This window comes from Chanos chanos, chromosome 6 (genome assembly GCF_902362185.1).
Source record: "Chanos chanos chromosome 6, fChaCha1.1, whole genome shotgun sequence".
Classification (NCBI taxonomy): domain Eukaryota; kingdom Metazoa; phylum Chordata; class Actinopteri; order Gonorynchiformes; family Chanidae; genus Chanos; species Chanos chanos.
In genome coordinates this window covers 38,501,354-38,622,551 of record NC_044500.1, presented here as the reverse complement: position 1 = coordinate 38,622,551, position 121,198 = coordinate 38,501,354, and the positions used below count along the sequence as shown (strand labels likewise).

The window sequence follows — 121,198 nt, the reverse complement described above, 5'->3', positions numbered from 1 at the left end:
GTGTGTGTGTGTGTATATACACATAGGCTAAAGGATAAAAATCCTGTGGAAGTGCTTGGGGAGTCATGTCTGAGCCAAGAAGTGGGGGAGCACTTTTCTCTTCTCCCACAAGAGCCATATGGTTTTTTTGTTTTTTGCTCTATTTGACTGACCACTAGAGACTGAATCACACTGAGTCAGTATGTAGAGAATGACAAATTGGCTGGAGAAAACAAGGAGGATTAGATCTTTCTTTGACCCTGGGGTAGATAGTTTGGGTCTGTAGGTGTATTGGTAGTATTTTGAAATAACAGTTAAATGTACACCATGTAATAGTATTGATACAGTCAACTAAACATACAATCTCTCCCTACCTGTCACCGCCCCCCCCGCCCAAGCCCAATGACTTTTGAGAAAGACTCCATCTGTCATTCCTCAGTTTACTGTGAATTTTATGTTCTCTACCTCAAGCCAAAATTGTTGTGTTGGTTTTGTGGAAACCCTGTTTTTTTTTTTTTTGGGGGTAGCACACAGTGCCGTCACTTGCCCGGGTTCTTTTTGGGCTGGGATATGTTTATTGTGCTTTCACTGTTTGCTAGTCTGTATCCTCATGCTGCTGAGCTGGCGGTTGGAAATCCCACGTCCAATAAGCCTACTCACACAGGGCCTGTAGTGTGCTGTAAAGCCAGCGGTTGTGCTTTAATGAAGGTGGAAGTGCTTAAGCTGGCAGAATGAGACGGCTTCACTGGGCTCCGGGGCAGAGCGACCAGTGAGGCCAAAGCTCCAGATCATTATCCACCACTCCTGCTGAGAACACAAGAGCCAGAGTTCAGAGAGATGCTTTTCACATTGTATCGTTAGTTGATCGGCCCTCGGAGCCGGGGGCCCCCGTTCGGACAGGTGTATCCGGTACGATGCCTTGCCTCGTCGGTGCGGAGGCCTGACGCTGTCAGTGCGACTCATTACGGATGAAAATCATGCGAGGTAAATAAGTTGGACTTCGGTGATTACATTATCATATTGTCGCGGATCCCGTCCCTTGACAAACCTTACTAGTTATAAATGTCAAAGATGTTCCAACAACATCTGATAGTATTCCTAAAGCAATTTAATTATGGCGTTACATGCCTGCTTTTCCAGTAGATTTTTTTTTTTCTGCTCTCACAACATCCTTTTTGTGATCAGATAGAAAAATAATTTCTTGATGTTTATGTACTTGTTAAAATAGCAGTTCAAGTCTTTCCAGCTTCACTGGAGTGTTTGAAAATACCGGATCTATACAATAGTCCTTTTACCAGAAATGTGACTGCACTTGATACATTAATGCTTAAATCTGGCCCAATTAAACGGTCGCGCTCTTCTGACATGCTCTTCTTTAGGAATCAGATTCGTTGAAGCAGAGTTGGGAAGTAGGTCAGGCTGAAACGTTTTTTTTGTTTGTTTGTTTGTTTGTTTGTTTTTGAGTTTCACTCCTAATTAAATGAAACAGGAAACGTCTTCCACTGTGTTGGAGGATGCAGTGTGCCTGATGGGGTAGCGTAGGCGAAGCAGGACTTGGCACAACTGTGGTTCGTGTATTTTTAGGTTATCAATCATCCCCTGCCAGGGCTTGGTCTCCTCTCAGCCTCCAGATTTACTGTCTGTTTTAATGAAACATATTTATCACCCTAATCTGAGGATCTTGCGTCTCAGCCCCGGTGGGGCTGTATCTTTGAGCTCCGGCGCTGGGTGCAAAGCCTGCAGTTAAGAGATGTCCTGATTTCTTGTCAATGTGGAATGGACTTTATCAGGTCTAAGCCTGAAAACAGAATAACTGCACATGGAAAGGTATTTTAAAGAGAGGGCATTGAAACACCAGTAATACTACACAGATGCACACACACACTCAAAGAACTCCATAATACAGGAGATGATTTAAAAAAAAAAAAAAATCTCTTTTTTTTTTCCTCCTCTTGTGTTTCTCTTCGACGGACTGTTTGAAATCTTGAAGCCGAAGTGCGTGACCATGGTTTTAAATGGTCAGAGATGTTGTTTGTTATGCTGCTATCAGTGTCCTCATACTAACTGGAGAAGGTTGTATGTGAGTTGTTTTTTTGTTTTTTTTTTACATAAGATGAGGAAAACTGAAACATGTCTGTGGTGCTAAGAGTGTACTTTTTTTTTTTTTTGTAAATTTAAAATTCTAGTTGCTCGCTGCAACCACCAAATCCGCTGACATTCATTAATGACAAGGTCCACTATTGTGACTTTCCTCAGACCTCCTCTGGCAGGAAGACAGTTATGGATTATACATTATGTTAGAGCTTGTTACAGGACCAACACAGAGTGCACTCCATAAACCTGTTATCCCATTTTCCTCCTCTTTTTTTAGTGCAATGAAGGGAGGGAGTTGTATGAAAAGAAGGGTCGTAATTGGTAATTGGAGCATATATTGTCCTCAATCATCTCAGAGTACTGCTCAAAGGATTTAAAAGGTTTTAAAAACCACACCGTTATTGGTACTATGTTGTTAATAGCTTTAAAAAAAAAAACCACAACAACTTGAAATCATCTTTATGGATTCACTGTAATGTTTTTCAGTATACTGATAACGCAGTATGTAGGAAAGCGTGCCACATCTCGCGTTACTCGTACTTAAACTTCCTCAGCTCCCCGGGTCTTCGACGCGAACGGTGAAGTACTGAGTGACAGACAAGTGTTGCTCATTTAGGGAAACAAATACAGGCTTGTTTACATGGTGAATCCCTTAAAAAAAAAAAAAAAGCCCCTCGTTAATGAGATCTGAAAACCAAGTGTCTTGTAATTTGTCTCATTTTAGAAATGAAACGTCCCAGCAATTTTTTATTTTTTTGTAGTCGCATTCTGTTTTAGTGGAAAAAAAAAAAAAAAAAAAAGATTGAGTTTGGAATGTAGAATTCGCTCTGCACGCAGAAGCTGTGAGACGGCTTTTCGTGGATCTTTTCGGGATATTAAAGCCTGTGAGCGTTCTTTGCCGATACCGCCAGACCGTGGACTCACCCCCAGACTGCGTTGTTCAAACACCTCATTTGTTGACGTATTGAAAGGCTGTCTGGAGGTTGATGGTCTATTACAATCGAAATACTTACTACTCTTTTAGCCGTGCCAATCATTCGTCTGTATCTTTGGTGCTCCACACAAACTAAGCCTTTATAGCAGTTTAGAATAGGACTGCTTTCTTGCGTTGTTTCTCAATTTCCTCTCAGCTTAGCAACAATAGTTTTTTAGTGCTTTTATTAAGAGCTTTAGTAGTTGATTCATGGTTGTTGTAAATATGCTTAAGGCCAGTCATTCATTGCTTTGTATATACAGTTCTTTCTCCATGGTCTGTGAATAATATTCTAAATGTTTTCTTTCAGCTGTTGTCGATGGCCTTCTCTAAGGGGGGAAGGATGTTATTAACTGCTAACTGCTCAATGGATGTTAACATCCTAAGTCAGATGGAGGCATTGCCATCTCTTCCTGTGAACTAAGCAGGGCTTTGCACTACTGCTGCTTTGTCCCCTAAAACACCAGAGGTGGACGATGAGTCATTCGGTTTCGTAGTATAAACCTCTTTGCCTTAGGCTCAGATGCTCTCAGCCTGCACTGCAAAGCTGTGATGCCTTACATGTACAACCCCCCCCCCCCCCCCCCACTCCGCTTTACAGTTTCAAATAGTCTTTTTTTCACACTCTGTGGAACTACACACTGTCGTGAGGTCAAAGAACAACTCTCACGCTGCTCCATGGCAACTTGTGGTTGTCTCGGCAGACCGCCAACATGTACTTTGGATACATGTTAAACACGCAGCGTAGTTTCCTCAAAGAGTGATCGCATAGCTGGTATGAGCTCTGTATCTTTTGCTGTAAGTCCAGAGCCCCTAGATGATGCTGATAACGGACACGTGTGATATCTTGCTTCGCCACACTTTGCGTGTATGGATTGTACTGTTTATGCTCTGCTCATGTGGGGGGGGAAAGAGCATTCAGGTTTTTAACAAAACCCCCTTTTACTGCACGGATCAGCGTTGTCAGCATTGCCTTAAAAATCATCCAGTTGACAAAGATGGATTACTTTTATCAAACTGTCACATCGTTATGGTATATTTAGCTTCTCTGTAGTGGAAATGCAGTGCTCTTACACGGCTGTCTGGCAATCCTGAGATCCAGTCATCAGATACGTGATAGAAGAAGGCCAAAACCACATGTATAGAAACTTAGACTAAATTCCTGCTTTAGAGAATAGTAGCAGCCCATATCTGTCCAGAGTCTTGAGTTTTTACCAGAGTTCACCTGAGTGAGTTTGTCCTTCTACAGTGGGGGGTAAGGCACATACTACAAAGTCATAAAATGCACTGGAGTTTAACAACAGGGTTAAAGGTGCCTTTTATTGCACAAACTCCTCCCAAGGAATGTAAATATTTGTACTTTTTCTTTTTTTCCTTTTGTTACACGTGCATGTGACCAAATGGAGTGTAAAATATTTACCTGTAAATAATGTAAAAAAAGTTTTATTTAATGAAGAAACAAGCAGTTCCTCTGTGAAATAAAAAGATATGAAGGAAAGACTAATATTGATATGTTTCTTTTCTCTTCTGGATTTATTCTTATTTTCATGTTGAGTTTTATCTGTAATGCCTTTATAAAAAGGTATGTTTGATGTGCTGTATTTTCTGTTTTGGTTCTCACAATATCTCCAGTTCCAGGTTATTTTATTTTTGTGAAAACCTTTGCATTTCTTGAGTCAATACCCTTTCATCACCCCCCTTGTCTATGATGGCTGTTTACTGAACCTTGAACATTTTTAAAAGAAAATTGATATGTGGACATTTCCTTTCACTGTTAAACAAATTTTCACAATGAAGCTTTCTGAATATTCAGTTTTCAGTGAAGAGGGAAAATTTGGAAGAAGAACCTTGATATTTGCGTTGCTGATTGTAGTGAACTACTCCATCTGGTGCTTTCTAATTGGGATTGATTGGGTACTTTCTTCTTCCGTTTAGCAGATGCCTTTGGAAATGCCAAGTCCCAACTTCTATTTGCAAAAGCGCGGGTAATGAGAGAAGAAGAAGAAGAAAAAAAAAGGCTGCATTTTTAAGTGCTCTTTATTGACTGTTCTTTGAGACAGACTAACTGTGGTGCCCCTGAATTGGTTTCACCACGCAGAGTGTCCTCTGTAGCCGGGGAAAAGGTAGCGCAGTTAAACCTCCAGTCATACGTCTTCATTCCCTGTGCAAATCATGATCATCAACCCTTGGGGTTGCTTGCCCCCTCCCCCTCAAAAGAATCAATCCTAGAGTTGCAAAATGAGCATTTCAGACATGATTGAAGCGGTATGACTGTGAAACACTCCCCAGTCTGTGATGAAAATACCTCCGACGACATCTGATGATGACAGTTTCACCGCTAATCTCCGGAGATGATTGTTAATCTGATTGAATGACATCATCAATCTGTGAAACCTGTTGCTTTGTGCCTTTGGTTGCGCCATTAGGTACACCCGTAGAAAATAAGTAGCAGCGCACCCTTTAATCTTAATCATTCACACGGGCACGTTTAGTTCCTCTATTCCACCACTTGATCTGCTCCCCGGAACTTCAAATAGCGCTGGTAGGACAGTGTGTGGCCTCCTGGTCATCAAGACCAGCACAGTTTGTCATGGAGCCTTGTGCAGGGTGATAATGAGCATTTGGTTGGAGTCTTTGCAGAAGATAGAGGATAGTGGAGCTGAGTGGTCATGGCTCATTGGACTCCCAGCAGGGAAGATCCTCTGACTGCTTCCTACTGGAACCGGTTGCTCTCTGAGTTGTCTCTGCATGAACACCAGCTGAGAGGAAGAAAAGAGGGGTAGAGAGGGGGAGGGGGTAGAACGGACAGCTAGAGAAATGAAAGATTAGGTATTTTGAGGCAGAGAATGGTACAGAAATGGAAAGAAAAAGGCTGCTGATGCCATGAGGGAAAGAGAGAGAGGGAGAGAGAGAGAGAGTCCGGATACCAAATGGACCTGCCAAGTATTGTCTTGTGTGCTGTCAGAAGTGCTGCACATGAATAGGACCATACTGTTAGGTTTGCTGGGTATTTGACTGACACAGTGAGGGTGCAATGCTGAGAGGAGACACATCAATCATGGAGGGAATTCACAGCGTCCTTTAATATTGATGATGTACAAACTTCATTAAAACTCTTAACATCTATCAACCAGTAACACTCCAATCATTCACAATAACATTAGCACGTCAGCCAAATAGCACAGAGTGCTATCCTTTTATCCATTTGTTTTATTCACTACCGATTTTCCTCCTCTGAACTCCCAGCAGTCAAAGCTAATATTATGTCATTCAAAAAGATTTACCAAATGTACATGTCAGAATAGAAATTACATGTTTGTAAGCATTTTTAACACGTTACTGGTCTTTATGGTCAACATTAAAAAGAAAAAAAAAGGAAAATAAGCTGATGTTTGGCTGCTGAATTAATTATATTCAGTCATCGATGGTCTCTGCTTCAATATCCTTTTAGCAATCTTTGTGGAGTCTCTACAGGCTTTGACATTCACTGATGTTGGAAAGAATGACATTTGACAGCCAGACCATTGATCAAATATCTGTTGCTTTGAACTGATTGGTACAGTTGTACTCAAACCGCAGATAACCACAGAGTTTCTTTACGGAGTGCTTTTTATTCACTGTGTTCTTACAGAGGGATTTAAGTTTTAAGCTGAATAGACAAAAAAAAAAAAATTGTAATTCACCGTGGAAAATCGTGGAACAGCCTTACGGAAATTCCTTTCAGGAACAAAAGCACTTTGTTGGCTCACAGCCAAGGAATGCAACACCTTGTCCCCTGAGACAATAAACTTGTCCTCTTCACACAGAAACCATAGCAGTTTTAGAACAGTTTCCAATGTTTAGATATGCTGGAGCTTGTCAAATAAATCTGTGCTGCTTTGAAAGCACAGATGAATAGTCATTTAATTGGTCTTCTTTGCCTTTTTCTTTTCCGTAGGCTCTGTGTTGCCCTGGTGGTTAACGGATGTGTCTTTCCAGGGCAGAGAATTGTAAGACACCAGGGCGGCGATCAAGTACATGACCATGCCGGTGTAGCCACCCAAGATCAGGCAGAGGGGCTGCACCAGCACAAACAGGCAGAAGACATTCACTGAGGCGCTGTCTGGCAGATCCACGCGGTTCTCCTGAGACGCACGCAGCACGCCAAAGAAGTAGATCAGCGCCACGGCTGGGTACAACGCCAACTCCAGCATGGGGCTTAACTTGCTTTGTCAACTCGAAGATATATATATATATATACACACACGCATACACACAAACAGAGTCCCCGACAAGACTGAGCACACAGATGCTTCCAATGTACAGGTTATGAAGACACAAATGAATCTGAAGGCTTTTCTCAGGGGAACAGGTTGATTACTCTAGTGACCTTTCATCCCATAGCGAGGTAAAACATTACCCTCCCGTTGGCTTTATTGCACATGTGACACGGTATCAAAGTGCAGGGGTGCAAGTTCTTTTCACCGTGTTAGCTGGCCCCCTGAGAATGACCTTTACTCTCTAATGGAGTTTAAGAGTGTCCCAGTAGTCACCTGCAGGGTTGTAGGTATTAGCATCTAGTAGATGAAAGGAGCCAGCACAGAGTCCCCTGTTCCCACTGCGAGCCAGGATTAGTCCGGCGTTCTACTGGGAGATTAGGCCCCAGGAATTTACTCCTTTGAAAAGTGTTCCACCACTTCCACTCTTGTTCCAGAGACTGAAACTGGTGAAAAGAAGAAAAATGCAAAAGCATGATTTATTTATTACGCCTCTAGAAACGAATGTTGGTTTTGACAACACTTAATGGCAGTTGGAACATCTGCACGCCGGAAAGCGCGTTATCACGATTTTGATTATTATCTCGGTTTTCAAAAGTAATGACGACAATCGGGTGACTGCGTTGTCAAGTGGACACACAAAAAGAAATACTTAACAGGATGTGACAATTTCGCCTCATGTTTCCTAGCCCTGCACACCTTTCCTCTCTTTAGTTAGATGAATACCCTGAGGGTCCTCATTTGGACATCACCCTTCCCCCTTCATTGGACTTAATTGTTACCAGAATGGGGATATTTTTAGTTTCCATGACGCAATGCAGCCAAAACACAGTAATTAAAGCTCCGAAATCACAGGGAATGGTGAAGCTTGGCTGACATTGTGGAAAACATCTCTTTTTTTCCCCCCCTCCATCTTTGTTCTTTTAGATCATGTACATCACATCTGGTCCAGGATGTTTGTCCTATAGCATATATGTCCTTTAACAGGTGGAAAATGAAATAGTTTGAAATAAAATATTTTTTTTCCTGTGGTCCAGCAGTTCTTTCCTCGTCACCTGCTACAGACTATAGATCTAGGTTCGCGCAAAGAGGTCATTGGTTGATTGTGGTTGTGGAGGGTGGGGCTTTCGTTGTGGAGTCCTTAGGACTGAACGACTCTGTATGAAGTTGGCAACACGTAAGGCTCAATTAGACCTCAAAGCCTTGCTTTTCCTCTTCGTCATCTTTCTCCTCCTCTTCCTCCTCCTGAGAAATACATCTGCACTTTCTTGTGACGTCCACCCACTCACTCATCTGGCTGCCCACTTGCTCTAATCTGTCCTTTAAAGCCATGACTCATTCTGGGGGGTGGTGGTGGGGGGGGGGGGGGGGGGGGGGGGTGCGGGTAGATAGGGATGGGCAGAATCCTTTCCTCCGCAGATGGCAATGGGAGGTTATGCCATGTCAGTGCCAATTGATCTTTAAAGTGCCTCTCTTTTCCCCAAGAAATTTAGATGCCATTCTAGTTTCACAGAAAAAAAAAGAGTTGAAAACAATTTCGTAGCTTTTAATAGCTCTGTGTCTCTTGGGTATGGACAAAGTGGCTGAAAGAAGCTGTGAAAATATTTCTCCCCTCACCCGTGCAGATTAACATCGCACGTGCACACACACACACACGCACACACACTGCAAATAATACTAAAATATCTATTACTGCTACACTTTTAGTGGTCTGTACCTCTTAGGGCTTGGACAAATCACAGGTATTTTCAAAGGATATTGAACGTAACCAAATGCATGACTCATCTCTTACGAACAATACATAAGACGATTAAATAAACTACTCGAAACAACCGCCGAAATTAAAACAGCATATCAGGAAGATCAGTACGGTACGCGGCAGTTAGCGGATAAAACATTTCGATTCCCTTTTCCGCAGTTTCTATTTAAATTCAGAAATATTTGGTAGTTATGACTATTTTGACTCCCTGGCTACCGTTCACAGCCGTCAGATCAAAACAGGTGACTCGCACGACAACGTTCATCCTACTTAGTGTTGCCGATGAGAAACAGGTCTGTGTTTCTGAACAATTCAGCGCTGAACTTGAATTGAAAGGTCAGTAAAGTGCTTTATGAAACACTTACCGTCATACACGATTACTACACAAATAAACTTCTAAAACCAGCTGAAATAATTAACGGAAAGGGCGGTTTGTGACTTCTGTTTGGTTCAGCAGGATTACGTTTTGTGTGAAATAATAAGCAAGTGTGTTCTTGCAACATTTGGAGGGAGCTGTCCAGTGTATGGGTGCTGAAGGCAAGAATTTACATTTAGTGAGCGGCCACATTTCTGGTCAAAACTATGCCGTGCATTTTAACGCGCCTTGGCTGAATGTATATGGTTAATATTAATCTGTAGGCTGTTGTATGCCTAACATGACATACTTTGAAGTTCGTTCGGAAGTATGCTCTCAGAAATGACATTATAAAGTCATACTGGCAGTTTCAAAGAATACGGCGAATATCTGTTTCACTGTTGATAAAAAAAAGACCACTCAGGTCTACGGTGATAGCTAATGCATAGCTTTAGCTCGTGGATGATGGATATGTAGGAACCTCCTTCATCACTTCACTGACAATGTGAATCTATCTCAAAGTGCGTACAGCTGGTTTTCTTTTTTCATTTTACAACCTCATGTGCGTTGCACGAAAACTTAGACGCCCATAGCTGTGTGTAAATACATTTGGCTTATTCGTTCGAAAGCTCAACGGATAGGCAAGATGCTCCTGCATGTAAGCTAATAGATAATGGGAAGGGGTGGAGTAGGCTACAGTCTTTTCTCAGTGGACGGCGCGCAGACAGCTCTCCTCACACAAGGCACAAGTACAACACTTGACGCGCAGAATAGGTCTCCGCTCTCCAGAAATGAACTACTGTGGTCCACAGTCGCAGTCACTGTAAGTCTTACACTACATTCATTAGCGTGGCTCCTACTCTGTACTTCAAGCAAGTTTGCTAACACCAGTAGTAGGAGTAATTTTTTGGCCCATTAACGTGGGTCCAAGCTGGGCTGAAGGAGCGTCAGATTTGTAATTTGTGTTCCCGAACGGGGCCAGGCTGTGCGAATCACGGAGCTGCTGTCCTGAGCCCCGGTCACTCATGGAGGGAGACGTTATGGACAAACTGGACGACATGGCTTCGGTCTATGAGTTCGACCCATTTACTGGCAACATCCCTGCCACGAAAGTGGAGATCACAGTTTCGTGCAGGTAAGATTCAATTCTTTTATGAGGATTCCTCCCACACGGAATAGATGATGTAGATCAGAACATTGCCACATAATATTAAGTTTTTATGTTATTATTAATCATTATTTAGCAGCAGAAACGTTTCTTTGCTATCGCCCCGGCAACCTCCTAACTTTGTGACTTATTTCTGGAACACTCAAATATTGGTATTATCTTGCCCGATTTAGCCGTCAGTCACTTTTTAATGACCACTAAAAAAAAAAAGAATAAAACAGACCACGTTCTCAAAATGTGGCTTTTGACTGGAAGTATATATCGACGAAGAAGTTTATTTAGTAGTGTATAGGTTATGGGTGGGGACGAATGCGCATATCTGCATTGGGCCAAGGCATGTATGAATTATTCATAGAGAACTAAACTTACTATACGGAGGAGCCACAATATTTCTGCAGCGAAAACTGTGTTATACCCTGTATCAGAGCAACGAAGAGAATGAATCTTGTCAGATGTTCATATACCTCACCGAATATTGGTTAGTGTAAGAAAAAAGTTACGTAAGCCCTCTGTTATGTTTGAGTATAAGTTGGACAGCTGCTAGAAGCAGTTTATCTATTCCAGATCACGTAGAAATACGTAGAATCTTTGATGTCAGTACTTCCCCTCGTTTTTAGTAAAAATCATTTAATCTCGACACACACTGTCCTGTCGTGCTACCCAGTGTTCCCAGTTTAACAGAATATGAGCGACAACGTAACATTGTAGTAGCAAATAATAATACTGTCATGACAAAACCTCTCACTAGTGCAGTCACTCATGCATTCTGAGGATCCATACAGTGAATATATTTCTATGTATTTTAGGCGCGCTCACAAATGTGTCCGTGTACGCGTCTGTGTAAGAGAAAGGGAAAAGTATGAGAGAATTGCATACAGCTCATGTAAAAAACAGTTAAACATTGTCAGTGTGTATGGATTTGCTCGATTAAGCTATACAGAACAAGCTTCTGTAAAGATTATTTTACCCCTCTCTCTGTGTATCAGGGAAAAGTTATTTGTCGTAAAATATTTGCACAAAACTGACTGTATCCCATTTATTTGATCAACATGTTTTGTGCGATTACTCTTGATTTATTAGCCTAGGTCTTTTCATAAAAATGTGTGTTTTATCAATTGCAAAGATTAATGTGTTTTAATCTCTATTGCTTTGTGTCAGAATTATGTAAGGGCTCCATTAATTTTGTTGAGTAGAAATGCAGCTGCCTGTCTCTCTCAGCACTGTTATTTTCCAACCAAACCAAGGACAGTGCAGTGTTGAAACAGTGACTCCCACCCACTGATCTAAAACAGTGGGCCAAGTCCCTCTCTCCTCTCTTTCTTTTTTTTTTAATCATAAATTTCCAACCAGTTAACAGCTGAACCTCAATGCCTCATGTACAAGGTTCATTGACTGAAATGCCCGATGCAATGCATAGCTTATAAGGATGTAAGAGAATACATTGGAAATGAAAATACAAATAAGTACACTGTGTTTTGATAGTACTTCCATATGCCTGCCTCGTATTCATCATACAAATCTCCCTTCCCCCATATAGTAGCAATTGTTTATTCTCCTTTAGGGTGTACCACTGGACTGCTATTGTAAAAGATATAAATAAATAAAACCAAGTCAGGTGGTCACCTATTAAAATAATGCTGAAAAACAATGTTGATGCTGAGTTGTTCAAAAACATCAAAAGAAACAACATTTGCTCACAAACATTACTTTTATCTTAGAAAGCCATTCACAGCAATTGTATTATACATGCAAATTTAAATGCAGAATATTTAATTTTATGTGTTCATTGCTAGACATGCTGTTTCAGCCAGTGTCTTCAGTTACAGTTTTGTACAAGAGTTAAATATACCACACAGCACTGAGGCTAATATATCCAGAGGCAACATATCCAGAACCGACACTCTTCACCACTCACTTGGTTTCATCCATTCTGGATGATGATAGTTAACTCTAGAGTGAATAAATACATCTTTTGAGATGTGACCTCCATCTGGAGGGCTCAGAGCATGAATGTACAAGAAATCAGATGGTCTCATTGATACACAGTAGGGATGAAGAGAAACAGAGCATTATGGGATTAATCCATGGAGCAACTGAAACATGGACTGGACTCCAAGATTCTAGCATCTCCATGATTGACAGAAGTTCACTAAGGCATAGGGGCTGATTGCTGAAGATCACTTTGCTGTTACCTGTTGGTTCTCAAAGTTTTTGTTATCACTGCCTCACAAATAGGGAGACAACTATGATTAACCCATTAACCAATGGAACCCTTAGTAATGAAAAGTTCGGTCAAACACAAAGATAAATTGGAATTTTTGAAAATGTATTATCATTGCACTGTAGTATCAAGTCCCTGGTGATTCTATTGTGTCAGTAATTTTTAAATTCACCCACAACTTATTGCTTATTGTACCCACTGAAGGGTTATAGTGCTGTATGTGTAACGTCTGACGCCCCATGACAAGGCTGCAAGGCCATAAAACATTCCCCCCCTTTGGGTCGTTTGATCTTTCCTCTCTGATTTTCACTAGTCCCCTAAACTCGCATTCATACAGTTGCTCTGGGTACAGTACTCTGTGATGTGATATCTATCTTTGAAGATTTTTTTTTCTAGAACTAGGTCATGACATGCCACAACATCAAACTGCATGAGACCATAAAGCTTCTGTAGCACCAGCAGTTCTGAGTCTCTGTGTTGCAATTAACAGTGGAAAGATGGACAGCAGTCCTTTTTCTGTCATTTTTAACCTGCTTGTTGTGATATTACTGCCTCGTTCTACTTATCCACACACCATGATTTTACCACTGTTGGTTGCTTATTTCCTGAATCATATTCGGTCAGTCTCTGCTTCCCCCACTCGGCATGGTCTCTTTTCCATACCACATGAGATGCCAGTTTTGCTGTATTTGGTGCACTTGGTTCGGTCTTAGTGCGGAGATCAGAGATCAACATGCTTCTGCTGGATGTTTTGATCACTGTTTTTCTACCTCCTGTAACCAGACATGAGCTGGTTGCTGATGCAGCCATTAAATAATGCAAAACTTTCACGAAAGGCAAAGGGATGTGGCACAGAGAAGCATCAGCCTCTCTGTCGTGTTGCCTTTAGCCCTGCAGTTGAGAAAAAAAAAAAAAAAACCTTTTAAAGTTATATTCTGAAAATCAGTGTGTCTACGGTGAGAACAAAAAGCCCTCATTCAGTGCCATTTGTGCCATGGAAAAAGGTTTAGTATGTTTTACGTTATCACGGTACGATTTTTTGTATGGGCCCAATCATGTACTTAGAGACGCTGTTCTGAGACCAGTATCTTCAGTACAGTTACAAGAACAGATGCAGTATAGTGTATGTCTAGACAAAAGACTCTGAGTTAATACAATGAATTACTTAGAGAAGAGTAATTTTCAAGTTCTCTCCCATTGAAGAATATAGAAGGATACGAGGGAAAGATGGTTAGATCGATGTCCTATGCTCCTTTTCAGAGGGCAGAGAAGCCCTGTGTGGAAATGTCAAAATGTACCTGGGGACAGAGATTTCTTATGTAGTCCATTTTCTGTTGTAGACTTTCCAAACAATTCAATACTGTGATTCCTCTCTGGTCTTTTTCGTGCTCGAAGGAGGGAAAAATTATCCCTTGTCATTTTATGTGATTACAGTAATTTTGGAGCAATTACCGCTCCTCTCATTAAAATCCCAGGCGCTATGACAAGGCGTCAAACCCTGTCAAGATACCTTGTCTTGCTTTAATGCATCATCCAACCCAGAGAGGTAGAGATAACAGAAGGATTACTCAGGATGGATAAAGAAATCCCTGGATTACACCATGCACAGTTTAAGGTGTCTCAAGTTCTGTCGACAGCAAGGATGTGAACTCCTGTTAGCTTTATCTTATATCTTGCCGTCTCACCTGTGGGAGATACTTTAAGAAACTCAGAAGGGCTTCTAAACCATGTGCTGTACTAAAGTGGTGATGTAAATCTGTTAGTGATTTCGCTATCATGAAAGATTATCACATCTATATCTTAATAGAGCTTTAAAATTCTTCATTATTATAAACTGTGAAATAAAGATATACATGTAGAATTCTGTACACTTTTTCTGTAAAGGAAAAGATAGCGTGTCCCTGCTTGATGCCATGACATGCTGAATGGACTGGTCAGGAGTAGGTCAGCAGTTGTTGCTAGTGCTTTGTGGTATATTTCTTTCCATTTGAAGAGACTTTGTGAACAATGTGTTCTCCTACTGTGTGCATTTCAGCTCTGCTCCTAACCCCTAATGTTCTCCCAGACCCATGCTGTCCTGTGCTAAGTACTGCAGGGTTGGTGGCCTTCATACAGCTGAGACAGTCAGCCAGTGAGTGAAAAAAGAACCATAAAGAGTGAATGAGGGAGAGAGAGCGAGAGAGAGAGAGAGAGAGCAGGGAAATAAAGGCATAACAATCGGACTCTCCTGGACAAAGCAATTCGGTAGGACATTTGAGGACAAGACAATGTTGAATGTGGAATGGAGAATGGCTTTTAAATGTGAATAGGGTGGACGGGCTGTCTACATTACGATTTCAAACCTTTGAACTAATAGATTCAATAGACACAATGTCAAGTTGATGCATTCGGGCATCCAAGTTAGAAATATACAGTGTAGAGTTTACAAAATCTCTGGACACACACACACACACACACACACACACACACACACACACACACACACACACACACACAAACACACACACACACACACACACAGAGTGTTAGGGGAATTCACATTATTTACTGACTTAATATTGACATGTAGGGATGGTGGGTGTGCTGTCATTGCTCGTTTAGATCCCATGGGATCAATGTTCATGGCTCATATGATGACAGCCCCTGGAACCTGTGGAGAAAGGCTCTGGATGTGTTCTGCCGACACTGTTGCCGGGGACACCAGGGTACATTGATTTTTTGAACTCTTCTGCTCTGACCCTTGCTCCTATCATTTTAACATTTGCAGAGGCATGCCAGTTGTCAATGTCCTCAGCCCAACACAAATGGGCGTTCGATCTGGCGGACCAGGCTTTTTTTATTGGCTGGTTGATGGCTGTGTCAAAAGGGCTGTAGATAATTCTGTCCAAATATTTTTCCCTCTCATTGTTGCCATGGTGGCAAAGCTCATTAACTTCACCAGGTTTGAATCAAAATACAAGAGCACTCAAATGAGCTTTTAATTATTGTTATACATTAGTACCTACTGGATGTTACTCTTCTGAATCAGCTAAGGTCAAAACGCCATTTGCTTTTTGTTTTGATTTAAAGCCATATTCAAACTCTATTCTACATGAACACTGCGGGTGTTTTGGATTAGATGTTTTATTATAACAACCTTCTTATGACCAACGTGAAATATAAAACTTTACCCACAATTGGCCAACAGAATTTGAATGACTTGAAAAATTCCATCCATGCGTTTGTTATTGGTGGGCTTTAACAGCAGGGGCTACTTTTGATATGTATCTCAAAACCTTTAGATAACTGGTAATATTGTTCAGTTTCGCCCTTCTTTTGGCATTACTTTTTAATTTACCTCTTTACATGCTGTCTGGATTCACAGCTGTAGGAAGAATCTCCTTCATTTCCTATCTGTAAAGAGAGGAGTTCTCACATGGTAAATTGAGCAGCTGTGTGTGGTCATGCAGGTAGGTTTGCACTGATAACCGCTGATTGGCGAGTTAGGAGCGTGAAAACCCAATGCCTCTGAGAGTGTAGTGCAGAATTGGATGTGTTGGGCCAGTGGGACGCATCCGAGTGCCACTCTCATCATAACCACAGGCTTTCTGCTAACCCAGCCTGTCTGAAACTGGGGCCTGAAATACAATAGAGCTATGAGCATGCTTAGAGATAAGCACATAGTTACAGCCAGTAAAATAAATAAATAAATAAATAAAAGTTTTCTTCAATGAGTGAACAAAAAAAAGAGAAATGCCAGATTATACTTTGCTAGAAATACTGCAATCACTTCTAGTCTATTTCAGTGGCCATTAAACAAAAACATAAAGGACACATTCACTGAAAAAAATCACTCTGAACATTTGAACGCTGACTTTGGTTTTGAATAATTTGTTGCCTGTCCTCAGAAAGGCGCGCATGAAAACTGAGACTATACAGTTTTGACCCACTATACATGCAATGTGATTAAAACTGGTGCTATATATAGATATTAGTATGATAATCAATATTAATACTACATCCAATTATGTCATGCTTAGAAATGATGAAAATATAAATCTCCCTGTCAGAAATCTTTCCATATTTAAGACAAGCTCATGATATTTTCTCTAAAGTTTATTCAGGAGCAGAGTATGAAGACTGTCACTTGAACATCTTTACAGAGTACATATCTGTGTAGCTCATTAATCAATGTCTCTCTGAAATCACAAAGATTCAGGCATTTGTCACATTTTATTTGAACCAGGGCTTTGGGCACATGTCCACTCAGGTGCCATTTGAACCTATGAGTCACTGATTTCAATGCTCTCATTACCTCTTGTCAGTCCTTCCTTGACTGATGGCACTTAATGATCCTACAGAGTGGCCCATCGATAGACTCTGCTCCGAATCACACCCTTCAACAGCAGTGTTAACTGCATGCAGCATATGTTCTCAGACACGGTATGTCATGCAAGCTGTCATGGCACTCCCCTAGCACAATGATAAATTAGTGTCATTAGGTTTTGCTGTATTAGAATAAATTTACCTGCCAACCAGCACAAGCTGACATTAGAGAGCCTAAGAGAACAATACTTTTTTTTCTTCTTCATCTTTTCTTTTCCATTTCTTCTCCTTGGTCAGATGAAGTTGTTCTCGAATTTGATTTGCTCTTGCAACACTTTCTCTGTCTTACTCAGGTGATTCATTCTCTCCTAAGTGACCTTTTCTTCAAAAGCTCAAGAGATTGAAACAGTATAACGTTAAAACTAATCAGCTGGAAAGTTGGTGCTCTAGTATAGTTTCTGCTAGAAAAATGACTCTTTTTGTCTGAATTGAGAAAATGAGGGTGACTATTGCCATATGCTGTCCAGTTCATGTCCAGTTACCATCCAGTCTCACACCAGGGAGCCTTCTAATGCCACTGTACTTTGAAGGAAGACATGGTGCAGGTGGCTTCAGGCCTCTGGTCTTCATTACCATGACTTGCTTTGAGATATTGACAGGTGGTTTCAGCGAGGTGCCAGCTGAAACAGGTTTGTATTTGATCATTCTGCTATTTCCCAAGCTTCCTACCTCAGGCCAACAGGAGATGTGGTTTGTGTGTGTGTGTGTGTGTGTGTGTGTATGTGTGTATGTATGTATGTATGTATGTGTGTATGTGTGTGTGTGTGTGTGTGTGAAAGAGAGAGAGAGAGAGAGAGAGAGAGAGGTTGTAGAAGAGAGATTAAAGTTGTATCTGGTAGCTGCAATGAGTTGGACTTAAAGTGGAAAGAGTGATTAAAACCCTATGGAGAGATGTGGAACTCTCTCAGGGGCAGTCTTTGAAGAACAGAAATGATGGCACTGGGGTTTGTGGGAGAACCTCATTTAACCTCATTTGAAAAACACATAAAAGGACAGTACGAAAGTCCAGTGGAGGCAAAGATGTAAGTTTCATTTCAAGACTTGTCAGGACATACCTGACAATTGTCCCGGAGATTACCCCTCACACAGATACAGACATGCAGAAATTCAGCAAAATAGCACAGTACATTATCAGGGGGTTCCATTATAGTTAAAACACCAGTTTGGGCATCTGTCTGCAAATTTGTTTGTCAGGGCAGGGATTTGCAAACAGAAAAGAAGTCAAACTTTTGTGGTGCAGATGAAAATTAACGAACAAATGACATTTCAGGTTTTGGAAATGTATTGGTAAGAACAATTTAATAGTATGAACACAATGGCAGGGACATCTCTCACTCTGTATCCATGCCTGAGAGTAGAGGACTACGCAGAGATAAATGTCTCGATGAGTCCCTGTTTTTTTGGCAATTTTCTGCTTCCGTTCCAGCCTCACTTCACGTCTGCCTGTGTACTGCAGTGGTTATGTTTTTCAGTTAGCTCACAGAACTGTGAACGAGGAGACTGACTCACCAGTCCGAATGGACAGGTGACAGGTGACAGGTGTAAACTCATAATGGAGTGTGTTGTCGACTTTATAACAATGCAGAAATATGGCATTTTTTCCCTTCCAAGAAGCCCTGACTGTTTTGGCTCCGTAGAGCTTTTCCTGAGCGCCCCCGACGTGGGGCTGCTTCCAACACTCATATCAGTAGCATCGTGGAAAGTGTGGAAACCCAAGAAGGTGGGTGGCCAAACTGAATAATTAAACAGATGGTGGGAAAAGCATCCTGCGCTGGCACCCGATCGATCCAGTGGGCCCGGGATCAGAGAGCTCAGTTTGGTTCGCCATGCCAGGTGTGGATTGAGTGTTTTATCAAGAAGAGAAAAGTCAATTAAGCATTATGACTGCCCACTTCCATCACGTGGATCCCACACTGATCTCTCTGATCTGGACTACACAGTCATTAGACTCTGCAGGGAAAACTCATGGTTAACCTACGGCGAGACAGCATACCGTGGACACCACTTCTCCTTCCCTCTCTTTCTTTACCCGCTTTAATCCTCAAGATGATTGGAGCGTTCAGCCTCAAATAAGAGGGATTCTCTCCCTGCATTTGAAATCCACTGCAATCTGCATGCAGAGCAAAGTGTGAGACCATGGAATAATTAATCAGTGACTCCCTCTGTACTCCGGAGAAGTGAACAGGCCTCATAATTCACACGCGGATTCTCTTTTGTAAATAGCTGTCAGTGCTACTGGAGCTGGACCCATCGATTCAGATATAATTGAAAATCAGGACTGTTTGCACTGACTTTGAGGTTCTGTAGGGTCTTTGAGACATGATTGAATTGAGAAATGGCTTTAAAATATTTACAAACAGATGGGAAGAATCCCTAAGTGGGTTCACACACAAGAGACTGACTGAAATAAGAGACGATATGGCCCGAATACTTCACACGATAACCCTGCTTCAGTGTATTTCCACTTCACAGTAAAGCAGACACAGGATCATAGTCAAGTACAAAACACAACATGGTATCATCAGAATCAATAAAGTAAATGTATAGAGAATGTTGACTCTAAATCCCTCACATGTCATGTGTTGTTTGAGTGTTTAGATAGCACGTTCACAAATAGCATTCTATGTGCTGTAGGTCTGTTGTTTACGTGATAGGAAGTCTAGAGCTGATTTCTCATTGAGTTGACATCTCGATGTCATTAATCGTAGCGGTGTGCTGAGGGTGCACTGTATAAGCTCTATCATACCGCAGGGCACATTTGTTTGTGAGCTGGATATGATCTTGAAAAGGTGTCTGGTGCAAGCAAAGTGCTTTGTTATGATCTCCAGCGTAGTGAATCACTGGTGTTATTCAGACACTGGCTCTGGTACCCACTGAACAAACATGATGGTGTCAGCACTAATTGTAATGATGCATGTTTCTCTCCGGACAGGCGTTTGGGGGATGCGTCTCAAAGGAGCAGGCACTCCTAATATTTTCACGGCTTTGATGTTTTATTACAACGCTGAATCAAAGCCCTGGGGAGTGACTGTTTTAGAAAGATGAGCAACTATCGCTGAGGTTCAACAGCATATTGGCTGGTTCTTCACTGAGTCTAATAACCTGAAGACCACCAGCCTCTAATTGATAAACATACAATCATCATATCATGGCCTTCTACAAAATGGAAATACAACTCCTCACAGATAGAGTAATATTGCTGTAACTACACATATTATACATTTATATAGATATAGTCAAACAAAGTAAGTGACACAAAATATAGTGCAGACAAAAAGATGCTGAAGCTTTTTGAGGGTGTTTAGAAGGGGCGGCTTTTCATTAGAGGAGGACCAGGTGCTGGAGAAAATGGTTGTTGTGATTGGGTTCAGTGGGATTCTGTGGTTGGATTAAAAGTGAGGAGGTTTTCACCTCAGCAGAGACTCTTTGGATCACCCCGTATAACTGTGTTCTTTCATTTTTCAGGCTGCTCATGAATAACACAATAGCTTTTGTTTGATGTTCCAGCTGTGGCAGCAGCCTTTTATAATGTGTGTTAGGACTTGTGTAGAGTTCTCTGTAGATGGTCTGCTTATCACTGTTACGACAGGTCCTTACTGCAAAAAAAAAAACGAAAAAACCCAGGCATGCTAATGAGAAACAATAAAAGTTTAACAATGATCTACTTTCCCACTCTCTTTGACATCTCACTAACAATCACATAACAATCTGATGGATGCCCTCTTTCAGAGTAAAAGCATTTGCATTTCTCTTTCATTAATTTAAGCTCAAACCTCACTCCTATATGTTCATGTATATTTGTGTTTCATTCTTTCGTTAATTTAAGCTCAAACCTCACTCCTATACACTCATGTATATTTGTGTTTAATTCTTTCAGTTTTCAGCATTGAAACTTGACACATTCAGTGATATGAACACCTTGGGGAAAACAGAAGTGAAAAAATAGGCAAGATTTGGAAAGAGACTGTGAGAAAGAGAGTGAGAGAGAGAGAAAGTGAGAGAGAGAGAGAGAGAAAAGAGAGAGAGAGAGAGAGAGAGAGAAAAGAGAGAGAGAGAGAGAAAAAAAGAGAGAGAGAGAAAGAGAGAAAGAAAGAGAGAGAGAGAAAAAGAGAGAGAGAGAGAGAGAGCGAAACAGAGAGAGAGAGAGAGAGAAAAAAAGAGAGAGAGAGAGAGAGAGAGAGAAAAAAAGAGAGAGAGAGAGAGAAAGAGAGAGAGAAAGAGAGAGAGAGAAAGAGAGAGAGAAAGAGAGAGAGAGTGTGAGTGACCCTTTAGTCACGGTGTGGAGAATGCCCCACGCCAGAGGTCACAGCGTGAGCATTGTGGAACTAAGCCAAATGGACTACACTCAGAGGTCCAATCACACCTGCACATAAATGGAATCCTACTCTGGGCTTCATCTCACAGTTATCACCAGTTTCCCCTCACCCACTCTATTCAGCCAGCTGCCCGAACCCTGACATTTATCTCTCAGACTCTGATTAAAATAGACCTCCCCTGATGGAGCCATTCAAGGTAGAGTTGCACAACCCCACCTATCTAGCTGCTCTGAACATGCTGGGTGGAAGGGCTGGTGAGGATGAAGTGATGAAATGGAGAAGAAAGACGGGTTCAGAGTATCTAACCAGGCTCAGAAGCAATAACACTTTGCTGGAAAGCTGATCACATGATCCTGCCGCATGTTCTGCTGGAGTCTCTGAAGATTTCCTGCAGGGGTTCTGACATCACTCACTGGGGGGCAACACTGGGGACGCAGTAGGAGAGCAGTTGGGACTGAACCCAGTCAAAGGGACATTTAACCTCTGACTACAGATTAGATGGGCCATTTAGCCAGAAGCAGCTGTTTACCAGGGTGGAAAGGTTAATCGTCGTGACATGCTGACACTAATGCAAGCTTGCTCTGTTGTAAATATTGGCCAGTACCATAATTAAATCATTTCTCTCTGAATGTTTTGCAGAAAATAAAATTGTAGCAATCTATCACACAGACAGATGGCTCCTCAGGTATCTCCTGTGAAGCTAAAGCAACTACCGCACATTAAAGAGTAAGGTTAATCTCACGATTGCATGTAATTACCAATGTCCTTCAACAAAGAACACATCCTAAATGTATCATAACCATTTTGAACGAGATGGATTTGTATATAAACACATTTGTATAATTAACATCTCCTTTAGGTGTACTCCTTAATTATCGGCTGCACATATTATAGTTAAGCTGACAAGTAAAGAATACGGTATGTTTATGAGACAACTGCTCTCATTTCATTGTGGTCTCTTTAAGTGCTTATATTTTGATAACGTCACTGCAGCAGTCAGCTCTACTGTACAGGAAAGCCCTCCTTGTATAGAAGACCACGTAGGTGTTCTGCTCTTATTTTTAATTAAAAGCCAATGGGTGGCATTTTCAGCAGCATGTGGGCCCGGCCCAGAACTGTCTCATTCTGACGATACTGTCACTTTTATGATGAGGTCAGAATAATGAGACAAAAGATGTGCTCTGAAAGCGCTTAGAAGGAGATTAAAATAATCACGGGAGAGCTGTTTTGTTTATCAGATTCTCAGTGATGGGACACTCCCTCAGGCGTTTTTTTTTTTTTGGGGTATGTAGTCCTCAGTCATGTGAATGAACAGACTGATGTACCCAGTCTGATGCACACTGATGCTACTCAGAAACGGAGAGATACTTACACCGTGCACACATGTTCTCGTAATGGATTTTCAAGGCCGAAATCTCAGTTCCAAGAAAAGAAATAGTTATTCAATGAAGCTTACTCTAAAAGTCATTTAAAACAGCAGAGTGTTTCAACAGAGAAGAAAATGTAATACGAGGAGAACAGTGAACTAAACTAAAGGACAGAAATTCTGCCCGTGTATAAAACATCAACTTTACCATGATAGGTGGCATTTTCACAGCACAGGCCTTGAATTCTAAAACCCAGAATTTTTCCAGCAGAGTGTGCGACCAGTGTTAATTAGTGTCTCCAGGCCTATTTCATGCCTAGCCGTCTGTACATAAGAACGCTTTGGTTCCACCGTACCATGTTCTCCCTGGAATGTTGCATCATTTCCTGTCCTCTTCCTTAAGTAAATAGAATGCCTGCAGTAAAGCTTGTACATGAATACACTGAAGCTCTATTCCCTGTTTCTGAGTCAAAGCAAAACAAAAAGTTTACTCTAGATATGTTTTGCTTTAGTTGTTAAAGAGGAATGGTGCTTAAAGTGGAATCCTTTGAACGTATTCCTTCAGAGAGCTTGTTCTTGCTGGTCTTCCACTGTGAATGCAACCATCTCAAAAACACAGACAGTATTGGAGTGCCATTGACATCAAGACGTGCATAATTTTGTTTCCTGAGGGAGAGGAAAGAGCAGTGATTCAAAGAAATGTTTTGTTTTGGGTTTTTTTTTGCAATATAACAACGTTTTGCCTCACTACTTTTTTTTTACTCTCCTCTGTGCAGTAGTAAGACAACCAAGCCTAGATTAAGATCAAATATTAGAAGGAGGCCAAGGCAAGGCTTGAAGCTCCACATCACAACCCTACTGCAAAGGAGTCTATAAAGGATGTTTTAGAGCCTGTGAATAGCTAGTCCTCCCTCATTCTCTATGTACAAGCATCAGTCAACAAACACACACACACACATAGAGGAGGAGAGAGAGAGAAAGAAAAGATAGAGAGAGGGAGGATAGATAGATAGATAGATAGATAGATAGATAGATAGATAGATAGAGAGAGAGAGAGAGAGAGAGAGAGAGAGAGAGAGAGAGAGACAGAGAGACAGAGAGACAGAGAAACAGAGACTGAGAGAGGGAGATGGAGAGAGAGAAAGAGACAGAGAGAGAGAGAGAGAGAGAGAGAGAGAGAGTCTCTGTCACACTGGGGCATTCGCTGTGGGCTGAGTGCTGTGTTTCAGAGATCAAAGCTGTAGCACAACAGAGCTGGGAGTTTGATTCCATCAAGTGAGGGAGGGTGGATTGATATGGTAAAATATCTGCTTGCAAGCAGGAGAATCCTGAAAATAGAATGTGCGTAGTCTATAGTTAATTTATGAGGGCAGTTCCTCGCTCTTGTAGCGGAGAGATTACCCCATTCTCCTGGTGTTTATGGCTTGGAACAGTCCACGTCTCTACAAATGGAACCAAAATCACATGTCAAAACTCAGGTCCATTCTGATCACATAAGTCACTTTCAATTTCAGTGAGTCATTCAAACTCCAAACTCCACTGCTACCATCTTGCATGTGCAGGATCTGTAGTTTAGGATCAGTAATGTATTATTTACCTGTTTATAATGGAAACTGATGGAACTATATAGGTGATATCAGTTTGACTGTGAATAATAGATATCATCAAGATACAATACAAGCAAGGGCAGTTTTTCCTGTGTTTAAGTCTCAGCCGGAAAAAAATCTCATAACAAAACAATGCATTTTTATCAAATATGCAGTGAGTAGGGGTGGCGAGCTCTATTCAAATGGTAATGCTACGTTTATTGCGCCATTTTTGAGTTATTGTTTTGTTGCATCCAGAAATTTACAGCACATAGTTTTGTGAACAGGCGTTCATGGTGCCATATTACGCTGTTTCTGTGGTGATGTATTGTATTTTGCAGGTGTTGTCTACCCATTTCACAGTTCTGGGGACAGTGGCCTTTGGGTTGCAAGTGTATCAATGCCTTTATAAGCCAAACCCCCCCCCCCCCCCCACCTGCTTACTTTAAAAAACCTCTTATCTTCACCGAATACAATTTCATACGGTATATTCATCAAGTTTGAAGTGACCTCGAGGGGACATGTTTCAAGTTTATAGATCCTCTATTTAGAGGCTTTGAGAATATGGCTTAGCTAATGAGTTAGACACTTTTGCACACTGCGCCACCCACCAGAGATAGTGGGCTTAATGTTATATTTATGCACAACTTCAGCATCATCGTGGCACTCTTGATGGCTGTAATTAAAACTCCTGCAGGATTCCTTCAGGCTGCTAAATGCTCTCATCTATGTCCTGAGGAGACACAGCTAAGCGCCAGTCCCAGAAAAAGATGCTCTGATTTTCAATAGACATAAAATAAGGAGGATATGCCTGCTTCTGAATGGCTCTTAATGGATGCGCTCACTCATACAATACCCGTAATTAAAGGGAGGTTTGCAGGTTGCCACATTGTACATGATGTTTTGAACCATGTACCTGTCAATGGATTGTAATACGAGTCTTAGTTTGGTTTTTGATATATTTGACAGTACATGGTGTATTACTGTATTTCGGATTGAAATGCTAATGTTGAACGTGTGATAATTCCCCCCCTCCCCTTTGTCATTATATTCACTTCAATATTAATCTTTGCGTAGCTTTTTGATAAACATCACTGATATCATCAAACTGCTCATTTGCTGTTTTGTATGTATAAGACAGTACCCAATATTAATTGAATTTTTCTGTGATTAAAGCATGCATGAATGACTAAAATTAAACTTGGCAAGTAAAGCATGTAATTTATGAATGTAATTATTGACACCTGCTTATATTTTTCCTAGCTCCCAGGTCTTTTTGTTGGTCCTTCTGGACAAAAACAGAGAGAAACAAATTATTATCTACATAATTATTGAAGCCATTTCAGAATTTTCTGTTTCTAGTCTAATTTTCTGTCTTTGTGAACCCCCCCCCCCCCCCCCCCCCCCCCAATAGCATTACAGATCGCAGAAAAAAGCAAAAAAAAAAAAAACCTTAAATCGCATACTGAATCCCACTGTTGTATGAAATTATTTCATAGAAGTGAATGTAACTGTGCGTGCTTGCTTGGTGTCAGGAAGAAAGGAACAAAGTTCTTACAAGAACCTGTGAATGTTTCCAAATATTTTCTGTGTCACTCTCATCACTCCGTGACCAGATAGTAAGAATGACCACATCAGTATTAAACCATCATTAATCCTTTGAGCATCCATTTCCCCAAACAGACACTTGGTGTTTAAATACTACACTACATATATCTTCCAGCATCTCAGCACTGACATCATGTCTGTAGCCCAGATTATCCACAGTATGTCCGAGAACTGAAGCAGGATGATGAAATGGAGAGAGAGAGGGGGAGAGAGGGAACTATGACAACATTTGTATCCGCATCTGTCATTACAGTAACCTGTAATCTTCTGTCTTGGGCCAGAAAGATGATTAGTATTTGCGTACAACCAAATAAGGTAAGATTAAAAAGAGATTCGCCTCTTTTGTTGCTGTCGGAGCATGAGCGTGACCTGTGCAGTGAGGTCTGCGGCGGTGGTGAAGACAGAGGTAATCTTTAGGAAGATACAGAAAGGCCACGCTAACAGGTAGACGAGAAGCTGTAATCAGCTCGGCTTTGTTACGAAAAGCAAACCCCACATTTTCCTCTGATGACTGCCGTTGTGCCCGTGTCCGTCTGATTCCGTGCCGACGGCTTTGTGTGTGGCCCTGATGGATGTGTCATCCCTCATTTAGAAACGCGGATGTGATGCCTGCACTGTGGCTCTGGGCAAGTCAAGCACTGTCTAAAAGCATTCCACCGCAGCTGAATATTCTCTGTTTGGAATCAATACTTCTGTTCCATATTTATTTCATCAGATTGTCAGTACATAACCTCTCCTAGTCAGAGTTCACGTGAAGCCTTGGCTCAGATTAATAGATAAATAGTTTTTCCATGGCTAGAGGAGCAGTTTTATTAGCGATTTTAAGAGAAACTCATAGACAAAATCTATCTATCTATCTATCTATCTATCTATCTATCTATCTATCTATCTATCTATCTATCTATCTATCTATCTATCTATCTATCTATCTATCTATCTATCTATCTATCTATCTATCTATCCATACACACATAGATATTTCAACCTCAAAAACAAGACAATGCTATGCTTTGTGAATTTAGAATAAACAACAAACAAATCAAGAGGCTTGATGCCATAGTAACAAATGAATATGTTGCCTGGAGAGCCTTATTTCCAAATACCATCATCACATTGTAAAATATATCTTGCACACTATGGGGGGTAATTCAATGGTGTCTGTGAAATGGGTTTTGTTAAGTAAACATCTGAATTGAGGTTTGCTCTGAATACAGTTTATATGTGTAGTCAACAGATGCACCAATATACAATTCAAATACCATTTTATTAGTGATGGCTCAAAGTTGTTGTTTTTTCTCCCTTTCCCCACAGGAATCTTCTAGATAAAGACACATTCTCCAAATCAGATCCAAGTGAGTTCACTTCTGTTTTTTTTAATCTTACCGTGGCTGGGGAGTTTCAGGAGATACAATTGATTCCCTTACCTTGGATGGGTTTGTCCATATGGATTTCTCCTCTTCCTGTCACTAGAAAGTAGTCATTGTCAATCAGCCGCCTACACTTGTAAAATGGATCAAGAAGGAAATACTTTCTTTTAAGATCAAAATTAATACTCCAGTGACGTTTCACGGTTCTGATCATGTGTGCGCTGAACCTTGAGGTGGCAGTTAGAGAGAAGTGGGAGGCCTGAGAAAGCATTGGTACACTGTCAGGAATAACACTGGAATCAGTCCAAAATGTCACTACAAGTGGTAACATGCAACTGGGTTTTTAATGATACTGATGCTTTCATTCGACTTAATCAAACCAAAAATGAAGATGAAATAGGATACTATTTTTCATTTATCCAAGTGACAAAAAAAAAACCTCGCAAACCAACAGTCCTATTCCATTTTCATCATGTAATTTATAATTCCAAATTGGGAGAAAGTGACAAAAACTCATATATAACCAACTAATGAGCAGACCTCCCTCTTTTCTAATTTTCAAATATCCATTTCCCCTTTTTCTCACAGTAAATGTGAATGTATGTTTTAGTTGCTGAACTACACAGTTTTTTTTTCAGTGAGAAAGCTGTGAGATAATTCTCCTTGTTGCTGCCTTGAACTGTGATATAAGGCCTCATCACATAAAAAAGGCCTATGTGTGAAAGTGAACCTTTGAACACAAATGAACTCATGGAAAAGCATACAAGGGATGAGAGTGTCTGTGCCTTTCACTATAGTTCCTGGGCCTTGAATTTGAAGAGAGAGAGAGAGAGAGAGAGAGGGAAAGAGAGAGAGAGAGAGAGAGAGAGGGAGAGAGAGGGAGAGAGAGAGAGAGAGAGAGAGAGGGAGAGGGAGAGCGTGATTGAATCAAAGAAGAACTTGAAATTTGAACTGCCTCTGACCTTCTGACCTTCTATCGTGGCATGAACAAATTCTGCTGTGGAAATATCTGGAGACCATTTTACTCTTACCGAGGTTTTGTTGGATTATAACAACTCTGAAAAATATTTCATTGCTAATAATTTGTTAACACTAATAACACACAACCTTTGAAAAAAAAATTATTCCGCTTATTTAGCAGAACGCAACCTCACAGCCGATGGTTTTAAACAAATGTATGTTTTATTGGTAAGTTTGTTTGTATTTATTTACTTTTTTTTTTTAAATATCTGACGTCATCCATGTCAACATCTCCCTGTTCACAGTGTGTGTCCTGTACACCCAAGGAGTGGAGACCAAACAGTGGCGAGAGGTGAGCTCACACAGTCCTCCAATACATCCAGTTCGACATCAAAAAACACTAACATTTACTTTTCAAACAGAGACACACACACGCAGACACACGCTCACACACACACAGACACACCCACACACACACACACACACACACATACACACACGCACGCACACACATAAATGCGCAGGCACTTTATTTTTCAATTTGATGGGAATCTTTTCCCCTGCGAGATGATCGTAGATTGAGCAAGAACAAAAAAATTGAATACGCGTGTGCGCACGCGCTCTCTCTCTCTCTCTCTCTCTCACACACACACACACACACAAAACCCAACCATTTTTTTTCTCTCTTTTTCAGTTAGATAGGAAACTTTCCTCCAGTGAAATGTTGTGTTCCTAGGGTTTCTACTGCTGGCTTTCACTGAACAAATCACCTGAGTCTCTTCTCACACAGCATGTGGTCAAGTTTGTACCCCTCCTCTTCCTCCTCCCTCCTCTCCTCTCCTCTCCTCCACCATCAAAACAGCTTCACCGCCTGACTCCTGCTAACAAGCAACCCACTTTCTCACTAACTGTGTGTTTTAGCTTCACTTTTCTTTTTTAAAACTGCCCGCTGTAAATCTGTTAATCTTCAGTCTGTACCGCTGTTGGGATAAACTACAGCGTTCCCTTTTCTCTATGAAAATTGAACTAATGAATCAGAGGAGGAGGAGAGCCCAAGTGTTTCGAGTGAAATTTATGGCTGTTTTACTCTCCCGGTACATTCTCTGAGTTTCCAGCCGCGGCGAATGATTCAGTTTTGTGTTGTTTGTGTGAATAACTTTCGACATGCGAGGCTGAAAGTTAGCGACAGATGAACGCACCTGCAGGACACTTGTAGATGACTGTGTGGGCAATGACAGCTGGCCATTACAGTAAATGTAGCTCTGCATCACTTCTTAGCTTAGTCTATTTTTATCATCAGACAGCAATGATTCAATGTGAATTAGAGGAGAAACGCGTCATTAAGGAAATCAAGCGTCAGTGTGGAAAATAATTTACTTAATGGGTTTGTCTTTTTTTTTTTTTTTTTTTATTCATTGTGTTTATTTTTTTTTTTCAATGATTAAGTAGGTAACTGAGAATCTTTGGGATGTTTTACCTGTGCATTTGTTTATCTATTTAACATTTCTGATGGAATCTTAAAGTTCTGAGATCTTAAAGTTCATTCTTCCACTCCAGTGCAAATCCAATTCACAACACTTGCCCTGTGACACTCGGTGGTGAACCCAGACTCAGAATAGCAGTCATTAGAGCCGCTTCCTTCCTCCGTCGACGGCGAGTGAGGATTCGTTTGGTCGGATAGTATGCAGATGCGATGTTGTTTTGTGGCAATCTGACAAGCTTGACCTTTTCTTCCATTTTCTGTGTATTGGATGATTCATTCTGTTTTGCTAGTGTGTCGCGGATCTCTGGGTGAGTCACTCCTCCATATCTAATGTCTCTGTAGTCTGTTAGGGTGAAGTAGGTTTCTGCTCATACAAGAGTTTCAAATCCAAATCTACTGGTCATCCGCTCGCGTCATGAGATTCATACCCATGGATGGACTATATGAGACATCTTTAGGAAGCGGTGCTCAAGAGAAGGACTCAAAAAAATAAAATAGTTGAAGTATGATTGTTTGAGGAATCAAGCCCAACTCTATCCATGTTGCTACCAGTGAACAGTGCCAAATTTCTAATCTGTGTGGAATATAGGAGATGACTGTTTGGAGAAGAGTTGACAAAGAACAAAAAGGAAGAACTGGTTCAGTTTCCAGAACATTCCAAATGATAACACAAGAATAGATTTCAAAAAGACAGTTATCACATGTGGATTGATTTCCCAGAATAAAGGCTCTTTCCCTGTGTGGCTGTGTGGGAGCTTGTGTTTAAAGGATGACCAGAGTATGTTGGCAGTTCTGTGTGTGTGTGCTTTCTGTGACCAGTCAAGGATAGAATTGTCTTGGCACTGGTTTGTTTGTGAGATAAGGCTTGAGACCAGAGATTTCATGTCTGATTCTCATCAGATCAGCAGCCTGTTGCCAGCAAATGAACATTTTAAAAATTGGTGGCTTCCTTTTTCTCTGGCTGAAACACAATATGATTTTTCAACATGACTTGCCATGTGTGCAAATTTCCAAATATAATCAAGTTGTTTTTTTACCTTGCAGTGCACTGGCTCAAATTTTATTTATTTATTTATTTATTTTTGGGCTGTGACCTTTGTTCTCATTAAGGTCTAGAGTAAGTTTTTCTTTCTTTCTTTATTCATTTATTTATGAGTTATCCCTCAGTTAGACCCCAGTGCTACACAGAAAAAAACCTGTTTGCTTTAAATAATAGAGAAAATGCAAATGCTGCTTTAAAACAGAGCTGTGCTATCACAACTTTGTTTGTGGAGAAAATCTTTCAATACGGCATCACATAATGAGCTATTTCAATATTTGAGAGATTCAGTAAAATCAGCCCGTATAGCTCATACAAACACATGTAATTGAACTAAATTAAGGCTCCATTAAGATGATGCTACCACTAATATATTCAGTTAACATGAAGGAAGTGTTCTGCATGGAGAGGTATTCATTACAGCAATACTGTCCACTTATTTTCAAACCAGTGTTTGCTTGCTACAGGGCTCACAGCCTGGATGCCCCAGTAAAGGTTACACTAATTCAGCTCTTTGCTGAAGTCACTCTTAGGTTATGTGGTTGATTATTCAGAAATAAAAACTGTATCCTGCGCTCATCCTGAGAGTTACCATGGGACTTGGATGGAAAAGTTTGCAAACGATCTGTTGAAGAACCTATTGATTTTAACCTGTGCAGGTTACTGAATGAGATCTTACATATTATTGCTATGACAAAAAAAAAATGATATGACTGTGCAATTGTATGAAGTATGGCTTCATATGTTGTTTTGAAGTGCACATTTTTTGTACTGTATGAATCTTCTCAGTGCATAATATCTCGCTCTTTACCTAATAACTGATATGCACTGAGACAAAAATATATACAAGAAAACTCACGACACCCGATTAGATAGGAAATGTATCCGAATCCAGTCTCATGTCTGGTATATGTGTGGACTTTGACAGCCCTTCTGATTTTCTTTATGTAACTACTTTGCCTAAAGCATGACCATAATATGTGCTACTGCACTGAATTACATATGGGTAGGGAGCATAGCATGCATTTGCTTCCGTGCTTAGATAAAGGCAAACACTGTTACCGTTTTTATTCAACATCTTTTAAGCATCAATTGATGATAAAAGGCTCTGCATATAAGGTTTTTATTTATTTATGCAATCTTAGATCTTTCTGACACTGAATTATTCATGATAAACACAAATTGCTGTGTGAACAAATAGCAGCTTGCACAGTATCAGGAACAGAACCAGGAAAGCAATGCACCACACAACTACACAGAAGGTGGCTTAGCATTGTCCATATCACATTTACTTAAAGAATGAAGGCAGGGTACAATTACCATTATTTTGTCCCCTTTGAGGAAAATAGGCTAAATAATTGAGTACTGTGCTCCTCGCTGGTTTTCCCCGGAACCGTACACTGTTCAGTGAAAAATCCTACTAATTAAACGGGCGTAATTGTCACCAATGTCTTGTGCTCTTGTGCTTGATGAGTGGGCACACAGTTGTAATTAGTACTGGCAGCTTGGATCTGCATCTTCACTGCGTCTTCTCTGCCCAGCGTGAGAGCTCTCACCTCAGCAAATCAATCCTTAAGCTTGAGATGTGTTTCTGGAGCCTGGGAGACGGAGTGGAGCGGAAGGCTGTGGGGGTTGGGAAGCACACTCGTTAGATGTTTTTTTAGTTGCAAAAGAAGCTGGGATTTCCAGCCTAACTCATAATTCTCTGTTCACCTGACTAACTGCTGTAATTTCTCTGTTTTTTTTCTTTTTCTTTTTCTCCACTGTTCATTATGTTCCTTCTCCTCTCATATTGTTCCCCCATCTTTCTCTCTTGTGACCTGCCTGTCACTCTAAACCCTAGTTTGGAAGAACAGAGGTGATTGACAACACGCTTAATCCAGACTTTGTCAGAAAGTTCATCTTAGACTACTTCTTCGAGGAGAAGCAGAACTTACGCTTTGACTTGTGAGTACTTCAAATTTCAAAAGATCTTTTTTTTTTTTTTTTTGCTGTGAGATGATTTTTTGTCAAAAGTTTGAAGGATGTTTTCTTTGTCAGTCAGGTTTGTGATTTTAATGAAATTTCTGTGCTTCACCTGTTGAACTGCAGTCTGTAAAAATGAGAGGTTTCAACTTTAAATGGTTACGTATAGTGTATAAAATCTATTTCTGCACAGGTATAACTCTTGGAGATGAGAGAGAATAGACTTTGATTCATTTGCTACTCCCACATTGTAGAATTCATTAGAGACATCATTGCATCACACACATCAGCATTGTAAATAGCTTAATGTATAATTAAACATTATGCTTCGGTTAATTTTTTAATGATTTCTTTCCCAGTGTTTATAACATAGTCCTATACTTAGACTGTCATTGGTGTATTACTCATTGTGTGGATTTCAGTTAATGGTTTTATGATTTTATGTATATACTAAACTTACAAAAACTCACTAAACTTGGCTGTTATTCAAGCAATCAAAGCCTGAGTCAGATTATAGTCTTTCACATAGCTGAATGTCCAGTTCTGTTCTCAAGAGGTGTTCGGCTAGGCAAGTTTAATATGATATTATTAAGAATATTCTGAATAATAAGAATGATATGAATAAGACATCTTCAGGCACAGAGATATGACTTTCACAGGGAAACACGAACAAAGCTTTGTTTTGCATAGAGAGAAGATCTGAAATGTGGTTTTGTCATTACTTAAAAAGCTCTTTTGCATGGAAATCAGGGAGACTGCACAAGACCTCTGCATTAACAAATATGAGTTCAGATTTACAATGATTTTCCATTGTTTCATTTAACTGGGCTATTTCATGGGCCAATTAAAAAAAAAAAATATTTTTTAAAATTGTGTTCAGATTTCCTTATCCTGAGCTTACATAGTTTTGTAGAGAATTTCATAGTATGTTAATCATATCATGATTTACACAGTAATACTTAGGGAGCATTGTGTCGTTTTAATCAAAATGGTTTTGGAATTGGATAGTTTTAAAAGTTAATTGTCTTACTTTCATATTATTGGATGAATGATTCTTCATTCAAACAATTGTTTGAATGTGAGGAAAACTGCTACGAAGTGTCATGGTGAGTTCCATTTCTGTCTGTTTGAAGACAGACAGCCTCTGCCCCCTTTAAGTCCTTTCAAAAGACTCAAAAGACCCTTTGAACTTCTTCAAATACCCACCCTGACAGCCTCGTTTAACATATAGATAATGATATATGACAGTTCTATAATGGGTTAGGACCCTGTGAGATTGAGGTAAGGGATGACTTGAAATGTAAATAAGACTTGAAATGTGACACAGACACAGACACACACACACACACACACACACACACACACATACATACACACAATCCTAATCTCAATTTTTAAGCCACTTCATAATGTCCTCATAATGATAGCACTGGCTTTTAAAGTTGATATGAATCAGTGAAAACATACTGTTTTCTTCAGTCCAATGTAAAAAAGCAGTGTGATTATGTGATATGTGATTGGTCTGTGATATTCATGCATATTCCTCAGTAAATTATTTAAATCTGTAAAATATCACTTCAGACATTTCATTTTCCAGTGTGTGTTCACTTGTGGAGACCAGGGCTTACTGGCTGTTTTTCTTTCTTCATTTACAGATATGATGTTGACTCTAAAAGTCCTGACCTGTCGAAACACGTGAGTGGAAAAGAACTTCACTGTTGGTGACATCACAAGATGTAGCAGATCATATAACCTGCATGCACCATAAATGGGACCCCTGGACATATGCAAATCAAATTACGTCACATTTCAGAGATCCAAATATATGACTGAATGTCATAAACTTCTCTGAATAATTAATATTGAGAAGAATAAAAGCTATTTCCCATACTGTTTGTATTCCATGTAATGCCCATTCAGTATAAGACAAAATTTATAATATTTGACTTGATTGATTTAAATTCATTTCAGTGAAGTGCATTTGACTATCCTCACGTAGAGTAGTTTTGATATTTTCTCCTTTGCTCTCAAAGCTTTTTGAATCCAAAAATACTGTTGGTCAGCGTTTGAGAATGAGTAATAACTGTGGTTATTTAACACGGCTAGGAAAATGGCTGTTTTGTCTTTGGTACTGCTCTGGCTATAACAGTTGGAGAGGAATTTAAATGGAGACAAAAAGCGTTGTGCAAGCCATTCATTCACAAATTAGTCAAAACTACTGTCTCAAATCATATGTGTTTACATTTGCATACAAAATATATTTGGATTCCAAATATGATTTGCATATTCCCTGCATATCCTTTCTTTTTTTTTTATTGCTTTAAGTTTTGCTCATGGTGGTTTGTCTGTATATTCTCACTGTTTTTGGAACGATTTTGGATTGTGGTGCTAGGGTCTGGGCCTTGGAGTGGCCAGTTTTGGGTACTGTTTTTGTGTTCTGTGGTTTCTGTTACATGCTGTACTCTGTTGTTAATCCGGCTGCCTGCTCTCCCTCCCGGAAGCCGTCCGAATCCAGCGTACGTCTATGCCTTTCCTTTTACTACTGTAGCTAGAGAACAGAAGAACCTCTGCTGTGAGATATGATTATCCCTTACCTTGTGTGTATAGGACCGCCATTCCTCCACCCGTTTTACCCTCTTGCTCCCTCTCCTTTCTGCTCCTCCAGGACTTTTTGGGTCAGATGTTCTGCACCCTTGGAGAAATTGTGGGCTCACCAGCCAGTCGTCTGGAGAAGCCTCTTGGGTGAGTGACTTGCATATGTTACCAAACCCACTTCACGGCTAAACATTAGAGTCACTAAGCTCATTTGGAGTCACATTAGTATTGTTATTGTTTATGTGGTAATTACAAGCACCAAGGTTATGAGAACCTATGCTTTGAGTTGTTGGTGGTTAAAAAACTGAAAAAGGCGTTGAACCACTTGACATTGCCGCTTGGTAATGATTATCATTAACTCACAGCAATGTTTAGAGAGATGGTCTAATTCATATGCATGTAAACTTTACCGAGAATCGTGGGAATAACGCAGAATATTATTTGGTGTTTCAGAAATATCCTCACAACATTAAGTTGTCTTTGGGAGAATGCAACCTTTAATGTATAGTTTTGAAATAGATTATGTAAGCCATGTCCCTTCATATACATGACAGGAGACAGGAATTTCAAAATCGAAGATTCTACATTCTCTCACTCTGATATAGTGTTTTGTGATGTGAGAAAGATGAGAGTTGTCCAGAAGACGAGAAAAATAATCTTGAATCTTGAAAACGGAGATGTTTTCAGAATGTGTTGTTGTTTAAAACTCGAGCCTACAGATACATACCTCGCCTCAGAGGCAGTGGAGTGTGAGGAAATGCATTGTATGTATGTGTGTGTGGGGGGGTGGGGGCTTGCCATTGATTAATGCACAAAGATAACTGTTTACCTGAGGGGCCACAACAACAGCCCCCCCAAGAACAGGCTAAATTGTTTCTTTTGACCCAGGGGGCCATCAGAGAAAGCTGTGGAGCTGAGTGTATCGCCAGAGTAGCTCGGACATCCATCTGCAAGCTGATGGGGTCTTGCTGTGCATATATTTCCATACATCAGAGGAGATATTGAATTTGCCCTTGTGTCAGTGCTGTGGGGTAGAAACCCCCATGAGACCCCTTCTTTCCACATTCTTTGTCTTAGGATTTTCATATGCGGCATGGATGGAAGAACCAAAAAATATTGAGGACCCAGCTAATCAGTGTTTTGGAACGAGGTGATGAGCCTCGTGCAGATTTAAGGATGATAATTTATGGCTGGTCTCTGTCTTTAGGTAATGCGTGTCGGTCCATTGAGGAGTTTGAATTCGAGGAGCTTGTTCAGAGTGTGACCTGTGTTGCATTAGATTCTTGCTTCCGTGATGAAGTCTATTACAAATTGCAGTAGATGTAAATGTCAAGAGCCGTAGTTAGATGAACAAGGGCAGCGGTGGCGAAGGCATAAGTGGCTTTTAGTGTTCAGTCGCCACCTTCCAGGACCCCACAATCACAGCACACTCTGCACATTTGTCTATGTCTCAGGAGGGAGGGTTAAGGAGGCTGGTGGCAATGTTGCAATCTGGTTTTTTAACAGTTTAATAAGCTTTTTAAAGCCGCAGTGCACTTACTTCAACCCCTCACGGAACATCTACCTTCGGTCCATCTCTCTCTCTCTCTCTCTCTCTCTCTCTCTCTCTCTCTCCTCTCTTTCTCTCTCTCCTCTCTTTCTCTATCTACCTCCCTCACTTTCTTATTCATTGCCCTTCTCCTATACATTCTACACTCCCATACATTCTGCACTCTTTCATACAGCAGTCCTCCACATGTCCAAACAAACATAGGACAATGAAATTATGAGTAAATATTGAGTAAAAAATAATTGGTGCGTACCCATTATCATCACCACGGCATTGTTTTGCACCTGTGTCGTACGTTAGACAGCTTTCTTTTGTCTCTTTAAATTACGCCTGGTATTTTTGTCAGCCATGGCTTTTTTTTTTTTTTTTTTTTACTATCATCAGCCACGTGGGAAAATAACGCTTACACTTCTGCACAAACAGAAACACAAAAGGTGTTTTGTCCTCCATTTCCCCTCCTCACTTCTTTTAATTCTATTGCCTTTAATCTTCAGGAAATTAGACTACATGTTAATTAATGTGGTTGGGGGGGGTGGGTTTTGATCATGAAAGAAAACCAGACAAGTGAAGAGTGGGAGCATGAAGAAAAGAGAACGGACACAGAGCGTGAAAACGGTGTAGGACAGAGGGATGTATAATCAGTAAGTCTCTGTAGTCCTGTGGCGGAGTAGAAATACGGAAGAGAAGAGGATCCTCTGGGGAATGAGGAGAGTAAGAATAGATTTAACCAGCATATAATGAGTCTACATCAGCAAGTACTTACACGTATGTTGTCACTATATACAAAATAGTCCAAGACATGTTCAGAAGACACTTCAATTCTGTACCGTCCTCAACAGTCTAATTAACCGTGCGTGCAGTGAGATGGGAATTTCTTCTCTGTCACTTACTTCTGTGTCGGTGACTGTTATGCTAGTCAAAAGCAACAATGAAATAATCTCGTCCGTCCCAAGGTTGGAAATAAATTATTCTTTCGCTCAGATAAATGCTGCATGCCCCGGCCTTTTCAGAAATTTGTTTCAGATATTTGTTTTTCAGAGTTCGTATGCATAGGCTGTCAAAAGATGTGCAGCACGGTAAAACAGTAAAACATGGTTAAACCTGTCAGGGAGGTAGTCGACCGATGGTGTTTCAGAGGACAGGAATGCTTAAATAATCTGAGACAATACATAAAACGTCCATATGGATTCCAAAGGAGTACATGTACTCAAAATAGATTCATTTATAACTGTCAAGACATATCAAAGAAATACAACAACTGCTGCAACTACTAGCATAGGGACACAACATGTCCACTGTGTGTCCCTCCCCAAAACTGTTACACATAAAGAATGTGTAGTTATGTATACACTATCAACCAGCTATGGGGAAACTGAGAGAGCAGAACAGCAAAATGAAAGGTCTTTTGTAGTTCTTTCACATCACAGCATAAAATATCTCTCTCTTTTTGTACTTCCCTCATAAAGATTTGAAATTTAAATATATTTTTCACTTTCATGGTTTTTTCTTTTTTTTTTTTTAGGTCTTGTTCAAAACAGTAAGAACAGGAAATACTGTCCAGATCTGAAGACTTGCTCATGTATTAATGAAAAACTTTACTCGTATTCCATTGCAACAGCCGTGACACTGATGACTGTGCTGTGAATACAGTTGAAGACTGTGGTTGCACTAATAATGAAAGAAAACTAATCCATGCAGTGTTCACTTACACAGCAAAAAAGGGGTGTTATATCCATCTCTTCACTTGAATATAATTTCCCTCAAGCAAAGGCCTTGATCATATGTTAACAGTGTTACAGTATCCTAGGTTACAGTAACCTAGGTGCAATATCTGACTACAGAGCCCCCATAGTTTTGGTTGTATTACATTATTATGAATGGCAGTTCATGGTAATCCCTGCAGGCCTTCATCATATGAGAGAAGATGCATGCCTAAATAGGATCAGATGCATTGAACTGAGACAGGCTGTTTATTGCCTTTGCAATTTCACTACTCTCTGTTACGGCGGTTGGGAGGGATTAGCAATGGCAGCAAGATTGGAAGGTGTGAAGAACATGCTTGTGTTACTGAAGGGACCTCTGTTGTTTTCATAATATGTAAAATGAAAGAATATGTTTGTATAGTTCACAATAATGACTATTATATTATGGAGATGTGTCTCTGTCTGCTATATACATTCTGTTATTTTCTTCAGCACTCTAATTGATTGTCCTCTGTCATCTGGTGCGTATTTCGTCTTCCTGTTTGCAGTTGTGCCATGTTAACATCTTTTGACGTAGCCACACAACAACCTAGAATTAGTACAAAGTATTATGTGTATGTCGTGTTCATTCCAATACAATGAAAATTCTAGGAGTAATGCTATGGAAAATGCACAAACGATTGGAAATAATTTTGTACCAGAGAACATTCAATGCCGTGGCAGTGAGGACTCATTGGATTTGTCAGTCTGGTGCAGAAGAGCTTTTACAATATTCATACAGGATTGGACGATATGATGAAAAAGTCCATTCTCTTTGTGCCCCTCATTCCTTGTCAGAAGAATAATAAGAATTTAAAAAAACAATTTAACTGTGACTTTGCATGAATTATTAAAATTCTCTGTGAAACGGTACTTTTCATATTCTGTTTGAGATCCTCCATAGCAGTCATAACCGTCTTGAATTTTCTTGAAGTTTTTGATGTTGAGGAGGAAGTGCCAGGGATTGGTTGACGTGGCACCTTCTCTTCTGTGACAGGAGAAAACGCTGTCTCTCCTGACTGCGCTACACAAACATTAATCATTACGGAGAGACAGAGAAAAAAAAAAAAACGTTTGAATTTTAATTTAGTTCCTATTCTAATATAAATATGTTTAATGAACCCAAACACAGAGAGACAGATTTGGCATATAGACTAAACAGTGTAAATGTAAGAAGGACACACAGTATCAGAAGGTGGAGAGACTGTGCATCCTTAGCAGTCCTGGTGCTCTGCTAGCGTTCATCTTGACAACCCTGCTCAAGGACAGAGATTTGAGTTGAATATTTCTGAAGGAGTTGATTTAAGCCTGTTCTTCTTCATAACATGTGGAAGTTGCTCTGGTTTTAACAACAGTGTTGTAAGTGGTTGCTGACTATTATGCCCATTTAATTACTTTCCACAGTCCTCAAAATAAAACCTTACATTTGACCTCCTCTTGTGACTGATAAACAAGAAAGTGAAGAGAAAGAGAGGTTGACAGCTGGTCAGTCAAGTCAAAGTCCAACTATTACAACCATACCAAGCTAAACTGCTTAGCTAATCGTTCATCTGAATCATGTTTTTAGGTAGCTAACAGCAAAACAGAAAAGGAAACTGAGATATCAACACTTTTTTTTTTCACCCTTTTGTAATTCAAAGTTGATTTGGATTTACCTGGCAGAACAGGGTTTTGACAGCAGTACAATTTCAAAGTAACATTTCGCATTGATCCCCTTTCCCTAGCCCTCTGCGGACATCTCCTGAGACATCAGCAAAAGTCAAAAGCTAACTTTTATCAAAAGATAGTTTTGTTTGTGCATGTCAGGGGTGATAACAGCATGTCTTTATCGCATCTGTCTTTGGTGCTACTTCACAAGCTAACGTAGCGTCAGCTCCTATCTCGAATGAAACCGGATGGGCAATGCAAAGTGATGGAACAGAAAGGAGAGTCAGTGAGAGAACAGGGGTGTGGGGACAGACAAAAGTGCAGCCTGTCTTACTAATAAGGATTATAATGTTAATAAATACGAAACAGATCTTTAAGGCGTGGTTCTGCACGTGAGTGCAGTTCATCAAACGCTTTGCATTTGAAAACCGAGTACAGAGAAGAAAGCTGTACATCTAATCTCAGTTTGAGACAACAGCTGAGAGAACAATCACGCATATTGAGGGCCGTGCCTCTTCCTTGTACAGCACTCACCATACCTCTGTCGCTCAAGAAGTATTTTGATGATTGAAAAAGCTTTTAAGAGTTGAACTGAAACAAAATTATTTGCCACATTGATTTTGGATTGTTTGTTGCTTCTTCCTCCTACGACTAAGTCGAATATCAGTCGATTACTGTGACTACTTTCCCCAGTGTCATAAATACAAACATATTTATTTGTTTGTCTTTCTTTTGCTTGTCCACACCTGCTGTTTCCTCAAGAATAAAGAGAGATGTTAGACGCAGCGTTGTGATAGGTACCACATTTATTTTTACCACTGAACCTGTGTTTTAAGCGGCCTTGGGATATAGTTTGGTATGTTACATAATTGACAGCTGAAATATGTTTTTTTCAGAAATGTGAGTTTGCTGGGCTAACAATACATCAACATTTTGAGGGGTTAAGAAGCATAGCATCCACATGGCATGAAAAAAAAAATCATTTCAAATGTGCCACAGGCAGCTCTGCAAAAATGGAAATAAAGAAATAGCTTTATCTGAAATTAGCAATCTGATTTGCGTTTCATGAGAGCAAGGTAATATCCGTACTAGCCTACTCTAGCTGTGGTATGCATTTCCCAACAGCTTAAATAGGGGGGGGAAGGAGCAGTGCATTTGATTGATCATTTTTTGAAGTGGCTGTTCTGCGTGGTGGCGACATTTTTCAGATATTGCTTTCTCTTTGGCTAATGTGAGAGATATAACTCCGTGGGAAGGAATATTTGATTTCTCTACAGTCAAAATGTCATTATCATAAAGAAGACATTTTTTTTGCCCCGCTTCTCTTTTGGCAACCTATGCAAAAAGACTTTCTGTAGGCTTTTAAAATGTAGAAGAGTTCAATCTTTTAAACTGAGGTTCTTCTACATTGTTCTGTACTTAATAAATCTGATTCCTTACCTCTACTTCCTTAAATCATACCAGCTTTTTAATCTGCCTTAAGACTCTGCTGTCTCATTACCAACAATTTACGTTTTTCACCAACCTTTGCGGCTCCTGTGGAAGGAGATAGTGACTTAAGTCCAGTCACAAGTAGGAGCCATGAATGGTAGAATCATAACCTCCTTTTTTCAAACCTTGCCCAAACAGGCGTGTGTCCTCTGAGATTTCTCATAATATATCCTGGATATGCAGATATGCACAAATGCACTTGCATAATAAGATTCCGTGGCAAGCTCTCCAAACAGCCCTTTTCAATCTGACATTTGGGCTTGATAAGGACCTTATTTTTAGCTCTTTGAAAGGGGTGACATTTTGTTCTCCATTCAGCTCACTCCTCTGAATCTCACCTTTTGGAAGTTCATAACGTACTTGGCGTGGAATGCACATAGAGATACTGAATGCACAAATTGTCAGGAAGCTGGTTGATATATGAAGCTGCCAGCCAAATGTAGTTATAACTAGGCATTTTACATTTTCAGAGTGTCTTTTTTTTCCTTACTTAGTTCCAATTAGCCAAGCTCATAAGTTTCCATCTCACCATCCAATGGCCACATCTTGCTGGTATGTACTCCCTCCAATATGTTTGGACTGAACCACACTGCCTCTTGTACCTCAAAAATAGCATAGTTTCCATAAGTTCAACCATATCTATATCACTGTTTGCCTCATAGATTTGAGAATAAGAACAACATTTTCTATCTACCCATTTATCCATTTTCTATCTACCTATCTACCCATTTAAGAGAATGCAGTCAGCAGTGTAGTTGTTTGTGGTTCTTTACCACAGACAGCAAAGGTGTCGTGACCAGGATTTGAGCCTAGAATGTTCATAGTTTTGCCTTGGGTTTGGTAGGTCCTTTATTCGGTTTTCCTGTCAGTGTCTGCACATTTTGGCGTGAATTGAAAAAATTATGGCTTTTTCTCTGTCAAAAGTATTTCATGGATCAATTGCTTTACATGTTCCCTTTAACTACAATGTGACAGTTGATTCACAAATCTGGTGACGGCAAGCCGTGTGGAGAGCTGGTAAAGACAGCAGGGGAGGCAGGCAAGCAAGCACACCTGGAGTGGGGAGGATGCTCCTCCTGCTTCCTAAGGCAATGAGCAAGGTTGGCATTTAAGCCCAGTGCTGGTATGGTCTGCTCAGCGTGGTTTAATAAACATCACATCAAGCCCATACTCTCTCTCTCTCTCTCTCTCTCTCTCTCTGTTTCTCTTAGGGTCTATCTGGCTATGTGCCATGGACCCTTCTCTTCTGAGCTAACACATCTCTCCATTCACTCGTCAACACCTGCAGAACCAGTTGGGGCCAACGAGTAGATATTCCCCACGACTAAACGAAAGATATGAATTCCATCACTCACCCTTCTGGAATGTTCTAGCAGCACTGTGGAGGACTGACAGGAAGATAGGGTAAAAGGGGTCTATATGGGAACAAGGGGAAGGAGAGAAAAAGAGTGAGGGAGAAAGAAAAGGGGGAGAGAGAGAGAGAGATACGGCAAAGTGGAGTCTCAATCCCCACGATCCATGCTCTGAAGGAGAGTAATGACTGTGTGTGTAATTACTGCTAGAGGGTCTCTTTTACCTCCCTCAGCTCAACCGTTCCTCTCTCTTTCCTCCTCCCTCTCCTACTAAGTACCTACAAGATAAATGGCAGGAGACTGAATGGTTGGTTGCTATTCTCGATTCTACACATGCTTGGTACTGTAAAGAAAGAAAAAAGAAAGAAAAAAAAGAACTAGAGGATTTGGAAATCGTCAGTTTATTTGCCCCTTTTTTGCTTTTTAAACGGGTAGAGCGTTATCTATGTCTTGGGAGAGGGGAGTGTTTTTGATTTATTTAGGTCTGTAGGATCACAGGATGTGGTTTATATTGCTGCCCTGATTCACACTGTAGCTCTCAGGGAATAAGGACACAACATTAATGCATTAATGCACTTGTGCTCTCCTCCTAGTGAGACACAGCAGGAGTTAAGAGTAATACTGGCTCTATTTTAACTAATTGAGGTGTAGACACACGTCTGTTTTTTGCTCCTAAGCTCATGAAATGTCAGTCTACAAAGAAGCGTTGTTTATCTAAATAAGAAGATGTGATGTTGTTCATGGACCTTAGCGTGGCTGACCAGAGTTTGAAGCGTTGTTATGAATAGGTATTGAATGGGAGTGGTAAGGGTTATGGTTGGAGCAGAGGTTGGTGTTAATAGTGAAGAGAAGTTGGCCATGGACCGGAATAATAAGTGAAAATGCTGTGCCCTGCAGGGAACCTTCCCAGTTTATTACCCAGCATTTGGTGCAGACAGATGGTTGGATGTTATATCCTTTGGCTAAAAGCTTTATACACGAGTAAGAAAAGCAAATTGGATGTAAACTACTTTTATATCTAAACGTTGTATGTACATGCCAACACATAGTTGATGAGCAAGATAAGATGATAATAAATGTAAGTTTACTCCAGGTTATAGCAAGATTGACAGTGATAGCGAATGCAGAACAACAAGCACATTTAAAGAAAACCAGAGGACTCAACCATCTCACTCAAATGAAAAAGGGCCAGGTTCAGTTCCCACCCTTTACACATTAGCTATCTCATCTAGAGGAGCAGACACCAGTCCAGAATAGGACTGGGGTTCCACTATGCTGCTTCATTTTTGGTTGATATTTTGAATGCGGTCCATTTCAATTCCCACAGTTTATTTATTTATTTATTTATTTTTTACTGCTTGAATTATAGCCAACTAAAAGCTTTGATCTCTTGCCCAAAGGATTTCTCCGCTGGAGGAGGTCAGAATTCAAGATTCCACCAGGAACATTTAATTGTTCTTCTGTTTGGCAGTTTTTGATTTAGCTGAAGTTGTCTGGCTAATTCAGAAAGGAATCCTTCTGTGGGATGTCCCTCTGGGTGATCTGCTTAGACTGTGCTTCTTTAGGCTGTGGTTGCAAAGCTAAAAAACAAAACTCACCACGATTGTTGTGAGTCCCCGTGGAAAGTCTAAGCTCATGAAACAAAGATGAATTCCTTAAAATCACTCATCTGTCCCCTTTTTCAGTCCAGCGTCAAAACTTAACAAAGTTCAAGCTAACAGAAATCATCTCAAAACAAAACTCATTGTACTTGTCATATTTAAAACAGTTTCCAGCTCCAAGCTGTTTTCCCTCGAGTTTTTATATTAGTCCTTAACTTCTGCTGATTGCCATCTGGTTAGCCTTGTTGCTGTAGGAAGTTCTTGTATGGACCAGGAAGTGTATGGAGACAGTATTCTCTGATGTATCTGCCCCCTTATTTGTCGCCTGGTTCCTGTTTTTTTGCCTTCGGGATGTTAAATTTGACAGTGGAAACATCTAGAAATAATAATGAGAAACCATTAAAACCAAACATTTCATGCTTAAAAATGTATATTTCCCCCAACTTCAGTAAAAAAGAATTCTCAAACTTACTATGAAAAAATAAATGTGTGACGATGAAAAAGAAGTGAGATGAAAAGGAAAAAAAGATGAAAGGGTTGTCTTCTAGCTACCTATGTTATCAACTGTGACAGCAGACTTTTACAGCAAGAATTCTTTAATCAAAATACTGTATTACTGTCTCTGTGTCTTTCCTATTTGTACAAGAGGAAAATAGATGTTACATACACAGTGTAAGGGAGTTGGTGAAGAAATAACTGCTCATTTCAGTAATATGCTGGATTTCCATAACCTCCCTGGGCCTAGTTTCCCAGTGTATCAGTAAATGCATTTCACAGTTGTACATTTTTCAGTGTATTCACCATAAACTTTCATTGTATTGTCCTTGTTGGATTATTCTTTTAATACTCATATTTTTAAGGTTCATTGGAGAATGACATAAGTCCCACTGTAACAGATAAATAGCACATGCTTTTCAAAGCAACCTTAGGCGTTATTACTGTGATTAGTCCATGGTGAATTTATCAGTGGGGTCCATGAGATGAAACTAAAATGTGAAGCACACAAAATATTCCACTTCAGATATGCCAGTAATTATACAGTGTGCTAAATGTGAAACCTGGAGGTTACATGGCTTTGAGCAGACAGGAACAGAGACGTCTGATATTCAAAAGCAAACAAAAAAAAATCCTCTCTTCTTTCTTTCCTTTCTTTTCACAAGACCGAAAGCGCAGAGAAACAAAACAAAAGGAGAGGTGTTGGGAAGCAAACAATCAACTGTGATAACACTATTTACTTTTCTATATCTTTTTTTTTTCTTATTTGTAGAAAAACAGATGTGTCCATGTAATCTTTTATTCATGTGTTTAAAAAAAAAAAAAAATCCCGGGGACAGGTTTTTTAACTGATCTGTGAAAATTTACATCCACAACATTCTCTTCAGGGAAATCTGTGATATATTATGTTGCAAATGTGCAGGTGTACCAGTAAAATATTACGGGGTAGAGGTGTGAATGAGAATATTTTGATATTTTGGAAATAGGTTGAGCTGAGCCACAACCCCCCCCCCTCCCCCCTCTGTGAAAATACTAGAGGGTGTTCCTTTTTTTATAACTCCTCAGCTGCATCCATCCTTGACTCCTACCTTCCCCTCTTTATTTGATTTGATCCCTGTTGTCATAAGCTTTGGAACATAAAAAGAAATGGTTTCAGCATGTGCTACTGATGTTGTAATCAGGTGGTATCGAGCGACCTGTCTCAGTGTAAATGTGTATGGTGTATTTTGTCAGTACGTATCTGTAGGATACATTTCTGATGGTAATAGTGTGATGTGGGTACTTTCAGAAAGGAAGTGAAACCGTCAGTCAATCAAAAATACAAAAAAAAGAACAAGTATTCTTCCTCGGAGGAACTTTGTTTTCTAACTTTCCAAAGTCTCATTCGGAGGCGAGGTAGGTGGGAAAAAAAAATTTGGTGCGAGTCAAAAATGTGCATCATTTCCCGTGTAGTTTTTATGACTTGAAAGTAAATTCCGGCACCAGAATAATTCCACATCAGCTCATTAATCCCTTGGTTTGTGCGACGGCAGAGCTGCTTTGAGACCTGTCTCCCTCATAAATGACTGTGCTGAGGATGCTCCTCAGACTCTGCTAATTGGTAGAATAAGTTTGTTTCTCCTTGTTCTTGTGAAGATAAGCTCTTCATGGTTTATATTAAAAAGTGCTGTATGGATTTATCTGTCATTCTAAAGCATGGGCCACAGACTCATTTCTCATTAACTAATTGCTTGCGCTGAGCCCCTTGTGCTGTTTGTGTTTTCATACTTGGAAAATGTAGTGTCCTGCACAGTAATAGTTATGCTATTAAGGCTACGGTTCACGCTAGATCACTGGGAAGTGAGTGGGATAACTGTTTTATTTGTTCACAAAAAAATTAAGAAAACAAATTTTTAGTGGAGATTTTAAGGTCAGTATGTTTCATTTTAGGCCAAGTGTGTATTCTGTCTGTCTGTTTGTTTGTCTGTCTCTCCCTCTCTCCCTTGCTAATGTGTTGTGAAAGTGAGACAGGTTTCTTACAGCTCAGTTGAAACTGAGAATAGCCACCAATGGAAAGGGCGAAAGCCATTTCATCGCTAATGCCAAGATGTGTCATTTCATGTTCTGAGTAATCCAATCATGTTAGCGTGAGTGTGCATCAATGGAAATCAGTGAGCAAAAACCTGTGAAATTAGGTGTTCACAAATAGGGTTACGCTTGGGTAACAGTAACAGCATGTGATAATAACTCCTTCTACCTGAAATTCTGATAGCTTCTCTGTTGCCTCTACATCAGAATATCCAGTGCACTAACAGACCATACCCTACAAATTGTTTTGAACCAAAGCTGGAATCATATATTGAGTCTCCCAAACCTGCTTCTGACACTGTCTGTTGTTCATAAAATCTACAGTTTCCTTTTGCTTAGACAATACCATCCTACCTTTGAAACTGACTGACTTGGCAGTGTTTGCTGCAAACGTCATACTGTATTAAATAAAATAAAGCTCATTCACTCCTTTTGCTTACGTTTGTAACTCATAAGTTGTTTATATTCCCATAAACTTATCTCAAAGCTCTTCTTTTAGTATGGCACTGCCTCAAATCTTTTAGACAGGCATTAGAACATGGCCCTCAGGGCTTTACTCACGCTGTTCACAGAATCATCCAATATAGAACCACAATGGCCATTTCTGGGCTTCTGCTGTTTCTTTGTTAGGATTTTCAGGTGGGTGCACTGTCCACTCCTGTGAGTTTGAAAAGGTTGTAATCATTTTGTGCCTGAGCCCTGCAGTAAGTTGCAAGCCTGTCGCGCATTTCAACCACCAGCAGGGTGAGTGTCTTATCAAAAAGACAGGACCTCATTTTCAACCCAAAGACCATGTGACACCCCAGAAGACTCAATTTCTCCTCAGGGTCCCCTGAGTCATATGCTCTCCATGAAGTGAAAAAGCCAGAAGAGAAATTAAATGAATACAATTAAATTAACCCTGTTAAGACTCGTTCATGTCTTCATTTATTATATTTTCAACTTTATCCATACACATGGCCAACAGTAAACTGAGCAGAAGGAGTTTCATTAAAACCTTAGATTTTTTTTAAGCTGCTTGGGTAACTTCTTTGCTCTACAACTCGATTATTAAATATCTTCGTTTAGACCCAGATGTCAGCTGGAAACTTTCAGATTTCAAACTTCTTTTGCACCCTGAGAGCGCTTTCTTCAGAGAAAGCACACAGAATAAAGTGTTACTGTGGCAACAAAGCCTGTCAGCATTCCTACCCTCCTTTTCTTGCATTTAATGTTCTTACTTAGGAGGAAACTTGTTGAAAGATGTGTCTATTGCTGTCCTACATTCTCTGCATAGGTGATATTCTTTCAATGTTTTAAATATCTATTCCTGATTCACATGTAAAAACTACAGCTGGAATGGTGGAAGGGACCTCGACCCCCCCCCCCCCAAACGTAAACACACACACACACACACACACACACACACACACACACACATAATGACGTGAAGGTATCAACCTTTCCCCACTTCATCAAATGTGTGTATTTGTGTGTCGTCTTCATTTCTCTGTAGAGGTTTGTGATGAAGGGCTCACTCTGCTGTGAGCACAGGAGATGCAGTAGATGTGAAGATGGTCCCAGGGAGCACATGCTCTTGAGCTTTGTTGGAGCATAATAATAATAACACACATTCATTTGTTTGGCAAGTGGGCCAGTGAGTCCTAGTGTTCCAAGTAGTATAACTTAATGAATATGGGAATTGTGCTTTGGTATGGATTACATAAACTACAGACATTGTGCAGCAAATATGCCCCCCCCACCCCCCTTTACACACACACACACACACACACACACACACACATGTCAATTATACTGGAGATTTATTTTGCTATGGTTTCAATCAGCTGATTTGGCACCAACTGATCTAAAATTATCATCCTTTCTTCTCACCTTTATCTCTACTTGGTGTAACCATGGAGACAAAATGCACATGGGATTTGATGCTAGTAGAAACAAGAACTGGAACTCTCTTCATCTTGTGTTATTATATTTTGTAAAATACCAGTAGATTCAGAAACCACTAGTTTGAATGTCTGTCTGGGCACAACTGTAATTGGACTCATCCTTTAGCTCCATGTGTAATGTCTAATTAGTGTCTACAATTAGTGTTTACTATATATTTACGAGGAAGTCACACTTTCGACACTTCTATCATGTTCCAGAATAATGTTGCTTCCTTTGACTTGCTCAGTCTGGAGTAGTTCAGTTTAACAAATTCTAAATATACGCATCAGAACGATTGTGTTTGACAACAACTAAAGCCTTAGTCAGTGGCATGGTGATGATACATTACTCTCCAATACTCCGGATGAAGAGAGCATAGCAGTGCAAATAAGACGTTATAAGACATAAGGACACAGCGAGTGTTCATTCTTGCCTCAGTTCATGTCTCAGTAAATGATTTTGCATTTTGAAGAGTGAGGATACACCTATTAAAGACTAATTAAACTTCAATCTGAACAGTCACACTACTGATCATGCTGTTATTTCAATTACAATCACTGACTGTTTACCTTGCTCGCACTGCAAAATACATTTTGTCAATGACACAGTAGCTCTTGCGACAGATGTGTGATTAATCCTCAGAATGCCTGGAGACAATGGTTTTTAATGAAAATATCAACTATGAGACAGTGTACATTAAACAATAGTTGGTTCCAACTACAGAGGGTAGAGTTATGCAAATTGTGATATATAATGATTTTATAAAGACCAATGGGTGGCAGCAACTGGCAACACTGCAAAGGCTGAGGGCACTGTAAACATTTTAGATGTGTATTTGTCTGTCTTGTGATGAATTCAGTGAAAGTTGTTTTTAGCCATGTTCCACAGTCACATTTCAGAATTAGTCAAGCAAATTGGTAACATCCATAAATCAATTCTATTTTCAAAAACAACATTGAAATAAACAGTTCACAGATGCACTGACGTTTTTTTCTGGAGGTAAACCAGGATTTGATATGATCTTTTTTTTTCAGAGATAAATTTATCAGTGTTCCAGACCTCTGTTCCAGACCTTTGTCAAATAAGCAGTGTCTTTTTCTAGTCATTTATTGAGTGGTCCAAACCTGTAACCAGAGGGAACTCCTTTAGGACATCTCTCCTTTCAGCTGGCTGCATGATTATCTACCAGTAGCATTTTCCGCCCCAATGGATTCCCTAGAATAACTTTATAGGCAGCTCATCCTGCTTGCAACACCATTCCGGGGGAGAGAGTTCTGGGCACTGCAAACATCCCTTTAGCTATCTACTGTGAGGCCCTAGTGTAATAATGTAGTAATAAAACTCAGATCTTTTGCTCAGATACCACAAGAGATGTAGTTTGATAAATGAACTCATTTGCAAACTTCAACTCAAGTGACCATAAGCACTTGTGAGACTTACCAAACTTTGTTTCTTGAAACTTATGTTTCAAAAGTATGTCACTAACAAAAATTAAATTGTCACATTGCACAAGCATGGACATTTAGGTACCAAAAATTGTAAAACAAATCGAAATAACAGCTTAATTGTTTGAATAAATGAAACTTAAATAAAGAGACAATAAGTGAAAACTCATGGCCTTGTCTGACACCTTTTTATTTGTAACTCTGCCGTCATGTCTGCTCTGTCTCCTATATTACACTGTAGAGTATTCTTAGAGCTGAATGGTCTCCAGGCTATTGATACAGGGATGATTCTCCAGGCAGAGTGGTTCTAGCTGAATTTTTAGCATGCCTACCGGAGCTATGACTCTATGACCCTTTCGGAATTATAGAAACTCCTTGAGACATTGGTTGAGAGAAGCAAATCTTAAGAGTTTTTTCAGAGTTTTTTTTGAGGAACAATCCAAATTCAGTTGTTGGACAGGCTGTTGAAATATCTCTAAAGACTACCGTTGTCTCTCAAAATTACTGCAGGGGTTCCTGGAGAGGAATTTAGTTGTATAAAAGCAAAGAAAAAAATCCATGGTTAATAAGGTGGTCATGTAGAGACACGCGGAATGCACTTGATTTGAATGTTCATTTTAGAGGGCAGGTTGCCGACGGGTTTTGTTGTAAATGAGCAGAGTGTCTGAAGTGGGTTTTTTTTTTTTTTCCTGCTTTCAGCTTCAGGTGTTTGACTACCTCCAATTCCAAGTGCCTCTTCTTATTTACATTCAGATCACTGAAGAAATTAGATTACAGAGCTGTAAAATGCCCCATCATGAAAGTCATAGCACGCTTTATAGTCAGTCTTTAAATGTCACGAGAGCAAAAGAGGGGCGGTGAAAAGACAGCTCCTCGTGAGGTGGGAAAACCATTATAAACCAGAATACGAAAAGACAGATGAGGCCGTTGATGTTTTAAACAAATTGTCCTGTCTCTGGGAAACTGACAGGTGCCAGTGACATGTTGAATATATTGTCATGCTGAACATATGGTGACTCCACATTCTTAAAATCTCAATCCACGATGAAAGAACATTTCTATCTCAAAAATCTCCTCCTTTAACACACTCTGTTATTTTTGGATCGTAGATTAATCGAAAGCATGAATCAATTTTTTTTTTGGATCTGCAATATGTGAGTTATCTTGTGACGGCCATTAAATGGTTGAACTTGACCCTCTTTAAATGTTTCAGGGGGATTCCAGGGAAGAAGTGTGGCATGATCATTTTGACTGCAGAAGAACTGGGAAACTGCAGGGTAAGTCCAAAGGATATTGTTTATTTTTCATATTCGTTTGAAGGGAAGCTGCTGTAACATCTAGTCTGAGGCATTACCGTTCTCTATCTTTATTCATTTCTAAGGCAATGCGTACCATACATGTGGAGTCTACCAGAATGTCCAGTTTGATTTACTCAGTGCGATCCTTTGAGTGCTGTCATGTCTCACATAATTATGAAATAATGTTTTGGAGACATCGCTGAGAAAATGCACTGATTGTTACTTTCTACAGTTTGACTGTGATTATTTATTGACCTTCACTTAATCTAACACGTTTTTATCTGTTATGTATTGTAGTCAAAACTAAAATGTACCATCCTGCATGCAGAAAACATTTCTGATGCAAAACAACAGTTAGAAAAACAAATATTTCTTGCCAGCAAATAATCTTTTTGAATGAACTATATCTGGCCGTATGGTTTGTCACATTAAAATGACGGGAGCATGTAGGGACACGAGACTGGTTCAGTGTAGTGCAAGTATGTCATGCTTCATTTGGTTCCTGGTTGGGGATTGGATAATACATTTGAGTACATTTTCACTGGAGTAATAGCCCTCTGTGTCTCCTTGATAATCCTGCTATCACAATTTCAGATAAGTTCAGAGGTTTTGTTTTACATAAAGTGTATGCAGAGTCAATATGCAATTAGTTTTAACGGTGAGCATAACCCAGCTGAATAGATGAACAGCTAATTGACAGTTACAGCTGAATTGTTACATATGAGTGAATGCATTCATTAAGAGCCAGACTCTGACCTTGACGTAAACCATGCCAGCTTTGAAACCTGAAACTGTTTATGGGCTCTTTCTTAATCTTGGCACGTAGACCCTTAATTGAACTGGTTGCCTTATTGAACCAACCTAACCATTCTTCACAGTTTTAATGCTTTAGTGATTCTCAGAGCAACCCTTTAGCCCCTGGCAGAAATAAGAGGTCTTCCACCCGTGGTCAGTAGAGGCTTGTTTGAACCTAAAGTGGGGCAGCTCCTATCTGATTTTTCATCATACACTTGCTATTTAAACGCAGCTGAGAGAGGCTGAAAAAAATGTCTTCCAGGGCAGTGTTCATTTTGGCAGCTATGTTAAATTTAGGCTTTTGAGTGAAATACATATCAGACTTTGTCACATTTTAGTAAATTCATTATTAGTGAGTTAGTGTGAATCTAATTTTAATCCTAAAACTATGAAAGTTTTAGACTAGTTTAGGTCCTATTTTATAAGAAATTACAGTGACATCTGCCGATCCTACAGATATAGTTAAGTCAGATTTTGATACATTTTAGTCACGTTATCATTGGTAAGTTTGTGTGAATTTAATTTTAGCCCTAAAGACTATGGCAGCTTTAGTCTAATTTAAATCAGTTTTTGGACTGGATTTGCCAATTCCAGAGATATGCTTATACTTAAAGATAAGCACATACAAGCCTACTGTAGTCTTAAATATCCCTTACCAAAGTCAGGGACTCTCAGCTTTAACTAATATTTGCTGTAACTAACTCACTTAAATCAAGAAATAAATAGATGATGACAGACTGTTTCACATTCACATTGCTGGCACCTGCACAGAACTTTTATGGTGTTGTTAAATGTAAATGCCCTTGTAGTTGCAGGTTAGAGCTTTAAAGTTGACTTGACTACCTTGCTCTATTGCTGTAGCGTCCTCTTAGAAGTGGTGTGACTTCAGATGCCTCTCCAGATTTGGTGTGTTTTTCTTTCCAAGTTTTTGGGTTGCATCTTTTCTTCTCAGTTTGAGCTATGAAATAAATGATGATGTCATATGCCAACGCAATGCTGACAAAATAACGTTAGGTAGTTTACATTAGGATAGTCAGCCGAAGTTTTGACCGCAGTACTATGCTAGCTATAAAAACAATGCCAAATAGCTTATGCTACACTATTTGACACTGACTGACCGAGTGACCACTAGCAGTAGATGACGGTCTCATTTTATGATAGAAGTACAATTATGTTATCTTATTATCATCGCCATTAATTGAATTAATCATCATCATCATCATCATCATCATCATCACGGCATGGCACACACACTACCTCCCTGCTCCCGCCCTGCGAGTCCCTGTTAATCATGAGGCGACTCCATGCTTACCGCTTCAACTACACTCTCCTCCTGCTCATGTTCACTCTGTCCCTCGGCCCTGTCTCAGTCACTCTGTCCCTCAGCCCTGTCACACTCACTCTGTCCCTCAGCCCTGTCACGCTCACCCTGTCCCTCAGCCCTGTCACGCTCACCCTGTCCCTCAGCCCTGTCACGCTCACTCTGTCCCTCAGCCCTGTCACGCTCACCCTGTCCCTCAGCCCTGTCATGCTCACCCTGTCCCTCAGCCCTGTCACGCTCACCCTGTCCCTCAGCCCTGTCACGCTCACTCTGTCCCTCAGCCCTGTCACGCTCACTCTGTCCCTCAGCCCTGTCACGCTCACTCTGTCCCTCAGCCCTGTCACGCTCACCCTGTCCCTCAGCCCTGTCACGCTCACTCTGTCCCTCAGCCCTGTCACGCTCACCCTGTCCCTCAGCCCTGTCAGGCTCACTCTGTCCCTCAGCCCTGTCACACTCACCCTGTCCCTCAGCCCTGTCACACTCACCCTGTCCCTCAGCCCTGTCACGCTCACCCTGTCCCTCAGCCCTGTCACACTCACTCTGTCCCTCAGCCCTGTCACACTCGCCCTGTCACACTCACCCTGTCCCTCAGCCCTGTCACGCTCACTCTGTCCCTCAGCCCTGTCACGCTCACTCTGTCCCTCAGCCCTGTCACACTCACCCTGTCCCTCAGCCCTATCACGCTCACTCTGTCCCTCAGCCCTGTCACGCTCACCCTGTCCCTCAGCCCTGTCACACTCACCCTGTCCCTCAGCCCTGTCACACTCACCCTGTCCCTCAGCCCTATCACGCTCACTCTGTCCCTCAGCCCTGTCACACTCGCCCTGTCACACTCACCCTGTCCCTCAGCCCTATCACGCTCACTCTGTCCCTCAGCCCTGTCACACTCGCCCTGTCACACTCACCCTGTCCCTCAGCCCTATCACGCTCACTCTGTCCCTCAGCCCTGTCACACTCACTCTGTCCCTCAGCCCCGTCACACTCACTCTGTCCCTCAGCCCTGTCACGCTCACTCTGTCCCTCAGCCCTGTCACACTCACCCTGTCCCTCAGCCCTGTCACACTCGCCCTGTCACACTCACCCTGTCCCTCAGCCCTATCACACTCACCCTGTCCCTCAGCCCTGTCACGCTCACTCTGTCCCTCAGCCCTGTCACACTCGCCCTGTCCCTCAGCCCTGTCACACTCACTCTGTCCCTCAGCCCTGTCACGCTCACTCTGTCCCTCAGCCCTGTCTCGCTCACCCTGTCCCTCAGCCCTGTCACACTCACTCTGTCCCTCAGCCCTGTCACACTCACTCTGTCCCTCAGCCCTGTCACGCTCACCCTGTCCCTCAGCCCTGTCACACTCGCCCTGTCACACTCACCCTGTCCCTCAGCCCTATCACACTCACCCTGTCCCTCAGCCCTGTCACGCTCACTCTGTCCCTCAGCCCTGTCACACTCGCCCTGTCACACTCACCCTGTCCCTCAGCCCTATCACACTCACCCTGTCCCTCAGCCCTGTCACACTCACTCTGTCCCTCAGCCCTGTCACACTCACCCTGTCCCTCAGCCCTATCACACTCGCCCTGTCACACTCACCCTGTCCCTCAGCCCTGTCACACTCACCCTGTCCCTCAGCCCTGTCACACTCGCCCTGTCTCACTCACCCTGTCCCTCAGCCCTATCACGCTCACTCTGTCCCTCAGCCCTGTCACGCTCACCCTGTCCCTCCTCGGCCTCCCTGTCATACGCCCGCTCCTCTGCCTGACAGTGGCCATGGCCAGCAACCCCTTCACGTTCCACCTGTTGCTCTACAATGTCAGGTAGTGTAGATGTTGAAGCTACTGCAGCCCCTGCAGAAAACATGACTGTTATCTTTGCACATTTTGCGGCATCCGCCTCTAGATTTTTAATTTTTTTTTTGGCCCACAACTTCTCCGCACCCCATTGCGCTTTTTTTCTTTTTATCCATTTGACGCCCTCACCCAATCACAGATTTTTGGCCCTGAGCCATGGCATCTGTACACAAGAAACAGATAAGACAGAAGGGGTGGGGTGGGGCCTAGTAAAAGATGTGATTGGACCAGCACAGTGTCAGTATTGAAAATGAACCGATGGGCTGCTGTCCCTGCTTTGTGGGTTGGTGGTTGGCCAAAAAAAAAAAAAATTTTTTTTGATTAAAAATTATAAAGTGAATTGTATCAGCCGCAAGGTGCGTCCAAGGTGCGTCGGCCCACCGGGAAAATGCCTGGTATGTCAGATTACCAGTCCACCTCTGCTATCACTGTGAGAGGTCAATTCAGGTACTGTCTAAAGCAAATCACAACCATTCTGATGGATGCTAAGAGTAAAGTGTTAATGAAGTGAATGAGGGAGTTGTTGTGAAGGGTTTGCTATGTGGCCACAGCAGCACACTGGGCTTAGTGTTCTGCTCACTGGCTCAAGCATTCAATGCAGACCATTTCATCAAGAACCCTCATTACAATTTCAAACAGATTTCTATTGCTTCCCCAGTCTCTGGATCAATGGCAGAACTCATTTAAGTCAGTACTTTGACTAACATTTTACACACTAAATTTTTCGTCTGAACTCAAATGGAGCGTGTGACTTGGTAGTAGTATATGATTTTTCTTGTTGTGTATCACACATCCTCTTTCAATCCTTCCTTCTTGCCCTAGAAGCAATATTGATCCACACCATGGCCATTATTCACTATGATAAATGTATCTTTTCCCCCCTCTTTCTGCATTATGGAGAACGGTGTGGATGGTTGTGTTGATGGAGGACACACTTTATCTCCAGTACCTATACTACATACATACATCGATTCAGGGGCATCTAACTGTACACAGGAAGTGCTTTTGGTTCAGTATGGTGATTGATCAAAGGCCCAAATAGCCCATAAAGAGGGCTCATGATAGACATTGTCAAATGATCTTTTGTATAATTATTAAAGATCTGAGGTACTTACAACCATATACAGGTAATTGTGTCTGTTTTATTTGTTATTTCTGCTGTGCGTCTCCTGTGAATGCAGTTTATGCATATGATTATATGAATGTTGCTTGTACCAGGATTATGTAGGGTGACTCAGAGCTCAGGGCCTTTGCTGGCAGGGTAGATCAAAGCTGCTACTTAGAAGAAATTCGGTCTTTGGCTTGTGTGAGACGATAACAGGGAGTACTTATGAAAATGCCTTCTGTTCTTGTCAGGAGCCATTAGGGCAGAGTGAATTGGCACCTCCCTTGTGTTCTGCCCTAATGAAGTTTACCTACAGGGGACAGGGATATGGAGAACTGAACTGTGAGAACCTGTATTCGTCTCAGCTGAGCAGCATAAAAGTTTTCAAGCTTAGTGTCATCTCTTATTGCCCATTCCATTGAGATGGCCCCGCACCCAGCTTGGATATTTCACTACATGTTTTATGAAGTTTTCGATATTGGTCACAGACTTTGTGTGGGTGGGACTATGTGACATGTCTATGATTAGGTTTGTTAGTTCACAGCTGCATTTTCAATGCACAGTTATATTTTGTAACCATAAACATTTTATTTTCTCTTTTTGCTACTGAGGGCTGGCTCCCTGGTGTCTCCTTGCAGAGATAATATGGTTGGGTAGAGTATGGTTGAGGGTCTGGTAGAGACGAATATACAGTTCACACAGAGGCCCTTGCCTCCCTCTGCAAGAGCATATTTTATGGAGTTATCTAGACATCTGCATGGCGGCAGTTGATGGAGGATGTGAAAAGGTCCACTGTTGTACTGATAGTATTGATTTTCTTATCTCTGCTGGAGGCATATCTGGATCCTTTTCAACTACTTAACACTCAGTTTGTCTCCACTGAGTATTCACTGAGTGTAAGGGCCTTAGGCTGTCTTATTGTAAAGGATGAATAGGGCATTTGATTTGCACTGTGTAATTGGAACCAGCATTCTGTGAGTTTGCTTAAGCTGGAACACTTCGTGTTTGATATAAATGATGCTGATTTTCTCATTAAAAAATCAGTGGAGTGGTGGCAAGTGTTGGTTACAAAACAAAAAAAATATATTTTGTTTAGCTGAGGCTGTTAATCTGAGCAATCTGCTCTCTGCCCCACACCAGCATAACCCACGATCCAGCAGATCACATTCAGAGCAGCTAATGTCTGACAGAATAAAATGACATTTACCATGATCTGGAAATGTTTCAGCAAAGCATATACGATGACATTTTTCTGCTTGAGGCAGAGCAAGAATGTCAGCCCACCACTGGCACTGCTGCTTTCACAAACAAAAAGAATTTATGGTGCTTAGGAGCACTTCAGGTTCCAAATGGTGTTATTTTGTGGTTGCCTTGGTCTGCAACCTTGTATTCCCAACAAGTTTAATGTGGCTTCAGCAGGGTGCATGTCGGCTGTGACGGCTAGCGGGTCACACTGAGCTAAAACCCTAAGGCAGCTCTTAAACTGTTATGGCCGTGCTTTGCTGGCAGATGCCTGAAGGTTGTTTTATGGAAAAGCATTAGGGAGCTGTTAGCTGTTGTTTTTTTTTTTTTTTTTTATAGGATGGTGATTCTGAGGGCTGGTTACCCCTTGTGTGCTCTGCCAAAGCCCACAGCAGCCTGTCAGTAACGGATGCTATCTTTATGACTGCTAAGAGGGGGGGTTTTAGGTGTCAGGACACAGAGAAGTAGCTATAGTAGGAAGTGCCTGTGCAGTGAAGGGGTTTTTTTTTTTTTTTGTACGGACACTGGGTTGGATGTCTGTCTCTTAGGTCAGGGTTGGCGCGTGTAATTACTCAAGGAGTACAGTCTGTTTATTTGTGATAATGAGACACAAACCACATACACTTAAGCATTAAAAGCCATTAGCATGTCATTAGACGTCTCAGGGCCTCTGGCCTAACACCAACACATTGTGTTTACTGCGTGGCAGCTCAGTGTGCTGGCACCAGAGTTGTTAAGATAGCAAAGCTATTTTGCTCATCCTTGTAGATTAGCCATGCCCATGCTTGCCAGTGCCAAATGCCAGTGTGCTGAAAGCTCACAATCTGAAATAGATGCTATCCACTTCAGGCTTAGTGTGTGATTTGCTTTATCCTTTATTGGAAAACTGTCATTTGACTTACATAAGAGGGATACTCATGCCTTTTGCACTTCCCATCTTCTGGCTAGTGCACAATGGAAATGTACAATGTAGAACGTTGGACCCTCAGTTAAAAAAACAAAAAACAAAACAAAAAAAAAACCCAAAAAAACAAGCAAACTAATAACCAAACAAACAAAAAAAAAAAAATAGAAGATATACTAATGTGCTATTGACAATGTCCATTACTCACATTTTGGTTACTTATAGTCTGCCTGTTACATCATGTGAGGGTTGCTAATTGAACCTCAATTCGATTAAATATATAAACAATATAAATATATTTAGGGCCCAAAAGGAAGGCTTAGGGACAATATTTTCCTCTTGAACGGAATCCAAAATAAGTGTGCTCCCTTGTCTAAGTAGTTAGTCATTTGGAACAACAGCAAATTGAACATTTAAAACTCACACAGATAAACTAAGGGAGAGTTAAACATTGATATTTTTCCCCAAAAGTAAAATTTATTTCATATATGATAGTAAGAAGAAGTGGACCTCCCTTTCAAATCTGATCAAACCTGATTTCTCCTTATGTATTCGTCAAATAGTACTTTTAAACCTCCAGGTATAGTTTACCACAATGTCAGTAGCAGTGATCAATACAGCCGTCTCTGTGATCTGATTCAAAGGATGGGCTTGCTGTATCGGATCATTTGGTGGAAACAAAACTGACTTTTTGATTTATAAAGCTGTCCTTCAGAAACTACTGATACATCCAATTGTCTCTTAACTTGAAGACAAATCAGTTACTTCTAGAATAGTCAGTTCTGAAAATTCTGTGCACTGACTCTGACCTCAGGAAAACTGTTCTCAGTATTTGAGCCCACACTTCATTTCCCCTTTCAGCCATTTTAAGGGATGTGGTTAATGACCTCTAGGCAGAAGAGTACACACTTTTCTTAAGCTAATGATCTGGATTTTTTTTTTCCCTGGTGTTTGTATCTCTCTGTCTTCCTCCGGGCCATTTGATTGTTCATCTTCTTCTCTAGTTTGTGTTTTCACATATTGTTTGTGTAAACAGAACTCCCCTGTAAAAACGGAGCTGTGTGCCTCAGTGGGATGGCCATGTACAAATAAAGCTAAATAAATATACTGCTGCTTGGACTCACTAATGAATATGTGCCACAACTACAGAGACTAAAACTTTCAAACCTCCTACGTCGTCGGCAGAAGAGATGTAATTGTGTAATTAGAAAATAAATTAGCAACCATAATTAGCGTATATTACTTAGGTATGCAAGGGACGCTCTCAAAATGTTCCAAAAGAAAAGAAGAAGGAAGAGAACAACTACTCACCAGCATAACCTGCCGTTACATACATGATATAGTCAGTGTTAAATCAATTGCGGCGCAAAGTGATACCATGCCAAAAAATAATTCTTGACGATAAAGTGTTTCGCCCAGCCTCTTTTCCGTGCAGAAAGTGCAAGATGCATTGTAGAGACAGCACATCTTTACCAGGGGATATGGAAATTGATTGCCAGGGAGCCAGTGGAGCAAAGCTCAAGAGGATGACAGAATACAGAATGAGACACATTTGAAATTGCATAATGTCAATCTCTTACACAGCACAGAGTTCAGAAGAGCTGTAATAATGAAAAAATGGCTGTCTGTCCCAGAAAGTAGGGATAAAACTGCAGAAAGGCAGGACAGTATGGTAGGAGTGTCTGAACGCCCATGTTTAATTAGAATAATTAATGGCCTCTGAGGAGATCTGAACTGTTAGTTAGTGAATATATAAATAACTAAAACTTTTGAACATGGGAACTGAGGAGAAGGCAGGCAGCAAAGTGTGGGAAAATGAGATCTATCTTTCTGCCAAAATCAATTTTACTAGCAATCAATTTGCTTTTTGACGCATTTCAACTGAAATTAGCTTGATGGCTATCGCCATGCTTGTTTCGCTTTTCTTCAATTTGTAATGGTGGTCACAACCTCTATCAAAGCCTGTGTCTACGGATAGCGTGGATGTCCTTGTGGAGTTTCTCTTACCAAAAGGTTATATTGCCATCTCTCTCTCTCTCACACACACACATTCCATGAGAAATATGCAGTGTTTTTTGGCATTGGCTGTGACTGCCAACACCTTCTCACACCCTGGGCTAGCACCTTTAACTGCCGTGGCTCACCTGTGTGCAGTGAAAGTGGCAGTGAACCAGCTAGGTGTGATGCCAGGGGACCACCTAAGGCAAAGATACTTATTTTCAGGGCAAACACAGCATTGTTCACCCAGCCAGAAAAATCCTGTAGAAAGGAATAAACCCAAGTTATCCACTGTGTTGATATACTGATATTAGTTCATGATTAACTTTTTTTCTTTTTTTTTTTCATGCGTCAGTTGATATTTACTTGTTTGTAGGATTTGTGCGTGCGCACACACATACAGGAAATTAGCGTTGCACCTTAAATTGAACATGTTAACCTGCGGTTTGCAGGTAAGCACCTGTAATGTTCTAGGGGTTGTATATGGTTATGTTCTTACAGTGACTACATGTTCTGAGTCTAGAGAGCTATTGTCCTCATCTACCTTAGCCCTCCCAGCACTTCTCCACATAGACTTTAAATCCAAAATTCTGTTTGTAGACTCGTGTACACCCTGTGTGTCTGTGTGTATGTATCTGGAAGATCAACGCATTCTGCTATAATGAGCAGACGGGCCTCCCTGTTGAATGAGATGAAAGAGCCCTATCTTTTCTTTTCTTTTTTTTTCTCTGTAGTGTTGTCATTAAAATTCAGAATACACATGGCTTTTATTTGGTAACTAAGAGAGATAAAACCAAACAAAAACTCTCAGTGCTGAGGATTCTGTTTGTTTTTGCAGGACAGTGCAACCATGCAGTTTTGTGCCAATAAACTGGACAAGAAGGACTTCTTTGGCAAATCAGACCCTTTCATGGTTTTTTACAGAAGCAACGAGGATGGAACGTAAGTCTGATATATTGTTCTGAGCAAGCATAACACCACCGTGCATTCCCATTGATTTTTAGCAGCATATAAATAAATGAAGTAGGTCTGAGATACAAAGCTCTATTTTTAAGCTGTTTTCTATCACAAGGGAACAGGAACTTCACTTTGAACACTGGGTTTTCAGGCAAAACAAAAACAGCGCTACCAAACACATTGTCATATGCTCAAACTATGAGAATGACAAAGCACATATGCTAGCAAAATGGGTCATTAATAGAACGAAAAAAGCTCTGTATGCACAAGTAAGAAAACAAAATTCTGTCAAAGCCTGTCGTTACACAGAGTGCACTCTACAGTACCATTAGAAAATGCAGTTGGCCTTCTTCACTTAGGTGACTGTGGTCTAGAGAGCTTTGGTGTGGTTTTAGTCTTTTAAAATCACTGGGCAGAGTGCTCTCCGGATCAGCTAAGAGTCTTTAAATAGGAACAGACTTAGTGGGCTGCTCCACTGAAGAATGGTTGTGGTATTTTAATGGTGTTCCCGGGGCACTGGTCCAAGAACCAATTAAGGAGCATAGAATTAAAATATTCTCTCTCTTTCTGAAATGGAACTTTGCTCTCTTTGTACTCCTGTGTGGCAAAAGAATTTTAACATGAAATGTCAAAACTAGATATTTGGGTACTTCTGTCATACAAATATCCAATAGAAATCCCATAAATAGTCTGAAAATGGAGGATTAATGCAGATAACTCTTTTTAAAGGACCCGCTGTCAGATATAGAAAGTATACATTCACTGTTTATTTCCTGGGGGAAATAAATAATTAATGAAATGTTATATCTGTAGTGATGTGCACAGAGCCCATGTGGCTTGTCAAACCACTTGGATGAACATGCAGATGGCTTTTGAGTGAAAGCCCATCAAGATGATGGTTTCTTATTCATGTCATATCTTTATACTGCTCATGTCTAGGTTCACCATCTGTCATAAGACAGAGGTGGTGAAGAACACGCTGAATCCAGTTTGGCAATCTTTCACGATTCCTGTGAGGGCACTCTGCAATGGGGACTATGACAGGTAGGACTTTCATTAAACCTTATGGATCTGTCATTGACTGTCATGTAAACCATAAAACCACTATAAACACTCTGCTATCTTTATAAATGCTCATGACTGTTACACTTGATGTGTAGTCCGATACGATGCCATTGTTACTCTCATGCTGTAGTGTTATTCATCTTTTAAGTGGGTACAGCTCATGGAATGACAACTGTCAGACGTAATGTTTTAATGCAGCGTTTTACTCTACCCTCAGCTTCTGGCTCTATAAAACAGAAATACGAGGGTATGAAATAAATATGAGAATGTGTGAGAGCTATGAGAGAGGCATGGCGAGGAGAAGGATTGTTTAGAGATCGGTTGAAAAAGATTGAGAAGAACAACGAACCACAGGTCAGTGGGAGGGCACAAATGGAAAGCTCCAGCAGGGTTCCTGTCTGAGGCCTCAGCTTAAAGAAATACACCAAGCTGCACAATGTGGCACCCCAGAGGCGACTGGAAGGGTGTGTACTTTGGCCACCTAATCACACTTCCGACGGAGAGAGGGTCAGCGCCTTGTCACAGCCAATCAGCTGAAGCAACGAGAGCCGCGTGTCAAAAAAAGGGGTCATGGAAGACTGCCTCGGATGCGCACCCCTGTGACTTTTCGGGGTTAATCTCTTCTGACAGGCGTAGAGTAGCAATACGGCGCTGAAAAGCTGAGAATGCCATGCGATAACAGACAGGATACCACGCGTCGCAGGTTATAGTGCACAGATGTGAGAGACGCTGGTCTCGAGCCTGCAATTTGCCCCTCTTTGTGTTCTAGCACGCTCGCCATTAAAGTCCTCCCTCCGCCGTAAATAATGAAAACATGCCTGTAGTGAACGTAGCCCCAGAGAATCAAGGATAGCTGGCCGGCTCATTTATTAGCACATTGACGCGTCCAGCCTCTCTCCACCTCGTGGCAGCGCTCCGGAAGCCTGTCGAAAATGAGTGTTCAGCTCTTTGACAGGACGAGACATCACAGCTATAGTAAGAGCAGGTCTTGTGAAGGCAGTTAATGTTCTGCTTTTCTGCTGGAGGCAGACCAGAGGTGAAATCACGCTTTGATACACAAAGCTGCTCCAGGCTTGCAGCCACTTTGACTTTGGGCTAAATGGCAGAGTGTGAATGAATCTGCCTTTGAGAGAGTGCCTGAGAGAATATTGTCAATCCACAGCCCACGCCATTTACTCACACGGTAAGCAATTACAGCCCCATTTCTCATCAGAATAGCTCAGAGAGTGTGTTACGGCTTTCTATTTCTGGCCTGAGCAAGGGCGATTAAAAACATCCGCCACAACCACCCTGCTTTTGTCCACACAGCGGAGATTAATCTACGTACAATCATTCTAAACATGAATGAAGTAAGTCTCAGACTATACAAGTTTACTTGTTATTCCAGACCAACGATTGTTTGAGAACTTCTACTATATTTTGAGAGTTACGACTGATGACTTGCGTGACTTGTTAAATTGATTTAGGAGGAAAAGGTACATCACAGCTTAGAAATACACATGTCTACAAGTTTTGGGTTTAGGCAGGCAGGAACTCTCCCAAGTACTTGAAGTAATTGCTATTTTAGGATTTCGTTCCGATCACGTACTCAATATCATGCACATATTCACATCTGCATGTTGCCTGCAGCAGTCAGAAATTCCTACCAACGTCAGGGTTCGGGGTCAGCACAAGGGAATTAAAACCTCTCTGAAATTTTTACTTCAGACTCTCTCAGCCCCCCTGTTCCTGCCTCTCTCTCTCTCTCTCTCTCTCTATGTGCTGTTTAGGTTTAGCTCTCAGTCTATTTTTGCTCCTCTGTTGTGAGTGTTGACTGGCAGCTGCTGCAGGGCATGTCTTGGCTGCAGCTCTCTCTTGCTGTCAGAGAACATGGCACTTGGGTGACTGAGACTTTTAAAGGTGCTGAGTCAAAACCTTGAAGATAACGAATGTCAAAGGACGCTGCTACCAACACACACAGGGTGGGAGCATATTTTCAATATCTTTCTTCCTCCACTACAGGAGATTTTTTTTTTCTTTCCTTATGTGCTTTAAGGTGTTGGTGGGGCGGGTAGAAACTTTGGCTGTTAGTAGTATATAAGTGTTGTGAAAAGTTTTGTCAGTTAGGCAGTCTACCACCCTTTGTGAGTCACTTGTTTGTTCATTCAGCACTATGTTTTGAAAGCTCTATGACTATGACATTTTGGGATTTTGTTTAGACAACTCTCACGTCACATCCTTTCGTTTGTAGACCTTTTGTTCTAAAAAAAAATGTTACCTCATTAACTGAGATTCCACGAGCTTACTGGGAATGTCCTTTTAAACACAAATGCTATTTGAACAGTGTGTCCATATTGTCTGAGTGCTTGTCTGATCTCTGTAGAAACACTCATGAAACATTTTGACCGAGCACACAGTCGTTTATACGAATGAGCTGTTGGCTTTTGCACAAATATTTCATGGTGATTTTGCCAATCAAAAATTAATTACTCCATGTATTCTTTAACTTTTTCATTTGTGAAGGGTTTTCTTTCATAAACAGCCCTAATGAACTGTGTTTGGCTGCGCTGATTGACTCTGAGCATAAATCCGAGAGGAAACAGAATGGAAATGGGCTTTTGTGCCATCCTGCTCTATTTTGCTTTAGTCTGTGAATTGCATGTGTAGAGTATTCCAGTAAGACTAATGAGCTTGCTGAAGACGAATATGTTTTTTTTCTTTTTCATTAATCCTGGCCCGAGCGTTATTTTTTTTCTGATCTTGTCGGCGTAAGCAGCGCTGCAAAACACCTGCCGCAGGACATGTTCTCCCAACCGCCCCATTGTTTGTGTGGTTGTGACTGATGACTCAATTCAGTCTTAAGCAGCGAGAAGCCAATTATTGTATGGAGCTAAAGAAATTTCCCTGTGCCTTCCTCTGAAGTCTACAAATGACTGTTAAAGTAAACCAGATAATAAAAACATGAAATACACAATAAATACCCATTTATACTGCCAGTTCATTTTTCATAGTTTGGTATGTGCCAGTGAGAAAGCAGTTTCATTTTTGCCTCCACGTTCTAATATATTCCGGACTTTGTGTCAGAATAATTGAGATCTGTTACGGCTTCGCAGCCCATCACAACGCTGCATTTAGTGGGACAACCGACTTTGACTATGACGGTGTGGTACCGCTTGTCATGTGCATTGGCATTTCCAGAGAGCTAAAATTTGCTCAAATTTGGTCTTTTTCAGGACAATTAAGGTGGAGGTCTATGACTGGGACCGTGATGGGAGGTGAGTCAGTGTCACATCATTACTTTCATCTCACACGCCGATGTAAAACATGTCCTTGTAAATTCGTTCAGCCAGATACATGGATGTTTCAGCAGGGACGTAGCCTACTTATGATGTTGTAGACGTTTACATTTAAACAACAGTAAGAGCAGCATAAAAGTCAGTCAAGCCTGAGCTGATGTTCTTCTGTTGCAGTCATGACTTCATCGGTGAATTCACCACCAGCTATCGAGAGTTGGCTAGAGGTCAGAGCCAGTTTAATGTTTATGAGGTGAGTATCTCTGAAAACTCTGCACATATCCCCATGATCCCAGCGCTAATATCAGTGTGTTACAGCACTGAGTGCTGCATTTATTTGGCAGGTAAACTCATTAAGACTCTGACAGGCCCCCTGATCTCCTAGTCCCTACGCCCCCAGGCTGATCAGTAAAGGCTTTAAAAGGAGACGAAAGCCCTGGGGGACATGTGAAATTATTCCATGCATTAATAATTCCTGTGTTTTTCTCGAAATGTTTTTTCTTTTCTATCCCTTTGTCGTTTCATTGCTTTTTGTTTCAAGTTGGGCTGGAAAATGGGTTTCTCTCTGAATGTCTATGACAATTGTAATCACCTGGTTAGGGATAGCAGGCAGCACCATTAGGAGGCGTGTGAAAAGGGATTAGTGGAAGAGCATTCTTGGAGTTGTGAGTTATAACAATGATTTCCCCTGGTCCCCCTGAGGTGGGTGTATGATATTACTATGTCTCCACTTCTTCATCCAAGATGGCTCACAGTTGCACATTAGAAGGCATCTCATATCATATTAGCCATTGATTTGGACACATTAGGACTGGTAGTTTGGCTCTACGCTATCAGTTTTGGAGAGACATTAATAGTATCTGCAGGTCTTGAAGGCTAAAGAAGACTGAGGTGCCCTATGACAATCACAACAGGAAATCTTTCAGGCAAAGCAAAGAAGTGCGATTATTTCCCTTCTTATTTCACACGTTTGTTCTTCTTTTTGAAGCACTCCCTCAAACTTTGTTTATCTTTCCAATGTTCAGCATCTTTGAGTCGGTAAAAAAGAATAAACTCTTTGAAATTTGACAGAGCTAGTCTCAGATAAAATACCAGTCATGAGGCAGGAGATCCTCTGCTCACACAGTGTGACCATGCCTTTAGACCTTTCCTCTGGTTCGCTGCCTATGTTGCTGCCACCAGCATGAAGTCTGTTCAATTCCTTGTTTTTTACTTTTTCCAGGGACAAAGAAAATGTTGCTCATATGTTTAGTAGATCTGGACGACTCCATTTGTAAGCGTAATGTGAATGCATTGTCGAGCATTTTTTTTTTCTAAGTGAACAAGTAGCAGTCTTTAATGGGTTTGTATTCACTAAGGAGTTAGGTACAAAAATGGCTACATTATCAGTATACAGATATGATGGTAGCCAAAGCCTGTTTCCTAGACTGTTTTTCCTCCATCTGTCACGTTCAATTTTGCCCATGTGGTTTGTCCTTTTTTTTTTTTTTTCGTCTGTTTGTTTTTTCTTTTTTTGTTGTTGCTCACATGCAGTACAATGGCGTGAAAAAGACGATGTCAATGATCTATACTTCTTCGGAGTGCCATATTGTGCTAGGATTTCAAAATTGGATTTAAACCTCAATTTTTTTTTACATAGTCACGCTAAAACAATGCCGTCAATGATGAAAGAAAGGTGGCTGGCAAGTCCACTGGGAGAACAGTTAAATTGGGAATCTGGAAAGATGAATTAAATGAGTGCCTCTCTTTTTGTCATCATCATATCATTATGTTCTGCTACATAAAAACTTCAAAAGTTCATTTACATATATTTAGTTTTAAGTACTCTATGTACACTTTGATTTTCACGGGAAATGCCCATCTTCATTCGTTATGCTATTGTGATAATTGCAGATAATCAAAAACAAACTTACTTTTCTCTTCAATTTCTCTGAGCTTGTGAGCCCTCCCAGTTTTGCCTGGACTTGTGTTATCATCAGCACTTTTCTTTGTGCGTATAATGACAGTACATTTTACCACATCCATCTTCCACACTGAGTTTTGTCTGTAATGTGGATAGCCCCTGAGATTTCTCCATCAGCTTTTCTTACAATCAGAATACGTTTGGAGTCAAATGCAGGCAGCTGGGAGCTTTGTGCCTTCTCTCTAAAATCGTTTCATTGAGTTTGCGTTCTTTAAGGGTGAAATTGATATAAAGAGTAGGGACAGAGGGAAAAGGGGCAAAAACAGGAATAGACAGAGAGAGAACTGGAGAATGGAATTGTGAGACTTACTCACTGTAATATCTTTACATTTTGCTGACGTGTAGACGGTTTGACTGTGATGAAACTTACCACAGCCCAGTTTAACCTTGTTTATCATTTCTGGCACAGCTCTTGGAGATGGATAAGAATTTTCAGTACATTTTTTTTTTTTTAAACATCATTATTTGAACAAAGAAATATTTGTTGTGTATTTACAGATCTTCAAATCTCACTTGCTCTCAATTTCATTGGCTTCTTTGATCTAGTTTTTGAATTCATTTGCTTTTATGTTTCCTAGGTGGTGAATCCCAAAAAGAAAATGAAGAAAAAGAAATATGTAAATTCTGGCACGGTAAGTCTGCAACCATGAAATCAGTTTTCCTTACCAGAACCCCCCCCCCCCCTTCTCACCATCTTTAATTACAATTGTCCTATCGGCTCATTTATGTGAGCAGTGATACAAAACAAGGACATGTGGCTTCCGCTGGTGTGAGCACAAGCTTTCCGCATTAATTGGTATCTCCTTTCACACCCCAGCTAATTAAAGTGGTATAAAAAGAAAGTGTGCTTTTTTTTTTCTGCAGCTGTATGCAGACAATGTGTCCTTATGATGCGTTCTTATAAAAATTGTTTTTAAAAGTCATTGTGCGTTGTTCAATGCCATCAACAGATGGTTGGAAGAGTTAAAGCGTAAAGATAACTGGGGAAGCGGAAAAAAAAAGAATGTTCATGTGTGAGGAAGGCTCAGGCACGTAGGTGTACAAATAAAAAAAAGAATGGAATATGCCCAGGTTTGAAGCTGTGTAGTGCTGCACAGTTAATGTAATATTGGCATGTTGCAATGACTGATGGGTTTGTCAAGGGAGCCTCTTTATCACAGGATTAATTACACAGGCAGAATATACACTTTCTCTTTGGTTTCCCAAATGTATTGAGGCTGCCATCAGTCTTGAGTCTAAACAACATTATGAGAAGAGTAATATTAAATTAATGATTTGATTGTAAAAATTAGATTACATAACGCTGTAATTTTCACACATTCTGTGGGACCTATTTACTTATCCACAGTGATGGCATTTGTTCCTCCTGTGAGCTGCTCACAAGTTTGAAAATAATGGGGTTTTTTTTATTAGAGATTATATCAGTGTTACAACTTACCCGTGTTCCTGTTTTCTCAACTCTCCCCTACTTTGGCTGTATTATTAAGCTACTGCAAGCTTATGTTCAAAAATAGCATTTCCTCTGTGTGAAAATGTTGTTGAAACCATATGTGGTAGACTATAGGAATAAATTACTTTTTAAGTATTCTCCATGTCACTGTCAGCAAAGTAAATTGTAACAAGTGACTTTACACATAGCCTGATCTGACATCTGTTGCTGTCTTGAAGCAATTGTAATATATTTGATTAATTTTTAAGATAATTTACCAAAGTTTGCATCGCTTATTCTGGAACCTTTTGTTCTATTTTTATTCAGGTGACGCTGCTGTCATTTTCAGTGGAATCTGAATCAACTTTTCTTGACTACATCAAAGGAGGGTAAGTAGAACAAGAGAGAAACAAAAAGAGAGAAAGAGGTTTGTAAATGTGGATAACAAAAAAACTATCCCTACTAGCTGTGTATCAAGTGCATTGCAGTAACACAGCGCAATGCAATGTAATACAGATTGTACACATTGCCTTGGTTACATTTAATTCTTGCCTTTTTTCCTGAGATGCCCTAACAGTGTCTTGGTAATGCCAGTATCACCTCCTCTCAGATAAAGGATAATGCCACAAATAACAAGGGCATGTTGTGATTGGCTAGTCTTTTAAATGGTCTGACATTCAACAGAAGGCACGGGGCGGAACCCAGTGCCATCAGTCCGCATTAGTCTTCTCTCTGCTGCCATAACCAAGGTTACGTGATTGAACGTCGGGAGTTTCATCCTTAAGTTAGATTTATTTTGACAAGAGTTTGGAGGGAAGAACTCACCCAGGACTTGTGTGTGACAGATATCATCAAAATCTCTACAACTACAAAACAAAGACCCACTGCACCTCTGTGTAGTTAAAGATCACTGTTCCTATGTACGTGATTTAGAGCAAGCTACTTTTTCAGTCTAGTCTGGCTCCTGCTTGAGCACGTATGACAGAAAGGTGTCTTTGAAAAACAAAGCATACTTCTCTGAATAGAAATGTAAATGTTTAGTTACAATGGAAATATATATCTATCAAGTCATCTGTGTCAGTAATAACACGTGCTCATTCATTTACGTTAAATGGAGCATCACATTCTAGAGAAAAGAAACAGAAAAGGCAAAAAGTAAATAGGATAAGCAACATTACTTTTCTTATTTCGCATAATGTTACGAGAAAATAAAGGTCTAGACACGATCCAGTGTTTCTGTACATAAGTTTTGCTGTGAATCCTTTCCAGAAAATGATGATCAGTGGTGAGGTGTGAGCCAAAGGCTCCAGGACAGACTCATTTGACTTTGTTGTAGCTCTCAGATCTGTCAAATGGTCCATGAAATCCTCTGTCTGCTATTTCTCCAGAGGACACAACCAAGGGCTGCTGACATCATTTAGGGACGTTTGCTGTATCTTTCACTTCGATCCCAAAAAGTTTTCTCAGATTAGAGTAGTACTCCTAGAAGGGGTCATCTCTTTGTTCCACCCCAAATAGTTGGGCACTTTGAATTTGATATGGTAATGATCCAAAACAATATTTGTTGCACAGTAATTCTTAAACTGCAGTACCTCTATGAGAATAATGACTTTTCGCTTGCACATTCAAGTTGTCGTGTAGTTTTCGAGAGAGAATATAAAGTTGAATTGGGAATCGTAGTGGCGAACCGTGGGGGTTGAGTGTGATGCGGAGTGACAGAGGGATGAACCGGTGTCAGTGAAGTACAGAGAGGGCACAGATGAGTGGGCAGGTGCTGGCACTGGTGGGCAGCTCACTGAGGTAGCATGTCTAGGGAGTTGCCGAAGGGCTGTGTGAACATAAGGAGGCCAGCCTCAGGGTCATGTTCAGATTTGCTCCAACCCCCATTCCTCCTGACCTCCACTCACGCTGCAGGGCTGTGTGTACAGCATTCTTGACACTGTGAGAAAACACAGTGTCTGTGTGTGTGTGTGTGTGTGTGTGTGTGTATGTGTGTATGTTGTATGTTTGTGTGTGTGTGTGTGTGTTTGTCACATAGATCAACATTGAGAGCATGTTTGTCTGAGTGTGTCTCCAGTTCTGTTTGCCAGACGGAGACCCTAAATAGATTAAGCACCAGCCTGGATGAAAAGAGGAAATTGCCACTTAAGCTTGAGCACCCTTTGCATTATTGACAAATATTACAACCCCGAATGTGTGTGCATACAGACGCACAAGCAACTATTGGCATGGGCGAGGAACGGCGCTTCTCAGCAGACAGAAGCAATACCATCCTCTCATTACGTCCGTGATGAAGCTGTGCGTGAGAAAAATAAGACGTCTTGAAATCTATGTAAGCTTTTCCACTATGCAGTAGCCGCTGATAGAAATCAATTATCATTCCGAGAAAAAAAAAAAAAAAACCCAACTTTTCTAGAGGTGGATCAGAAACGAGCGAAGAGGGGGAAAAAAAATCACCTCGTGCATTAGGAGATCTGTACACAGTGCAAGGCTCCATTAGCCTCCGTGTCAGCGCTGCCGCGTGGTCACGAAGGCGTCGGCGGTAGGCGGCATACTGAAATGAGGTCTCCTGCTGGTACCGGAGAGTGTGCACTGATTAAAAGCGCTGACCTTTCGGTGGTGGGGGCTCTAACGACCGAGCGGCAGATAACCCTCTGTAATCTGCAACCCTTCCTCTCCGCCGCGGCAACCCCAGGACCAAATTTGACATTTCTATTAGAGAGGATGAGTCTCCTCAAGCTGGGGGTCAAAGGCACTTCTCTAATCGGTCCGTGACATGAGGAGGAGAAGGAGCAATGGAGAGACACGGGGGACGAGAGCAAGTTGAGAGCTTTTCTTGTTCTCGTTCAAAGCTTCTCCAGCGTATGTCACCCTGTAAGAAATCACAGTGATCTTCACCCTTTGGTGTATTTATAGTTAGATCCTTTTAATGAGAGAATGGTCAGTCTGAGTTGGATGGTGTGAGACTACCTGAGACAAGCAAGCAGGTGCCACAATGTGAGTGTGATGGTTGTAACATATGAATGCTTCCAACATGGAGTATCGAATTAATGTGTACAAAGATACAAGACAGCGAAAGGTCTCTAAGCTATTTACTCTACAATTCAACTCGGACTCTCACTCCATCATGCGTACTGTGGTAATATAAATGAGAAGTGGATGTTTAATGACAAGAGCCTCCCCACCAAATTGATACATGTCCTTGTCTTACGTGTCCTCACATGACCTCCAATGCAGAAATGAGTGTGGTCTGGAATATGCTACACAATTTTGCTGTTTCGAGTAGGTCACTAAGCATGCTTGAATTTATTGTCATATCCTGCAACTAAACTGCACTGTATGAACCTCCTCAGCCACTCTGTTCATTATGCTCCATCAGGAAGTGAGGTGGTGCATTTGTGATTTTGAGACTGTTGCTGATTGCTAAACAGTATTTATTGGGGTTGGGGTAATGTGGTTTCAAACCAAAATAGTGTCGTTAAAATACATTGTATAATGACATTTTGACAGTTTTAGGAATATTTTATGGTTTTCTATATAATGTTGGTATGCTTCATTAGAGTAGCATCCGTAACGTTGTGAAGGTCAAATTTTGTATTCTCTGGCTCATCTTTACGACAAGCCTGGTATTTAAATGGTGAGAATTGTATTTAAAGCAGGGATGAATGCATAATAGCTGTACAACTGAATGGCTTTTCATGAATTAATAAAGGGAATAATTACTTTCCAGGATAGACAGGGGCAAGAGTCGTGTATTAGCTTGGGATTTGAAAGGTTAATGTGATTTTCTACCCTTTTCATTAAGGTTTAATTCATTATTTTTTCTTTATCAGTTGAATTCCCAATACTTCATTTACTTCACTTTTTCCAGTAGCTGTATTTGATAGATGAGAGAAGCACAATTTCATCAATTAGATTAAACTATTTAAGGTTATTGCGCTATCATTAAAATTGAAAATTAATTATGCCGTCATTTATTAATAACTGAACAGATTAATGAATTTATTGAATTCAGTTAAAAGCAGAATGCAAATGATGTTTGCATTCTTGAATATTGCTTTTTAGATTTTGCCTGTTGCCATGTTTGTCAGGGGAAACTCTCAAAAGAAAAACTTCACTTTTACGCTGCATCTTATTATATTCAAAAACTAATTGAACGCATATTTCCATGTATTGGAACCAAGACAACCAAGTGTTGTCTTTCTTTATGGGTGTGATATTTGTTCGTATAATGTAATGACCTGCATGGTTATTAGTATGGAGGTGAAAGTGTGATGAAGGCTTTGGCTCCTGGGTGGATGTCACAGTGGCAGTGGTGATGACAGTACTGTTTAGTGCACTGTGCGCTGCAACATTAGCACAATCAAACTGGTAATGTGAGCTCAGTCTAATCACCCAGCTTATTTAGAGGAACGAGGCAATGCAGCTGTGCGTGTGTGTGTGTGTGTGTGTGTGTGTGTGTGTGTGTGTGTGTGTGTGTATGTGTGTGTGTGTGTGTGTGTGATGTGTACCTCTGTGCTCTGGTGCTTTATGACTATGTCTTGTAGTCTTCTTATACGCTTTCTTTTTTTGTTTTTTTCTCCTTTCGATCATTTATCACAGGACCCAGATCAATTTCACTGTGGCCATTGATTTCACTGCCTCTAATGGTAAGTGATTTCTAGCAGCAAAGAGTAAGACATGAACAGATCTGTGTCAGTTTGATCTTGTGTCAGTTTGAACTATCTGTGTGGTCTGTCAATGAGTGTAAAGCTTCACTCAGAGCTTATGTATGTTTCAGTCAATATTCTTGCAAGTGTTGTCAATGAGACTTCCTCCATGTGGTGGGTATACGCAAGAGTCCAGTCGCATGCCCTGGCCATGCCGAGTGGAGAACATGTGTAATAGTACCTAGTATGGGTTTGTCTACGCCCACTACAAGAATGGAAACCCCCCATTGTTAGCAAAGCTACAGTTTCTGCAATTACTAAAAATTACAGTTCAATTTTAGGTTAAATGCAGCTGGAAAGCTTTGTATGGTTCCAAAAACCTTTTGCCCATTAGCGCAGTCCAGCTAAAGCAATATTTTGTTAGGCTGAGAATAAGATGCTCAAAATGCTTGATTCTAAAGGATTTATTATGTAAATTGCTTTTCAAATTAATGACTTGACAGAGACTATTTCAAGATGTGCCATGAGGTGGATGTCTTTATGAATATGTATACACGGTACAGTGCTTTGCACTTAGCCCTTTTGTCATAGAAGCTTTTGCATCTTTGTTATGCCCATGAAGAGGGTCTTCCTGAGAAGTTTTTACTGTAACCTGTCTATAACTTCTGTTCGCCCAGGAAACCCATCACAGTCCACATCTCTTCACTACATGAACCCTTACCAAATGAATGCCTACGCCATGGCGCTCAAGGCTGTGGGAGAGATTATCCAGGATTATGACAGTGATAAAATGTTCCCAGCGCTGGGCTTTGGAGCCAAACTCCCTCCTGATGGTCGAGTTTCCCATGAGTTTCCTTTGGTGAGTTTGCCCAAATTTTTTATCTTAAGGGAAGTCACTCTTTTCGTACTCACTCTTTTTTTTTTCGCCCAGACTGGCTGTGAAGAAACACCACCGTAGTTATATTTTATAGGCTTATTCTGATTTGCGTAACATATCCCTTTGCGACAGAATATTTGGAGTGTGCTTGTATGTGTTTGTGTTTGTGTGCGTGCATGTGTGTGTGTGTGTGTGTGTGTGTGTTTACTTGTGTGCTGGAACTGGAGAAGTGCAGTCTCAGTGAGTAACACTGGCAGAAACTCTGGATTATAAATGTGAGTGATCTCTGTGGGTCTATGAAGCCTCAGAGGATTCTAATTTAATCACAGCTGCTGTCTCTGCCTCCTCTGCACTGCTTCTCAAACCCTGTGCCTGTCAGCTCCTGATAAACTCCTATGGAGGACCCCATCCCACATGAAAACCTGATTTTATGTGTGCGTGTTTACTCACTCAGTAAGATAGTTTTGGTTGGATTATGAGCTTCCCCATGCTTTAGACAATCTTAATTTGTTCAATCAAGCTGGTTTGGAAAAACATCAGTTCTTAGACAAACACAATTAGACCCAGCTTGACTTGTCTTTTACGGCATGGATGCTACCAGGTGCAAGCAATGAAGCAGTGCATGGGCAGAGCTGCAGTTGGCATGGCTACTGTTATTGATTGACATAATACACACGTGTCACTCTCACCACTGTGCTTTCAGTAGAAGTGATGTTGAATATAATGGAGACACAGGAGTAACTGCAGTGACTTTCATTTCAGAATGGCAATATTGAAAACCCTTACTGCAATGGTATTGAAGGCATCTTGGAGGCTTATCACCAGAGCTTAAAAACGGTTCAGCTCTACGGACCAACCAACTTTGCTCCAGTTGTCAACCACGTAGCTAGGTATGTGTTATACAACCTTAACCCATTGATTGATGGTGTGGTATTTCCTATAATGTTGACTTGGAAATCGACTCTTTTTCAGCCATCCTTTTGTATGTTTCACCATTTGCATGCTTTGGTGCTCAGAAATAAAAATTCAGCACTTAGCTGAGGAATAAAAACAACCAGTTCCAAGTCATAAACCATTTCATTGCTGTGAGAAATTTTTGAGATTCCAGAAAGATCCTACTTGAAAAGGTTTGCAAAGGCTGCCTTTTGGCATGTATTCTGCCTGTGTGCCCCATTTAATTGTAGTTGACACACTTTGGGGGCTTTTTGAAGAAGATACCTTATGCTGTTGCGGTTTCTTAAAGTGCCACGTTTGTTTAGCCTGTGTATGTCCTTCTAAATGTCAACTTACATGCTCCAGGCATACAGATCACCAATGATAGTTTTCATTAAAACTGATGTAGCTGGGAAATGTCATTTTCTGCATGGATAGTGATAAAAACCCAAATTGGTTAAATGGTTTTGAAAGCTCACGCAGCTACAAAAGAAGAATGTCTTACCACAGAGCGAGGCTGAAGTTCATATACCTATTGTGTTGGTAAATTCTTTATCTCCAAAGCAACCACAACACAAAGCTACACGAAGACGTTTGAAATGACTCAGGCTTTCCTCTTGTGGGTGACTTCTGTTCTGTAGCGTCCATTCACGGCACACTCACCTGTCTGTCACAGCAACAGCCTGATGCCTTTGAGTCATCGGCTGCCTCAGCCACCCACTTCTTGGACAGAAAGAGCAGTAGTGACACACACTGTTGATTTGGAGGAACCCAACGGCTCGACATTGCGGTATCCAGGACAAGCAGAGAATCGGTCCCGGCCAGCCCCGATTTAATTGTAAAGACCGATTTCAATAAAGAGGGGATGTGAAAAGAACTGTCTGTTGATCTCACGCCCTCCTTAAGGCAGTATCATGCAAGGCATCTCAAGTCATTTTCTATCTGATTATGTGTCTGTCTGCGGTAATTAAAAATGCCGTTCTCGATAGAGCAGAATTAGATTGAATTTGATTTGTAAAATAAGCATGATGAACCCTTCTGAGCCCTGGTATCCGTTGTTCCCGGGAGGTCTGCATGCATGCACGCTCCAGCCTTGGTGTTTCAAATGGCTTTTCAATCAATCACTTTTTTTTTTGTTTTGGATTTTGCATCAAAACTTTGATGCTATGTGATGACCTAAAATACCCTCAAACTCGACAGATTTACTGTGCTATTGAAGTTGTGGAAACTTTGATGAATGAATGAAATGAATTCCCAACCAATGCCTTTACTTCAACCCCACTCCCTCATCTTGCCTACACCCCCTCCACTGAAGAGGGGAACAAAAAAGAAAAAGGGAAGGAAAGCTATTCATCCCTTAATTAGTTGTATGTGCCATCATTGTGCTTCCATGTCTGGTCTACTTTTGCTCTAGATAATTCCACGGGACTCTTCCTTGCTTACATTTTCATTTTGCTCATCTTGGAGTACCTGGTTTGTTACTAAATTCAGCCAGCCATTTGCTACTAATGGCCTGTCCCTCTGTGCTCTAATCAGCTGCCTCCTGTGTTTTCACCCTCTTTGATTTCTTTGAATCCGGTGAGGTTTTGGATAATAAAAAAAACATAAGGAATTTTGTTCTTCGTATATAGCGGCACAATTATAGACAAATATTATTACTGGTGATGATGATACACACATTGTTGCATACACTCTTGCTCACGATAAAATTCTGAGATGTTATGCACTATAATTATATAATTATGGAGAACCTCTTTGTGGTACACCAGAGAACATTTGAGTTTGAAGAGTGTGTCCAATTATAGACTAATTAATTCTCAAAGCGCTGCCCTGATTGGCTCTCAGTTGAAGATGGAATGCAGACAGAAAAGATTATTGAGAGAATATTGGGCATAATTTGCAAAGTAAAATGAGGCAGCATCAGTATATGAGTGTTCATGCTGTTGAATTATCAGTTTTAACTTTAGAATAGGTGTACTCTCAAGATAACACGACCTGGCCTTATCATTAACCTTGACAGCTTGACTGAATTGCTTGGTGTAGAATATTTTTATTCTGACAGTCATTTCTGAGAGGTTATACACCTTTAGCTCAGCCGCACATTGGCAGAGAATCATCATCCTCATGGTTTAAACAGACAACCCTCTGATTTCTCAGCTACTGCCCTCATCACTTCTCCATTTCTGCCAGTATTTAAAGAGGATTTATCAAAATGAATAATGTCAATATATGATGAATAAATGGATGATGTAAACCTTACAATTTCATATTTTAACTCTCAATATCTACGTCAAGTAAGACCTGAAGGACATTCACAGATACTGTTTATTTAACTCAAGGGGAACACAGTACTGATCCCTGATGTGGTTTACATTTACTACCAGTCTTTGTTTTTACTCTAAGACTACAATATATTAACACAGAAAAGTGTTAAAGTGGACTCCCCTGGAGTGATTTTTACACTGGCAAATCGTCTCTGTGCTCAAGCGAATTTAACAGCCCTTACTGGTGCTCTTATTGGACAGAACCCATAGTATTTTTGTTCCCTGCTGTACTTAATGTGTGTACACTGTCTCTGTTTTTGCTCAAAGGTATGCGGCAGCTGTCCAGGATGGCTCACAGTACTTTGTCCTCCTCATCATCACGGATGGTGTCATATCTGATATGGCTCAGACCAAGGAGGCTATTGTGAATGTGAGTATGACTGGTACGGTGACAGGGGCAAATAGAGGTGAAATATAGCTGTCTCCCTATGGTTGCAGAATGACTATGGCAATGACAAAGCTCCTGCACTGTATAAAGTTACAACTTTGATCAAGACTGTTAGTGGAGTTCTCCAGCAGTGGTGGATAAAGCCATCTTCACCATGCCAAAGGCCTTGATCACCCAGCAGACTGGATTTAAAGGGAATTTGCGACTGTTAGTCAAACCATTAGAACAGCCACACCTTCCTTTTAAGATCTTGCCTGCTGCTCTGTCTTACTTGGCCTGGTTCCTCTTCAGACAACTCCACTGATATCTTCTTCAACCAACCTATTTGACCAACCTCTATGGTAAAAACTTTGAAGAAATCAAACGTGTTTGTTGACGTGGGTGAGTGTGTATGAACGCCATGGCTAAAGACAGGTCAAAGGAGAAGTGTGTTCGTTCCATTCACATTTTCTGTCATGGGGCCATTGTTTCTTTTTGACTGTTTCACTAGAATCCAAGAATCTGACACAGCCTGAAATCACATGTATGAACATATCTAGTACAGAAGTAAAGACTGGATCTTTGAGATGCTTTTCAAATCTACAGCCACAGATTGAATAACCTATAATCCTTTATTTACTCCTCATTATTTGATGTTTAGTTTGCATGAAGATACACTGATGGTGAATGGCATTTAAAATGTCTCCTTTCACCGGGTGTTTTTATAAATCAGCCACATACAGGACCTGGGGTCAACACAGTTTCAACATCACAACTATGTGCAGCCAATGTCAGTTGTGAAACATTGAATTTTGAGAGGAAAACCGTCAAAAAAAGGAGACGATGTATAATTAATTCTCAAAAATGTTGGAGGAGCCTGTAAAGTGTAATGTAATGACAATACTCTTCTCTGACTTTTGCTTGTAGTTGCAGTGATAGTTACACATGACATGATGGGAGGCAATAGGGCCAAGATTGGTTGTACACTGTGACAGTGTACCTGCCGATGACAAATAAGCTAAGTGAAAGGAATGAGAGTCATAAAATGTACCTTGCCAAATTCAGTTCCACGATGCGGGTATTCCACTACTCTAAGACGCCAGAACAGCTGAAAAAGTATAGAAAAAACAGACAAACAAGTGTATTTCACCCTACTTGCCACTTGCGTTAATTATTAATATGATGCTGATCATTAGAATATTTAGCTATAAATACGGCATATCTCAAAGTCATGTGACTCTTGTTTGTGCATCACATGTTGTTGCCTGACTTATTCAGGGCACTTTGGTTCAGGGTGTGTTTTCCATTTTACTTTAAATAATTGCACATATTGTATATATATTGTACTTTTAGTACTATTTCTTTGTGATTTTTAAGAGAAAAGTTTGACCTGAGCATGACACAGACTGTGACACCATCCAATTAAAACTCAGCTCTCAACCTTGCCCATGAAACAGAGCTTTTACTTACGGTATAACATATTGATTTTCATCACTTTAGAATACCAGAATCTGGCGCATTCAAGATATTTGAATCGAAAGGATGCATTAATGCAATACATCTCATTTCTGACCATATTATTTCAAATTACATTACAAAATGCTGGCCAAATTGCTGAATGTGTATTTTGGGTGGACTTTTAAATACCGGAGAGCCATGGAAAATCCCGAAAAAAAGGCCATCCATGGTTCGACAGCCATAAGCTCTGGCATCCTGCTCTATACTGAACCAAATTTATACGGCATGTCTTAAGTATGAACAGTGAACTATCAAAGTGTGTGCGGTGTCCACTGGGAATGTTTTCAGGAACACTGACCCACTTCTCCTAATCTGCTGCTTCTGCTGCTGCATGTATCATTCATAAGATGTGCAGTGAGAGTGAGCAGCTGTTCATCTCCACACACACCCCCCTCGTACCCTCCCTGTCATTTCTAAACAGGTCATGCTGGAGTGGGCTCTCACCCAGGGGGAGGCCATTTTGATCTTTAGTTGTTTCAACAACAACGCGTCTCTTTCTTACACAAGCTGACAGCATCTCAGCGTTCACCGCTTCATCACCGTTCAAAACCAATGGGAATTCCAAGACCAAGAACGCAATGCACGTACTATAGTCGCATTGCCGAGATGAACACTGCGAAAGCACGTGTGTGTTGTTTTCATTCATCTTTGTCAGAGTTTCACTGGCGGGTGTCTAAAGTATTAAACCTCCATGACGCCCGTATGACACCTCTCATTTGGCTCTGGTAGTGTTAGCTTCGGAGCAGGATAATTACAGGTTAATGGATAAACTTTGACTCCAGGCTTCAGTCTCGTCCTGTTAACAGCAGTCGTGGTTAGGGATGAACAATGCGTATTAATTTTCTGCCTTGGTTAATTAGCACTTAATATTTAGCATCCCTTATCTGTCATCAGGGGACATCCAAACTTTATTAATGGACCAGTCACTTATGAAGAATAACAGTCTTACGCAAGGACTAACTAGAGAATGATTATGCAGTGCATTAACATTAGGCAAGCACTAATTTTACTGTGGTAGTCAGGACACAGTTATGTATCCCATTAAAAGCTCATTCGTGTTCTATGTTTGTACACCCACATAGTCCCGCCCATCATGGTTCTTGAGTGGCTGTGACAGCAGTCATTAGGACTAATCAGTCAGACAGTTATTTGAGTCTCCCAGTCAGTCATTCTCTTTGGGCTCACTGTGCCTGATTACTAGGCTTAATGAAAGGGACTTTAGTTCCTGTCTGCTGTGTTGACAGATGCTGACATGTCTTTGCCTGTACTTCCAAAACTTCTCAGACCATTACTTTATTCCATGCTGCTTCTCTACCCTTCATTAAAAGTTGCGCATCATTAATCTAGCTCAGAAACCGACTGTGAGTGGTCTAAGTGACAGTGTATCCAGCGTTTTCCTCCTTCAATGATGTGCTACAGATTCTTAACTAGACACAAAGAATGAATCCTCTTGACACAGAGTAGGCGCTTCAGTGTTCAACAGCAGTTTTCCATTTCTCTAACAATGCCACTTTCACCAAAATGATCTCCTTTTTTTTTTAGGGAGGATTTATGGTCCTATAAAGACATCACATGAGCCATCTGCCCATGTTAAATAATAGAGTTGTTGGGATATGAATATGTAATGAGAGGGAAACCAGGTTGCTTCAGGTGATTTATGTTTTAGTCCCCTGTGAAAAATTCTTTAATCCCTAAACACTGTATTTTTTTTTTTTAATGAGTGTGTGTGTGTGTGTGTGTGTGTGTGTGTGTGTGTGTGTCTATGTGTGTGTCTATATGTGTGTTGAAGTGTTGTTCCCTGAGTGTTGCCTAGGTGACTACTGAGAACAGACAAGCTGTTTTGTTTTCTCTTTATGGTGGATCTGGCCTGTCAGTCACCCTGTGAGACAATGGCACAAATGTGGCAACAGAGCTCAATTATTCATGGTGCTGCATGTTACGCTTATGACACAGTAGGATGACAGGGACTGTCACAAACTCTGTTGTACACTGATCATTTCCGATTGTTCATGCTGGAAACAACTATCACCCCCCAACAGTTGCCTGTTGTCTTTCTGGATAGAAAATAAAGTTAGAAAAGCTATGATTCCTTTCCAAAAATGACATCAAAGTTAGTAAAGTTTGATAAAACTCCTTACCCAGTAAACAACTTTAGGTTTTGTGAAAACCCCCAGAACATTACAGAAATACAGAATACAGAAATATTACAGGTCAGTTTTCTAGTACATGGCGGGTAAATGTGTCAAGTGCGTGTTTGTGTGTGTGTGTGTATCTGTGTGTGTGTGTGTGTGTGTTTGTGTATGTGTCTGTTTGTCAGTCTGTATCAGCTTTGATAGACTGTGGCTTGTTGTCCATGGCAGTGTCCTGCAGTGTGTGCACTGGTTTGTGTTTGGAGCTTTACAGATATTTAAGGCAATGGCTGAAGTGTGGGAGTGGCTGGGAGGGTGCACGAGAGCTGGGTGCCGTGGTGTTTGGGCCGGCCCCCCTCTCTCTCTCTCCACTCACACTCTGGGACGCACCCTGACCTGCCTGCCTGTCCCATAATGACTGCATAGCTGTTCCATCTGTGCACAGCCATCCCCAGAGGACATGTACACACACACACATACACACACACCTCCACAGAGAGAAAATAGTTTTATATATCATCCTATGTGCACTGTATGATAGCTTTTGTATTCAGGGCACTTTAACTTCAGTCACAGTGTTCACATTTGACTAATGAATCTTCACTGACAAAGAGAGTTTATTTCTCCTTAGATAACAGGCAGAGTGCATTGCCTGAGACAGCAGAAAATTGCTATCTCTTTTCAGACCTTTCAAGAATCAGAATCAGTTTCATCAAAAATCTTTCAGCCATGACCTAAATAGTGACATCTCTTCTGGAAGTTTGATGAGGGGCATTTTTGTCATCCGATTTGCTCTCCTCCATGGATGATTCACGGCTGAAAGCCGTCTTAAAGCTGTTAGCGATGTCTGTCTTTTATGAATCATTCACAGACGGAATATGCAACATGAGAGCCTGGCGGGTATCCTCTGTCCTCACGCCTGCATTCTCCTCGACCTCTTCTCAGCAGAGTTATTCTGGCCCATGAATAGTTTATAGCAACTCAGCTGGCTAAATTGCAGCACTGAACACAAGTGGTGCCTTTCATCTGAGTATACCCGAATGCTCAGTAATGTGTAGGCTATAATTAGGGCAGTGGTGTTAGGGCAATGGACAGAGCATGATTGCACTTCTGTGACATGAATAACTCGTGTGGAGTTCATAATAGGGCTACTTGTGCTGTTGAGCCTGTTTTTGGCTTGAGGAGACTAAATATTCCTCTTCTCTACAGAGTGCAAAACTGCCAATGTCTATTATCATTGTTGGAGTGGGGCAGGCTGAGTTTGATGGTAAGTATTCCTCTATGTTATTTACTGTTGTCTTATTGTCAAGGAAAATCGTGACGATTTAAAACAATGAACTCGTTCTACACATTTTGCCTATGATTATACGGTATTAAAGCGGAGATGAAAAAAAGAAACAAAAAAAAAAACAACAAGCAAACAAACAAATGGAAGTCAAATCAATAATTCAATAATTCCTTTTACAGAGAGCAGGTAAGCACAAAGGCTCATTTCAAGTAATTAGTCAGACGAAGTCTCTAAGAGCAATTACCAGCTCATTTACCTCAACACAGGAGTGTAGTGTAGGAGTGCAGGCCATTCAAGCATAATTTAGCAAAAAGCTTCTGAGGAAAAATGACTTGAGTACGCAGTAATTATCGATCACATTTTATATGATTAATAAGCAGATGCCCATCATGTTGGGCAACATAGTGGTCATTCTTTCTGAGGAGCAACAGGGAGCGGAGGGCCAGGGGGTCTGATCAATGCTGAGACGCGACCTGTACAATGGCGCAGCATGATGAGTGACTGATGGGAGGCAGTGGTAGGAACAGCAGGGCAGTTCAGTCATATGGTGAAGGGACTAAGTGGGTACCACCATCACCTGCAGTCACGAGGAGGATACCTGTTGTTTTTCAAGCCAGTAATGGAGATCAGGTTGCGTTCTTAACGTGTGCGACGTGTACAACGAGGTGTGTAATGACCGCGGACTGAAACGGGTCTCGGCAATAGCACAGCACAGAAAAACATCAGCACTGACATCTCCACCATGAAACACACTTATTAGATGTTAGCCAAAACCGATTGTTCTGAAGGGTTCTTACAGTGACGAGCCTTACAGTTTATCAAGGGATTTGGGAGGCGGCCCATCAGTAGCTTTGTGCCACTCGAAATGACAGTTCCTGAAAAAACAGATGTGCTCACCGTAACATTGGAGATTCTCCTAATGTGTCCTCTCTTTTGTCCTTCCTTTTGTTTTGTTTTTTTGTTTTGGGTTTTTTTTGCCTCAGCTATGGTGGAGCTGGATGGAGATGATGTGAGGATTTCCTCCAGAGGGAAGCTGGCAGAAAGGGACATTGTCCAGGTGGCCTAGAAAAAAAACCCCCCAACTTTTAAAATAACAATGCATTACGAACGGCATGAAATTGCCTAATGCGATTTTAATTTAGACACGTCGACAACACTTTACATTAACCTTTAACTTCTTGGATTGCTGTGGCATGTCATCCTGTATTTCATTCTCATGCTTAGAAACCCAGTCAAGCATGAACTCATTAGTGCGGTTTTTATTACCTTTCTTCTTAATGTGCTTTTAAGTCCTTAGCCCTGAACTGTAAAATACATCATTATAAACCAATTAATTATGTTGATTCCCTGCAGAAAAATGCCTCTCTGTGAGACTGAAACTGCCGCTAAATTACACTGTGCTTTTCAGCACACATTCTTCCAACTCGCATGACATAGGCACGCTAAAATAGAAATCTGTTTTGATCTTTAAATGCGTATTGCTTACTAGTATAGAGTGATGTTCTTGGTGTTGTCATGGTAACAGTGCCTCCCTCTCTCTCTCTCTCTCTCTCTCTCTCTCTCTCTCTCTCTCTCTCTCTCTCTCTTTCTCTCTCTTTCTCTCTCTCTCTCTCTGCAGTTTGTGCCTTTCCGGGACTATATGGACAGAACGGGAAATCATGTGTTGAGCATGGCCAGGCTGGCAAAAGATGTACTGGCTGAGATCCCAGACCAGTTCATCTCTTACATGAAAAGCAGAGGAATCAAGCCCAACCCGTCACCGCCACCCTACACACCTCCAGGACACACCCAGCACACACAGATCTGAGCCTCCGCTCTGGTACCGAGAGCTGTTTTTTTGGGTTTTTTTTGTTTTTTTTTTTGATGACTGCAGCCTCCCAGAACTTTAGGGCAGCGCTGTTGATCTGGGATCCTTGGACTGGACCAAGTGTTAATGTATGTAAGAACACTCAGAGACACACTCAGAGAATCAGTGATGTTTCTATTTGTGTATTTTATGTTTTTCGAGCGCTTGGTTTGGGAGGATAGCGTGAAACACGAGGGACTGACGTGAAGACCGTTCTCTTTCCTATTTTCTCAAAACAATAAAGGCCTTTGACTGTTTCTTGTTTTGGGGTTCAACTGAGAAGGGAAAATGGTGTGGGCAAGAGGGAGAGAGATGATATCTGTGGTTTGAACTTGTACCTGTCTGTGGTTGTCTAAATGTGTCAGGACAAGTGTGCCCTTCTCTGAACTTCTGACTGTGCTCCACATTGGTGTATTAGAGTATGTTCATTCAGGTGACGTTTTTAGGTCATTTAATGCTGTTCATTTTTGGATGAAGACATATTCACAGTTACATCATTTGCTACTCTACTCCTTACTTGGAGAAAAAACTTTCAGCTCTTATTTTCCCCTCTAGGTATTGATTTATGTCTCCTTTTGTCCATATGGATAATAAGATGTATGAATTTACATCTCTTTCAGTATGGATTTGATAAAAAAAAATTAAGGAGGAATGTGACTTACAGTAGTGAAGATTTGCTTACGTACACATATTGCACTTACAAATATCAAATGAAAGCACAATTACAGAAAACTTGCAGAAAACAGCAAATGGATATTAACCTTTGAACAGCATTAGAGTCTACTTTTCCCTATTAGTTTTGTTACTACAGAGTCATATACGTGGTATTGCCCTGGTTGTAGGCTTGTATGAATCACTCTTTTGTCAGTCTTGGGCACTGATACATTATTCCATCTATGACAAGACAGACTGTCCCTTTCCTCACTCTTTACAAGCCACCAAGAATTGCATTGCAGAGTATGTGAGTCTTTTCTTTCTCCAAATGAGCATTCAGTGTGAAGTGACCCCCATGTATTCTGCAGTGCATCCACCAATTCAATTTTGTCAAGAGGCTTTTAATCAAATAAGCCGTTCTGCTCTGGTCCAACATTCTGCCAAAGCATGACGGTGTGGACAGGCTTGTGTAATGGAGAACATTATTGCCCTTTCTAATTAGAACTATGAGGGATGTCTGGCAATATCACTGCCTGTCTTCTTTTAATACTGATGGCTATAGTGCCAAGGGTTAAGTCATTAATACCCCACTGTCCCTAAAAGACAGAATATAAGAGCTCTTCATCATTATCATCTCCAGGTTCCCCACTATTTACCGTCATTCCATTAAAAAACAAAACCAGTACATCTATTCCTAAATTTGCCTTTGAAATTATTTCATAAATTGGTGAAATAATTTTAAGGCTTTAAGTAATATGCCCCGTCGCAAGAAAAAAAAAACTGCTTTTCTTCTCTCTAATTATTCCTGTCTATTTTAAGATCATTGTACAGTGCCAACAGATCTGGTATACATGTTCTAATATTTGTAGTGGGCAAATTGAGATTTTTATTAGTTTGCTTACTCATTTTATCACAAAGACACTCTTCCTTTCCTAATAATTCATTTGAAGAATTCCCAATAATCATTTCACTTCATGACCATTGAAGTATTTTAATTCACTGAGTCCTTTGGGCAGATGGGATGGAAATTGGTTTTTTGCAGGATGGAAAATACATTTAATGAGTTGTGAATTGTTGACTTTGATCTGTAAAGATTACAAACACCAACAGAACACAAGCATTTTGAACTTATGGCAAGCATAATCTGATCAGTATCCTCCCAGAAAAATGAAATATTCCTTTACAGCGTATTACAGTGCTATAAATATTATGTAATACTTAGGCAAGCCTTAGTAAGCAATCATAATCTAAATGAAGGCTAAAACAGGTGACTTTTGACAGTAAAATTGAGGGAAATCAGAATTCTCTAACTGTTACTGACATTGCGACTTTGCAAAGTGCCCCCCCCCACCCCCTCCAAATCACAGTACATCACTGTATCATTTATTTGAACAGGCTATCAAAAGAAAAAAAGTGAACCTGAATGCACTGTCTCACGAACTTTTTCCTAAGTATGGGTGGTGTTCTTTTTCCCTTAAATTTAAGAGTATTAGTGGTTTTAGAACTGAAGGATGGAGAAACATTGCCTATACCACACTTCCACACATAAACGGCATGCCCTTAAAATGTGTAACAAATTAAAGAGTGGTTTTGATAAATTGGTCAGTCGATATACACCATATAAATGATACATTTTTAGGTCAGTATTCAATAACCTAAATTGTACAGCTGTACCCAGTCTGGGTTAAAAAAAAAAAGGCAGACTTGGGGACATATCAGCCTAAGCGATCTAAAATGGACTTCATATTGATGAGTCCCATATCCAAGAGTAAATGGAAGTTTTTGTATGGCTAAGGAGAAATTTGTTAAATGTGAGACTTGCTGATTGTTCGGAAACATTTTCATAGTTGACAACGACGAAGCATGTATTTCTAGAATGTTGTGAAGCATGTGCTGTATGTGATTATTTAGCTATTGAAATAGATTAAAATAACTTAATTAATCATTGTATTTCAACATTCACAAAGAAAGAAAGAATGAAAATGATATAATATATATATATATATATATATATATATATATATATATATATATATATATATATATATATATATATATATATATATATGTTCAATGAATCTGACTAATTTCTTTCTGGTGAAAAGATATAAACACCTGGATTGTTGAGATTTAATGTATACCTCAGGCTTATTGTGATATGTCAGTTGACCTTATGGTCTCTGTCACGCTATATTGAGGATGAGAGTTTTAAGGGCAATGCCATGTAGGTTTTTAAAAGTATTCATCCTCTCCTATGCATCCAAATCAATCATGTGTAATTTAATTATTTAATCCCTTATCACGAGTGCATTAAAACCATTATCTATATATAAACCCCTTGTAATTTGCCCAGTCTGTGACATATACATACATATTTTTACTTTCCAAGCCATAACATCTAATGCATTGCTTGGCTGTACTGAATTAAAAGTGGAGAGAGAGATGCTGTGTTCTCTTCTCTAATGTTGCACACTAGGGAAGTTCAAACTCCACCTTTCTCCCCCAAACCTCTGTAAGGCCTTATAGTACTGCCATGATCACAATCATATCTTTCCCATGAAACATACAGACTCATTTTATCTCATGGTTTTTGTTATCAAACTTAGAGTTCAAAGGAAATATTTAATAACTTTATGGAATGCAAAGAAACTTTGCCCAGAGAATTCAATACATAGTTATTGTGGGTACACATACTATTCTATTACCTGATTTTTCTCGTTTACTGTGGCATGGACCTACAGTCTTTTTCAGGAGTGTATTTTTATGAGTCAATTAGCTTTTTTCTCAACAATATTAAGGAAGCACTTTACTACACAGAGGTCATTCCTTAAATGATGTACATCTGTACATGTTGCTTTTTTCTGGAGATGTGTAATATACAATGATATCTTTTTTTTCCTGGAATGTATGATAATTCATCATTTCTCACATTATTTCCTAAACAAACAGCAACTCCTATCCATCCCAAAGCTCATCTGAGTGAGTAGGCTCCATTTAGCCACCATTCCCATTGTTCAGTGCCAACATCTGTAACATAGAGACCCAGAGTGCATGTTTATGCCTAGTAAGGCCAACAGGTTGTGGGAACTGTTTTGTTCTTTTTAGTACTGTTCTTGTCTATTCTTTATCCTTATTCGCATATTTCCATTGCAATTTATTGACATGGGAAACAGCCAACGAGCTAGCATGTAGCATATATTGCTAGTTATTGCTCTTATCTACTTTTATTTTTTTAATTAATTTATTTCTTTTCTCCGCATTTTTTCTTGGGGCGTTTAAAAATTTGTTCTTCTGCGAGTTTTTAATTTGCATGATTGCCTTTTTTTTTGTTGTTGTTGTTGTTCAAACCAAATTTTATTGTACATTATTGTTGTCATACAGTGGGTTGTGAAATGCTTTGTATTGGATTGCCTTAAATGAAACTAAATAAAACAACTGACTTCTTATATGAAAGTTTTATGGGTTGATGATTAATTGTTGGTAGGCTTTCATAACTTTGCCATTAATTTACATGTAAGTCTTTTATGCTGTTTATTAACACTTCATGAAAATGACTGTGATTGTTTCCTATTATCAAGGAGGTGTGTGTGTGTGTGTGTGTGTGTGGGGGGGGGGGGGGGGGGGGGGGGGGGGGGGGGGGTCAGATTTAGAGAGCAGGGCACTGAATATATCTCTATGCCATCCATCTCTGGATGCATGATGACTATGAATTATTGATGGATGATTGGATTTGATAAGTTTTTTTTCTTGCCCTTCAGTGTGCACCCCTGCATGCTGCATGTAGTGGGATCATAGCTCTGTGCTCTCTAAATTTGCAAGAATATACACCTTCCAGGTGTCATTATAAAGGTAAGGAAACCAGCGGAGGAGGGAACACATCTTACACAATGTCTCTCCATCTGCTATTCAAGTGCGACACCTGGGCCATTAGGTGAAGCTGAGCAATTAAAACAAATGAACTATCCCTTCTCTCTCACTTTTAAATAGGAGGTCTTGCTATTGAGTGAAGAAGGTCACCTCGGGGAGCTGAGAAGGAGTTATAGCCATAAATCATGATCAAACCTGTGTTGAGTCACCTGACAGTATCTCCTGCATCAACACAATTAACTACACACACACACACACACACACACACACACACACACACACACATAATTAGAGAGAGTGGATTGTGACGAAAAGAGATACTGCTAGCTAGAGATGTCTGACTCACAAGTAATGGTGGACAGCAGGATAAAGAGCACCAGAACAACTGTCATCTCTAATTTCATTAGCCCAACATATTTGTTCATCTCCCTATCCAAAATATGGAAATACTGTATGAAGCTGTATGTACTGCAACAATCTGATGACACAAACATACTTAGGCTCTCAGGTAAATCTGGCTGGCAGTACATGTGTGATTGAGAGAGATCATGTTGTTCTTGATCCACGGCAGTAGTACTTTAGTGTTCCCAGGATGATCCTTCTGTCTGTCGAACCACAACACGGTACTTTTTCTGACTCTATTTGTTTTCTGCCAACTGGGCAAATGCATAGGGCAACAAATCACATGGTCAGCGGTCCTGTGGTTAAACCACAGCACCCCTCTCCACGCACTGGGAGCATCAGTAAAAGCTATCATCTGACAGGGGCACTATTTTTCCCCCCACAGTGTTGGACAATGGCATACAGTCCAAGAGAAAAGTAATCTTCCCATGTGATAGATAGATTCCATCGAGTTTCCAATGTGGACTGTACAACTCTATAATAGAGCTCTTACACTTAGCCAGCAGAGCAACCTTTGAATCAGCTACATCACTCTTGTTCTCATGCTGTTTGATCTTCTCAAACTCTTTGTGTGTGTGTGTGTGTGTGTGTGAGAGAGAGAGAGAGAGAGAGAGAGAGAGATGTCCTTTCTTTTTTGCTAACTTAGGAGGACATTTGACAGAGAGTATGCTATTCTGCTGTGGATGCCTTGGGAACTAGGGTCAAATTCATAGTCCTCACAAACAAACAGCATTGCATAGGGTTTTTTTTCAAATGAAAGATATTGTTGTTATAGTTATAACTAAAAGCATGAAAGTGTTTTTGTTTAGGATTAGGTTGTTATTCTTTACTTTTGTTATTATGGAAGTCAGTGGAGGATCCCTAGAATCTAGCTTACAAGGTGTTTGTGCATGCATGCATGTGTGTGTGTGTGTGTGTGTGTGTGTGTGTGCATGTGTGTGTTAGTGTGTGTGTCTCCCTGAAGACCATTACAATCATTGTTCTGTTGTGCTTAGAGATAGGATATGTGGACACACATTTAACCGTTACCTTGGAAGACGTCTGTCAACCCATAACCAACACAGCTGCGCATTCTTTTCAGTTATTGTATAAAAGTTGGTCATGAACACGATTTCACTTAATATTACAAACCATTCTAGCAACAGAATACTATTTTGCAAAACTGCCAACATACATGCTTCCTTCAGAAAACTATGAAAGACCGAAGCACTTTTCGGATTCTCCTTCTTTATCTAAAATAGGGGTGTGGTGTTCTCTGGAAGCGCAAGATAGTAGAGCCCATCACTGATGAAATAGCGCCCTTTCCTGGAAAAGCCAGAGAAAGACAGAATTCATGTATAAATGACCGGATGAATTTCCTGTAATTCTTGTAATCATATAGTTATTCTTATACTGTGCAGTGAAAGCAGAGCGGATCTCGGGGTATAATCGCAGATACATGCTTTATAAGATATACACCTGCTAAACAAACAGCCACATTTGAATGTATTTTTGTTGGGTTTCATGCTCCCTCTCAGAAGATGGCGCTACCAAATATGAGACACAGTGGGAGGCATGCAATGTGCAGTCGGACGTTACGTCTTCTGAATGCCTCCAGAAAATTTCTATTGATGCCACTCACGAACGGCGCCAATAAATAAGTGCAGGGGTTCTTGAAGCGAGTCTGAGTAGGCAGCGAGTATACTGAGTAAAAATGTCAATAATGTATAAGACAGTAAGGGATTAAAACAACCGATATTATATAAAAAATATTTTTCATGAATATCGTTATGAACTGATGTGATGCTTGAGGGGCGGAATCACTGATACGTAAGTGATTGAAACGGTCCTCGCATCCATCATATATTGCAAATTCTGTAATACAACATACATCGTAATCGTTGAGTTAATGAAAATTCCTGGGACCAGTATTTGGAAATCGAAGAAACCTTAGGTGTTGATCTGACATTACGAAGTTCCTAGTTCAAAGAAGACACAGTCTAAGGCGTGCCCTTTACGCTTCCTATACTCATTTCTGAGAATTGTGAACAAACAGCATTCTGAACAAACACCTGAGAAGAGTTAGTAGGCGAAATTATGGCTCCAGCAGAATTTCGTGATCAAACATCTAAGATTATAGAGTGCTTTTTTGAACTTGATGACGTTGAGACTGATGGTGCTGTAGATGGTAAGTCTCTTGATTAAAGGTAAATTAGAATATCACTTAATAGTAGTTTTAGTGTAGAGCGACTTTGAATGTAGTAAACAACAGTGTTAGTGTAGTTTATCTAAAATATTGTGCATGCTTAGTGAAATAGTTGTTTTGTTTAAGTGATTATTGATATCCGGTGCGTGTCTTGAATGAAAACAGCTGTTTTTATGAAGCCCATATATTACGTAAGCCAGCTCGAAAGTGTAGGAAATACACTATAATTCAAACTAATCTTTGTCTTCAAGATTTTTTGGTTTATTCTAGCTCTTACTGTTTGTGATCGAGTTTGTTTTATAAACTTTTCAGATTGTTCTACACATGATGATGAAATTACGAGAATAGCTGTTAAACTGAGGGACATTGGAGACGACTACGATGAAACTGTGATCCGGCCTCTTGTCAAAAATTTACAGAAAGCAGCAGCAGATCAGGTAAAGTAAATCTTAAACCTGGTTGAATTACTGTATGTGTAAACGGACTTCTTTCGTTCTTAGCTGTCTGCAATGTATGTTGACAGCAGCGCCTGAGGAGAAATACTTCTTCCTTTTTGAAATATGTAGAATGTATATTGCGGTTTAGAGCGGTAAAAAGCATTTCTGTCAGTTTCGTTTAGTTTACCGTCTCAGTTTTGAGACCAGGACTGAGTTCTGATTTGTACTTCTGATGTGTAAATAAGTAAAATTCTTTGTATTGGAACATTAGAGGCGAACTCCACGGAGTTGCTCTCTAATAAAGTCCTAAAGCGGCATAAACTAATTCGGATGAGAGAACATAACCATGTTAATGTGGGTATAAACAGATCCTCTCTTTGGCACCAGAGCTTTATATTTGTTACTGTTTGCCATGCCAGGTGATTGTGGAGTTCAGTAAAAGTGTGGACGCCTTGAGTAAGACATGGGTAATGGAACGCTCAGAAGTGGTTCCAGAAAAATATCTCCTCAAAGCGTCCGTTGCAATTGGTGTCTATGTGAAGAGGAACTGCCCTGACATGATCACACCAGTAAAGGATGCTATGCAGTCTTTCATAACCAACCAACTGGCTGGCTGGGTCTCACAGCAGGGTGGCTGGGTGAGTACAGCTTTGACAGTTATGATGTGCAATCTGTGGCATCTGGCCCCTTAAATCATTCTTTTTTTTTAATGATCTAATAGGTAGTGCTACAAGCACAGATTATTTTATCTCTTTAATGTTTAACTAATATGCTTTCTTGATAGACTTAAGCCAAGAATATGATACATTACCATTGAGATATATGGCTAAACTTCTGAACATAATTTGCAACAGGACTTTATTGTCCTGTTGGCCTCATGATTTTAATTGCCTCCAATCAGATCAGGAGTAATTCCCAGAAACTGCAGAGTTCCTGGTTTTGTCACTTTATTCATGAGTCATTTAATCACTCAAAATCTTTTGGTGAAATGAAAATGAAACTAAAATGCATCTATTGTACAGTGTGTCCCATCAAAAATATTCCATTTCACATTTTCCATGGTAAGATGTATTTGTATTGTTCCATTGGTGCTGTAATTCATTCTGAGGTGTAAACACACTTCAGAACTGCCCTTTTTGACCTGTAAGCCTTAGCAGGCATTATCAGACAGAATATTTTTTGCCTACTCATTCATTACATTGTAAATCACTTCTCATTTGCAAGGTGATCAAACCTGTGATTTTTGCAAATTAAAATTTGATTTGTTTATTTTACGAAAAAGAAATGCCTGTAGTTTGTTGAGTGAGGAAGTGCTAGCCTGAATTTTAAATCAGGCTAGGCCTTTATACTTCAAATGTCTGTGTTTTAAATCTATGGAAATGTCACTCAAGTACGAAAGCAAAATCGATGTGGACCATTTTTGCCCTTTACACGGGATGTAAATTCAGCAGAACAATCAAGAGAACTTTTTTTTTTCTTTTCAGGATAACGCTTCCTGCTCCTAGGAACAGTTTGAAAGAAGGAAGTTATTTGAAGGAATGAAGATTTGAAGACACCTCCCACTTTCACAAATCCTCTCAGGACTATTTGCTGAACACAGCCTTGTCATAATCTCTTGTCATAAGTCTTGTCTTTTCAAAGTCCATTTCATAAGATTGTGTCCAACACCGCATTAATTTCTAAGGGTCATTTCTGATACTTTCTCTCTACATAATCAGGTAAGTGACATAGGCAGGGTGTTCAGTTTTTCCTCCAAGTTGTTATGTGTAATTCAAACCCTTACGTCCAGAGGGCAGTGTAGTCTTTCTTGTGATAATGTTTTGAACAACAGTCCCACTGTAGGACCCCAGTCGTGGTCATTGACAATTTCGTCACTATTTTTATGCACAAAAAGTAGGCAGATAGATACAATCACAAGTTTACCTCACCTCACTGACTGTTTTAAACACACAGGACACACATGAAATGTTTTGTGGGGATGTCATGAGTTTTCTTTTTCTTCAGTGTGTCATGTGTTGTTGCTATTGTTTTGTTTTGTTTTAAACCTCACTTAGCCAGACATCACATGATTTATTGAAGTGGATGTGGTGCTTTTTAAAACCACTGATAATTGGGTGTACAGCCACGCAAGAAGAATGACAATGCAACTAAATATATTTTCACATGGTTTTGGGGTGGAACTGGACGCACTAGTCACAAGTTGTGACACACATGCCTTTGTTTGCTGTTGTACTCACAATTATTTGAATTATTTAAATTATTTTAAAAATATCAATGAAATTTTTATTTTTTTTTGTAGGGGTTGGGGGTAGGGTGGGCTGTTGAGTATTTCAAGGTCATATGTTTAATAATGTCGGTGAATCCTGTAAGGAATCATTGTGAAGGTGATCACATTTCTTGGTATAAGAAAGCTTATTTGGAAGACTAATTGTAAAACTGTTGTTGAGCTCTTACAAGGATGGTTCTTTAAACATTCTGCCTCTTAGAGATAAGTTGTCTTTGTCTTGTAGGAGTTTTTGAATGTTATCAATGCACTATAGTTCTATCACAGTCTAGATTGGATCAAGTTAATGTATAGTTGTGTTCTGAAGTGATTGCCGTGATGAAAAAATGCCTCTTTATCCATTGCCACATGTTAGCACGTGATGATTTAGCTGCATAGCTCTGAAGTAGCCCTCTAGATACATTATAGTTGACAACAGAAAAACAAAACAAAACAACAACAACAACAACAAAAAAACTGTATGTAGGCATTGAGATGTTCCATGTTTATTCACATAGTCAACATACTGGTGGTGTTTGCATCCTTAAATTTTCTCACTACCTCCAGCAGAGGGCAGAACCATCCTTCTTAAAGTATATTTGTGTGAATGAAACACAGACCAGAATTCCATTTTAAAAATCCTGAACAGTACCCTTGCTTGATCTTCTCTCCTGAATGAGCACTGATCTAAACAGGAGCTGGATGTACATCATTCCAATGCTGCAATATCTGATGTACGTCAGCTCAAAAGAGTTGTACAAGGGAGGTAATGAGTACAAGGAAAGTTAGTCCTTTCAAAATAATGGGACTGAGCACATATTCTTTCACTAACGTTGTTCAGTGAGACAATCGAACCAAGTGTCCTTGACATTGCCTCCAGTTTGTTTTTCTGTTCAAAATTAAAGTAATATTCAGCATCACTGTACTGACTGTTGTAATGTTGTAAATATTTGTAATTGTGTTTTGTTTATATTTTTAAACATACAAAAAAGTAGGGGTTTTTGTACATGCTTAGTAAATCTTGAAAACAAGGCTGAGGTAAGAAGATAACATTGACTAAACTGATAAGTGGACATATTGTCAGGGCACAAATCTGCACTTAATATGAATAGGTTTCACATGGTGTAAACGCTCTATCCTTGCATGTTATGCAGAAAGCCTTGTCATATGTTTAAGGCAGCTGGCTCAACCCTCAGGAACAGGTCAGCTGACCGATATAAATATACCGTTGAAGCTAAGCAGACATGAGAAGTCATGTAACTTTTGATCCCCACTATTTCATGCCAATTCACTGCTATTTTAAGAACACAAGAACTTCGCTGGAGGATCACCAACCGAGGGGTCACGTGAATGAGGGTCACCTATTCCTAGCTCAGCACATGGTGGAGGGACCGAATTTTAACTGTTCTCTTTCTAGCACTGGGCTCTCGTGGTTGTCTTATCACAAGCACTAATGAAACAAGTGCTGCCACTTATTGGACCATAATAACCTTAAGCAAATACTATGTATTACTTTTTGACATGCTCAGCATGTTTGCTGACTGGCTCAGGTTGGACTTTAAGATGCCTGAGAGAATTTCCAGATCCAAATAAAGAGTATTTGATATGCAATGCACTTAGCAATAAATATTAAGATGGAGAAAGTTATGATGAATGGGATATCAGGTTATAATTTGGTGATGATAAACTAATAGCACTTAGGGAAATGAATGATCACTACTGTCATGAAATATCATGACCGAACAAGCTACATGGCCTGATTTAGAATTATTTGAAAAAAGTGCCAAATTGACATTAAAATGATTTTTAATTTACTTCTAGTTCCTAGATATAAAACTGACAGTCAAGTAATGTCTCCATTTAGATGCTTTAAAAAAGACAGATTAACATATCGTTGGACAGAATAGTCTGCCTGTGCTCTGTTTCTGAGGGTTTAGCAGAGGCTCATGGATTTAAATGGTCTGGAATTCAAATAGTGTCTTTTGTAGCACTCATGGCGTATTCTATTGCCAGCACATTTCAACCTCAGTGTTTCACAGATTGGACCATGAATATAAATAAGTGTGTTTCCCTATCCTCCTCTCAAGCCCCAGCTATTTCAAGTATCTGCTCTTGCCCTAAACTACCACTTCCAAGTCGAACATTCAGGGGCACAATGATAATGTGGAAGTTTGATTCAGGTCTGCAAGAGCTTATTTGTAGCAAACGAGTGAAATGTTTCAGCCCCAAACTATCTCTGAGCATCTCAGATCCTTCATTTGATTTTTGCTACTTCAAGGCAGTTGATGAAGATCCACCTGACGTGAGCGTGTTTGCGGCATTAACTTATCTTAATATCATAATTTATCACTGTCTTTAGTGTCTCTCAAAGAGGATGTGTAACAAAAATCTAGAACAAAGTGTTAAAAATACTTAGGCACTGTGACATTATTGTAACATTCCAACTGATTGTATGAAACATCCAATCCATGGGCAGCTTTACTTAGTCCTCAATGGACCGTACACCTGGCCAAATTGCTGTTTTGAGGCTTAGAATGTTGCACTACAACCTTAGCCATAATTAGAGATGACCTAAGCTTAGAGAGGAGTGGCTTCAAAGGCCCCTGTATATTGGTTCACTCATCACTTGAGGTGAATGTGTATGTATGAAAATGCTTCCTCATCAGTTCAGGGCGCATTTCAATGTCCTTCTCCTTCACTCAGAGTCATCCTGACAAGAGTCATCCTGAATCTTAACAAGATCTGTCAAAGTTATAAGACCATACACATACTATTAATAAGCTAATGACTCAGCACCAGAGCACAGTGAAACTCTGACATCTTGTGTAGGTTACCATGTGACCACTGAAGCCAAAAAGCAAGTATTGGTTACACAATAAGGCTTGAGATTCTCATGTATGTGGTACATTGCAGAAGAGGGAATGTCTTGAAGAGGCAGGAATACGTGTCAGTTGCATTGTATTGTTCCACTTTGAAAGACAATTGCTTCCTTTTTCAATGGTTAGTTCCAGATGGTGGATTGTTTTGTATGCATCATTGACATTTACTGCATAAATGTTTGGTGTTTGGGTCGAAGAACCTCCATTATCTACTAAATGTCTCTCTTAATGGCACAGCTGTCCATAGGAACATGGAAAAGAGTGTAAGAGGTTTACTATCTCGTGCCCACTGCTGCCAGTTATAACCAACAGTATTCCTTTCAAACAATGAAACTTCTGCTCCCATCCATACAGGGGAACTACCCTGTCTCCAGCAAAGGGGTTAAAGGACATCAGTCTGTCTGAGCCTCTGTTCTTGGCTTTCCCTTCGCCGGCTGGGACGATCAGCCAACTGAGGCAGCTCTCTGCAGCACACATACTGTTCCCAAATCTTCACAAAAGCAGTTCGAAATTTCTTGATGCGGAAAGCGTATACTATGGGGTTGACAGCAGAGTTGCCATGTGTAAGCAGGATGGCTATATAGATGAGGTACATGGGCTTCTGACAATTAGGACAGAAGAGTGTAATGCAGTTCAGTATGTGCAGGGGTAGCCAGCTGATAGCAAAGAGAAAGAGGACTAGTGCAAGCGACTTGGCCAGTTTGAGCTCCTTGCCATAGTAGCGGCTGGGGTCTGTGTGACTGGCTGTAACTTTCTTGTTGAGCTGTTTGTGGATCATGTAGAAGATCTCAGCATAAATGACCAACATAAGGAGCAGTGGGGGCAGCACCCAACCGAAGAAGTTGAAGTACACCATGTACTCCATGCTAATGACATTTTCAAACTGGCAGGTGACCAGCAGATTGGCATCCAGTGAGCCGTTCCTTTCCTGCAGTCTCTCTAGGTTGTTCCAACCTAGCATGGGTATCAGGCCCACCATGATGGCCACCATCCAGCATATTAGCACTGATGTCCCTGCACGTCGAGGTGTCACCACCCTCTTATAGCTGCAAAAGAAGACGGATCAGGTATAAGGAAACAGAGTGACAAGGGCATTTTTTAAAGTCTGATGAACAGCAATGTTATGGTTGGCGACAAATGAGCGATTAAGATCTCCTGAAACCCAAACCATGCGATGAGTAATCGGGTCTTTTGTTTTACTGTTTGCATTGTGACATGAATGAAATTCTGCTTGTGTTCATTCACAGCAAAGAATAAAAACTGTCTAGACACTCAAAGGTTCAAATCTATACTGTATACACTTTACTGAATAAAATAAACAGATAGTTTTCCCGTGAGAGTGCTACTAAAAACTCAACATTCTTAGGTTCACAGTTTACAAATAATTACCAAAATATACTTATGTGTATGTATGTCCCTTTTAAAGACTGTATATTTCATTCAAAACCATTTTTCACAAGAGTAGTGGTCTGATTATTGCCAAAACTTTCTTATTTGCAGCCAGTGTAAGTCATTACTGATAATCTAAAACTTTACCCTTATAGATGAATGTCAGTAATAATATGATTTGTGTGAAAATCCCAATTAGTTCATAGCACTGACACTGTGCACAGACCTGTTGTCAGAATGCATTATGTTTAGCTTCATTTTCAAGCCAACTTGTAAAGACTGTTCTAGTCTTTTCAGCCAACACAAATGAGAGTTTTGAGGCATGAAATGCACTGAGCCGTCAAATTGGCACTAGCAGTCTGTAACAAGCTCTCTCTGCATTTGCCTTGGGGCCCAGTAAAATCAACACTAAATTTGATTTCCTACATGTTCATAATTAATTCTACATAATAACAGGATACTGAATATATGCTGGTACCTCATACTGAGGAATGTGTTGCAAAGAGTAAACATGGCAAGACTTCTAGTTGGCATAAAGCATTTTTCAACCATCAGTGAGAACTTAAAGAAACAACCTTGACACCTGTGTGCAAAGGGGGTGGGTAGTGCGGTCATAGAAAGAGAAGATATTGTATATTTAGTCTGACTGGAAGCTACAATACAGTTGCAGAATTCCGTCCATTGCCTATGCCGAACACTTTCTTTCAACTATCCTTGATTCACAACGTCATCGAAGCCGTTTGGGAGAGACTATGAACTGCTGGCCGAGGTGCTCTGAGCGGGGTTGATCTAGTCCCACGACAATTTGATCGAATAAATATAGCACAGTCTAAAAAAAAACATGAATTGCCCCTTCAGTTTAAGGAAATAGAGAGGAAAGTACTGGAAAAGTATTACGTATTATTAAGGTGATGTAAAATATTTAACTACTTTTTGCACTCAAGGCAGATGATTATGTTTAGTGGACAGGCTCAGGAGAATGGCTGCTGGTAAACAGAGCATTTTAACACTCCTTAAAATGAACACAAATAGTCCTTTTTCATTCTTAAGTCACGTGAATCGCTGTATCAATGAGGTTACTCAATCGACAATCTATCCTTAATCAGTAAGAATAAAAGCAGTTTTGTTCTTTTGCACCATTCTTTGCCGTAGCGTATTCCCCAATTTATAGCCTACTAGAAATCATAACCAAAATTATTATCCGCGAGAAGTCAAACGTTCACAGTAACGAGTTCTACTGCTCGTTCATCTTGACAAAGACATAATGCTTCGTCAAAAGCAGGCGAACAAAGCTGTGAGGAAATAACCTTGCCCTATGAAGGATCTTTGACCTCTGCACCAAAATACAACTACAAATATACAAGCAAAATATAGATCATATCAATAGTGTGAAAAGCACAGTTCCTCATCATGACAAAGGCATGTCGGGTTGCACGTTACCTCATTGGTATCTTGACCCTTAGATAGCGGTCAATAGCGATGGCAAGGAGCGCTAGGATTGAACTTTGAGTTAGTACGAGTACTGTGCAGGCGACAAGCAAGCAACTGTAAAAATGCGTCTTTAGTCCAATGCTAATTGTAATGGCCAGAGGGATGACCAGAGCCCCGACTGCAATATCAGCCAGAGCCAAACTGACGATGAAGTAGAAGGTGGTGTCCCGTAAAGAGCGATTCATTCTTACAGCCCAGACAACCATCACATTCCCGATGACAGAGGACAGGGCAATTACCATCTCCATACCGATATAAAGAGCCTGCGAAGGTGGGAGAGTGTCTGGCATCCTTGCGGAGATAATGTGCGACTGCAGATTCCAAATATTCCCTCAAACATGAGGTTTTGCTGGACATTAAATAAACTATATAGCACTCTTCTTAAGTTCCTCTTCTGATGGCAAATATGTAGTTCTTTGAAATGACATCTTGTGTTCAGTGGTCTCACTGGTCGAAAATCCCCAGAATTATGTCAGCAGGGCAGCAATTCATGTCGATTTGAAGGTAAGGAGGCTCCAAAATACAGCCCCTCTGACATCTCCAAATGCCTTTCAGTCGTACCGCGAACTACCGGTGACTCATGTCGGTTCCTCTAAAACAGATCAATGGTACGTCCAGTTCAAGTCTGCATCATGAGGAGTCATCATTAGTCAATAAAAACAATACACCCACGTACTGAACTAAACAAAAAAGACCAGAAGCACACATAAGTGTACGAATACAGATTACATTTTTTCACTGTGACCCTTGATCCCTATAAGAGTTCAAATCTTCATCGGGTGTTGTCTGTAAACGTGCAACTCCTCTGTGGGGAAACCTTGCTTGGCTTGTTATAGACCGCCGAAAATAAATAGGAAGTGTTCAGGTTTAAAATATGAAGATAGCGTCAAACTCTGACACTGCTTTCCACCCGACACCGTTACTGCTTAGGTTCATTACGCAGACTGTCACATGCTGCTCTCCACTGTCTTGCACCGTCCAATCATCTGCTAATGCAAAACTTCTAAACCAGTTGTTTACCAACATGAACACGCCTATACACACAGCCTAAAGTGATTACTCTAATTTCAAATACTGACATGGAGGCTACTCCTTGCCTTTAAAAATGTATTTACGTATTCGACAATCCTAAAGCCGTCTGCCCATAACTACACCGCCATAGTGCATATGGCTCGTTTTTGTTATACTGTCGAGGCAGCACCAAATTTTATTTAAAAACGTAATGTTCTTTGTTTGCACAATTTATCACGCATGTGCCTAGTTTGCTTGTGAAAGTGTCAAGAGATTCAAAGATTTGTTTTTTCCTCACTGTTTTATCAGTGTCCAGCACCTTATCTCTGTGGTTGTGATATATGCGTATAACAGCGTGGGGTTTTACGCAGAGCACAGTGGGGTCATTTTTGTTTAGTACTCTTTTTTATGTTAAAAAAAACCTGAAGCCTGCATGTTCGAATCCGACATATCTTTTGGAGGATAAAATTAAGATCACAACACGTCTATCTAAGAACAGATGCGCCAGACTTAATTGACACGACTGTTCTCAGCTCAGATCTTTGTTTGGCTGTAAACTGTCGCATATTTATTACCGTTGCTGCGTTATTAATATGACTGACAGACACATAACCGCAACAGCTGTTCCTGTGATAATTTTAAAAAAATTCTGTTCACTGGTGTTGGCATTGGGTCAGTTTTCTGTGGCCAAACATCTTTTTTCTTAAAATAGTTTTGTAAAATGTGATGATCGTGTCATCCTTTATAAACAATTGTTATACTGGAATATATTTTACATCAATGATCTTTAATTGTGACTAGTTTAAACACAAAACAATTTCAAGGGAAGTAGGCTATGTGAAAATCTGAATGAAAATTAATTTTAAGACTTGTATTACTGCATCAAGATTTTACCACACTGACCATGGCTCAGAGAGGATTACTAATCTTGATGAGCTTGTTTGGAGATATACTATAAGAAAGACACATGTCATTTGTATCATCTTGTATTGTTTGTATGTATCATTTGCTATGGTACGCATTGAGGAAGATGGATTTGGAGTCTGCATTCTTGAATCAAATATGGCAGCACTGTATGGGTGAGCTCTCTGTGATAATAACAGTCAGTGCATGAAGCACATTCCTCAGCACATACTGTCACAATACTAACTGTGTTAAAGGATGATGTGAATTAGACTGGACTTCTAAAACACAAAAGCAACATTCAACTGGTACCAACAACACCTGAATCATTAACGTCTATCATTTTTTTCTTAGATATCTCAGTTGTAAAAACCTCTATTCTGTTTGCTTCACACACACACACACACACACACACACACACACACACACACACACACACACACACGCACATATACACACATGCATGCGCATACACATACAGACACACACACATGCACACACATACACACACAGACACATACACGTACACACGCACGCACACACACACATGCACACATTCGCACACATGCTTGCCCTCAGAGATAGGGTTAGTAATTTTCTTTATCACTTAACTTCCTAAAGCAGTAGTAATGGAAACATGTGGTCATACTTTCTTATTTTTGATTTTGCTTTAAACTTTGCCTACTGAAATATTAATGTGAAATATCATTAATGCTCCTGGTAAATTTCAGGACTGTATTTATAAATGTACAATCAGAGAGCCACATTTCATTTGTTAGAATATATCAATTGCTTTATATCTGATCATGATTTAATCTTTGAAGCAATACTGGTGCCAACTCAGTTTCATTCATGGTTTATACTGGTGCATACTGATGTCTGTAATAATTTTATACATGCAACAGCATCTGACCATTTTCACTGTCATTCTGAATTCCAGCCCACAGTGTTTAAAATCTTAAGAAATAATTTGATGCATTTTGTTTACAAGATATTAAAATATGACACTCTGTTGAAAAGCTCTTACAAGTATTAGAAGCAATTAGTACTTTCCTCTTCAGTGGGTTTCCACTGCGTTTCTCTCACAAGGCTCTCGGTCTCTGATATATCTGTTGAAGTGTTTGTCTTGAGTGTATACTGTGGTGTTTTGGTTTCCCTGCTCCTGGGAGACCACTGCTCTGTACATTTGAGCCATCTCCCTTTCTCCAGCACAGTTCATTCCACTCATCATGTAATTATCTTGTGCTTGATTAACTAGATCAGGTGTTTTAGAGATGGCAGAGTCATGAAATGTAGCTTGCTGTGCGGCTCCAAGAACAGGATGAATTGGGCAGCACTGGTGAAATAGGACTGACTGTCAATACATGAAGTGATCACACACTCAACTTGTTGGATGTGTGTGATGAGTCCAGTGATAATCGAAGGGTAGGTTCTTAAATTTAATCACCAGCTGATGAGTTCAGTCAGGGAGAAAGGGGAAGTCCTCCTCTTCTGACAACTGGTTCTGTTAAAAAGTAAATGAACTTTGGACTTTGAATGAGAGTGTCCACTTGGATAGCAGATTTAGATGTGTATTTTTAATGTTCTGTAAAATAACCTGAGGCGTTTATTGTCTTTACTGATCAAATTGCTCTCATTTCTTCTATGTGCAGCATTCCTGTGCTAATTTTGCTTTGATTCAAAGACCCAGTGGGGGGAATGTTTTTAAATTAGAGGTGTATGTTTGCAAAAGTGATTAGGTTTATGTTAATTGTCTCTGCTAAGAACAGATGTGCCCCAGTCAATTAACCCCTCCTTTCCTTTGGATTCAAATTATTACCTCTAATGATTTTCTTAGATTTAGCAGCATCTCAATATCCTCACAGCCATTGTGACTCCTATTTTGCACTCTGTTTGTTTTTATATATGGAATAACTGAAAACTTACTCAGGAAACTGTAACTCTATGGATGATTCGCAATACAAATACTGGATCTGCATAGACAGACTATTCCACTCTTCTGGCAGTACATTTACTTAATAGATCCTCTCACATACTCCTGTAGTCTGCTAGTGTTGAAAAACACTCAGTCAGTATTGTGACTGACTGTACAGTCCGTAGCAAAAAGGGACGCAATATTTTTAGTCAGTTTTCCTGTCCACTTACGTGGAAGAACCAGAGCAAATGTAATCTCTCAATGCACATGAAACAGGATCATCCAGCAAAATGCTATGGCATAAAGTGGACTCAAGGGAAGCTAGAAAGGGGGCCTCACAATTATCCTTGTTATATTTCTCAATATTGTGTAAATGTCAACAGCTTTATGTTCTCTCGCTTGGGGAAAATCAGAAGACGACCACTAAGGTGAAGTAAGATATTGGTTCCCCCACTGAAATTACAGTCTGTAGGTGGCAGTCGTAAAAAGTGATCCATTGGCTTACTACAGAGGTAATAAAGTCTAGTGCAATATCATACTCCATGTGCAGGCAATGTCAAGATAAGATATGGTCTCGGTTGTCCGTCGCGCAGTCATAATGAAATATTAACCGAAGAATTAAGGAAATGTAAATAATGTAAAACATATATACCTCTTAAAACACTGTGCAAATTGGACACTTGTTAATTTCTTCTGTGTGTACATAGTTTAATAGGTGTGGAACAAGCAATTTAAAGAGCTTTTTTTTTTTTTTTTTGCATTAACTGAGAGCAGATTTTTTTTCCCCCCACTGTTAATGAAACTTGAGTCCTCTGATGAAACAGATCAGACAACTCCTCATACTTGACTCTGGTCAGTGTGAAGGGAGAGGTTTCTTTAAGATAGAGATAAGACATCTCTGAGATGAAGATTATCAAAGGTTTTTGGTCAGACTCGTAAAACTCCACATCAAACAGAAGAAATTGTTTGTACCCGAGGAATTCTGTATAGATTTTTCAAGTCTGTTATTACTTTTAAAATGTGATACTAATTTGAAGCTCTCAAGAGGTATCTTTAATAATGTATGTCCAGTGTATCTCTTTATGACATGATATGAAATTAGAAGAGAGATGAAATTGAAAATATAATATTGTTCATTTTTAATAGTGACTCTTGGCTTCAATACAGCTCAATCAGTCAGGTGTCAAAGTGTGCAGGGTACTGCTGTTAAATGAACATGCGTGACTTTATTTCTTGGAGCTGTACCAGTCCTAGTACTGTGGTTTGCTTTTTAAATATTTGTCTGCATAATGACTGGAATGTCTAGAGTTTTCAACGTGGGACTAGATTATTTCACTGCCAAAGACTAATTGTTTTACATTTCAAAAATAGTTTCTTTCATCAAAAGGGTGCAACGTTTATTTCTGCATATTTAACTCCTCTCTAAGCTATTATATGGGACAGTAGCTGCAAAATGAATTTAATACTCTTTATCATTTGCGAGTGTGTGCTTTCCAAAGCCTACACTCAAAAATGTCATTCTTTAAAGGTCATAGACATTAAACTAACTACTGCTGCTTCACATGCACTGTTAAAATGTGTAGTCAAAAGCCTCCAAGAATGGGCATTAAATACAACATGTAGTATAACATGCAGTATAGTTAAATATAGCTATAACATAGATAACGGAGTTTTATTACAGGTTACTGAAAACAGTGCCAATCAAACATCAAAACTGCAAGAACAGACTCCAAGCTTTATCTGTATCTGTATATATCTTATTTTGTGCATGTATTTTGAATTTAGGAAAGCTGCACTTGCACAGAATAGACTCCAGGTTTTGAAGAAAAAAAAATGTTATAATCAGTCAGGCCTGATCTCACAAACTTGTAGAAAATCCCTATCAGTGTATGTCTTACTCTGTTTGAGCTAGTGTGGGAAGGGGAGGTGACAGATTGTCTATGGTTGTAATGATTTGATGTAGGAGTGGAAGATGGATTTCCAACAAGTAAAGCTTAACTCAATCTCTTATTTTGCACACGCACTGGAAGAACATTACTCTCATGTTCCTCTTTCCTTCCTAAAACTGTTTAATCAATATCATCATCTGTGCAGTCAGTAGTGATGTTGTGATGGTAAAGAGCCCCTGAATGGTGGAGCATTTTCACTACACAATCAATTGTCTGAATTCTTAATGTTTGTATCCCTGGCACAATCCATGTGGTATAATACAGTGTTTCCTGGTAGCATGTTCTTTGGTTTTCAGGCTGCTTAAGCTCATATTTCACTTTATCACGACAGTCTCTGTGCTATGAGAAACAGAAAGGCTAAATTAAATCACTTTAAACAACTATTGTTCGTCATTGAACAATATTATTTAACTCAAAATCAAAATGGTTCTGTATATGACTGGCACTATTTTCAACCCGACCTATATGCCTTAGACATAAATGAACTTACAGGATATAATTATACAGGGAATTGGACATCTGCTAACTTTGTCAGCTGAACATCATTTGTAACTGTTTGGCTTTGATCTTTGGATAGTCTGACTGACTCTATGGTGGAAATGTTTGAGGAGACTCAAAACAGTTTACTGTTGCTCCTCTTGAGCTAAATCCATAAGAAAGCCTAACTGTACTTTTAGCATGAGTTATATGGACATAAAAAAAATTGCACTGGGGATTGCCACCTACTGCTTCTGCCATTTGATCCGTTCCTCTGTGAACTGCCTGAAGAGGAAAAAAAATCTATAGATGAATATGTAGATTTTGGACAGATATCTGAGATTCTACTAAAGTGTGTATGAATAGAATCTCACATATCTGTCCATAATCTCATTTGTTTCTAGGAACATATTCTTGTCTATCAAGATGACTTTAGATATTATGCATTTATGTAACCATGGCTTTTTCATCATTATTAGTCTTACTCCTTATGTTCCTAATTTATGCAAAAACTTGAGGAGTGTTAATGCTTCTGTTATTTACACACCACTGCAACAATGCCCTTTCCAAACCTGTTCTCCCTCTTTCACGTGTACCTCAGCCTCTGAGAGTGATTTGATCTATATTTAGAGTGAAACATTGTAAAGGTCATGGGGAAAAATTATGTTTTGGTGAAGGAAAATAGACTACAGCTGGAATCTTCTGAGTATTGACAAATGGATGGACTGTCAAAAATGTTTTTGAAATGTTTCAAAGAACATCAGACGCTGAACACTTGCTGCACTCACACCAGCAAAGATGGAACCTGTACTTTCTCTGCCAGAAAATCCAGACACTGTTACATTGGTATGTACATAGCCACACTACTAATCCTTTGGGATGCAGGTTGAGACAAAAGCTCATGTTTATTTAGCAGATCAATGTCTAGTTACGTTTTGTTCTCTGTGTTCTCTGTACATGTTCAAGACAGGGAATGCCAGTCATGAGATATCAGATATGAATATTAACTCAGACAGGTCAAAGGGATCGAGTCTCAGCAAGAGTGCGCTGAATAAGTGTTTCCAAGGATGGTTCCAGTCTGACTTTGCATGTAGAAGTGAAATCTCTGTCTCATATTGTTTTGGTGGCTTTTGTTTTTGCATTGGCTGACCAGTGGTTTGTGCTTATATTTAAATGATTCTGACAAATGATTACTCTAACAGTTTGCAGCTAAGGTTCAGTGCGGAACAAGAATGCTGCTGGTATAAAGATGGTATAAAATAAGACATATACATGTGGCCTATAGACAAATGAGGGGTAGAGCAAGCAATCTCTTTCTTCAAGAGCAAGACGTTTGCCACAAGTTAGATTTTATTAAGTGAAAAACAAAACCATTATTGTGACATTATCAAAAAGATCAACCTGTAAGTTGATAAAGAAAACTGCATATTGCACATAAAATGCATTTTATTAAAAGTATAAGGTGTTCTAAAAAAAACAAACAAACAAAAAACAACAAATAAAACAAACAAACAAAAAAACCCTCAGAAAACTGCATCCTAGTACAGTTATAAATATTTCTGTCTCCTGTGGTTTCCACCGAAGTGGATGTCACATATTCCTATACTCACCTCTGTGCCTTTTGATCCTTCACCAACAAAACCACAGCATGAATTTCCCTCTAATCACAGGGGATTTTCAGCATCTGAGTCCACTCAAGGGACTGTGATCTGTAACCTGGCTCTCTTATTAACGCTCCAAATAACATGGACAAAATTAGTTTCTTTCAGAAGATCAAACTGAAGGAGCTGCAAATTCTGTCAGTATGGTCTGAAGTTAAATAACATAAAGGAAACACATTTATTCTGTAGAGGCCAGTGAGATTTTGTGTTTGGCTTGTCGAGGTTGGCCGGTTAGTTAGTCTTAAATTATGCTGACACTTGGCTGAAAAGGAGAGAAGAAAGGAGCCAAAAGGAGAGATGAAGCTGACAAATGAACTGAGAACTCAAGGATACGACAGAGTGTTTGTATGAGTACAAGATATTTTGAAGTCAATCACTAAAATTTTACGATTAAAAAACAAATCAAATAAAGTACAAATACCACTGAAATCTGTCCACTGGACAAATTTCAGTGCGAGCTTTGAAAAACAGGACTGTCTGCGTAAAAACCCAACAGCTGGTGATCTGGAAGGGATCTTATTCTGACATAAACAGCCATGCAACCTCTTTTAGTGATTGCAGTACAGCTCATTCTGTAGTGTGGAGACCATTTGTTAGTTTGACAAGTAAGTTATAAGTGTGGTCTGTTCTGAGATTCCAGCCAACTGAATAACAGCAGAGAGCCAGGACTGAAGTCCCAGCCAAAGTATGTAGTCTTCTAACACTTTCACAGATATGACCGATTTGACATAACAGCTCCAGAAACCTACAGGCATAGCTATGTCTGAAGTTACAAAATGACATTTCTATTGTCATCGTTGATGGTCTCTCTTCACAGTTGCCCTTTCTCCTGGACTGCTGTATGTATGAGCCAAGAGATAGCATGACACACTAGCATAACTGTCTTGATTTCGTTTGAGATACGCTGCAGCCATAGCTTCATACACCAGTAGTTTGTATACTAAAACATTTTATCCTGGAAGTTCAAGTAAACATAATATTTTAAATCTCTCCTTTACAATTTCTTCAAGAACTCTTCAGACACTTTACCTATGAAGGCGTTCAGAACTCATGATCACAGTATGTCAGCTCACATGCATAGATTTATCTTGTTTCAATTAAAAAGATAAAACAAGGCTAAATGATTAATGATTAATAAAGGTTCAGTGTATACAACTTGTAGAAATCTGTTTTTTTTCTTTCTTATTTCACAGGGAATACTGTGCACTAATTACTGAGTGCATTGAAACTGCTTTTGTCGTTGTCCTTACTGTTAATGCTAGGTGGCTATTGGATTGACCACTCTGCAACTTATTATCGTTATTGGTATTGGTGTCTCAACTCCATCACGGGTGGTGCTGAGTGACTGTTCAAATGTGACCTCTCACAGATGTGATTTATCTGGAGTCCATCCACATTTAGATAGGTATTTCTTGCTCCTCTTTGACAGCCCAACTTCCTTATTGACTGTGACATACATACTGCCCATGACCTTAACCATGGTGAATGCTAGCAATGCCACCTATACAGAACCATATGAAATACGAAGCGGATGGAGATTGACAGCTTTTGGACATTTGGAACCAGGCACGTTTGGGTCACCAGATCACACAAGCTTAAAACCATGACTTTTTTTTTTTCTTTTCTTCTCCTTTTCATTTTTTTTTATCTTGGTGTTTTGAGACATAACCTTCCTTCTGCCAGTTGCGTGAGAGCCTACCTCAGTCCCTCACTCCACGCTGGTGCAAGAGAACCTTTTCTCTTGAGGAGTAGTGCCTACTTTTCTGTTTTTGGGTGGTCTTTGGTTTTTGTGTAGCTTTCTAGTGGGCGTACCGCAGCAAGCTGTGCACTAATTGCCAGGTGCACCACTGGTTCACTGGACACCACCCCAGCAATACGTAGGCAGGGGTCCGAAGGCTCCTTGCAATACAGTCAGAGCAGACGCCCACTGTACCACCTCAGTTGTTTTATTTTAAAGTATCTTACATTGCCTCTTTTGAAACTGTGAATGGAATTAGTGTAATAATGGCATTGCGATAATGCCATTTCATGCATTTCTGTATAATGTCTCATCTTCTGATTTCTTTTAACTTGATTAGTGGGAGGATACTGAGGCCCTCGACAAATAGACAATGTAATGTATTCCACGGACAAAAGCATTATGTACCACAATAACATAAACAAAGCTGTGATATTAAAAATGAATCATCATTAAGCTGACTCTGTTATTCGGAATACATATCTTTATTTGTGTTTTTCAGGATAAAATAAGAAAAATTAAATAAGATAAACAAGATCGTTTGAAATACCACCCAGTTCATCCCACCCAGACGCAAACACAGATAATCAGAAATTTTTGTTTTGTAAAGAGCAGTAACAGCAGTGTCTTATGTTTTCATGTATTGATACATCCCTTGATGATTATAAACACACAGAATTCTCCTCAGGTTAACACAATTCTTATATCTAGTCTCTATATTTTTATTTGGTGAAATGTCTCTTTAGCTCTCAGCACAGCAGGGTTTGACAGAATGTCACGCTTCACAGAGGCTCTCTTCCTGGGGGACTTCTTTCTACATTTACTGTCATTGACTGTCAGCGCTTACTGTTAGCCACCAAAGATGCAGAGATACAGTTGACAGTTTTGTGGAGTGTGTTTCGTGTATTTGAACACACACCATGTACACATTGGTCAAATCGCTCACCCTCATGCAAGACTCTGAACTGTAGCCACAGGAGTGTCAGATGATCAACGCATGCGTTCATTGTGGTCAAGATGTTACACTGCTTTAATCTCGTTGCTCAGACTGTAACTGTCTTACACATTTAATGTTCCTTACATTACATTTCAGTTGTAGAACTCAATAACAGATGTCTAAGAGCAGTATATAAAGCAGAGATTAAATATAATTAAGAATTAACTGCTATTACTTCTACATCTTCTTCTTTGGTGTTAAATTATTGAATAGCACAGGGCTATTTCAGTCCATATTAGAACCCGAAAGGCACTGAGAATAAGGTAGTAAAAACAGGCTGTGCATAAGCTGCCTTAGGAGGCTTTCTATGAAACTAAATTATGCTATGAGCATTGAGACATCAAGAATAGAGAAGTGGGTTTGAAGTGGGTGTCAGGTCTGTTTTGAAAGAGAGTTTCATTCATTTACATGGTATTGAGTACGGTCTTCTCAGTAAATTTCACTTATTTTTTGCTTGCCGTTCTCAGACATTTTTGTTCTCTAATCATAATACATTACACACAAAAAAAAACCCCTGAACTGTCAATGGGTACTTCAAACATTTTTATAAAATGTAAAATGATGTCTTTTTTTAATGAAAGTCCACCAAAGATAGCTAAAAGCTCAGTTGTAAACATCCCTCATGAGGATACAGCTCTACCGGTAAGATAATGGAGATTTCTCAGAACCTTACCTCTCCTCAGAGGGAAATGAGTGACTATCTTATCTTGCAAGTTATTTAGAAGTGTTTAATCTTCTCTTTACTTCAGTGCTTCATGTGGTTTACCAAAGCAGCATATCACAACATCCAAACAAAGTGGACTTGTGGCCTGACTTTCATGAGAATGCTCCAGACTCATGTTTATCATGTGTATTCAAAGAGGCAGAAATTTCTGTCCAGTCTATTTCCTGTCTCTGATAATATTTCCTTTTTAATTTGTATTAAAGAGGATGAGGAAGTGGCAGTTCTTTTGAGTGATTAATTAATAAAAAAAAAAAAGCATCAATGCACATACATGTTAACAGTGATGTGAATCTGCAGTTGAAAATCAAACAGCAACTCTTATCAACGTTTGTCACGCAGATTTTAGCATGTGAGTTTCAACTTAATCATGCAAGAGTAGTTTAGTCATTTGGTTCATATGTGCAAATAATTCAGTTTTGTATAGAAACACTAGACAAAATGTCATGTAGCTAGGTAACATGCTGCAATATAACAGCAGTCATTGGGTGTGAATCATAACCTTTTTTACATCACCAGTTATGTGAGTGCTTGCTCTCACATTCCAATCAGGTACATGCTCTCTTGGCCTGCACAGGCCACACCAACAGATTTGTACTCCACTGGCAAGACCAGAGAATGTCTAGTTCCCACTGGCGACTAAGGACTATATATGGTAAAGGAGACATATTTTGCTCTCTCAGTTGGTGTCCTAAAAGCTACAGGCAAGATCCAAAAAGCATAGTTTTATAAGACATTATGATTATGGTAAATGACTGAAAAGGAAAAACAAAAGTTGTGCTGATTTGACTATTGATTCTTGGATTATTGACATGCGATAATCCTTGACAAACAGATGTGGGGGTGGGGTAAACAACACTTTAAATTGATTCATAAAATACCAGTTGTTCAAGAATGGGAATACTTCTGTTTTTTTGCATGGCATTTTGCCTGCAAGCTGCCTACATTTACCACAGTTCCCCTTATGGCATACCACCAAGGGCTACATGGGAATGGAGACAGCCACAACACAGCTATGCTCTGCAATAGTTTGCAGGTATGATTACTAAAGTAGAACAAGTCCTTCTGTGAAGATCAATATTTTCATAGAAACACTAGCAAAATAAGTTGTGTTTTCTCTGAGCTGTTTTAATCAGTAAAAGTATGGGATTTATAGAGTCTAACTGATGAAATGGAACACCACTGCTATATATTCACATGCTCTAATTAACACCAAAACGGTAACAAACATGATTACTCCATTTCCTAGTAGATAAACTGTAAGCAACAAGCACACACATAACACAATACTGAACAGTGTTTTTCTCAAACAAGAAAAGTCTTTAGCAACATTATTGCAAAACAGAAATCCACTCCCAGCATGCCTTGTACAACCCCAGAGGAAACAGTAACAGAACTCTGTTACAATATATGTAAACAATATATGGTAATGAAAGGACTCCTTAAAAGTGTTAGGAGTGTTAGAACATGGAGAATTTTGTTAACTTGCAGCTCTCTAGTAAACCACACTGAAGTCAATCCCTTGAAATGCAATGGTGCAGTGAGTCAACCCAAGATCTAGGATAGTTAAAGACCCGTGAGAGCACTCCACGAAGAATAACTAATTCAAACTGATGACATTTCAAATATGGTCCACTTCCGGTGTCCAGACTATATGATTTCTCAGCTTTTCTCGAAAGTCTTGAAGCATAGGCCATGACATCTTCTGTCCTGCTGGTCCCTTGCGTAACATCAGTACCAAGCTCTTACTGGCATCTGTTTAGACTTTGAATGACTAGTTGAAATGAAATCTTGTGGAATCCATGTGGGAGATGTCAGAAATACATGCCTAATGTAATCAAAGCTATGCTCAAGCCCACATTAAACGGTTTCTTTTTAATGTGTTTGGCACAGCTTCTCCCTTTGTGTAAAGGGGGATAAAACAATAATACCAGTAAGTAATCATAGAACATTTTAGATATCTTTCATAGAGTAAGGCACAAGGAATTGACAAATGGCCTCCAGCTTGTCTGGATCAGTCTTGATGGCTACCTCGGAAACCATATGACCTAAAAAGACAAGAGATTGCTGAAGGTGTAAACCCTGGAAAATGCTGGAAAGACGCATGCCAAAGGCCTGTGTGCAGCTCTGTGCAGAAGTTAATCAAAACATTGTAAATAAAGCGGTATTTCCCTGTAAGGTCTTGTAAATCACAATCCATTCGACATTGAATGGATACTGATGCATGGTCATGGTATCACCAGACCAATATATTCAATAGATAAGTTCAATGATTTCAATAAAGCAGTCCAACGTCTTTAATAAAGCAATCTCATGCATTCAATAAACCTGTCCAGCGCAGCTAATGAAGCAGTAATCCAAGTAGTTCTGCAAAAACGCAGAGCTTTACTGCTACTGGGTCCACTGACGTCTCTTCCTAGCCCTGCAACTTACAAACAAACCATACACTGTAAATAATTTTACAGACCGTAGAATGTGGTTAACCTGGACTCATTTTATACTATAAAGGTCTCCACCTACTGTACGTGCTGGCCAGAGGAGGATGAGCTCCCTGTGTTGAGTGTTGGTTCCTCCCAAGGTTTCTTCCTCCTTGGGAGTTCTTCCTTGCCACTTTCGCCTCGGGCTTGCTTACTGGGGGTTTAGGCACTGTTCTCTGTAAAGCTGCTTTGAGACAATTTTTGATTGCAAAAAGCGCTATGCAAATAAGTTTAAACTTGAAACTTAAAAACTTATAAAATGGATCAAGCTAACTGGGCTATTTATATGAACAACAGTCTGGACACGAATGTGTCGGGAATGTCGTCTGTTCCACATGAAAGTTTGGTGAGAGCGATTGTGTACTGTAATGCTTTTTGGAAGGTCTACTGTAACCTCACACCTCTTTACATATTAAGTTGCCTGGTGTCTTTAAAAGGTTTTCAGTGTGGCAAAACCGAACGCTCATTCCGTACCCACCACTCTCCCATCACCCTGAGAAAAACTCTGGTGCCAGTAATGTTCCTCAGTGCTCTTATCAGCCCACATGATTATTTACACAGTCTGGACCACAGTAGCAGTGATTACAGAACCTTGTTTCACATTACTTATTAGAGGTACTTCACACTGCCCACCATAAAGTGGTAGGGGCAAAACTGCAGTATCAGAAATGATATATGGATGCAGTTACATGGCACTATCAACACGTACAATGTTTGTAAACCTTAAATAATTATATTAGAGTTATGTGACTGATTAATAACAATAAAAGTTGACTACTTTATGTGGAGGATATAAAAATGACCTTTGAGCAGTTAGAAGCTGAATAAACTTTCAATATTGTTATTCTCCCCTGACCTGGAAACCAAATTTCTCACATTGACATTTGGTGATTGAACACTTGTTTGTATAATTGCATTTGTCATGCACCTCTTATTTGAAAATGCATTACATGCCCTGTCACAAGGGAATAATGATGTGGACCGGGCACGTGTCCAGGGAAATGATGTGAGCACTTCTAGTTCTGATGGCTGTTTTGGACTGCTCAGTGTCTAATTAAGCCTTTCAGTAATGCAATTTTAATGGGAGACGGAGCAATCAGATTGAAATCTACTTTACGTTCACTAAATAAGGATTCAATCTCTGAGATGACATTTATCATGATAAAATGCAAGTTCATTTCTAACTACTGTTTTGAGCAACTTGAACTTCTTCAATTCTACACACTATCTGAACATAAAGAGAATGAGATGCAACAGTTGGAACAGCCAATCCAGGAAATGGAAGTTGCCAAACAGGTAATGTAGCTGAAGTTCTATATTCTTAGACCACCGAGCTTCATGGCAAATAGGCCAAGTTACCTTAGAATATTTTGGTTTCAAATAGGTGACATAGTTGTTTACATTTGATCAGATCAGTCTGCGTGTTCAGACTCATCCAGTACCATTAGGGAGAGGATGGTATGTGTGATATTCAGTCTTTGATGGCACCTCTTGAGTGACTGTGTACCAACGTAGTTCCATTCAAAAACATGCTGCCCGTGATTGACGCAGCGGGTTGTTGAGATGCTAGTACTCACAAAAATTGTAATTTTTTGTTTGTTTGTTTTTTTGTTTTCAAAAATAAATATGTATTAACATGCCACAGTTCATGTCACAGTTACGCCTTCTCATAAAAATTCATCCATGAAATTCTTCAACGTACTTCATTATTGAATCAAGTACTCTGTTGCTCAGGATTTAAAATGGTTGAGGCGGCATGAACCGTCAAGGAGGTGGAACACCTAACATAATCATTTTGTGTGTCTGGTCATTGACAAATTGTCAATCGCATCCCAGTCCGTCAGTGACACAGAGCACACAATGATCAAATAACAATGTCACTTCATCATGTCACCGCTGTTCACAAAGAAAATGGATCTCTATTTCCTCTCAGATCCCTATTTGTGGAACACAGCTTGTGAGTCACTCATTTACCGGATGGAACATTATGCATCAATATAAAAATCCTCAACATGTCTGTGATCTGGCCAATTGAAAATGACATGGCCATTTGTGCATTGTGTTGTTGAGCAGAGAGGGATGAGAAGATGGCCTCAGTACTTGAGGACCAATTTATCACCCAGTTAATGAAATGCCTAATCCTTTGCCACCTGGTGCCCATCCATGGTAGAGCTAAGGTACTGCCAAGCATCAAAACGCCAGAAAATGATAAAGACCAGCGGTGACTAATGGTCACCTCAGAGCTTCATAAAACAGGACAAAAATTTTAAACACAAAAACGCATCAGAGCATAGAAAATGAAAAAAAGGCAAAAAAACAACAACAACAACAACACGCCCCCCCCCCCCCCCCCCCCCAAAAAAAAAAAAAAACTCAAAAAATTTTTGATACCATGGGGACCATTTCTGGAAGATATTCCCTTGAATGAATCTGAACTATTGCAAAGCCTTTGCTGAAGGGTCTCATTTGAGCTCATCATCTTTAGCCAAGATTGCTCTCTGCAGAGTGCCAGCCTAGCTACGTTATTCAGCACTTGTGACAGAGGTAAACACTTGGAAATGCTAATGTGTTGGTCTGTTCATATTTTCACCGTGCGTGGCATCGGTACAAAGCAGGGAGAGGAAAAGACAAAAACAGCTTAGCGACTTATTCCTGCCAGCCTCAGTGCCATTAGGGCCATCAACAAAGACATTAGAATAAAATGTATCATATTTATTCCCCATGCTGTATTCACAGCTCAAATTGAAAAGAAGACATTTATTTTGCTCTAATGTACAGCCCTCTTTGCAGTTAACGAGGTTTCTAAAGTAAAAAGATATAATATCCAGGTCATACAACAAGGGCGACTATGGCCACCTCAGTTACAGAAAATTTGGTGCATTGATTTTAGTGTTGACTCACTATATTCTGTGAGGGGGCAGAAAGATAAAATAATAGAAAATCAATACAATAACAGAAAATCAATACAATGCTATTTCTCTGTTTCACATTTTTCGCAACATGTGCTGTTTCATGTAAAAAAAAAAGGATGCATTGAAGTGTTAATTGACAGGGAAAATGTGCTCTCTCTGTCTCTCTCTCTCTCTCTCATTCAGTGGTGACTGGAACTGGGAAGCATGCTTATCAAGGCCTCTTAATCTGCTCAAACAGGTTTCTTTCAGATCCAACTGTGAAATGGCTTGTGCAGAGTAGATCTGTTCTCTCTGGATTCCAGAAAGTCATGCACATTGTCAGAGGAGATGCCAGGCCATTCAACCCAGATTACTGAGCACGCAAGCAGGACTTTTACCTGTAATTAAATCCAGTCTAATTTAGTCGGCAGTGAGCACCGGGAGTACCACCTGCTGGGAGATTATCATGCTAACTTCATATGAAATCATTTAATGGACCTTCAGTCATCCATCGAGAATTACCACTGCCTCACAGGTAGCATGCTATGACTATACTGCGTCATGAGAAAGGGATCTTGTGGTTTCCACCCTTTAGTTTATTGGGATTGTGATATTATGGGTAAAGAGACTGGTTTCTCTGAAAATGCTGTACAAGCAAATATATAGATTCCAAGTGATTGACACACTAGGTTTTAAACCACGTCAGAAACCATGCATAATCTCTGAGGATTTTCTTTTTTTTTTTTTTTTTTTTTTTTTTTTTTTTTTTTTTTTTTTTTTTTTTTTTTTTTTTTTTTAATTGTTGATACATACAGACATACATACACACACATGGGACACATAACATAGAACAAGACATCACATTGATCCTGTCACAGAGCCATTATGGTACAGTTGAAGAAGAAGAGGGGAAAGAAGAAGGAGGAGTAGATGAGGAGGAGGAAGAAAAAGGACAATAACAATATCAGCAATAACAACAACAACAACAACAACAACAACAATAATAATAATCATCATCATCGGTATAGTTATAACACTGAGTGATCATAAGTGATAGCAGTGACAATGATACTAGTAGGAAAGGTCAGTAATAATGATAATGGTAGTACTAGTAATAATAGTAATAATAATAAATAATAATAATAATGATAATAATAATAATAATGTAGTGATAGTAATGAAGCAGGAAGATAACATTTAGATACCATTAAAGGAAAAGGGGAGAAGAAGGAAGAAGGGGGAGAGAGAGGAAGAAAAAAAAAAAAAAAAAAAAAAAAAAAGGGGGGGGGGTCAATTTGTTGGAAAGTTCAGAGCTACAAGGATGGGTTCCCAGGTGTTACTGAATAATTTGGTCTGTTTATTGTTTTTAGCTGTGATTCGTTCCATTGAGAGGTAGTCTGTTAACAGATTAAGCCATCGTGATATTGAAAGTTTGTGCCTGTATTTCCAGTTTAGGAGTATTGTTTTTTTGGCTATTGTTAAGGTGACAAGTATGATCTTGTGGTATTTGTGAATATGACTGATGGGTGTGAGATCTCCTAGAAGGCAAAGGGACGGGGACAGTGGAATGCTGTGACCCAGAAATTTGGAGAGTTCAAATATTATGGCTTGCCAGAAATTTTTGGTTGGTGTGCATTGCCAGAAAGAGTGATAATAACAATCTATTGTGTTGAGGGTGCATTGTGGACAGATATCTGTATTGGTGAAGCCCATGAGGTGCATTCTACGGGTGGTGATGTGTGTTCTGTGCATGACCTTATACTGGATTAGCTGTAGTTGGGAGTTGTTTGTCATGGAGAAGATGTTGCTACATATTTGTTTCCAGAAACTGAGATCAGTCTTAATTTTTAAATCTTTTTCCCAGTTTGTTATTGGTATAGGTAGTGCTTCTTCTTTTGGTGATGATATGTGTTTATATATTTTAGATAAAGGTTTCTCAGATGTTGAAATGGATGCTATCTTTTCTATTAATGGTGGTGGTTGTAAATCAATGTTGGAAAGTTGTATTTTATTTTTTAGTGCATTTTTAAGCTGGAGGTACTGTAAAAAGTTTGGTTGGGTCATGTTATATTTCTGTGTTAGTTCATGGATGGTTAAGAATTTATCATTTGCAAACAGGTGTTGTAAGTGGGTGATTCCCTTACTTTTCCAGGTATTAAATGTGAAGGCGGTCTTATTGATTAAGAAATCGGGGTTGTTCCAAATTGGTGTGAGTTTACATGGTTTAAGTGGGTGATTTGTGATCTTATTGGTTTTCCACCAAGCTTCCAGGGTTGTTGAAATGGTGATGACCTTATAGCAGTTATGTTTTTTGATTGATTGGGGTAAGAATGGCAAGTCTTTAATAGAGAATTCTTCACAAGCTGACTGTTCAGTTTCAAGCCAAGGATCTTGTTGCATGTCTGAATATGTCCATTTCATTATGTACTGTAACTGATGAGCTAAGAAGTAATGGAGAAAGTTTGGGGCATTTAAGCCACCAAGCTGTTTGCTTTCCTGGAGTGTTGAGAGTTTAATTCTTGGTTGTTTATTTTTCCAGTAAAATTTTGTGATTATTGAGTTTAGAGTAGAAAACCAGTTGGGTGTTGGGAAGACGGGAGTCATTGAAAAGAGATAGTTGATTCTTGGTAGGATTGACATTTTCACTGCAGCTATGCGGCCAGCAAGTGAGAGTGGTAAGTTATTCCAACAACTTAAACACTTTTCAGTGGTTTTAAGAATTGGTGTGAAGTTCAATTCAAACAAATCTGAAAGGTTGGAGGAAATATCAATGCCAAGATATCGAATGTTACCTGTAGGGATGTTTAGTGAGAGCCTGGGTGTCACAGCATTCCACTGGTCCTGGTTAACTGGGAGAATAATGGATTTTGACCAGTTGATTGAATATTCTGAGATGGCAGAAAATGTCCCAATCAGATTGAAAATGGCTGGGAGTGATGTAAGAGGGTTTTGTGCATATAGTAATAGGTCATCTGCATATAGACTGACTTTGTGGGTTGTGT

At 40.0% G+C, this 121,198-nt stretch overlaps 2 protein-coding genes across 4 annotated transcripts; one reads left to right on the top strand and one right to left on the bottom strand.

Annotated features, from left to right (window-relative positions):
* The first annotated feature begins 10,441 nt into the window (after positions 1 to 10,441).
* On the top strand, positions 10,442 to 85,850 carry cpne5b (copine Vb). 3 transcript variants are annotated; one of them, XM_030776746.1, is made up of 21 exons: positions 10,442 to 10,551; positions 27,358 to 27,398; positions 28,679 to 28,725; positions 32,739 to 32,842; positions 34,516 to 34,555; positions 35,362 to 35,376; positions 35,526 to 35,602; positions 51,984 to 52,047; positions 62,111 to 62,214; positions 63,169 to 63,273; positions 66,507 to 66,548; positions 66,744 to 66,819; positions 69,108 to 69,161; positions 70,286 to 70,347; positions 74,561 to 74,607; positions 75,285 to 75,466; positions 76,247 to 76,374; positions 79,009 to 79,111; positions 83,965 to 84,022; positions 85,027 to 85,100; positions 85,662 to 85,850. In XM_030776746.1, the coding sequence occupies exons 1-21, from the start codon at positions 10,442 to 10,444 to the stop codon at positions 85,848 to 85,850; spliced, it is 1,722 nt and encodes a 573-aa protein (XP_030632606.1). The 3 variants fall into 3 exon arrangements, with proteins under 3 accessions (XP_030632606.1, XP_030632605.1, XP_030632607.1); XM_030776745.1 differs by having other exon boundaries at positions 34,516 to 34,577; positions 35,376 to 35,380; XM_030776747.1 differs by lacking the exon at positions 35,362 to 35,376.
* Positions 85,851 to 98,958: 13,108 nt separating this feature from the next.
* LOC115814789 (adenosine receptor A1-like) lies at positions 98,959 to 101,746 on the bottom strand. Its single transcript, XM_030777745.1, has 2 exons — positions 101,406 to 101,746; positions 98,959 to 99,622 (listed from the first exon to the last, which is right to left on the bottom strand). The coding sequence occupies exons 1-2, from the start codon at positions 101,744 to 101,746 to the stop codon at positions 98,959 to 98,961; spliced, it is 1,005 nt and encodes a 334-aa protein (XP_030633605.1).
* Positions 101,747 to 121,198: the final 19,452 nt, after the last annotated feature.

What these genes read in the sequence shown, in the direction of transcription:
- cpne5b (XM_030776745.1), top strand. Translation starts at nt 10,442, where the DNA reads ATGGAGGGAGACGTTATGGACAAACTGGACGACATGGCTTCGGTCTAT. An exon ending in CAGAACTTACGCTTTGACTT is followed by an intron (nt 32,843 to 34,515) that starts GTGAGTACTTCA and finishes CTTCATTTACAG; the next exon opens with ATATGATGTTGACTCTAAAA. An exon ending in CGTCTGGAGAAGCCTCTTGG is followed by an intron (nt 35,603 to 51,983) that starts GTGAGTGACTTG and finishes TAAATGTTTCAG; the next exon opens with GGGGATTCCAGGGAAGAAGT.
- LOC115814789 (XM_030777745.1), bottom strand. Translation starts at nt 101,746, where the DNA reads ATGCCAGACACTCTCCCACCTTCGCAGGCTCTTTATATCGGTATGGAG. An exon ending in AGGGTCAAGATACCAATGAG is followed by an intron (nt 99,623 to 101,405) that starts GTAACGTGCAAC and finishes CTTCTTTTGCAG; the next exon opens with CTATAAGAGGGTGGTGACAC.